Source organism: Mytilus californianus, unplaced genomic scaffold, assembly GCF_021869535.1.
Source record: "Mytilus californianus isolate M0D057914Y unplaced genomic scaffold, xbMytCali1.0.p SCAF_3, whole genome shotgun sequence".
NCBI classification, from domain to species: domain Eukaryota; kingdom Metazoa; phylum Mollusca; class Bivalvia; order Mytilida; family Mytilidae; genus Mytilus; species Mytilus californianus.
In genome coordinates, this window is record NW_026262679.1 from 74,347,886 (window position 1) to 74,492,064 (window position 144,179).

The 144,179-nt window shown below is 32.1% G+C and overlaps 3 protein-coding genes and 2 long non-coding RNA genes across 5 annotated transcripts in view; 3 read left to right on the forward strand and 2 right to left on the reverse strand.

Annotated features, from left to right (window-relative positions):
* The first annotated feature begins 6,813 nt into the window (after nucleotides 1–6,813).
* LOC127733642 (putative amine oxidase [copper-containing]) lies at nucleotides 6,814–20,965 on the forward strand. Its single transcript, XM_052242959.1, has 3 exons — nucleotides 6,814–6,825; nucleotides 15,166–17,268; nucleotides 17,923–20,965. Exons 1-3 carry the CDS (start codon nucleotides 6,814–6,816, stop codon nucleotides 18,217–18,219), a joined length of 2,412 nt encoding a protein of 803 aa, XP_052098919.1. The 3' UTR covers nucleotides 18,220–20,965.
* Nucleotides 20,966–34,178: 13,213 nt separating this feature from the next.
* LOC127735079 (AP-5 complex subunit beta-1-like) lies at nucleotides 34,179–64,633 on the forward strand. The gene is made up of 24 exons (XM_052245173.1): nucleotides 34,179–34,318; nucleotides 38,654–38,742; nucleotides 40,053–40,167; nucleotides 41,060–41,191; nucleotides 42,086–42,198; nucleotides 42,479–42,512; nucleotides 43,686–43,844; nucleotides 44,689–44,763; nucleotides 45,627–45,764; nucleotides 47,786–47,921; nucleotides 49,120–49,273; nucleotides 49,948–50,037; nucleotides 50,820–50,955; nucleotides 52,951–53,086; nucleotides 54,510–54,616; nucleotides 55,722–55,794; nucleotides 56,888–56,954; nucleotides 59,102–59,148; nucleotides 60,183–60,253; nucleotides 60,961–61,066; nucleotides 62,028–62,091; nucleotides 62,666–62,821; nucleotides 63,805–63,905; nucleotides 64,367–64,633. Exons 1-24 carry the CDS (start codon nucleotides 34,217–34,219, stop codon nucleotides 64,516–64,518), a joined length of 2,553 nt encoding a protein of 850 aa, XP_052101133.1. The 5' UTR covers nucleotides 34,179–34,216; the 3' UTR covers nucleotides 64,519–64,633.
* Nucleotides 64,634–81,240: 16,607 nt separating this feature from the next.
* LOC127735090 (uncharacterized) lies at nucleotides 81,241–106,811 on the reverse strand. The gene is made up of 3 exons (XR_007998032.1): nucleotides 106,507–106,811; nucleotides 87,870–88,172; nucleotides 81,241–82,118 (listed from the first exon to the last, which is right to left on the reverse strand). It is a non-coding gene; the product is annotated as an uncharacterized LOC127735090 (long non-coding RNA).
* A 9,781-nt stretch (nucleotides 106,812–116,592) lies between these two features.
* LOC127735088 (uncharacterized) lies at nucleotides 116,593–122,166 on the reverse strand. Its single transcript, XR_007998030.1, has 3 exons — nucleotides 122,030–122,166; nucleotides 119,070–119,193; nucleotides 116,593–117,543 (listed from the first exon to the last, which is right to left on the reverse strand). It is a non-coding gene; the product is annotated as an uncharacterized LOC127735088 (long non-coding RNA).
* Nucleotides 122,167–137,920: 15,754 nt separating this feature from the next.
* LOC127735087 (activated RNA polymerase II transcriptional coactivator p15-like) overlaps nucleotides 137,921–144,179 on the forward strand; it is a 7,746-nt gene continuing 1,487 nt past the window's right edge. Inside the window, exons 1-4 of the mRNA XM_052245188.1 lie at nucleotides 137,921–138,009; nucleotides 141,097–141,153; nucleotides 142,567–142,674; nucleotides 144,070–144,175. Coding sequence (XP_052101148.1) covers nucleotides 141,100–141,153; nucleotides 142,567–142,674; nucleotides 144,070–144,175 — 268 coding nt within the window. The 5' untranslated portion in view covers nucleotides 137,921–138,009; nucleotides 141,097–141,099. The remainder of the gene's footprint in view (nucleotides 138,010–141,096; nucleotides 141,154–142,566; nucleotides 142,675–144,069; nucleotides 144,176–144,179) is intronic.

The window sequence follows — 144,179 nt, forward strand, 5'->3', positions numbered from 1 at the left end:
AAATTTGAAAGTTTCTTGAAAATGTGCATTTTCTGCTCCGTTTTATGCTACCCTTGCAGATATGCAGGTGGTTTATATTATGTACGAGATATATAGATTCAACATCATGTTCGATATAGTCGACTGCCTTATAAGTCAGATTTTATTTTCCAGAAAGTGGGTTCAAAAAGGTTATATTGAATTTGGAACTCGAATGGTTGCAATTACCATATAGTATAAAAATAAGATGTGGTATAATTGCCAATGAGACAACTCTCCACAAGAGACCAAATGACATAGAAGTAAACAATTATAGGTTAGACACACCGTACGGCCTTCAACAATGAACAAAACCCATACCGCATAGTCAGCTATAAAAGGCCCCAAAATGACAAATGTAAAACAATTCAAACCAGAAAACTAACGGCCTGATTTATGAAAAAAAACAATGAACGAAATACAAATATGATATACAGCAACAAACAACAACCACTGAATTACAGGCTCCTGACTTGGGACAGGTACCTACAGAATGAGGCAGATTTTTTTTTACATCAGGAGTATAATGGGAAAAATTTCACGAAATCAGATTGGTCTTGGGAATTCCTTCCCCGTTTTAATAATTGGGTCCAAAATAAGTTTTACTGCGCTGTGGACACACATAAAAATAATCTGTAAAACTATATATATAGGAACGAATTTGTCGATTTTTTCAGGGAGACACGTACATTATAGGTACATTTTCATATGATTCTGGCATTCTGATTAGTAGATAGTTTCAAGTAGGAATTAAAGTTTTATAAGCCATTCAAACGCACAATTATTGGACACGCCCACCTTTACCGGGACTACTTTCGATGAATGTGTATGTGTATACAAATTCGTTGCTTGTTTACTTTCTGTAATGTGTATGATACGAAAAGCTTGATTTTCTCGTAAATTCCTGGTTGTAGAATAAAATGTCATTACAACAATTAAATGTCTCTTTTTTAGTGTTATACGGTTGTAAAAGTACATTTTGGTGCATACGTGCACGCTTTTACAACACAATAAAACATCTGATTATTGATATAGGAGACCTTGTATGTGTATTATACTTGAAATCAACATGAAAAAGCCTCTCTTTATTAGGGAGAATATTTGACTGACTATGCATGTTTTGTACGGAGGATTATACATGAACTTTCTTGAATATAAAAATAAGAAGATGTGGTATGCATATGATTGCCAATGAGTTTTAACCCCATATAAAATTTACAAACTAACAGCAAAGATAAGAAATAAACGTAAAGCAATATCTAAAACTCCCACAAATAAACTAGATGACCTTGCAGAAATTCTCATTGAATGCTTATCACCGCAATGTATCATTGGTGTTAACAAGTATCTTAACTCTTCAGTGTAAGTCATCAGCTATATTCAGGTCTCCAAATATGTTTAATTAGATATAAATATTTTTTAAAGATGACAGTTTAATCAAAACATTCAATAGAACTCTCAAAGAGGCATATATGGCCAATTTCTTTTATATGGTCAAAATCAGGAAATTGTTAAGACTTACTGAAATTCGAACATTAAATAGTTTATGCAATTGACTCTTTTAAAAGTTTCATACTTCCATAATATCAATAAGTTATTCAGCGCTTCACATTGACGTTGAAGACAATTTTACATGTTTTGTCAAATTTTACACCGAAATTCATCTTTAACCAAATTGAAATTGTATCTCAATGACAGCATGTTTATCGAGCTTTTCTACTGTTTCGTAGCGAGCACAAATGCTTTTTATATTTTCCTATACAATGCACGAATATTGTTTTATCCTGCAATTTGATATTTATGTTTTAGCGTATATATTTTTTTTAAAGTCTCAACCGTTGGATTTGTTTTTTTAATGAAATCAAAAGGACTTAAACGCGGACCGCGATGAGGACCCCAAATTGAACTGTGACGTAAACAGTAATTTGAATAACCTGTCGCTCACAACTAAAGCGGAGTACAAGAAGACTATAAACTATACGTTTACCGTTTCATGTTAATATATCGTTCAACTTGTATTTGTGTAGTAAAAAGGTCGATTGCAGGATAAAATTAATGTTTTGTATTCTCTCTTCCTTTATTGCAATTCCAGGAATGAAACAAACCATGTTGTTTTCGTTGTGTTCTTGATAGGCCTGTGATCATATATTTTCTCCTATGTCTTTATTTAGTCATTTTTGTCCTGCTCCTGTTTTATTTGCTACTGCTTTCGTAAAGTTTATTAACCAGAAATAGTGAACACGTATGGAGTAGGTTAAAATGTCTTTATAGTTAAGATATGGACGGATATGCAATTAAGATAGTAAAACCAAAAATCAAGTTGTGCATGTAAAGACGTTATTTAACGAAACATGATTAAATTTGTCTGGTCATAAATAATATCCAAGGGTTTAGAATAAGACAACAACATGAAGACCAGTTTACGATAGTATGGACATGAAACAGATTTGCAATGCGCATGGCACATGTTTCTCAGGTGTTGTAGAGAACAAAAGTTCTCGAAGCAAAACCATAAAAAGTTGGACAGCATAAAATCAAAAGCAAATGGACAGAACAACCACGCATTATCATATGAATTTCACCTTTTCTTGATATTGCTACACCATTAGTTAGACGGTTATATAATTTATCAACAAAATCAATTTGGCAATAAAAAATTAAGAATTGTCAAAAGGAACAAATGTTTCTGAAATTTTATTACGTTTGAGTTTAGGAAAAGATCGCAGCAGCATGTATACTACATTGAATTATATATAACATGTTTACTAAATATTTTCTCTTGGTGCGACGTTCTTCAAAATAAATTGTTACAGTCTGAGTACCAAGCTGTTGTCATGTTTTGTTGAAATAGGTTTTCTGCGACGGGGGAGTTTTAGGTCTTATGTTCATTATCCGTTTCTGCACTGATTCTATCATAACTCATGAGATACAGCTGATAATTTAAAAAAAGAGACGGTGGATACTTAAGGGAAAATCAATACTGACAAGTCGAAGAAAGACCGTCAAAATCATGGCAAACAAAACTTAAAAAGACGAAAAGACCAATTAAACAGTCTACAAAAAAATGCATAAAAAACTAAAGACTGAGAAACACGAACCCCACAAAAAACCGGGTGATCCGGAAGGTTAAGAAGATCCTGCTCCACATGTGGCACCCGTCTCGTGTTTCTTATGGTAAGTACATAATAGGTATTAAGTATCATTCGGTGAAATCAAAGTTGACTTATGATGGTTTTGATATTTATTCTTATGATACAGGTATTTTATTAAAAAAAATTACTCTAGTGGTCAATATCAGTTGAAAAGAACTAGGAATTAGAAGAATAATAATAACATTTATGGCAATTTAATGTTTTCATCATGGGAAGGAACCTAAAATTGTGGTTATGTCACTGCTGTCTGCGATATATATATAAATGTAAAACATCAAAGTCTGAAGAATGCAACATTGTTCGAGTTCATTTAAAGCACTCCTCAGCATTCATGTCTTCTACTTTGGTACTAATAGTTTAAAAAAAAACAGCAGACTATCAAGCTCACTTATCCCATTCAAAATTATTAAAGCTTTTCTTCAAGGCATGAAATTTTAAAACATTCTGTCTGGTTAAAAGCTATATAAATCATATTACGAGTCAAATTTTTTTGTTGTAAATTGGCATTTTCAACCTTTTTCACAGAGACCACTATCAATACCACACAGAATTTAAAACATTACCCACCCGCTAATATGTCATCTCGATTATTATTAATTTGAATACACCTTTTTCACTTTCACAAGTTTACCACAAGTATGAATGGGATGAAACTATTCCCGTAATGTTCTATAAATCTTATCATTATCTTTTACAAACGTCTACCAGAATTGGCATATATAAATTAATCATAAGGGCAAACGTGAAATGTTAAATCATTACTGTTACCTCACGTGAATGTATTATCATGAATATTCATATTCTTGTGTTATGATTGTGGTCAGTTGGCCATTTGCCTAAAAAGTCGAAATTTTACTGTGCGCAGTTATGTCTTGGAGTAAGCTATAAATCTTTAAATGATATAAGTATGAATCACACAACATCATTTAATCACACGATATTTTTTTCATTTTGGATTTGATTTTCGCTTCTGACGTATTTTGACGTATTTTGCGAATCGCGATCCCTTCCAGAGTGACGAAAATTGAAAACAATACCACGTGGGATAAACATTAGATATAAATACAAATACGCGAAACTGTTAAATAACGTATTCAAAATTATTCAAAACTGAGAAATTAACTATTGACCATAAGTGATTGATATGTAATATATGATTAAGATAAGTCAGGATAAATTCGTTAAAAGTTTATTATTGGACTTCAAATAATTATTGTTTGATATTAAAACAAGGGATAAAGAAATGAGCGAAACAGACACGGAATCAGCTACGGTGAAAATGGTAAGCATATTATGTGATACTGATCGAAAAGACAAATGAGTTTACGTCACTTGAAGACAGCTAGGACGTTAATCTAATTCTTGACTTAAACTTTAATTTGTCGAGCGCTTAAGATCTATTGTTTTATACTTACTTACCAAACAATACAATTTTGCGGGGAAAAAAAAACGCTATCAAAATATCGTCAATTTTTTTTCTTTCACATTTTACATTTTATTGGGATATTTCAGATCTTTATGTAAAGTATTTGATTTTATTATTTGTATCAATTATCATTTTATTTTTATTTTCATTATATTATTTTTATTGTTATTTCATTTCAAATACAAAAAATAATAACAACAATGATAAGAAAATCAAACAAAAATCACAAAAAAATTTAAACATTCCCAATACAAACAAAAATATGAATACAAAATTACGTAACATATTAGTTAAAGCACATGTTTGATTTTAGACATTAATGAAGTGGGCATGTGGATAACTGGGTTAATTTAATAAATAAATGGTACAGAATGTAGACAAAACAACATGTTTGACCTCCTGCACTGGTTTTTTTTCGGTAGAACAGTTTTGATTGTAAACAAACTTTACTATGAAAAGTACATACTCGTTTCCAATTTTCCAAATACAAAAAACCTAAACATTTTGTACGTTACAAAGTTTGTCTATAATCAACAACCTTCGTGTATTTCTTTAAAGCAAACCACCTGATGTCTTCCTTTCGTTCTTTCTTTCTCTCTTTTTTTCCTTCCTTTCTTTATTCAATATGCTTGTTTTATAATTTGTTCTCATCTGGATTATGCACACGGACGTCAGGCAAAAATCAATCAATTAGTTTTTTTCTCTTAAATTTGATTTATAGAACTCCAGTATTATTCCTAAATTTTTAGTGGTGAAACTGTATTCATGTATTTGCTTTTATATGTAATCTTTGATTTAAAAATGAATTTATATATAAAATTGAGAATGGAAATGGGAAATGTGTTAAAGAGACAACAACCCGACCACAGAACAGACAACAGCAGAAGGTCACCAACAGGTCTTCAATGCAGCGAGAAATTCCCGCACCCAGAGGTGGTCCTCAGCTGGCCCCTAAACAAATATATATACTAGTTCAGTGATAATGAACGCCATACTAAACTCCAAATTGTACACAAGAAACTAAAATCAAAAATAATACAAGACTAACAAAGGCTAGAGGCTCCTGACTTGGAACAGGCGCAAAAATGCGGCGGGGTTAAACATGTTTACATTTTAAATTTTGTGCTTATCCTTAATTTTTAAGGATATTTAGATGGTATTATTGAGAGAAAAATTTACATCAAACATATATTCGGTTTGAATAGTGCTATATTTATGTAACTTTATATATAATCTATGATTAATCTTTAATGCTTTTTTTATATTTTCAAAGATGTTGTAAATATAAAAATTAATAGAGATATTTCTTCAAGTTTGTCAGTAAAAAACGCAATCAAAATGTTTTCTTAAATGGCCAGATAGAACAATTTTCTAGTTCTAAAAGCAAAATAATCCAGATTTTTAGCAGTTTAAAGCATCCCCCTTTCCCCGCCCTGCAATTCCCTAGCATGGCATGCAATAAATTTAAAACATATAATGTAAGTACTGATGTTCGATTTCAAATTTAAAAATGAAACACACGTATCATTTTTCACTACTTTGGGGTGGGGTCACAAGAATGTTAATAATATAACCATGATACAATCTGTAAAAATCCATCTGGTTAACCATGTTGTACAACAAAATCATCTTTCAATATAAATTCAAACTAAAATTAAAAAGATCATTGAAAAATGATATGTAAACCACACAAACATGTAATAAAACTAAATCTAAATAATAGGAAAACCAAAATTTTTTGACGACATATTGAAAAATATTCAGAAAAAATATCAAAATGCTTTATAAACAAAAATGTATTTTCATTTTTTTTTTCAATTACTGTTAATTCGCTTTTAATAACATATAATACATTGATTTTAATTAAATAGAAACAATAAAGATAGATGGAGAGAATAAAAATTGCATTTATAGTCAAATTAATATGTAATTATAGATAAATTTGTGACTTTTTCAGTTTGAAACTTTATGAAAAATTAGGAGATGTGGTATGATTGCAAACGAAACAACTATCCACTATAGACCAAAAGACGAATTACAGGTCACCGCACAGCTCTCAACAATGAGCAAAACCCATACCGTATAGCAAGTTCCACTCCCGTCCCCTTTTCCTCTACATAACTTGATATACACATGGAGATGTGGTATGCCAATGAGACAACTATCCAACAGTCCAAATGACATGGATTTATCGAATATGTAGTTACAATGAGTAACATGACGGGTGCAGTATGTGGAGCAGGACCTCCTTACCCTTCCTTAGAACATGAGATTACCCCTAGTTTTAGGTGTGTGTTCGTGTCTTTAGTTTTTTATTACGTGTTTTGCCATTATTTTGTTCGTCTTTCTTCCACTTGTGCATTTTGATTCATCCTGTTGTATCTTCAGCCTCTCTTTTTATGCCCCACCTAGGGGCATTATGTTTTTCGGTCTGTGCGTCCGTTTGTTCGTCCGTTCGTCTGTCCGTCCGTTCGTTCGTCCGTCTGTCCCGCTTCAGGTTAAAGTTTTTGGTCAAGGTAGTTTTTGATGAAGTTGAAGTCCAATCAACTTGAAACTTAGTACACATGTTCCCTATGATATGATCTTTCTAATTTTAATGCCAAACTAGAGTTTTGACATCAATTTCACGGCCCACTGAACATAGAAAATGATAGTGCAAGTGGGGCATCCGTGTACTATGGACACATTCTTGTTTTTCTATAAAACGCCACTGCATGCCAAATGTGAATCAGTTTAAATGAAAAAAACTTACGGTCTGATCTATGCAATAAATTTTAGATTGAGATAAAACAACATTTAATTTTTTCAATCCGTTTATTACCTGAATAAATGAATACCACTGTCACATGTTGGGGTCGGAATGAGCCTGTAATCAAGTGGGTGTCGTTGGTTGCTGTCAGCTAGAATTGTTTTTCAAATAATGTGTACATATATAGTGGGTTTTTTTTATCAGAAAGTCATACCCTAACCACATAAGCATTAAGTCAAATACCAATAAATAAGGACAAGATATTGGTGGGGTTATTTCTCATTTTGGGTCATTCAATCTGTTTCAAAATTAATAGTATCAAAGATTTATGACTGCATTTTTGGGGTTTAAAAATATGTCGTATTCTTGAACAAGCAACCATTTAATAATTGCTTACGAAGGCTTAAAACTGCAATTTCGTAAGATTTTTGCAACTTTTATACTAGTAATTAATCCAGAAAATGAACAAGAAGGACATATTTGACAAAAAAAAGTTCTATTCGAAGTAACGCTAGGTGCTTTTCTTCATGTACAAAGTAATTCATTTTGATTAAGGATAATCTTGAAAATTTTACCAAAACATGTGAAATTTGAAACATTTCTTCAATATTTTAGTTTACAGCCACTTAAAGGACTGTATAACATTTTAATTGTATAGATGGATGTTAAAATTTTGAAATCGTTTAAGCATATTATTCAACCCCTTTAGTATTCAAATTCCACTAAGTTTCATCAACTTTTCAATTTTGACCCTGTGACTGAAGCAACTCCATTCAAATTTGCCATGCCTGTTTTCATCTATGTTCATGGAGACTTTAGTTATAGTCTTTAACAGTGAAACATTTTTACTGTCAAAACAATCCAATTTTATATATCGAAAGCGAAAACGGTGCACATAAAAATGGTCAAACAGTTCATTTCTTTTTTTTTCTTTGGCGGCAATGTCCGACAAACAACTGTTGGCAGCGCTTATTTTGATCCTGTTATCCAAATTTTGTGCCGTTTTTTATTTCCTTCTTCAAATTAGGGGTCATCATGGTGGTTATTATAAAAAAGAAGATGTGGTATGATTGCCAATGAGACAACTCTCCACAAGAGACCAAATGACACAGAAAAGTAACACTATACGTCACCGTACGGCCTTCAACAATGGGCAACGCTCATACCGCACAGTCAGCTATAAAAGGCCCCGAACTGACAATGTAAAACAATTCAAACGAGAAAACTAACGGCCTAATTTATATACAAAAAATGAACGAAAAACAAATATGTAACACATAAACAAACGACAACCACTGAATTACAGGCTCCTGACTTGGGACAGGCACATACATACAGAATGTGGCGGGGTTAAACATGTTAGCGGGATCACAACCCTCCCCCTAACCTGGGACAGTGGTGTAACAGTACAACAATAGAACGAACTATAAAAATCAGTTGAAAGAGGCTTAACTCATCCGATGGATAAAAATACAAATACTACAAACACAAGTGGACGTGCCCGCATTGCGTATGTGACTGCATGGTGACTGCATTGCGTATGTGTTTTAGTTTTACGGCGCATGGTGAAAATAGGCAAAGAGGGAGGGTTGTGCGCACATAAAACTGGTTTAACCCCACTACTTTGTGTGCTTGTACTAAGTCAGTCTATTTGAACAATGAATTGTTGTTCGTTGTATACACATAAGAAGGTGTGGTATGATTGTCAATGAGACAACTCTCCACCAGAGACCAAATAACGTTAAAGTAAGCAACTACTGTATAATTTTAGTACGTCTTTGCTATTGGAGGAGTAGTTGGTCTTGTGTACTGATCAGTATATCATAGTCCTGCTGCCCTTTTATGAATCCTTTTAAAGACTTACAGATAAGTGGTTCCAGAGTTTTCAAAAAACCTTTTAGAACTAAACACTTTCCCAAGAACTGCTTATCTAGCAATTTTGATTTCAAAAAAGATAATTATCTAAATAATAACGCTTTGGTGACTAGGAAGGAAATTGTTTCGTGTCTAGGAGTTTTGACAGACGATAAATGATCGTTTAAACATCAATTAAATTTAAATAGAATAAAAGACTAAAGAACCTAAGAACCTCACAGAGAAAATAATGTTGGTTCTATGCCAAAAAAATACACTTTTACAAATTCATTCACAAAAAGTCTAAATTACTATCAGGAATTTCAATCATTGCTCTATTTTTTCCAGACTGTAAAAATACTCAATCACTTTTTGATGTTTACAAGTTTAAAATAAATATAAATGTTAAACCTGATAAAAGTAAACATAAATAGAACATTAATTGAATCCTATCGGCTGACTGTCCTAAATACACCCACCGTATCAGAGATGTATTTATCTATGTCTGTCCATCGTCATGAAAATTAAAATTATGATGAATGAAATTCCAGTTTTTTTTTCAAAGCAAATATTTTAAATCATAATTAAATGTTTTAACATTGAAGGCAGTTTCAACATTTGATAATTAAGAAGCGATTGCGTATTCGGGATTCCAAAATAGTAGCGGGGACTTTTAGTTTGCATCTTCCATTTCAGTACCTCATTTGCCAGCACACAATTGAAAACTTTGAATCCAAACTTACTACCATACACAAAACTAGATCCCTATGGCAATCAAGCTTATACTATGTGTGATTGGTATTAAAATAAATAATGGTATACGTATTTGTCAATCATATTACCCAAACAGTTTTTGATAGCTGTTACCTGTACCAAAACAACTACCAGGCTATAAATAATTCAAATCAAATTTTGAAGCAATTGGCTTAAACTTTATTTTACCCAAGACTATTAATTGAATATAAAATAACTGTTAAATAAAGGGAAACATAACGTACTAATGACTATTGTAAACATCTGCTTAGTCTACAAACAAATGACTAGACAAAACTACATCTAGCCAACAGAGAAAAAATGCAATGCACTGAAAGACATGCATCTAGACCGACATCTGAACAGCTTCTTCTTTTGTTTTGTTTTGTTTTTTTATTTTATGAGCACTGAATTGACGGAACCTTCCCACATGTTGTCTCAACGCATGTTTCTGTTTAAACAATGATTCTTTTCACTTATTTTCTGCTTTCAAGGACAATGATTCAATAAATCAAACATAGATGTGATCGCTAAAAACACATTTTATGATAGTTCGAAATGCGAACTTGATGACATTATTTATTTCTTATCTTTAGAATAAAAAGAGCTTCTATCGATTAACATATAATTAGCGCATCAATAGAATGTTGTATTTTAAAATGTATCTAGAGCTAGCTTACATGATTGAAGCGATTTTGTGACCTCTAGAAGTTCAAGTCCGTTGGTCACCAATGGACCACTGTCATTGACAATTTACGGACAATAACTAATCAATACGCTAAAGAATATAAGCTTTTTGGGTGTAGTTTTTGCAACAGGGCATAAAATGTTAACATTCTCAGATATGTATGACTTTAGCATTGTAATTTCTACCCATTGCAGAAAATAAACTTTCATTTTCTTGTAAGTAATACAAATAAGATATTTTACTTGTTAGTAACAAAAATGAGATACTTTACGCCTATTATTTAACTTCATCAAATTTAATATGACAATAACGGTTTGAAACTTTGCAGAATGATGAAAACGAAATAAATTTGAAAAAAAACCACACAAGATACAATCTTATATATCCCCAAGTTTATCTTGTGTTTCCTATTTTGACTTCCTTAGTAGAGTGTTGCTGCGTACAAGAAAACTTTTGCACAAAGATATTTTTATGGTAAAACTGAAAATATCTTTTTGAACAAAGATTAACGGAACATTTTAACTTGGTTTGCCGTTATTGAATATCCGTGTCACAGATGACACAATCCGTTTGCAGTAACTACAAGGACGCAGGGCATTTTAGCGAAAAACAATCAGAGGATATATTAGAGAATACCTTATTTCCCATCTTAGCTCCAGCCTAATCCGCTCACTTCTATTTTTCGAAAGCCCATTTTAGCGAAAAACTACCGATTAAACACGTTATATATTCCGTACGTCCGAAGTTATATTCTGGATTTACCTCCATCAGGTACGATCGAAACCAAAAAATTAAAAGCCAAGGAGGAATTAATACCTGTGCTTGGAGCTATGCGAAAGGACCTAAAAAGCATAGCCAAATATTCCGTTATCCGATAGACAAAATATCAAAAGGCTATTATACCCAGTAAGACCAAGAGAAGGAACAGTTCTTACTGTAACTTTATTGCCAATATTTTACAGGGAATATATGTAGATCCAATTATATACTATCACTGGAAGATTAATTCCATGCTAGAACAGTGTTGTAATTATTGAGATCAGAAACGAATGGTTAAAAAGAGCGAATTGGTATTATTATGCAAAGCATTTAGACTTCTTGTGTTGTATTTTAATGAATTTGACAGTTGAATTTTGTGTTGTTTTGACATTGAAAGTTGCCATTATACTATTCGATATTGTAAAAGGGAAAAATATTGCTAAAATTGGCTGTGATAATTAGAGTTTTACTCCAATTAGTTAAACATTAGGCGATGAAAGGGTTATATTTTCGCGCTAAATCTGATTTTTTTCTACTAAAATTTCCTAACAATTCGCTTAAATGTCCTCGTTTTTTGAAATATTACAGAATACGATTTATCACCTGATTATTACTTGTCATGCGCACCAATTAGCTATATCATGATCGCAAGTTTTTACTGGTGGAGGAAGCTGGAGTGCCCGAACAGAATCACCGACCTTCGACTTCAATTCTAGTCAATTAAGATCGGATTCGAGCGCTCCTTGCTACGAGCGGGGTTCAAATTCACAACTTTTGTGTTGACAGGTTAGTGATAACTGCAGATGAACTACTTAGGTCACTTGGACACCGAGGACAATCTGTTAATAAGATATTAGTTAGTAATTAGTTGGCGGAGGAGGAGGTGGGGTAACGTCCTACAACTTCGGACAACGACGGTTATTTTATATAATATAATCATGGTTTATAAATGTAATGTTATAGCTAAAGAATAACGATGCTTCATGGCACAAATAAATTGTGTTACATCAATATTTATAATAGTTGTAATATTTAGCTTGACAATTAAACGTTCAAACTGGTAAAACATCTTGCATTAGATCCAAATCTACCAATAGATACCCATAAACATTTCTACATATATCTAATTACATGGGTGTGTTTCTTACTTAATTGCAAAACTTATGTAATATAACCTTGAACCGAGCGTATAACATTGGGATTTTTAATTGTTTTCGTTCAGGGGCATTAAATGAAAGTTCTCATGTCTATAACACTTCCTTTAATTATCACAATAGACATTACGCGTTTTTATGTTATATTCATACAGGATCATTTTTGCCACGACAATTTTTTAAATTGCCCATGTATTATATATATATGTATATACATAATTTCAAAAATAAAAAAAAATGGACAAATGTCTCACACTCGTAAAGTTGTGCATAAGAGTAAACATTAGTCCAATCACTGAATGATATTTATTTAATCATGTACATTTTTAAAAGAAAATTTAACAAAAAGATTAATATGCTAATATGTTTTCTTGAATGGCTAAGTTTTACTATACAACACGTGTACCAAGAATCCTTTTGAAAGAAATCTTTCATTTTATCAAAATCTTCAGAAATGTACTGCTATGGAATTATTGTCTCTCGTACTCTAACTTGCCGACAATATTTCAGTATGCAGCGACCTTAACCATGACATCTTTCGGTAGAAATCAGGCAATCCAACAGCGTAAGTACGAAGGGAAAAGCCGTGATGAAAAAAGTAATAAAACGCGGAAGAAATATAGTATAAACCGATCCTGAAAGAAATTTTTGATAATCAAATTGTTTAACAAATGTTATGACAAATTAATGTAAAAAACTGATCATCACTCTATCATATCACTTTTTCACGTGCTCAATGCTTTTGTGTTGATTGTATCTCAAGGTCACGATTTATCAACAAAACCCGAAAGTAAGTTAACAGTTTTCGATCAACAATCGCCGAGTGAAATGTTTTATTGTCGATTATACATTATGGATTCGGAATATTTTTTTTTAAAAGTGAGCATAGGACTTATTTCCGTATATTTGCATCCATTGGTTCAATAGTTTAATAATGTAAACTGTTTTATGTGACTTAGGGGTAACAGAATAGTAACTGAATAATGTTACAGATTTTTGTGAATTTGCATTCAATTTGAACATGTTGAATTTTAACTAAAATCGAAAAAGAAATTATCTTATTGATCTATTATCTGTTATAAGTTAAAGAATATGCATTCAATGATAATTTAGAAATAAAAGAGAAAAATGCATTTTTTTCGATTATTAGATGAAGTTGAACCTTTCAAATTTGAATGCAGCAAATTATAAAGACTAATCCAGTTACAGTAACTTGGACATAGCCAAGCATGAAATTTTGAAAATCTTGCCTGACACTGAATTAATATTATCTAATTAATTATAAGAATGAAAGTAAACCTATACTTTTTAGTTGTTTTCAGAATCATAAATGTGTGTTTTCCATAAAACCTGAGTTGAAAATTGTTTTTTAATAAATCAGTCAGAATAGAATTAACTAAAATGGTGAAATAACAACAAGTAATACATTTAATGAAATAGACTTTTCAACACTTCGAATAAAAAAGAATAAACATGTGGCTTTTATTCAAGCTGTCAAAAGATAACTTGGTGTTCATAAAAAAAAAAATATGAATTTCTTTAAACTTTAATTGGTCGAAATCATATTATATATAAGAAGATCTTACGACATATTTAGTTGAACATTTTATCGGTTTTAACAACTCTTAAAAGGAACGAGTATTGATACCTATTATCAACATCAGCAAAAATTGATGATTTGTAAACAATTGCCAAATTAATGCAACAAATACCAATGATGCTGCATCTGAATCACTTCTTTCAATTAACCTTCAGCCATAGTTTTTTCAGAGCAAAGTACATATCTAATTTGGAAACTTCATGAACGGACCAAAGCCTTGAACGGGCATGAAGTATAATGCTTTATTCACAGAATAATATTTTTTTTCAAATTATAAATAATGAAAGACATTATAATCATTATCATAGAGACTAAAACAAACCTTTGAAAAAATGACTTCAACAAGCATCACTTGCTTGATCTCAACTGTACCATTAAGAACGGGTGTCAATCTTTAGTTTTCCGTGTATTGAATTGAGGACTGTTGATTATCTATTCGTCATTTTTCTTTGTTGTCGTGATGTTGCCCGTTTTTATTTAAATTGTGGTTTTTGGTTGTCAACTTTAATAACTTCCTTGTAAGCAACAACCCTCTCTCATGGAAATCATAGGAAATGCAAACCCTGGAATATCGTATCATCAGGGATATATATATATATATATTCTATATGCAGGTGCTGCTGGAAAATGTTGCTTGTACTTGAAAAGGAAAGTTCGCAGTGGTCAAATTATATCATCTATCTTATCGCAAAACTTTTTTCTCGTTGTCAATTTATATTTGTAGGTCAAGATATGAAGTAGACATAAAACTTTATCTGTGGTATCCTTAATCTCAAGTTCAGTATGATACAATTTAGATGTGATCTTCAAACTTTGACTTATCCATTTAGAGAACATCGTCTACATAGCCTTTGTAGCTTATTACTTTGTTCTCTGGATGGAAATATGGATATCCAATCTCCCGGATTGGATCTCTCAGCTTGGCTCTTCTTTTTTATATTCCACACCCTGAGAACAGCAAACAAATGTATGCATACCAACATAGTAAATATAATCATGATAATGATATAAGGTTCATTTTGTTTTACAGAAGACAGTCCATACTATGAAAAGTTTAATTGACAGTGATGGAAAATGGAAATGGATATCATTGATATTTGCTGTTTCAACATTATTTTTCCTGCTTATGAATATTAGTCTACTAGTTATAGTATTGAGAGGTTCGCATAGATCATCATCCGATTCAGAGAGTATTATTGCAGATATAGATATTAGAAATTTAGACGACAAAGATGATGTCTTCTCTCAATTAACCTTCGAGGAGATTGATTTAGTACTTAAATATTTATATTCAATTGAAAGCTTACGCTTAACAATGCCAAATGAAACGAAAATTGAAAGTAGTTTTATACATACAATAGAACTGCTTTCTCCACCAAAGAAGGAAGTCATGGAGTATCTGCAAAACAACGGCAGTAAGCCCAACCGTAGAGCCAAGGTATATATCTTCCGGGGAGATATCAGTCCACCAATGATTGAGGAATACGTTGTTGGCGACTTACCAAATATTTCATATGGCCGTATTTCTAATATTTCGTCAAGACATACAAGAATTCCACACATTTATAGACCATTTTCAACTTATGAATTCATGGGTATTTATAAACATGTAATAGCTCGAATAGGAAAGGAAGCAAGACATGTTTTATTAGAAAGCTATAATGCCACTACAACAAATTGTGGAAACCAGTGTTTAAGATTTTCCATGACACCTATTTCGAGTGGCTATCTACAAGAGGGGAAAAGAAAAGCCTGGTTTTGGTTTGCTTATGACGTAGAATTTTTCACTTTGCATCCCGTTGATTTCCAGTTCTTAGTTGATATGACAAGCAGTCAGTCTTCAGACTGGTCCATTGAACAAATTTGGTATGCTAATAAATTGTTTCCATCGTTAGACAATTTCCTCGATGAATACAAGTGCGGAATTATAAACAAAACGCGACTAAAATTTCCCGAGGAGGCAACAAACTTGTATAGTAGTTTGAATACAAGACAACCTCCATTGTCACCTTTAAAGAGAAGAGCTCCTATTCAGATTGAACCAGACGGTCGTCGCTTTTCCACTGCGGGAAATACTGTATCCTACATGAGCTGGAAAATTCGACATAGAATGTCACCTACGAACGGGTTTCAATTGTTTGACATTTCTTTTGATAATGAAATGATCGTTTATGAAATGAGTCTGCAAGAAGTTATTGTAATATATTCTGGTTATACACCGTCGGCAAGAATGCTTCATTATGCAGATGGCGCCGGACTTTTTGGAACACGTCATCGCGGCTTACTTCCTGGAACTGACTGCCCTGATAATGCCAAATTCATTGACGTTTATCTTTACTCATCAAATGAAAATGGCAAAAGAACATACGAAAATTCTGTATGTATTTTCGAACATAACAACAACTCGCCTTTACGAAGACATCGTGCCTATGGAAGGTCAGGAGCTTTTTATGGTGGCCTTTTAGACTCGGTGCTGGTTATCCGCACAATAATGTCAGTAATCAACTACGATTATGTGATTGACTACATTTTCCATCAAAATGGAATTGTTGAAACCAAAGTTTCATTAACTGGATACCTAAGTACATCTTTCTACTTTGCAGAGGAAGAACATTACGGAGGTCATCTCCAAAAACATATACAAGCTGGCTTGCATAATCACCTTTTTAATTTTAAAGTAGATTTAGATGTTAAAGGGACAGATAATAGATTCGAAACACTAGATATCAAACCAGAGTTTAAGCAAGATCCGTGGAACAGTAGAGACCATCATCAATCAAAATACGAAAAACACACAAGATACACTGAACAAGATGCTCAGTACACATATAACTTTGAAACCCCTAAATATCTCTTGATTTCTAATCATAACAAATCAACAGAAGAAGGCCTATCGAGATCTTATAGAATTAAATTAAGTGGAATTTCAAAAATGCAGCTGCCGTCTAATTACGGGTTTGCGAAATCTATTTCATGGTCTAGACATCAAGTCACTGTTACGAAGAGGAAAGATGAAGAGGACACTAGCAGTTCAATATTTGCAATGTGGGATGCAAATGATCCAGTGGTCAACTTTAAAAACTATTCGGAGGATAACGAAAATATCATTGACGAGGTATTTTGTTTTCCATTATTTTAGATACTATTAAGCTTCTATTCTGCGGCTGGCATGAAACTGATAAGCACGAGAGAAAGAGAAACAAGTTATAAAAGCAAATACGGCCCATCAAATTAAATTCAATATCAGGTATTTTTTGTTCAACAACTTTTCAAGATTCTAATGACGCTAAGTAATCCGCATCAAATTAAGAATTATAGTCTAAGAAAATATTATAAATGTTGAAAATACAACGATATGAAAAATCTAATCCATAATCAGCATTCAAACAAAGTATTGTAGTAAATCTATAAATTGTGTACCTAAATGTTAATTGTTATATCAATCAAGTGACCTGTGATTGTACGGATTTTGCTCTTTGTTCAAAGTAAAAATGGTATCTATATTTAAAAATTGATCTTTTACATTTATGTTTTCACTTAGAAGATTTTAAATTTACATTGAATTGAAAATATTACTCGATCAATTATCAATTCTTTCATTTGTTTACAATGTTCAACCGTGTAAATACGAGTTGTCAGCTTTTGGCGTATATCACAAGGTTATAAGCATTGATGCATAATAACGAGAATGTGTGTACATCCATATTGCAATGAAAAGGGTACACAAAAACATTAGTTGTCCTTTGTTTAATTTTACTTTTTTTTTCAGGATCTTGTTGCTTGGATAACACTAGGCACTCAACACATACCGCACAAAGAGAACATGCCAAACACCTTGGCAGCAGGGTCGCAGCTATCATTTTATCTGATTCCTTACAATTACTTTGACGAGGATCCTTCCATGAGGTCTCCTGACTCTGTGCGAATCGTCCCAAAAGATCCAAAACGCCCAACAGAGGGAGCAATTGTCGAAAGGGGGAGTGGTTATGAAAGAACAGTTTGTATTCCGACTAAGAGTAAAATTGATGAGTTCTTGGCAAAAAACAGTACTTTTATTTTTACTTAATGAATATCAGTCAAATATATTAGAATATTGAAGTTTGGTGCCGTGTAATACATTTTACACTAACTATAGAGAAATGACGTGACGTAGATAAGATGGAATCATGAGTTCTTCAATCATGCAACAGACAAAGTTACAGTCATGACTTTTGAAATTGTTCAGGGAAATAGTGAAATAGAAGCGAGTATACTTTTAATAAAATTACAATGACAAAATAAAATGTACGATGCATTCCAATTAATCGGAAATTTGTTGTTGTTATTATGTTTTGAATTACTTGTTTCTTCAAAAAGCAGCTTATTGTTACATGTAAAATATTGTAAATAATGGTCTAGACATTTGTTAATATATTTATTTATAAGACAACTGGCATTGCATATGCGGGATTTCCATAATCATTAATGTATATACGACTTTATATGTAACCAGTTTACAGAATAGAAAATGTTATAAACACAAGTTAAACTGACATATTTTGAAATAATGATATTTTTTTACACATTTTTTTATGTTTTTGTCTTTGAAAGAAGACTTTAAGTCTTTTGTAAATTAACTGGAAATTTTGCAACCTTCTATCTCATAAGTGCATAAGTAATACCTTCTCTGCACCTGTTAATTATGAATATTTTAGTCTAAAATTTGGAAAAATGTATTGTTATTGTAAGGTCTGAAAGGAATATTTAAAGGGTACGTTTTCAATACATTATATGTACTATTTTAGGGTAATAAATTGTATAATCGTAATTGTAAGTAATCGTTATTTCACAACTTATATGTGTACAAGTGTATTGTTTATATTATTAACCATGTGAATGTAGACAAACCTCATCTATTTGTGATATATTTGAAATGGTTGTGATTACTGTAATGCGATTTTAGGAATATATTTCATTTCTACTCAGTATCACCGATCCTTAATTCTTAAGACGTTAATTATTGTTTTTGATTTCTTCATTTGTCATTCGGAATAAGTTAACAAGTCATCCTTTTACACTCCCACGCCACTTTGTTGGTCTCGTCGTGGGTTCTACCCCTAGCTGGTTGTGTGTTCTATCCCCAGCAGATTGTTGGTTCTGTCCCAGATTGCCGTGGGTTTTTTTCCCGGCTGGGTCAATTAAAAGACTTTAGAATTGGCATTCGCTGCTTCTTCGCCATTTGATTTGAACACATTTAACCCTCAGACATCAACAGAAACATTATCTAAGTCAATGTAACCGTGTTAGTTGTGTACTGTATCAAATATATCAACTTAATGCGATTGTCTCAAAACAGTAATTGAAATATGTTTGTAATTCGGAGATAAATTCCATTGCATATTCATAGCCATAGGTGTAAAAGAATGTTAAACAGTTTTGAAGATAAGTGTACTTGTACTAGATGTATTTTATATTATATAACCTCATATCTGATCAGACATTTATTTCAAATCGGTGTATTTTAGATGATAGTTTTTTATTCAAGTTGATAAAGTACATAAATTACATTTGTATATACATGTGTACTTGTAGTTTCTAATCGGTTACCAACTGAATAAAAAGACGAAGGTATATGTATATAAACCTGAGTTCAACATTCCAGAAAGATAGAGCTGTGTTATATTTACATAATATTGTAATTCTTGTATAATGTGTGTAATAGTTTGAGATTTTTTTAGTGTTAGGTTTTGCTTCAATGTGAAAAATAGTTATAAGCAACTTTGAATTTTCAAATGAATCAATTTTAATCAGGGTTGTTAATTTAACAAGCGACTAAGAGTCTTCCACTTAAATTCAGGCCTTGAAAGGATAAACTTTTTATGTAATTTCACCTTTCATTTCAGACAAACATTACTATTTTAGAAAGTTTCAATGACTAAAAAAATTGAAAAAAAGAAACAAATATTTTTTCTGAAACATATAATATAATCATTTATGTAGTTAACAGACAAACGGAGATAATTCAATCATGAATAAACGAAAAATCAGAACATACTACCAAATAATCAGCCCAAGAGAAAAAAAAATTGAAAACACGTACAATTTGATTTTTCTATAACATGGAATAAGTTGGCATGTTTACAAAACATTTTTACGTTTTATAACTCATGGGGGAAATTCCAGTGTTTCCCAAATTTTGATTTCTAGAAACAAATTTCAACAACGTATACACTCGATGCAACACACAACAAAAACCGGCTGCTAAATTACTGCGCATCACATAAAAATAGTGATATTAAAAGTTTGTACCAACAAAATATATTGATAAAAATATAGTTTTTCATTTCTAACATTTAGTCAAGTTAATTTCTTGTCATTATTCTAAGAATCTAATACCTACCACGAAACTAAAACTTTTAACTTATGAAATTGTTCATCTCTCGAGTTCATTTTAAATCCATTCAGAACATTTAAGGAATTATTGGAAAAATTTTTGGTATTTTATTTGAGACAAGAAGCAATGTACGTTTTTATTAATGATATGAATACAAGAGTGATATACAATCATTGTACGACACTTAAACTATTTGTAAACAAACAAATTTGGATTGATTTTCATCCATTTGTCTTTATCTCAAAATAAAATAATAGAATTCATGCTTTTTAATACTCTAGTACATTATATTTGTTTGCCTGCATATCTTCACAACATAGAAGCTTGTTTTGATAGCGATATTTATTGTTTGTTAAGAAAATAAATTTAGCAGAAAGACTTTATTTCATATTGTTTAAATGCCTTTATAACTTACCAAATAAAGAGTGTGTTGGACCTTTACAGTTTTGAATTTTTTTTACAAGTGCTAAACAAACTCATAAATAATACCAGGCTTATACTTGTGTAGGTCAGATGCACGTTTCGTCTGAAAAAAAAGTAAAATAACAAAAATACCGAACTCCAAGGAATTTTCAAAACGGAAATTCCCTTATCAAATGGCATAAATTAAAAGCTCAAACACATCAATCGAATGGAAAAAACTGTCATATTTCTGACTTGGTACAGGCATTTCCTTATGTAGAAAATGGTGGATTAAACCTGGTTTTATAGCTAGCTAAACCTCTCACTTGTAAGACAGTCGCATAAAATTCCATTATATGGACAACAATGTGTGAAGGTACATAAAAGGTAAAAATGTCAAAAATAGGGGTACAGCAGTCAACATTGTGTTATTATCTTAATCACTATAAAAACAAACAAATATATCACAAAGAAATATATCAACAAAGAAAAACACAATAACACAATGGCGGGATGTATAAGTACCGAGCCACTCCAAGAGGTTATTACCAAAAATGGACTAAACAGTAAAGTAAATAATTGACAAAAACAAATAAAAGAACACTATAGCACGTAATTAAGATGATACTTAATTAAGATAAAAGACTCATCAGTGACATTGAGGATAAAAAATTCCCAAAGGTCTTGCCAAATACAGCTAAGGTTATCTATTCCTAAACAAACATCATGACCAAAAGAAAGAAACATAGAAGTAAAACATAAGAAAAACATAAGAAAACTTGAAGATTGTATAACACAAAGTTATACCAAGAAAGTAAGTATATCTGTACCAAGTCGGGAATCTGGCAGGAGTTTTTCACATGTTCCGTTGCTTGATAGCGTTTGATTTTGTCAGTTTTTATGGACATCCCCTTTTTGAATTTGCCTTGGAATTCGGTATCTTTTTTATACTTTTTTTTGCAAAGAAAAACACTATCCAGATAATGTGCTTCAGAAAGAGTAATAAATGTAATAAATTTCTCTCCCATATATCACACATTTCACTTTAGTTGTGTTTCGAAGAGAGAAAAAAAAAAATACCGGGTAATTTCAAGATTTTCCCGATCTTCAATGTTGACCTCTAACTTTTTTGATCGAGCGTCACTGATGAGTCTATCTGTAGACGAAACGCGTGTCTGGCGTACAAAATTGAAAGCCTGGTATCATTCATGAGATTATTTACAACCACCGGGTCGATGCCAATCCTGGTGGAGGGTTCCTCTCCGAGGGCATCACCAGCCCAGTAGTAAAGACATGAATTAACAATGATATGGTCATAGTTACAAATTTACTGTTTGCAAAACTTTGCATTTTTCGAAATATTAAGGATTTTCTACTCCCACGAATTGATTCCATCTAGCTGTATTTGGCAAATCTTTTGGAATTTTGGGTCCTCAATGCTTTTAAACTTCGTACTTTATTTGGCCTTTAATTTTTTTAATCGGGCGTCACTGATGAATCTTTTGTGGACGAAACTCGCGTCTGGCGTACAAATAAACTCATTATAGATAGCAGGATTAAAATTTTGTACGCTAGACGCGCGTTTCGTCTACACGAAATTATAAGCCTGGTATCATTGATGAGTATTTTTTGGATCAATAACTTTCTATTCATATTTTGTGGCATACTAAGAGTACAATACCCTCAGGCAAAGTTGAGGCCAGGTGACCATATTTTTACACTATTTTGAGGTTATCTATATACAAATAAATGTACCTGTCTAAAAAAAATACATAGCGTGCATATAATAACCACAAGTCAAAGAAAAAATGACAAACAGCAGCCAAATAAATACTAGCAAAAAAATGATTGAGCAACACGAACTCCACTTAACATCGGGAGGTGAGCTGGAGGAGTCAGCAGTTCCTATTCCAGTAGTGACATCCAACGCGTAGCTCAAGTAAACATCTGATGATAAATTGCATTCGGTCATGCTATAAATTAGGATAGGAAGACAGAATTACAGTGTGGATAAACAATTTTGAACTTGTCCTCGGCCATCTGTGACACAAATGTTCTGAAACGGTCAATGAAGTCATGATGATGTCAGCAATTTTCAAAATGACGACTTCATCCTTTCCATTACAAACCATTGTTTCATCAGGTTCATTGCAGCTTCCAAATGTTTGGTTTTGAGCGTTTCTGATGAAAGATGACGGAGACTATCTTTTATTTGGATCATGATAAGAAACGAAAGCCCCGGAAGATCTATCAACTGGGTGATATATACACCATATATATGCAAGTGTTAACAATAATTAAAGATTACGATACTCCAACACTTCAAATCGTTTATTTTACGTTCAATAGAATAGATGCAATCAACATTGTTAACAGACTTTTTTTTAGTTATTTTGCAATGAGAGTACACTTTCTGTATAGAAAAACATGAAATTAAAGGCCTTCTTCTTGAGAAGTGAAATATGAATAAAGAAACGTCCGTGAGAAAAGAAGAACATTTGGCTCCCATAGAAAATCACCTATCATATATAGTGAAAGACACACCCAACAAACAAACAAAATAAAAACAATCAAGCATCTTCGTGTCTGTTTCACAGAGCTTCACGTTTGAATCATTATTATTTACTCACTGCCCCAATGGAAGATATGCCACTGAAATTTTAGCATGCGTGTTGAAAATCATCCCCTAATGTCAAAAATACTATAAAGTATCTTTTATAACATTTAAATCTATATTCAGTTTATCTAGAACAGTTGATGAAAATTGCTGATATTGGAATCTCATGAAAATATAAGAAAATAGAAAGAGTGCGTTCACAATACTTTAGTCGAGGATATTTAGAAGCTAAATAAATATAGCTTTTTTTCATCTATTATTTCATTCGTTTCGATTGTGAAATCGACGAATTAAAAAAGTATTAACTATTTACAAATCTAAGAAGTGGAAAAGGAGTAGGTGTAGTAATGGCTCGAAGTTTGATAGAATAAGATAAGAAAAGGAAACGGGGAATGTGTAGAAGGGACAACAACCCATCCAAGAAAACAGTCCAAGGCCACGAATGGATCTTCAACGCAGTGAGAAAATGCCTCTACCGGAGGCGGGCTACAGCTGGCCCCTAAATAATAATGTATACTAGTTCAGCAAAATGGACGCCACACTAAACTCCAAAACATATAAATGAACCAAAATAAAAAAAACCACAAGACTAACAAAGGCTAGAGGTTTCCGTTTACTTGGGACAGGGACAAAAATGCGATCTCAACCCTCCCCTATATCTCTAGCCAATGTGGAATAACCAATTACACAGGAAAACTCAGTTTAAAAGAAGTCCGAGTTCGATGTTAGAAAAGATAACAGAAGAAACTAAGCACAATGACAATGATCAACATAAATTAACAAAGGACTACTAGCAGTTACTGACATACCAGCTCCAGACCTCAATTAAACTGATCGAAAGATTATGTCTTCATCATATGAAAATCAAGCACAATTCGTCCCGTTAGGGGTTAAGTATCCTACCATGATAAATTATACGAGAAGAAAATAACCCGTATCATCCCAACAACTTGTTTTAGAATTAATTTGTCCATTATTTCAAGTTAATGCATAAACATACGAAAACGTTAATTAGAACGACACAAAAACTGCTCCAATACAGTTGAGTGGAAAAACAACTGAGATCGACACTACGTAAGTTTTACGGTCATCATTACGAATTGGTTGACTGATATGATTTGGGTATGTGTCTGAACTCAGTAGTGACATGTTTTCACGGTAGTTGTCTGATCTGTAAATACCGATTGTGTCGTATTCCCTATTGTAAAATTTTGAGAGAGTTTCGATTCGTATGTCAGCTGATGCATGCATAGCAGGAGACGCTTACCCTGTCGACACACTCAGTCTCGCTCGTATTGGAGTTCATACGACTTCCTCAGTTTTTGTTATTACACCTTGATTGGTATCTTCTTATGGATTTGTGATATTTAAACATCGGTAAACTTACAGTTGCCTATAATTTGTCAAGTTTCTTATAAAGTGTTGACCTTATCATCTCAAATAGGTAAAACAAAATACCGAGTTTGGTGAAAGTTGAAATGCTTTTCTGGATTTCACCCACAATTTGCTTTCGACAGAATTAACCAATTTGGTAGAGAATGATATTTATGTTTATCAAACCACAGCACGGCAACACACGTGTCATATTTTTACACATATGAAGGAAACATCTTCAAGATTTTCCGGGTGGCTATGTCGCTGAGTTTTTTCTAGGTAGTTCATCTGCAATGATGTGACCAGAAGCCAGTCAACTCTGATCAGGATTGTGGGTTGGGATCCCGCTGATGATGAAGCTATTCGACTCCGATATTTTTCTACCAATATCTATGAGGAATGAAAACAAGCAAAAATAAAAACAAAATCAATACTCTAAACATGTTAACATGATTTTTTTTACATCAAATTCATTATTTATCAATAATTCTTCCAAAAAAAAAGTACACATCTTTAAAGAATGTTTTTATTTTTGACATGCAGTTTTTTTATTTCTTGATTTTCCGAAGATTTTCTAAAATATTTGTTTGATTTTGATCTCAGACCAACAAAACTCCACCAGTAAGCTTTTGGAAAACAAAACAAAGAAAAATACATTTTTGGCCGAATGTATACGTAAAGTATGTTTTCTCTCTGAAATGACCGAACATTATTTCTTAGATGGGATGATAAGTGGTGTTTAAACTGATAAACCCACATCTAAAATACGCAGCTTTTTCAATTTTTTGTTTTATTTCACCGGAGCACCTGAGAGCACCCCCAGTTTTTGAGTTTTGCACGAAATGCACAAACTAAAGAGGTATTCACAGGAAAAATTTGCACAAACTATCTGTACAGGAAATAGTAAAACACTCGCGCAATGCATCAGGATCTCTTTCAAATTTGTAACTTGTACTCGATATTTGCCTGCTTGCGCTTTGTGAGGTCAAGTTGCGTAACATGAATTGTCCAAATGTCCACAAACTACCATCATATTGCATGGGAAATTATTTTGTCACCTGAAATTATATAGAATTTTACAGTTTATAAAAAAAATGGTTGTTTGTTACTTCGGGGACGCTGATTCATGAGTAACAAGGCTATGATAGCTATGTTAATTCTTAAGTTTGCATTTTGAAAATAAATTAACGAACATTCGAGTTTATTTGCTAATGTGAGAGTAACCTGCACAATATATACCTTCATGTCTCTTTCAGTTTGAGCAAGGATTTATATACATTGTAGTATACTATACAAACCATTGGTTTCAGTCTCGCGTTTATATATACTTTTTTTCTATTATATTTTTCACCTTTTTTTATATTTATATAGTTATTGCAGCGCATGCCAATATTTATATTTTGACCAATTATTATTTGTGTACTAGGAGACAAATTTGTAAAAGCAAATTTGCTTGTTTTTGGATCCTAGATATTTATTTAAAATGTAAAAAATTGTTATGTGATGATTTAATTGAATAAATATTGTTTTAACTAAGCCTCGCGTTTTCAAGGAAACCCGGCAAATTCACTCCTTTAGGTCATAGATGATATAACATCTTGGCATGTAAAGGGAAAGAAAAAACTTGATGCGTGAAGAGATCAATCTCAGTTACATGTATATGTTCTGAATATAACACACATTTTAATGTAGTCTTAGGTGACCGTTACTCAATTTGCAAATACAGAATAAGTTTTTCATTACCTGTTGCTAGCAAAGACATATTTTGTTCATTCCCTTTGCAACAACTCTCTGGTAGACATTAATCCAAGACATTGAAGACAAAATCTTATCGTTGTCATGTGCCATGTTGTAAGAAAATCGTACTTAAGCAGTTGTATTCGCTGTCGTGCGTGTATCATTGAAACAAAATTGATTAATAGGCTCTAATTTTGGGTTCATAATTAACATTTGCGTGATCAAATAAATGTAATAAGACTATTATAGATCGCTTTGGACCACATAAAAAAACAATTACAGTCCACTTGTCACAAATAGATCACATTTGTACAACCTATGTTGACCCAACATAAGCTTAAACAGGCAGACATTGAGTTCAAGTCTTAAATTTGAAGTAAATCCTGCTACTATTTCCTGAACATATAATTTATGCAAACTTGGCCATGTGAATACCTTTTTTATCTGTGCATTCCGTGGATAACAAAATCTAACTGAATTTAAAAGCCAGCGTCCAAACACGTCGGAAAACACTACGAAAGACCAAAATCAATATGTATATATTTTTGACATTTCTACTATTTCCTTTACCGTTTTCCACGTTCTTGATATTTCCCCCGTATGTTTTGCTTTGTACTGCAAGTGTTAGTTTGGGTGCACCTGGCTCAAGTATAACTTACAATTTAAAACTTTGTAAGTTTTGTATTACCATGAAGATGTTACTTTACATGTCTGTCAGTATTTATTTTGCTTTATTTTCGAATTTCGTAAAGTGTCAGTAACAAAAGAACGTTCGAAACAGTTTTGTAAATGTCTGAGGTTAAGGCATATCTTTTTATAACGTGAAAATTATTAAAAACGACACTGGAAGCATCTTTTCACAAGATTCTACTCCCAAAAGCCTCATTTAAAATGTGCTCAATCGTAATTAAGTTCAAAAGTTTTTATTCTGCGTCTTTTTCATCTTTACAAATATAACATTAATGGGGTCCAAACCAGACGCTGAATGTCTTTTTGATCTCTTTTATTCTGTTATCTGGTGCATATGCTTTATATAGAACGTAATCACACAAAAGTTTTTATAAAAATGATAGGATTTGCGACTTCGATAACTACAAGCATTACTTTGTCTGGAAAAGGATGGTTCACACATATTATCTTTTGTCTATTGAATGAGTCTACAAAAAATATGATTACCTAACCATCTTTTACAAAATTATACATGATGAGCTTCATATTTACAGTGTAAATCTACGTCTTTTGTTTTGTCTTTTGATTTGTCTTATGGTCATTGTGTTGACCATCCTTCTTTGCATTACTATTTCTGATTACCTACACTTAATCATTATTCTTAATGCAGTATCGAAGTGGGATTAAACATATATTTTCTGTAAATACACACAACACAATAAGCGCTAAGAATGATGTCATATGAATTATTTTTAAACAACTTGCCCGTAGTAACCTACTCGTAGCTATTTTTTTTTTCTTTTTGATTTATAGTTTTGTCGCAGTAACTTCTGTAAGGGATAGTTTTGAAAGGTGCTCACATCTGGCGAAATGAATACATTTAATAATGATGCATGGTATCTGCCATAAATCACATAATTGATTATAAAACATTATTAAAAATAACTATTAGACTACTACTCCAACAAAAACATTAACTAATACTACAGCAACGGCTACTTGCACAATATATACAGGTCATCTGGAAGTAAGCGAGCTTTTCATGTGGTTTCGTCTAGGAAGAATTAAGAAGGTTCCAACCTAATGTTCGTCCATTTTCATGAGATGTCGCCAGTTTATATGATTATGACGAAATTGAGGTTTCAGAAATCGAAAGGCGAACCAGTTACTCGTTTTAAAAAGATATCTACCGGTCTCTCAATAGGTATATAACAATGCAAGATGTTATGCATATTTTGTAATGTTTAAAGTTGAATTTTATTAATTAGTGCTTTCGGAATACTGGTGCGGTCTCATTAATCGAGTGACATTGAAAATTGCATAATCCGCGCATGTGTTTTAATAATTCTTTGTTCGTATGCATCAATTAAACTTAACCACTCCACTATTTACAGAGAAGTTTAAAGGTAATTGGAAAGAGGTAGGATTTTGTTTCACACCAGGGTCATTTTTAGAGTCTTTCTATCCTCACTAAAATTCACAGTACTGTATCATAACCTTACGTGTGTATTTTAGGGTTCCAACAATATTATGACTTACTAGTATTCTTAAGTTGGATTCAATCACGGGCTCCAAATTTCATAAAGAGCATTAAGTCCACGTATCTTGAGCCGAAGTTTGTAACAATAATAAAATTAGGATGGAGCCCAGGGCATGTTTTACTCCACAATTAAACATATGACCAAACCATGTCTCATCATAGATACCGGGCTCCAAATTTGTCCGCCAGACCCTTTTTTGGTCTACAAAAGATTCATCAGTGACGTTCGAACCAAAACATATTTTAAAGGCCAAATAAAGTACGAATTTAAAGAGCATCGACCCCAAATTTCGAAAGGTTTTGCCCAATACAGCTAAGGTAGTATATTCCTGGGGTATAAGATCCTTAGTGTTTCGAAAAATAATCAAATAGCATTATCATTAATGCGGACACTTTTTAAAAGTTACAGCCATAAAATGTTAAAATCATTCTAAACACTCAGATTTTTTTACCACAGACAACGATGACCTCAGTCATATTTAGCACACATTTTTTTTTTTTGGGGGGGGGGTCATTTCACTTATCAAGGCCCTTTAACTTCGTAATTGATTTAGTCTTCAAACTGTTTTGATTCGAACACCTCTGAGAGTCTTGTGTAGACCAAATGCGCATCTGTCGTAGTAAAATCATCACCCTAGTATATTTAAGGACTGTTTACTCCTCGATGTCGTGTGCATAACGGAGGGGCAACAAAATACAGATTTTCAATTATTTGGTTTGACCCAGCTGGAGAACGAACCCAACCTCCCGCACTTGAAACGAGCACACACCCACAAAATTATCGATCGGGAGACGAGTTAATAAGTAATTGTGTGATACTTTCATTATTTGTTGTCGTTTACAGATATGAATTTGATTTTAACTTTACTTAATTCTTCTTTCTCTCAATACCCACAAAATAGGGCAGTCCCTCAAAGTCGACCTAAGATTGGGAATTTGTTATTAACGTACCCCTTTTAGTTACAAAGCTTACCATGCATTTAATGTATTTTTGTTATTTTTATATATTGTGTATTTGACTTTCTCTTAAATTGGAAAAGTAGGAATGTGGTTAGTCCAAATAATTATGACGTCTTGAAAGGCTATTTCATTTTTTTGCTTTGGCGCCTTACTGCGACACAGTAAGGCATCAAAGCAAAAAAAAAGACTTTCAAGACGTCATAATTATTTGGACTAAAGTGTGGTGTTTAAATTCATGCCCCTATATTCTTACACGCAGTTTACAAATTCAAAGCAAAGAAACAGCGCGCCTTTACTCGCAAAGGGTGTCTTATTTGCATTCTCCGTTTCGTTTAATTATGGTGTGCATTAATAAAAACATACCAAGTCAAAATCTTGTCAAAATGTATAACTTGAATCATGCCAGTCTGCGCATTGGTCACATAAGGCCTTTAACACGGGTTCAAAAGCTCAAAACTCAATGAAAATATAAAAATAAGAAAATGTGGTATGACTGCAAATGAGACAACATTACACCAGAGACCAAATGACATAGAAGTTAACAACTATAGGTCACCGTACGGCCTTCAACAATGAGCAAAACCCATACCGCATAGTCAGCTATAAAAGACCCCGAAATGACAAATGTAAAACAATTCAAACGAGAAAACTAACGGCCTGATTTATGTACAAAACACTGAATAAACGAAAAACAAATACACAGCAACAAACGACAACCACTGAAATACAGGCTCCTGACTTGTTACAGGCACATACAGGATGTGTTGGAACTAGTTTACTGGCGCCAAACCCTTCCCTAACCTGGGACAGTGATGTTGTAACAGTACAACATAAGAACAAGTTCATTACGAGCATACGTTTTAAGTATTAAGTAAACGTATATTGTCTTCACTTTTATTTTTGTCGATTTGTTTGTATGAAGCAGACTATCTATAAGGCTCATTAGCTTGACGGTAATATCACACCGGTTATCCCGATCCAAATCTGCGGAGGCATCCGAACCCCCGAGGACCAATTAATGAAAAGTTTGTAACTGTGGGTAGGTTAAATCTGGATCCGATTCACACGGAGCATAATTCCTCCGTGGCAATCGGATCAAGATTTTACTTACTCACCGTTACAAACTTTTCATTAATTGCTCCTCGGGATTCGGATCTCTTTGCGGTTTCGGATCTCTTTGCAGTTTCGGATCTCTTTGCGGATTCGGATCTTTGCGGTTTCGGATCGGGATACCCAGTGTGGGGTATGTTGAACCGGACAGCAGATTTTACATGGCGCAAAACCTCTTACTTGTACGACAGTCATTTCAGTTCCAATTAACAATTGTATGTTTTGGCTGGAGTCCGCATGTTCCGCACATGCAGTCAAACGGATGTAAATATATGTATTCATACATACCGCAAAATATAATGGACGCCTGGTCCTTGTATGTGAAGTTGCAGGCTATTGTATGCTCTATATACCTTATTTAGCGTGTGATTCCGAAAAGTAATCTTACAGCAACACTTGCTGAGGGACCGTCCGTAACGCAGTCATGTCCGATTTGGGAATATTAAACTTTCGCGGCATAGATTCATACAATTAATCAGTTGTACATAGATCCGGGATTTTGTTTGTAAAAGCCGACCAGAACTAAAAAAATGGCGGTAGTAAATAACAATTTAGAACCTTGTAATAAAAAAAAATCATAAAATTTCTGCTATAAGCGGGGGGCGGCTTTCTCCCTCACTGGATCAGCCCCTATAAATGATAACATAGATGTTTCATTTTGATTAGCAGACAACAATCACGTGGTGTTTGAAAGGTCAGTGTATTTTTTATTTCCAAAGAAAACGCGCAGTATCCATGTATTAACGTGTTCTTGTAAAGCCTTGCATCTTTGGTGAGTTTTTACAACAGTTCATAGAAATATTTCAAACAAAACAAACGAAAAGCTCGATTTAACTTTTTTAAATCCTTAGTTTTAGTTTTAATTAAAGTGTACTTATAATAGTTGAATGCTTCCCTTGTTGCACTTTTATAGGATTGTTTCGAGGACACATAAGATAAGCATAAAAGAGTTATTTAAAGTAGGTACATGCATCACTTAAAAGAGAGCCGAAAATACCAAAGGGATATTCAAACTCATAAGTCGAAAACAATCTAACAATACCATGGCAAAAAAAAGAAAAGCGTTCAAAAGACAAATAACAGTATACAAAACACAACATAGAAAAGCTGAGCAACACGTACCCACCAATCAGAACCGGATGAATTCAGGGTAAGAAGACCCTGCTCCTTATGCCAGTGACACCCGTCGTGTTACTCCTAAAACAGTTGCATACGTTGATAAGTTATATCAAGTGATACGACATCACGCAATAGCGGATTGGTAATAGGCGCTTGTATATCTAACCAAAAGACATCCACGATTTCTAAACCATCGGTCATGTATAATTTTCTAATCCTGAAACTTGAACGAATGTGAAATGAAATCGAGACACATTTTTCTTGACAAAAGATAAACGTTATTGCTTCCGGTATAAATAACACAACATTAAAAAGCACAAATGACAACACTTACAACTAAATCAAGAGTAACGCGAATCCCTTTAAAACAAAACTTGGGGGTGATATCACGTGCTCCGGAAAGGTAAGAAGATCCTAATCATAATGTGGCACCCCGTCGTGTTGCTCGTGTGAGTACAAACCCGGTGATAGTCGAATTCGTTAGGTCACATTCGAGGAGAAGAGGACAGGATTGTGGTTACTACAATTGGAACACAATGCATAATAAACTCTGTATAGCATTTTATCAACATACCAATATTTAATAGGCATACACAGTACACGCAAACAGAGACATACAAAGTAAACAATATATATATATATATATATATCAATATGCAAGCACTATAAAGCGATACAAAAACATACATGAATCAAATAGATATGCAATGATACAAAAAATACTTAGCATAACCAAGAAATTAAAATCGTATTGCACATATATAAACATAAAAACATACATGTCAAGCTTGATTGCTCAAAACCTGCAGGAGCAAGATCTACATATGTTATTACCAGTCGAGTAGCTTATTAAGCTTTTGAATTGGTTCAAACTCGAGGCTGTCCTCCATTCATTAGGTTGGGGGCACCTAGATATGATCTGAAGAAATTCAAGCCATTACAGGTTATATTCACCTTAATTACTTCCACAGTGTTTTATCTCCTAAAAGAATAAGATCTTTTTATTAAGTGTAAATAGACCATTAGTTATTTTGAAAACGTCTAAAGCCTAGCCTTGAGTCTACAAATTGATGATGATGCCAAACCTTATTTATTAAATATTTGACCATATTTACTTTGATAATCATCATAATAAAATATCAGGGTATTTCAATTTTCTTAGTATTGTGCTCACAAAAAAAAATACCAGGCTACAGGACAAATTGAATACTAGTAAAAATTGCACATAATGATTAAACAATAAGTCTTTGAACGGTTTTAGATGCAATTGCAAGCGCTAATTGCAAGCGCTTAAGCTGAAATTATAAGGGTTTACTCTCAGTATTTTGTTGTTGGAAAACTTTGATAATTTATTAGTGTAACTTTCTGTTTCCGAAAGTTCCATAACCTTTTTAAAAGAAAAGAGAATGGAAAGTCATTATGTCCTAGAATGACAAAGTATTGCCTTCAGCATAGGTGCTAAAAACTTGCAGTGAGGTGATATTTTTTTTTTTTTGCTCCGTGTTGCCTCAGTGTGACTTTGAAATGAAGAACAGCAATAAAAGCACTGTTACTTTCCTTTTTTTGTGAGTGTGTTTTTTTTTGCTGTGCATGTTCTGATTTTGTGTCATGGATGAATACACCATATCCTTTGTTTTTTTTTTATTATACAGTTCACTTTAATGTTTTACAATGGTTAAAAAATCATTTAGGCAATTATTAAAAAGTACTGACTCCAGAATATATCCTTGGGATCATGATTCCTTTATAGCTGAGACTACTATAACACAAGTTTTATACATGTGTTATAGTAGTCTCAGTTTATAGATAGTTTTGCACGACGACGGACCGGTGCACGACTAGATTTGTTTAAATAAAATTTATCATATAATAATAACACATTTACTTTAAAAAAAAATCATGGGCTCGTCTCTCACCTTTTTTACTAGGACTCAGATAAAATGCAACTTTCACGCACGTTATTTTTTTAATAGATAAAGGTATCAGTGTATTTTTCCGTGTGAATTTTAAATGTTCATTTTGATTCGAGAAAATATGCTTTCTTATTTTATGCCGATATTTCCGTCTTCGTGTCTGACCTATACCAGAAATTGTTTTAAAATTATGTTAGAGGCCTAACCTACCTCTACATTAAAGATTTCAATTGAAATTTGACCTGCAAAATGACTTGTGAAAACATTGTTTTGCAATTAAAAAGTGACATCGAAATGGGCTCAGTAAAAAGAAAAATTTCAGATAAAAGCTACATATGTGACATTTTAAAGGTATCGAATTTTAAACGTGAATTTGCCATGTTTAAGGCGGTACCCCGTAAAATTTACCTGAAACTCCCCAAAACCTGGGATTAATATACTAGTCCTAGCCAAAACTCATAACAAATAGACAAAACAATATTTGGCATTGTTTATACCTTGAATATTACTCCGAGTACAGCCAAACCTGTGCAGTTGAAAAAGTTTTAATTATGAAAATAAATACAATCACTTAAAAACAATCAGTAACTTTTTATTGTCTTCATTACTCATGTCATTCAACTAGATGTTAGAGAAATTAAGGACCAATCATCTAGACTTATTAATTTCTGGAAAAGTTGACAAACAAAAGTTGCCACTATTGACTTAAACAAATGCACTTCAATGTTTGTTTGCTATATTCAAAAACTAAAAACTTTACATCCCTATTGGGCTATAATTTCTCATTTGGATTATTATAACCAAATTTTGTGAATGGTTGCATCCAACCTGTTGTAAACCTTTTCAGCTTCACCAGTCACTCCAAATGTACATTCAAAAATCAAATGGAGTTCTTTAACATTCAATACAGTAACAGCATGTACAGTGCAGGTAATGACCTCGCTAAAGTTATGTACATCAGACTGTGATCTGACATATTGGGAAAAGAGGCATTTTCCGACTGATTTTAATCATTAGCTTGAAAACGAGTACATTAACCCTCTTATTTATAATGAAATATGGCTTGGTTATGTATGAAGATTATTTGTACAAATTTTTATGAAGAAATCATCGATGAATTTTTAAAAAATTAGATAAATTTAAATACACAGCAAAAAATACCAGTTTCTTCTAAAATCATGAAATTTATTTAAAATGAATTATTTTCAAAGAGCAAATTTCGAGTTTTCTTATAAAAGGATTATATTCCAAATGTTTTTACTAAATCTGCTTGTGATTATCTTTTGAAACGAAATGTTAAATATATCATGTAAAGTATATCATGTATATCTGCTCAAAGGATAGAAATGTCCAAGAAAAAGAAATTTTGAGAAAATGTCTAAAATTTCGACTCCATCTATCTCTAAAAGTAGCATTTAAGGTAGCACAATACAAAGTTTTTTTCACCCCCAATCAGACAACTTTAAACTGATGTAATTTCTTTCATCCGGCTTTAAATTTTATAAATGAGGTACCAAAAGAAAGAAGAAAGATTAATCTTTCAAATGGTCATAATTTCATTATGACATAATTATTACATAATTAATTATTATGTAATTAGTTGCTATATTGTGATGTCCACACTTGAATGAAATTAGCTTCTTTGTTATTCATAGCATCCCAAAATATTTTATAGATTCTTGTACAACACAGTTTGACCTCCAAAACCGTGTCTCAGATTTTTCCTATTGTATTTCATTCTCTCACAAACCTTCAATGAAGTTTGCAACCTCAATTCATAAGAGATCACTAAATTTAATTGGGTATAAAATTTGTTCTATTGATGTTTTTGGAAATCTGTGACACGGTTTTGAAGATAACTGGTCAAGGAACAACATGTGTGAAAATTAGGCATATAGGGGCACCCATCTAGGAGCTAAATTCATTTAAAACTACATTTTCATGACAAAAATGAATTTGTCACAATTGAATAAATAAGGATTTTCCTACTTGTACCCCATTCACTTCAATATAATTCACACATGTACCATGGGGATACATCAGGATTGGCCTTTAATCATAAATCAATTAGGTTTGGACCAGTAAGAAAGCATTCCATTTCAGCAATTCTAAATATGTAAAGAAAATGCACACCCTATGCATCAAAAATCAGATCTGGCGGGAGATGTTATATCATCATTGACCTTGCTGTAAGTCAGTTGCTACTGATATGGTCAAAACTCTGCCCACCATGATTAACCTTTCAGGGGTTTCATTATCTTTCCTGTTGACTGGTACATTCCTATTTATAGGTGGTACTTTTCAAAATACTCAATGAACATCTTGTATAAAAATTCCTGAATTCAGGCGGTACTTATCAGTAGCATAGGAGGGTAAAAGTACCGGGTACCGCCTCCTAATGAATGGCCTGAACCTTTACTTCTAATGATCTCGGAAGTTTAATTACACATTGCATTTACTTTTTTCACAAAATGATCAGTTGGTCAGTCTAGAGGATCCTTATGGGGGATTTCTCGAATTATAATTGTATACAATGACAATATGGTGTCTTACACAAAGTAGATTTTTTTTTCATTTTTGCAGTTTGAAAATGAAATATTTAATTTGTATTTTCTTTTAAAAAGAATTCATATTTAAACATTCTCTTCAACAAATTCAAGTATAAACATCAGAAACATTAATTGTTGTACAATTACACTTGTTTAATATCTGTACATTTATATTTTGATTTCCACTATATCTCCAAATAGTTGTTTTGTTTTTTTCTCTTGGCAGTTCCAACATAGAAATGTATTTTTATTTGGAATTCATTATCTTCATTTTTCCATAAATCCCTAATCCACCTCTTTTTCATAATTGTTATTTTTATTGCTGGTCAGTGGTTATAAAGCTATCAAATGATTCTATTGATTAACCACAAAGTACTGCCCACATGTTCTTATCTTGTATCAGTCAGCCATGTGCATTTGTTTATAAAACTAATTATCATCAAAACTAATTAACAATGCAAGATATGTAAATAATTTTTTCTTCTGTGGTTTTGGAATATTAAGAAGTAACAAAAACAGCTGAAAATGAAATTTTGATAAAATTTAGTTACTTTTGTATTGTGCTACCTTAAAGGTATATTTTTTATTACATATTTAAATTTACTGTGTTACAAATAGCTAGTATGCAAATTATCGTAAAGGAATTACCATGGGATCAAAACTGTATAGTATGCCCTGAAATACATTTATGCTGGGATTTTCACCATATTTAACTATGCACTATTGAACTGATCACAGTGATGTCAATTTTTTTCATGTTTTTAATACTCTTTTTGTTGTTGGTAATTGGGGTTCTTCAGGTACAGCCATTCTTCTAAACCAAATCTTTGTATCCATAAAAGAATTTAGTAAATTTAAAGGTTTTAAGTGATTTAAGGAACATTAATGTAAAAAAAAAAGAAATTAACTTTAGGGAGTGAAAAATTGTCTCTTTTGTCATTAATTTTTTAAAGAGTTTCATGGTGAAACTGAAATATCCACAATCTTGAATTGGACAATTACATGTACATTGTACTGCTGTTTATATTAGATTTTTTAAAGTAAGATATACATGTCTATAATTCCATATTATATACAGTATGTATAAAAATAGTTTCATGTATTTGTGTGGGTAAACATTATTGTGGATTGATGAAAAATTTGATTTTTACAGATATTTGATATCTTGGTTGGCGAAGTCTACATACAAGCCTAATGAAAATTTAACTTTATTAAAAAATTTAATTTGTGGTTCACCTTTACCAAGAAAATCCACAAAAATTGCTATCAACAATTAGTGATGAATGATCAGTATATATTTTTTCCAATACATGTCCTATCTTCATAATCTTGTGCCTAAAATAGGTCTAAATTTCAAACAATATTTATATCGGAAAGTCCACTTAAAGGAGGTGGAAGTAACCAGGTTGATGGAGACAACAAAACAAAGAAGTTTTTTTTTCTGTACATGTACTCTGGGAACAGTATATCTAACGTCAATATATATGTTCCTGATGTACTTCAGGATTTGTAAAGAAGAAAACTGCAATTTATACATGTAGTTTTTGAATCTGTACTGTCTAGTCATGCTTCATGAGATTCATTTTTTGTGTCATGTTAAAAAAAATTTTAAAGTTTGAAATGTCAGCCTCTGTTGACGATAATGTGTGTACAGTTGGTCTAAATTTATATCATAGCCATCTATACAAAGGGAAATAACTCTAGACAGAAAATTTTAATTTCAAATAGCATTATTACATGTATAAGCAACATTTGATTATAAACTTTATTATGAACTCATTGTTTTTTCCTGTTTTGTAGACAAGTTTCCCTTCTATCATAACTATGGCCATGTCACAAGATGCTGAGAACATTTTACAATATTTTATCTCTTATTTTTGTTTTTAAATTCACTAATTTATTACTTACATTTTAAAATGATATGATTTCATATGATTGTGATGCTAAATCTGTGTGCCTTGAGATTCACTTAACCAGATCATGAATCAACAGTAAACGTGGGAAATTTGTTGATTAATGTCCAGATGTCACTTTTTAAAAATTAATGGTATGTTTAATTAGCCTTTGCTTGACTATTTATTCTGGCCTCTTGTTCATAATTTTTTTGATGTAACTGAATAGCTATTTTGTATTTTAGGTGCTACATGATTCATCAATAGTGTGTCGTCAAAAGCAAGAGTTTTTGGTGTTGCTTGAAGAGCAAACTTCATTTTGTCGTGGTATTGAGTATGTATTTCAAGTCAGTATGCAATGCATTCAAGTTTGAAGTTGCTATTTATACTCTATGATAAAAGATTTAATAATGTGATGTCACATCTGAAACATCCAAATTAATTTACTGGTAATCAATGTCTCTGTCTTCTATTTAACTCTTTGATCAGATTGGTTTTTATGTTTTTATATAGGAAAACATGGAGATTTCTACATACATGGAAAAACAGATAAGGCAAAATTCCTGCAAATAATAGTAGAATGGGTTGCAGCTAGACAGAATTACTTTTAATAAATATGTAGTCGTACACCAATTTTAAAAAGAAAAAGAAATACCTAAAGGCCTATACAGACACACATTTTTTTATACATATGTATATATAAAATCAAAATTTAGGTATGAACTGTTTTCCTCGATGTGCAAAACACTTACCCTATATGTATTTTAAATCAAAATAGACCATATTGAGAAATTGATCTCCTGTGACAACAGATGAAAATTTGGAAAGTCAACCTTGCACAGCAATCCAAAAGGAGTGAGGCTATAAAGGGTCAAAATGTGGACTGCAAAAGTCTGTTCAATTTTCTGTTTAGTATTATCAGTAAAAGCAATTTTGTTTTAAAACTTGAATAGTATCATGTTGATCCAAGCTGTCAACACTGTTTTAAGGAAAGAGCAAGAAGATGAAATGTTTTGATAATTTAAATTTAAAAAAGAAGATGTGGTATGATTGCCAATGAGACAACTCTCCACAAGAGACCAAATGACACAGAAATTATCAACTATAGGTCACTGTATGCCTTCAACAATGAGCAAAGCCCATACCACATAGTCAGCTAAAAAAAGGCCCCGAAATGACAAATGTAAAATAATTCAACGGAGAAAATTAACGGCCTAATTTATGTACAAAATAATGAACGAAAAACAAATATGTTACACAGCAACAAACGACAACCACTGAATTACAGGCTCCTGACTTAGGACAGGCACATACAGAATGTGGTGGGTTTAAATTTGTTTGAAGGTGCCAACCCTCCCCTAACCTTGGACAGTGGTGTAACAGTACAACATAAGAACAAACTATAAAAATCAGTTGAAAAAGTTGAAAAAGGCTTAACTCATCAGATGGAAACAAATAGAAATACATCTAACAAAAACACAGAGTGGACATGGACGGGTTCTTATACATCCCCACAACAAAAGACACTAATTTGCATGCTTTTAGAATATGATTATTGTTTTTTTACTGGGATATTGTATGGTTCAAAATTTAAGGTCTATTGCACTGTATGCAGTTTTATTTTCATCATATATAATTATACAGTATAGAAGAAGTTTTGAGATCACTGAAAGAATGTTTGGAAAGCAACAAAGATGTCTTATTTTCATGTCAGCTTCTTAGTACTATGACAAGTTTGATGATACAGTTTGAAATTCTTGTTAGTACATGTATTTAATCTTTTCATTTAAATGGAGTTTTATGTAAAATATGTTAATATATCAACTTGAAAGGCAAAGAGCAACATATGTGAAGTATTCAAATAAATTTTATACAGTTTAAGACAGAATACAGAAAACATAGAGATATTGATAAGGGATTTGTGTGCCTCAAAACGGTTTGCATTTCCTTAATCTAATTCTAAAGTATTGTTAGTAATTTCATTGTTGATACACAAAAATGAAAAGAACATAACACTGTTGATTGGATATATATCCATTTTTAAGAAAGTTTTTGACCAAGCACAAAGTTTTGATGTTTTCTGTTTTGAATTATCACTTAGAATGCATTAGATTCTAAAACAGTGAATTCTTACATAAGTCATTACATAAAAATAAGAAGATGTGGTATGTATGCCAATGAGACAACTCTCCACAATAAACCAAAGACTTGGAAATTAACAACTTTTTTCATATTTGCCTGTTTTAAGTCAAGAGATACCCCAAGAGGAAACTTGATTAAAGAAAACAAAACACCAAACTGTGTAATATGAAATATCACTTATTTTTCATGTCAGGGCCTTTTATAGCCAATTTTACAGTATGGGTTTCCTCATTGTTGAAGGCCGTACAGTTGCCTATAATTGCATACATCCACTTCATTTGAACTCCATTGGATAGTTGTCTCATTGGCAATCATACCACATTTTATTTTTATATTAACAGGATAAATGTCGAAATCATTGGCACAATCTTTGCAGTCACACTTTAAATTACCAAAGAACTATAATGTATGAGGGAAAATAAACTTATGCATTATAATGCATGAAAATTTATAAATAAGTATGAAGTATATGATTTACTTCATATCAGTCATAAGATATTTTATTTCAGGCAACTGATATTTGTTCATCCATTGTAAAGATATTAACAAAAGCAGTTACTTCTGGTGTTGATTCTTCAGAGAGCTGCTACTACAAATCTTGCTGTTGTCAGTGCTTGTGCCAAATAGAAGAATGGAAACCAGTAAGTATATTATGATAGTTGTTCAGAAAAAGGAGATTCAAGTTGAAGTTTGAGGTTTAAAAAAAGAGAGGAGTTAGCAAGTACATGTAGGACTGTCAAGCACACAATTGAATCAAGCTTTTACAGAAAACAGACAAGTGCTATATTAACAACATTCATACAAAGTAAGAAAATGTAAAATTTTCTGGTACAAGGTTTTGAAACAGAGAGAAAAGCATGGCCCCTGAGCTTTTATCCTGTTTAGTAGCGAGTACAAATAAATTTTATATTTTCCTACACTGTACGAATGTGTTTTTTTCTTGCAATTGAACATTATTAAACTTATAGTTTAAAGAGACTTTAAAGGTAAACTATACTTTTATCACTTCCTGCTATCTGTACACCTGTATTTTTATAGTAGATAGGTTGATTACAGGATAAAAGTGAACAAATGTAAATGTTTTCTACTGTCCTTTGGTTGCCTGTAATAAAAGATCTCTTTTACCCTAATAAGGTTGAGTCCCATGTCCTCTTTTCAGAAAAAAATCTCTTCAAGTAATCTGAAACTGAAATGATGTCTGATAGACTAACAAAAGTATACAAGTGGAGGTATTGAAAACAGAAAAAAATTATAAATGTCTAGAACTTTCAGTGATTTTTTTTTAGACACAAGAAAAATTATGCCATATTCGATGAAACATTTAATGCAAATTATAAAAGAAAATAGCCAATACATTTTGATTTTAATTATCTCAAATTCTCAAACAAATTATATTTTTTCACTCTCAAAATTTTTGGTTTAACATATACCTGATTGTTCCAGAAACATATGTTGTGCTCACAGAACTGAATATTATTAAATTTGATTTGCTAAGATCAGTATCATTATTATAAATTTGAGTTGCTATTTTTCAGGGGACGCTTTGGTCAGACCGTGAATATATTTTTAAATCATTTAGACAGGAAAAAATGTATATACATCAAGATTATGCTACATTGGTGACCAAAATAGTTGTAAATGGTGTTTGGTAAGGTTTAATACATTTATAGATTGAAAAAGACACAAAAACACACAAAATAATTTCAAACAAAGAATAAAATTTTGAATATATATATATAAGAAATTCAAAATTTAATTTGGGAATTTACTATTGCAGATCTTGGATAACTGACAATATAAGATTATTTATTTTCCATGATGATATTCCTGGCAGAAATTGAAATGCAAAAACAAATTTTAATTATTGTAATGTTCTTCTTGTTAGTTTTCTCACAAAACTTCACTGTGATTTATCTTTATGTTTTAAGTGGATTCCATCAGACAGAGGAAAATGGTGAAAATGTGAGTATAATATGTCATTCTATAACTGACTAATTTATTTTTATTTATTCATATAAAAGGAAAATGATAATGAAAAATGCTGATGGGACAGGGGACCCAATAATTTCCCCCATTACTTCAATGCAATTTTATTATAATTGAAGTGCAGATTTTTTTATTCCCTATATTTGACTGCCAATTTTAATAACTCTCTCATTCTAGGAGCCCCTACATGGTTTCTTGGAGAATTCTTGAAGGATCATGACCAGTATTTAAGGCAGCATTTTGTTCACTTCCTGGTTAAAATCGAAAAATAAAATTTGGACCATTTACTCAGACAATCATCCACCCTATCATTTCAGAATCACTTAAATAATAACAATTGTGGTGTTTATTTTCTAGGTAAAAATTGTTTTTCAAATGTGGTACTGTGACTCAAATTTTATTTTGTCAACAATGAATATTTCTTGGTTTGTAATTAGATTCATTTAAAAATAAGGTCATTGACCTTTATTTTACGCAAGATTTATTTTAGTTTATATTGGGACTTTTGGTGTAGTTTATGACTTTGCCATTTCTTTATTTTTTATTATAGCCATTTCAGTTTTTTGAGTACCAATGTCGAAAAATAAATGTGCAAAATGCACCTATGAAGTTATGATACGTTAAATTTATTACAGTACTTATTTATAGTAATAATTTACTACTACTTCATGGTCAGTGCCACTGCTAATCAACTGTAAGTCCCTGAGTGTAGATAACTGGCAGCTATGCATTATTGCTGCCATAATATAACTGTGTATCTTGACAGTTTTAAACTATTCTATTTTTTTTAGATCCCTTGGAATTTCAGCTTTCCACTGTTTGATGCTTTCAATTTTTCACAATTTTTCATTCTGAGAATCACTCAGCAACTGATATGAGATAATTTTTAAAAATAATTATGTGGTAAATTTGTTTGGGGCTGTTCCAGAATTTATTGCATAAGCATATCCAAAATTATTTCTTTTAAATTTTAATGGGTGCAGATAATTGTAGAAAGATAACTTGATCAATTAAAATTTATGCATAATGGGATAAAATAAAAAGTGCCTTTTGACCCTCCCCAAAAATTTAATTCCCAACAGCCATTAATATTAGAATCTCATAATTTAGCAATAAAACATTTGTTTAATATCTACCTTGTTTTTGAAGGGATTTCTCAGACAACAATCTACAGTAGAACCACAAGAATTTAGACAAATGGTCTCTATTATCATGGAAAATCCTGAACTTTATACTCCCAGTGGGTTGTGGCATGTGGTCACATCTGTCAAGGAAATTGTCCAGAATAATCATAACATTTCACCCACTGTATGTATAAAATATTAAATTATTTTGAACAATGTAGATCTATGTGAATAAAAAGAAATAAGCCATATCAAAATGAAATACCCCATATTAAAAAGTGATATGCCATATTAAAATCAATGTGACAGCAATTCAAAAACACCAGTAAAAAATAAACATTTTAAGACAGCAGTTCAAAAACAACGGTAAAAAATAAACATTTTGAGACAGCAGTTCAAACACACCAGTAAAAAATAAACATTTTTAGGTGTCATACATTGCAGTAAACTGAATGAGACTATGTTAACATTTGTACACTTGAAAGAAATTATGATTTCCTGTAGGACTTTAGAGAAACAGAATAATGATATAAAGAAGATAATTAAAGATGGATATAAATGTACATTCCATTGACTTTAAAAACATCATGTGAGCTTCCTCTTGATCTGGTTCAGATCTAGACACAAAAGTAACTTTAAAAGCAATTCTTTTGACTAAAATTAGATTATTACCAGAGAGGCAAAAGAAGTTTTGCCCTAGTTGCAAGTACTGTAACACAAGACAACTGAGGTGATTTCAGAATTGAGGTTCAATAATTGTTAAAAAAACACAACTGTAAAAGCACTAGATACAAGATATTGTCTATAACAACCTTTTATAAAGTATTACTTGATAAATATAATCAAATTCATTGTACAAAACTTAATCTAGATTGATGATTTCTCAAATATAGATATACGTTATCAAAAGTAATCAACTGTTTTAAAAATCAAGGTAGATAACTTGGTTTGAATTATGTTGTACATTATTTTTTAACATTCTAGAGTGTGTAACATTATGTGTTATCATGATTTTTATATTGTTTCAGATATTCAAACCATTGATGTTACATCATATGTCAACCATGGATCCTGTTATTCTTCATTTGATTATTTTTATTATGGTAAGTGAAAGAGAACATAATATTGTGGTATTTTTATTATGGTAAGTGAAAGAGAACATAATATTGTGGTATTTTTATTATGGTAAGTGAAAGAGAACATAATATTGTGGTATTTGAAAAAGTCAGAAAATTATTTTTTTATGATTCATACAGTTTTAACTAATTTAACAAAAGTTGTTAAGGTGATGTATACCTGAATAAAAAATTGAAACATATTTAGGCTAATACCATCCTTTTTTTTTTCATATTTGTTTGGTAAACTTATTAAAAAAAGTACATAATTCTGATTAAGCAAATTATGTGGCTGTCATTTCCTTATAAAATAAAAGGAACAGACAGATAACATCACTAAAAGAAATACGGTAAAATAATCTGCTAAAGGGCCAGCTGCCCCTGAACTTTAAAGAAATGATTCATTTATGATCTCATTTAAAAATATAGTTGTTGACCTCTTAAGCACTATTAAACATGGCTACCATTATAACTGGAAATAAAATAGGAAAGTTGACTCAAATTCATTAGTAAAGATATCAAAATTTGCAGAAATAGACAGATGCTTCCAAATTTTGGATAACTGAATGATTTGTTTGTTATCTCCTTTCAGAATTATGGTTGAGGATCTCAACATCTATCAAACAGATGCCATCATTTCTTAAAAAAAAAAAAAATGTGAGGGAAATAAAAAAAAATCTTGAAAAGGGCTAGTTGCCATAAAACATGTAGTAAACGATGCATTTATAATCCTATTTGTCCCTGTTTGACATTTGAACAAATCTTTTCATTTTCAGTTTTGAGATAACTGACCTGTTTTGATGAGCTGTGTCTTATATTAATGCCATTAAAAATGGTTGGTTCTATTTAAGGTAGAGTTTGAAAATGAGATACTAACAGAGAAAGAAGAATCACAGATCATTGGCAGTTTAATCAGAGGATTAGATCACCCATCACTGGTTCCAGCTCAGAGATTATTTTTTGCTCATTGGTTAAAACAAATATTACTGGTATGGAGGAGTGTCTGTCTATATTTTATTGACAAATCATGTATGTGAATGCTGGAAAAAGTTTCTTGACAATAAATTTCAGCCAAAAATTTTCAATTGAATTAAGTAATGACCAAAATTGATCTTTGAATATCTCTAGGCCATTTATGCTACACACAGAGTGTAAGTAAACACATCATAGATGCCATGCTTAAAATTTTGAATGCTGCATGTGCTTTTCATCTACCAAAGAATCATCAGTGACGCTCAAATCAAAATAATTTAAAAGGCCAAATAAAATATGCAGTTGAAGAGCATTGAGGACCCAAGATTCTGAAAGGTTTTGCCAAATACAGCTAAGGTAATCTATTCCTGGGGTAGAAAATCCATAGTACCGGTACTTCGAAAAATTCAAAGTTTTGTAAACAGTTAATTTTAAATTATTACCATTTCAATGGTGTCAACATAGAAGTTCTGACTACTGAGTTGATGATACTGTCGGGGAGGAAACCTCCACCAACAGTGGTGATATCTGTAAATTTTGTGTCTAATCTGTTTTTCTATTTTTGCAAAACTAAAGTTAACTAAACAGAGTGGTACTTTATTTACAAAGAGATCATTGGAGTGTTGACATTGAAGATAATAAAATTGAGAATGGAAATGGGGAATGTGTCAAAGAGACAACAACCCGACCATAGAACAGACAACAGCAGAAGGTCACCAACAGGTCTTCAATGCAGCGAGAAATTCCCGCACCCGGAGGCGTCCTTCAGCTGGCCCCTAAACAAATATATATACTAGTTCAGTGATAATGAACGCCATACTGAACTCCAAATTGTACACAAGAAACTAAAATTAAAAATAATACAAGACTAACAAAAGCCAGAGGCTCCTGACTTGGGACAGGCGCAAAAATGCGGCGGGGTTAAACATGTTTATGAGATCTCAACCCTCCCCCTATACCTCTAGCCAATGTAGAAAAGTAAACGCATAACAATACGCACATTAAAATTCAGTTCAAGAGAAGTCCGAGTCTGATGTCAGAAGATGTAACCAAAGAAAATAAACAAAATGACAATAATACATACTGTGGATTCATTTATTTTCGTGGGTACCAATTTTCGTGGATTGAAGAAAACTTGCATTTTCGTGGATATTTAATTTCGTGGTTTCGGCAAAGTCTGCATATTTCCTTTAGGAAATTTGTAATTCGTTGAACATTTAAATTTGTGGTTCCCCTATACCCACGAAATCCACGAAAATTGGTATCCAACGAATATTAATGAATCCACAGTAAATAACAACAGACTACTAGCAGTTAACTGACATGCCAGCTCCAGACTTCAATTAAACTGATTGAAAGATTATGTCTTCATCATATGAATATCAGGCACAATCCTTCCCGTTAGGGGTTTAGTATCATACCATCATAACATATATGAGAAGAACATAACCCGTGTCATGCCAACAACTGGTTTTTAAATAAATGTGTTTAGTGCCGATGCAAAGACCCTATAAGTGAATCAATATTAACGCCAAAATATGTATTATCAAGGCAGTTTATCCTAGTTATTTTTCATGGGGATGATGGAAGTTAAAAAAATATGTCTTCAAAGAGATATTTCTATATCAAAGCAAAATATTTGGAAGTTCCCAAAGATTTATGGAGAGTAACCACTTTTAATGTATGAATGCACACATAAGAAATATTTGTGTAATGGGTATCTAAAAGATTTTGTCTTAATATTGTTTGTGCTTCTAGAGTCTTACATATTATATCACATAAATTTTAAAAAAAAGAAACCTGTCTAATCCAACCCATTAAGTTCTTAATAATTTGTTTAAATTAGTTATACAGAATAAATTACTATTGACTATTTTTGAACTTCGTTCTTAATAATTTGTTTTAATTAGTTATACAGAATAAATTACTATTGACTATTTTTGAACATCCTGATACAAGATTTGATTTGAATAAGACAAGTTTTAAGTTTATGCACAGAAAGTTTGATTTTGACAGGTATCACATTGATTTTTTTTAGGATTCAGAAAAAGACTATGGAATTAAGAAGTATCAGTTGAATTTCTATCCTAGAGTATTTGACCCAATCGACTGTCAACTTAGTAAACTGTTGTTACTGAATTCCTGCATTCCACGATTAAGTGAACTACCTAGTGGTAAGAATGTTATATTTTACAATGACTTGTTGCACAAAATAAAAAATGAAGGATTCTGGAATTAATTTTTCAGGGTTTATATGCTATTAAAGAAGATTCACTAAGGCTGTAAAATAAACATTTAACTAGCATTATAAGTCATAAAATATTCTTAAATACCTAGCTAAATTAGAAATTATCACCATGAAATTGTAAACTGATGTTTAATTATAAAATATTTGAAAAAAGAATTAAGAAATGACAAAAATTTTCATGTTAACTTTGTTATGATTCAGATGCTGTTGAAAAGGTTTCTCAGTAGATATGAAATAGAAGCAGTCATAAAAAAATCTGCTGAAGAATGCAAAACTTCCTTGAATTAAATAGTTATGTTTTCAAACTTGAGCGAATATTTCAAGTGCTATGTCCAATTATAGGAAATGTTCATGTTTGGCATTCTTACAGAAAGATGAGTATACCAGCTGAAAATTCAGTCACTATATTGGATTGAAAAGGAAATAATATTAAGCTTTTGTCAAAGCTAAACTTTATCAATTCCAGTTACATGTTTTATGTAAAGATGGTGAAGAATGACATACATGTATGTGAAATATTTTGTCTCAGTCTTTCAATTTTTTCTCCATAGTCTAACTATACTTATGGAGCTTTTTTGGGAGGCATGTTGTTACACACGTAAAAAAGGAATACAAATGTGTCCCTGTTACTTGCTTGTAATAATGATTTATATGTCATTTCTGATTTTTCTATGTGTTATAACAATTAATGTGTGTTGGTAACAATTTTATTGTTTTGATTTCAACTTATAAAATTCTTCTTCTAGTGTTTTCACTGTATACTTTAGATAGAAGTTACGAACGGTTTTGTAATTGTCTTGTTAACATCTCAGTCATTGGGTGGGTAGTTGTCTCATAAGCAACAATACCACATCTCTTTATTTATATTGATCTGTGTAATTTATCATCACATTGATGTAGCAAAGCTGTTTCAATGTTAAGTCATATTGTATCAATCGCAGCGTCGATTGGTGCCATTTTAAAAGCTAATGAAGAATTTTTACACACATTGCTGTTGCATATAGGCCATCACTGATCTATTGTCTTTTTTTAGTCCGGTTGTTCAAAAGATTGTAATTGGAACTTTGTTTTGTTATTAACTTTCTCTGGGATGTTGTTCAGTCATCATATAATTTATATTGTAGATATGAATGGTGCCCTGTTATTGGCTAGTGTAGGATATTTACACAAATTAGTGTGGCATACAGGAAACCACAGAGCTGTTGTTGTTTTGTTTAGAGCATTATTTGGCATGTATCAGAGACATTGTAGCAGGTCTTTTTCACAAGACATCAACAGGTATGTGTAATATGTTCTGTAACAGTTGCTGCTGAAATGAATATGTTGATTTTTGTGTTATCCCAAAATAAACATGTTCAGTACTTGTTTATCAAGCTTTTGTGAATTCCAGAATACTACTGTAAGCATAACATAAGAAAATCAACTTCAGCTTGCTGAATAACCTTGACTATGATGTTTATTAAAACGATAACAAAGACAACAACACCCATCAATTACCGCATGGTAAGAGTTTATTCTGGTCGACATGTTTCGCCAACAAGTGTGGTGTCTTCAGGACAATATTACCTATGAAATCAAACAGAGAAGTACAAATTTTGCGGTTGTGTGGTTCACCGGAAGTAATGTTACAATAAAGGTTGTTATGACGACCTTATAGATATAAATAGAAAGTGAAAGTGAAATAAGAATCTAGTTAAATTAAAAGTGAAAGTTAGTCAATAAAGTTATTAACAATGTGGTTAGCTGCTATTCTCACACTTCTGTGTAGTTGTTCTCATGGCGGTTTCTAGTGGTATTATTGTAGAAATGATGATGTTTATTGTTTAAAACTTTCATTGGTTATAAATCTAAGGAATTGTGCGTATAAAGTCATAGATTTGTGTTTGTATACCGGTAGTTTTAGTTGTGTTGCTAAACAATACAAATGTTTATATCTATTGTTCTTATTTCAGATTTATTAAAGGATTAATATCAGGATTTCCACATTTCATTCCACATGCTTTAGATTTCTTGGAATGTTTGAGAGAGACAACTTCTGATAGGTAAGTATATACACCTTCAAGGTATACTTTTTTGTATTTTATGTGAAATTATATGATAAGTATATATGCATGGGTTTTCTTCTTAACTTTGAGGTAATTAAATGATAATGCTTTTTAAGTAACATTAGCACCTATATTCTGACTATGTGATAAAACCTGTAAAATCCAAACACTGACATCAAGACTTACAGTTTTGTCCAAAGTAGACAGGTATTTGGTTTCAATATTCTTAACACTGAAAAAACATTCATTGTGTTGTTTTTTTTTATGATAGAAATAAAGTAAAAATAATAGAATACATTCAGATACCATAGAGATAAATATAGAATAACTAATCCAAGAATTTTAATGTAAAAAAAATATTCAAAGAGTGGCCTAATAACACTACTTCATGTGTAGTGCATGAATTATCATTGTATTCAGCCACAAGTTGAATATGTTTCTGTATTTGAAATCTTTGATTAGTTATTCTATTTTAATGTACATAAATTAAGAAGTAAATACAAGGAACTTTAATCTTTTTCAACTCATTCTAAATTCATTTTGATGCAACCTCATGACAACATCTTGACTACACATATTGTTGTATGACCTCAGATGATTGAAATTATGGGATTATTGCACATGTAAATTATTCATATATATATATATTAGACTGGGAAATCATATACATTTGTATTTCATTACAACCAATGTGAAAATAACTTATAGTTTGATAACATTAAACTATATAAACTTAGAAATTGTCTATTCATTCATTTAAAGAACTGATTTCCTTTCAGCTCAATGTATTTAGAAATACTTAACCTACTACATTCCCAAGTTACATCAACAACATCTGAGGATTTAGCCAAAGATTACCAATATTTTCTTCAGGTTATGAGGAAAGTTTCACTACAGAAAGAGATATCACCACATGTAAGTTTAATAATCATTTTAGAACAAGTGAAGCTCTTGTTGATTGTTAATGAGTATGGTCATAGGAATAAGGTCAATGATATCCTATTTTGGCCCCAATTATGACTGTGATTAATACCAGTCCAAAACCAATACAAATACAGAAAAGTATTTTTAGCTTTATGGTCATAACATACTTTTTAATTATAACAGGTATGTAAATGTTCTATCTCATGAATTTTCCTGAAATTTTGCATTCAATTAGAGCCTGTGGAACTGCATATGAATATCGCGTAAAAATAGAAGTTACTTTTATACTTTTGGAGATCGTATATTTTATAGAAAGAAGTACAAATCTATAGGATGCATGGAAATATCGCAAAAAAGATTTAGTAGCTTGTCTTTATAAGTTTTTTTCCTAAAAACCTGTACTACAAATTTACTTTAAATTGACATGTAAATTCAACTTTAATTGCTGTTTTATTGTTTTTTAAATTATAGGGGTCACTGAATTCATGTTTGCTGTATAAATCATTTGAGTGTCTGTGTAATATCTAAAAATGTTGAAAAATAAGATTTCTTGTCTCAATGTTACAATTACTTTTTATATTCAGAAAACAAATTCTGTGACACCCAATAAATGTTATACTCCTCCTGAAAATGCATGAAATATTTGCCACTAAAGATTAAGCAAAAATCAATTAATATAAATTTTATCAATGAAAACAATAAAAAAGAAATTTCAGTAGCAATAACATATCTTTTTTTGTCTTTCATCGACTTTGAATATTTGCATGTTAAAGTTTTGCTATTTTAATTTCAACATTTGCATTGTACTATCAAAATTATCAAAATTATATACAGGCAAGAAAGACATATCTCTGTGTCAACATTTTATTAAAGAAAATACATTTGTACTACTATTTTCCAGATATTTAATTTGCTATATATCAGAAAATTTAAATGCTACACAAAGACAACAACATCGTAGATTACTGCAAGGAAAATCTTTATTATGGTCTACATGTTTCGCCACTTACAGTGGCGTCTTCAGGACAATTTAAACATAGAAAACAAATACTGAAGTACATAAAATGCGGTGCATATGGGGTTACAAAGGTTAACAAGACGTAACGTCACAATAATTGATTTGACAACGTTAAAATGAAAGTGAAAGTAACAACACAACTTCCACCATGCCCTACATGTGCGACTACCATACATCTTACAACATTCCCGACGCAATTGGAAGTAGTACCTCTTTCCGAGTGAAGCCTTTTGGAATGGTACGGAATGTCCTGTGAGGTGTTGTCCATTTTGGAAAAGACACTGACAATTCATTATTAACTTTTACTTTCACTTTCATTTTAACGTTGTCAAATCAATTATTGTGACGTTACGTCTTGTTAACCTTTGTAACCCCATATGCACCGCATTTTATGTACTTCAGTATTTGTTTTCTATGTTTAAATTGTCCTGAAGACGCCACTGTAAGTGGCGAAACATGTAGACCATAATAAAGATTTTCCTTGCAGTAATCTACGATGTTGTTGTCTTTGTGTAGCATTATTTTCCTGAGGTTTTAAGACAACCGCAGCATACCTCCGGGTATCCATCCTGATTACTCTCTACCAGCCTGTACCGTTAGAAGGTGTTGGTTCACTCGATGCAACAGAAAATTTAAATGTTATATTTCATTTTGTTATGTTCATGTGCAGTTCCTCATTCTCTAGTTGCATGCAAAATTTCATAAAGATCACCCATTTAAGTACCTGTTACCTTAACTGGGTAATATAAAGAAGTATTTTTTGCTGTTTATCAAGCATATTTGCATTTGGAAAGCTCTTTCCATTTCAGGTGAAACAAATATCAAGAAAATTACTGTTTACCATGTGTCTGTTCCAAAGTGTTATTTGTTTGATTAAAAGTCTTGTAACAAGGAAATGATACTAACCTCTACATAGACTGGTTTTCATAGTAAGTATTTTCAATATATTTTTTATGTTTATTTTGCAGGCCACCATTAAGTTTCTTAATCATCTGGTACAGAACGCTGCCAGTATAGATGGAAGTAGTTGGATCCTTGGGAATGGTATACTGGCTGTATGTCACAATCTTCTGGTATGTCATGGAACAAAGCAGCTATATACAGGTAATTACTGTATGTCAAAATCTTCTGGTATATCATGGAACAAAGCAGCTGTATACAGGTAATTACTGTATGTCATGGAACAAAGCAGTTATATACAGGTAATGAATGTACCGTATATCGGGTTTTTTTTGTGTCCGCTTTTTTTCGCGATTTGATGAAAAAATGGGCAGGTTAAATTTTCATTGTGTATAATTTTCACTGAATGGGAAAATACACGCGAAAAAAAAACTGTATAGTATTGTTAACAACATAAACTTGATTGACTGACAGGTAATCAATGGCAGATAAATATGAGTACTACAAACGAAAATACACATAATTCAGTGAACTTCCAAGGAACATATGTAAAGACACTGGGGCATGCTAAAAGTTGAAGGTTTTGATCATTACAGATAAACAAATGTCCGTGTAAATGTGATTTATTTCGATTTTAATTTTACATCAGATGCAAAATGTTTGTGTTATGATACCAAACAATAGATCGTCGCTATTTAACATCTTTTAACCTGTCACTGATTGCTGTGTTGTCAAAAGGCGTGCCATATATGATTAGTCATTTTAATTATTATATAAACAGAGATCTTTATTAAGTAGACACTTTCTTGTGAACTTTCAAACATTGATAAATCTTGGAATACGCAGTGAAATTTATGCAGGGTCAAATTTTAGCATTTCTTTAGCTGCAGCGAACAAAGCGAAAATTATACACACGCGAAAAATACCCGATATACGGTATATCACAATCTTCTGGTATGTCATGGAACAAAGCAGCTATATACAGGTAATTAATGTATGTCACAATCCTCTGGTATGTCATGGAACAAAGCAGCTATATACAGGTAATTACCGTTTAAAAAAACCAAGTATACTGAATCTGTTTGACGCAAATATTAAATACATTAAACAAAGAATAATACTCCCTAGAAAGAACACCTTTCAAATATTACACACAGTGATTATGCAAAAGTTTTTTTTTTTGGTTTGAAGATCTGCCAACCTTTATTTTTCTGAATTTCAGAAAAATTAAATTATGGTTTCTTGCTTTTTTTGTTATGGTCAATATGCAAAACTCCTGAAATATAAATAAAAAATTTGTATATAGTAGTTTAGATCTTTAAGCCATGTGTTATTTTATACATAAACAGAAAAGATTTCAAATGGACCACAGTGTGTTCGTTATAGAAATGAAGTCTAGAAATAGACATAAGCAGCTGTCAGATTGAGAAGTATAGTTTTGACAAATAATTTTACCGGACAAAACTTTGTTAAAATTTCATTACAATTAGTTCATTCTTTTTTTTTTACATCATGCCGTAAGATTTAAGTTAACAGAAAAGCAATACACATTTATAGTTTATATCTTTAAGGTAATATATTTTCAGATATCAATGACACAACAAACTGTACATATATTTTATTGCAGACATTGGTGATATTCTATTTAATATGATGATGTCCTATGAGGACATGGATATACAAGACAGAGCTTTATTTTACTACTCACTCCTCACATCAGCAACATCAAACAAGGTAAGGGAAGATAACTACTAGAGCAGTTGTTTTTACTGCATACTCACATTTGGTTTTACTTTGGAAAAATATGCATAATTGAATATGCTGAGGAAAACTAAAACTGCAAAGATCAGAATGAAATAAAAGTAAGAAGGTTTTAATTTCCACTTGTGAAAACTCATTATCCATGTAAAACCAAAAAACAAGAAGTAAAGTCTTTTTATTAATTTATCAATCATATTTTACTCAATATGATGACATTTTGCTGTAAAAAAAATTTTTTTAAATATCATCCAAAAAATGTATTAACTCTTACCATGTGGGGGCCATAATATTACAGCCTCTACCCAAAATACCAATTTTTAGCTCCAATGGCTCTCCATACTTTTAGAGGTCATCTGTATGGTAGGTATTTCAAAATTGATGCGTGTTCCCTCAACCTAATCTATTTATTGTCAAGTTTCTCAGGTTTAAGGGGCAGTTTGAGCCCAAATACAAACCTTGTATATTGAAATTGGATAAATCTGTTTTTCTGGAGGGGTGGGCTTCCCTTAGGTGTTTGGGACAAACAGTTCAGAGGCCTAAAACTTTCAAAAATAGTGTCAACTTTCGAGCATATAAGCACTGTTCATGTTTATTATTGAAATACGCTAAGGGAACAACCATTTCTAGTTGTAGGTCCTGGTGAAGCCAAAAATCAGGAAAAATTAGCAAATTCTGAATTTTTTGTGGAAATGACTTTCTTTAGACTATCATTCTTAGATCAGGTTTACTCTGAACTCAGCACTTTTGGGGTGAGTGTGTTCACTGAGGTCCACCCTACATACAGACTACAGTGAGACACATCTATCAGCATCCCTCAGTCTTCTAGGTCAAGAAATAGGATAAAAAAATCATCAAGGTTGATGCTTTTTCACCTGATGACCAACTTTGGCACTTATAATCTTTTATATTTTTATGAAATAAGAGCTAAAATTGAAATAAATGGAGTACTAGTCATTATATTGGGAATTTATTTTTGAAGAACTCCTGCTGATACTATCATGTGGTGGACACTAATTTGTAATTTTATAAAGTTTGATAATGGATCAATGTGTGTATCTGTTCTTCATGTTTTTTTTAGATCCAAGAGTTCCTTAAGAAAACATCAGGAACACAGAATTTTAACCAGACTATTTCCACATTACTACCTGAAGGTAATAACAACTGATTACTGTATACTGTATACTGTAAACCAATTAATGTTGTACAACTTGGATATTTCCTTATATGATTACAGCAACAATATAGGAAAATCATGGAAACAATTTACAAGGATGTCAGCTAGAAATGGCTAAACTCAAAGTTTAGAATTAGCGAAAATAAGTTGGTTACAGTATTAATTTGAGTGTGTGCAAAGAACATCAAGTATAGTTGTTTGTTAGATGGACCATGAAATCAACATCAGCTTTGTTTACAGCCTATTGAAAGACTTTATTTTTTAGTATAAGCCAATCAAGTCATTGAACTTTTGGATGGTAGAGGGAGTAAGCTCACTTTCTTGTGCTAATTTGTTTCATAGGAATTCAAACAGATTTATATACATGTACTTCAAAATTGAATTCTATGCTAGTCTTCTATCATGTCGATTTCAAGGGACTTAAATCTGTGATAAGTTTAGATTTAGAGAAGGAAGAAGATTTTTCCTGAACTAATGGCCAGAATGATGAATTGTTTGTTTTCTCTCCTTGCTACACAAAAGTAAAAAATTTAAGATTATCACGATTAACTAAAAATCTATCATTTAGTTGCTAAATTCACATTAGATGGTATCTAATCCTTGTACCGGTAAAAAATCATGTAAAAATTTCCTCACCAGTAACTTGCTTTACGCTCCTAATAATAAGAGTAAAAGTCTGAGTTTATGAAGCTCAATATTACATTTGATAACCCTTCACTTGATGCAACAATAACTCATTAAATAAATTATAACAAGTAAAAATAAGATGGCAATTCACATAAATGAAACTTTTTTGTAAAATCTCACACCTCTTGTACTTTAAATTAAAAAAATACTTAGCTATAGTATAGTGTTGAAATGAAAATATCAACAACTCTGTCATGACCTTGTCAGGTATGCATCATATTTAGTTTATAAGTTTGTATTGAAAAGTCATGGTAATGGGGTTACTCATATGTGGGAAAGTAAATATCATCTTTATCACTGCTGAAAAAGATTTGTAAAAATTGCAAATACATGAAAATTATAAAAATTCCAAATGGTAAATCCATTTTGATTTTGTTTTGTAGAAAAATCGGATGACAAAAGCTGTAGTAAGATTATTGAAGTATATCCTCCGTTATTAGAATGGCACAGGTATTTTTATATTTATTGGTATGAAAAATCTTAATAAAATACAGGAAACCAGAGACAAACAAACATAAGTGATATGCCACATTAAGAAGCAGCATTCAAACATATTGTAATGAACATATTATCAAGCCACACTCTAGGAGTGGGGAGCAGTATCGCCTTGTTTGTCCTTTCTTGATTCGTCTTATCTTACAATTGTCCAAAACATATTTCTGTCACTTTTCAGACTCCTACTTTCTGTTAATTTTTTCATATAGTGGATGAACTTAAAAATTTTATCACACATTTCTCCAATACTAAGGAACACAATTACTTCATATTTGGTTTGCAGCTTGACAGAGATGAGTTGTAAAGATTTAGATCGTTCAGGCACATACTTCCTGTTTATAGCTACTTTGAATTACTAGTGGGGTATGCTTAGCATGACAATGGTGCATTCTTGTTAAACTTAATACCAAGGCTTCCAAAACGGTCATATATGCCGGACATTTGTATAATGTCCGGTAAAAGTCCGGCTGGGCAAAGCATGAAACGGTCAACTACTTTTTAGTTTTCAAGGCTTTAAGAGACGGTCATTTAACATAATTCACGATCTTTTTGACCCAACGTTTTGCCTTTAACAGCCACACATTTCCGGTCATAAAAGTGACATGATCATTAAGTACTATCAAAACAACCCCTACTTTAATACCTTCTCATTTTAATCAAGGCTAATTAGTTGTCAAACAGCTGAAATTTACCTGTTCAGGTGACAGGTAAACTATTTTGAACCGGACATTGATCGGTCTGTTCAAAGTTATTTTCTTACATTTCAGCGGTTTGCATCTAATTAATATAGTCAAAAAGATTTAAATTATCAGAAATACGTTTACAAATATGATTTGATGAAAAAATTAAAAAGGTGAAAATGAAAAATCGTCATAACCACGTTGTTTGAACCTAGAGACATGTCTCTGTTTGAACTAGTACACGTGTGCGCAGGTGTGAAATTTAATTATGCATCCTAATTTCTTCAAAAAATGCTTAAATTATCATTGATACCTTTATCTCACGTTTATTTCGAATATTTTCTAGAAGAAATAACGTAGAAAGAGCTACTTCCACCCATTCACGCTTTGCAAACGTACACGGAATCTACGTATCCGTCTCTGGTCCATGTTTTACCATTGTCAAGATAACATCCAGTATAAAAACGAAAGTAAAGTTTTTACAACGTTATTTTGCACAAATAAAGAGTCTAAGGCACACTTTGAATGATGCACTGCCAATTTAACAGTTTACGTCAGAACTTCGAATTTGAATCAAAGAAAATTTAATATCGTTTTTTTTAATGTCAATCATTGGGATGGCCAACTCGGCAACTGATTACCATAATTGCCTTTTGTTTATTTAGTCTTAAGGGATTAAAATCAGGATAATAAATAAAATGTCCGGCTGGCTAAAAATAATTTTGGAAGCCCTGCTTTATACAGAGGTTTTGCTCTATATCACTTCTGAAGTGTGAACGTTTTAGGTCAAAAGATGATTGATCAAGCAGAAAATAATGTTGTTTTTATGTGAGAAAGTTATAGAATGAATTAAAAAAACAAAAGCCAAAGACCTTCATTTAAAGGTGTAAGAATCATTAAAATGATAATCAACTGATAAAAATAATGTAATAAGATTCAGTCTAGTCTTCAAAAGAGAGCAGCAAATATACCTCTCTCACAACTTGTTTCATTCCACAAGAACTTTCGTAATTTATTTAGACTTATGTTTGTAAACATCAGCTGTGTACTGTTTTCTCTGTCTTATACTTATGGTTAATTTTTTTTTCATATAATCAATGTGGATTGATTTGAGTTACAAACATGTTTTCAAAATTCCAGGTTAATAACACAAGATACAATATTGAAATTTGAAAACATGATGGAACTTGGGACCTAAGATGACTTGAACCTTGAATAGTTTGGTCAGGTCCCTTCAACTCCAGCATTATAAGTTCAACACTTTGTTTGATTTTGTGGTTCTTAAAGGGTAAACAAATGTAAAGGTGGTTCCTATCAAAATTTGACAGTATGAGTGGTTAATACAGGTGGATTTAAGAATTAGTAACATACAAAGGATTTACTGTTTCTATAATTTATACCAGTAATCATTTGTTTCTACAGGAATACTGTGACTACTTGTTTTGAGAAAGAAGAAAAGGAGTTTCAAGGTATGAAATGAATATTTTTTACTGTATATTAACATATTGCATCAATTAGTTGATTGCATATGTTACACGAAAATAATAAAAAGACATTTGGAAATTGTTTTGAGTTGCTGTTACACCAAATTTCCTTTTATTCAGATAAGCGGGGAAATCAAATCAACACCTACAAGAAAAATTTTGACAACCCAAAAGGAACAGTCATAGGTCACAGGACATTCAAAGTAGACATTCAGACCTAAAAAAAAAGCTTTAAATCTATGATGATTTTAATTGTATTGATACTACTGTAAACCAACTAATTTTCACAAGCAGTTTATTCTAGCAACTTTCAAGAATAGAAAAATAAAAGTGAAAAATAAATTGTCACAAATATGTATCAATTTGAATTTTCCTTATATAAATACATCATGACAATAAGAAAATTGTGAAAATAAATCTCTGTGAAGTCAGTTAGAAAGGACTAAAAGTGAAATATAATATCTGTGAAAATAAGTTGGTTTACTGTAAATGCTATTTTGTTTTGGTCCAATAATGCTTTGTGTATTTATTACTGTAAATTCAGAAATTATTGCCTGCATTTATTATTGCGATTTTGTCATTTTAGACTAAAATGCGATTTTAATTTTTGCGATATTGAGAAAAATCCTGTTTAATTCATATAAAAAATTTCAAAATGCGAGTTAAAATTATTGCGATTATATCCCTGTCGCATTTTTCGCAATAATAAAAACATCGCAATAATTTCTGAATTTACAGTATTCATACTATCAAAGGAAGGGAATCATTAAGGAACCCATTGGACCCTAAACTTACATGAAAATTAAATTATAACTTATCGAATAATTTTATACTCCAGAGTCAAAAGTCAATAATATGAAAATAGTCTATTCTATTTTGCAGTGCAGACAGTGGTTTCATATTGGAGTTAGTTCGGGAAAACCAATTTTCATGCTGTTAATGTTATGAAAATAATGCCTAATGAGTACCGGTAAACAAAATAACTGCAATTTTGAACTTTATATCATGTATAATTTCAGATATAGAATCCTATTATCAATGGCTGTCATCAGCAGATATTTCCATAAAAGTATCATATAAAATACAAATGGTAAGTTTGTGTATTGGATTTCAGTCTTTTTCAACTTTTTATTTGTTATAATTTTATAGCTGGCATTTTCCAATTGCATCTATCATATTTAGAACTACTTAACAGGCTCTTTTTTTTTGGGTAATTATGAAGAAAATTCATGTGTAATGTAGTGTTAGTGATAATTGATATGTCAAACTATTCCATAGAGGATCTTTTTTGTAAAGTAAATATGAAACTAAAGTAGTTGTACACCTAAACTGTTCAATTTATAGATGAATTAAACTAATAAATTGAATTGATTAATGCTGATGGAGCCATGCTATGAAGCTAATCATATAATTCTGTGATGAAAGTAGAAGTAAGGTTGACATCTGAGATAGGCTATTTATTTTTGGTGGGAATTTAATTAGCAACTATATCCTTCAATTATAAGCAGTATTTAGCTCTGTATGCTCAGTTATCCTTTAGTTACTTTAAAGTTTGTACACACCATTTTGGAACCAAGTGGAATTAAAAAAAAGCTAAAAAAAAAAGTGGGGTAGCACATCCATGAATGAAACAGAATTAAAAAGCCTGAGACAAAAATTGAAAGTTACATTTTGGGTCTGACCTTCTGATTAAGATCTCCTATTAACACATCTACAAATGGTAAAGATTAATACTTTATAGGAATAAAAGAAATACAAAATTGGTGTATTTATAAGAATAGATCTTATTTGTTTCAGTCTAAATGTGAAAAAGAGAAAGTTCAAGCTATTTCAGTAAATATTGAGAGTGATAATAATTTTGAAGCAGTAAAAAGTATACAGTTAGCTGAAATAAAGTCAAAAGGTGAGTGGTTTTCTCTTGATTTTTTTCTTTATTTAATCTGAAGTTATGTGCCATTTATTGGTTATAAAAGTTGATCTGCTGGAATTGAACTGTAAAGGCTGCACAAGATTATCACCAAGCCCAATTTGCATTCTATTTCCATGAATTAGTTTCAAAATCTATCTTTCATTTCAAAATACTGCCAATAAAATAGTTTTACACAAAGAATTTATCATGAGATCGAAATCCTTGAAATTCTTCTTGTTAAATAGAGATTTTGTTCTCTGCTTTAATTCACTTCTAAGAGAGAGACTCTTCAGTTATATGTACTGTTTTGTCTGAATCTTTGTCTGAGTGTGCAGGTATTTCATGCAAACTGATCAACCTTCTCTATATTTTATGATTGATTAACATAAGGTTTTAATTACTGGCCCAATTCTGTGATGCTAAGTAGTGCTCAGATTTATGATTTTGCTTTGATGATGCAAAAACTAATCTCCTCTGTTTAATCTGCATATCACACTATACTGACCAAGATTACATTAAAAAAAAAATGAGTTCTTCACACTGAGTTTAGTTACCTAGTAATATAACTAGATTTATAGATACATTGTAGTAAGTTTGAAAGCCTCAAACTGAAAATGTCATAGAAAATACAGTTCATGCTATACCGACTTGTTAAGTTTATTTCTATGATACTGTTTGACTTCTTATCCTGAAAACCAATTTTAATGGCATCCCAATTTTTACCAGAATTATTTGGCTAAGAATGACAAGAATATTCCCAGATATTCATTTTCTTTATACATACAATCGTTAAATGTTTTCTGTTATTTTTTTCACAGTTTTGAAATGGTTCTTTTATTCAAGCAATGAAAGTACTGCAAATTTAGCTCATATGCAAAAATAAGTACAGAGTATAAAGTAATACTTTTTATTTACCATGGAACTGTAGAATGATAAAATGTTATTAACATTTTAGATAGCTTAGATGTGTCATTACTAATGAAACCAAGGTTCCCTATACCAACAGTATTCAGAGCATGGTAAATATTTCATTCAGTAGTTTTTACAAATTAAAACCTGAACCTTGGCCCTTGTCATAAAACTTTACTCAGCATGCAGAGTACAAAACTTTATTATTATTTATCGATTAGTATTTTGTTTGGTTGATTTCTGAATCTGAGTACAATAATCGTGCTCGAAAGTTTTATGACGACTAGGCCAGGCCTCTCAGAACTATACAACAGGAATTGGAGTTGAAAAGAAAGGGCAAATGGGCCTGTTGCGAATCAGAACACAATCTGAAGAAATAACCAATTTTTAAAAAGGGACAGCTCTGTTGTTGTTGTGCTTCATCTGGTCATGTACTGGAAGTTCTTGACAAGAGATTCCTTGATATATATAATGTTTAAATTTATGAAATTGAAAAAGCTAAAAAGAAACTAACATTACTTCATCTGGTTGTTCCAGCAAAAAGCCATCATTTCCATTCATATGTAAGGAAATGATCACTGCACAGTTAAAATTACCTCCCTTTGAACTTATACATGTGTCAAAATGTAAACAAAGAATCAATAATATGCAGTATTACAGTTATCATTTTTTCTTGCATTTCAGGGTAGAATTTACAGATAACATGTTGACATATAGAAATGACTTAGAGGAAATAAATATATCCTTACTAGATATGATGGTACCTCTGCCTAAGGGTGATCAGTTGTCTTTGTTTGATAAACTATGGATATATTTTACTAATCCAGAGTCTATTACTAGGTAGTGTATATCATACATTATTTTTTAGAGGCAAATTGGTTCATGCTGCAACAGTTTTTATGATGACTACCCTTTTTCATAAAAAGTTAAATTTTAAAACAATACCTCAAATGAAATATCTTATTTTGTGAAAAGACTACTATGGTAAACTAATTAACTTGAATTTGTACAATTTGTCAGAAGTTGAAGTTTTTCAAATTTGTTTGTATGTAGAATAAAATGTGAAATGCTGAATTTGATGATTTTTCTTTGAATTGTTGGTTTTTCAAATATACATGTGGAGAACACAGTTGTGTCTCAAAAAATGAAAGTGAAACTGAATAATGTAATAATATTTGAATAATCCAGGGCTTGTCTGCGCAAGGATGAAATTTGTTGTAAAATATGGAATATCACTTGAAAAGTGAAAAAAAAAACATGAGTATTTACAAGTATATAAGACTTCAAGAAGATTTTTGTAAAAAAATGCATTTAAAATGTGAAATGGTGTATAAGTTCAGAATTCAATGGATAGAAAAGGAAAATTGATGAATACTTCTGTGAAATCCAGTAAATTATTTTAAATATGCAATGTTTTGTATATTTAACATTTTGAAAGATGAACAAAAATTCTATTTTATGCATGCAAGAGTATTAGTTTATTCTTAATTTTTCAAATGTTGTCCTTAATTTGAATGAAATCTTTATTAAAATGCTTCATATTGAAATTGACAATATTAATTTTCAAGGTTAATAATGATTTGGGATTTTAATACCACTAATTCAACTTTTTTGAAAATTTTGATATAACAACTTCTCGAAAACAAAAACAAAATAATGTGTAACTTTATTCAATAGATATTCTAGAGGACATCATTCAAGGCTTATTTTATTTGAACATTGATGGATTCAGCTTATTTTAAGTATAGTATATATTATTGAGAATCCATTAAGATATAATTTTTTGACCACAAAGATGATGAACCTGTATTTTGTATTTGCAGCAGACAATGTGTTCAGTCTATCAAAATAGTTCATAAAACATGGCAGAAATTTTTAGAAAGAATGAACCAGTTTTGTTCATCATACAAATTGACAGAAGATGGTAAGTCACTGTGAAATTAAAGAAGCATGTGTGGAGCCATTATGTTGCCCTAAACTATGAAGTATTTGCTGAACATAAAGCAAATAACAACAATCAACCAATCAATCATTTCAGAGACCAGTTAGCACAGACAGTTAATTGTACTGACCTCATATCTTACACTGCTAGCTTTTTGACTGAAAACTTCATTGAAAGTTAAATTTTTAAATTTCTCACTAAGAACAAATGGTGAAATAAGGTTATTTCAAAGTTATCTTGACTTTCTTTTTTTTTTATCCTAGATTTATTTTCATTTCAGAAATAATACTCTTGTAACTCTTGAAGAAATTTCTAATTTCTCCCATTGTCTTAGTGGCAACTTTTAATTTTTATTAAGTTTATATTAAAATGATACACTGTTTTTTACTTGACTTTATGAAATGGAGAGTAATATTTAATTTTGTCATTATTTATTATTATAGAAAACAATAAAGCCTGCTATGGAATGTTATTGGCATCAGGTCACCATTTATTGTTGTTATGCCATGAGAAAGAAGAGCAGACGAATGTTTCCATAGCAACAGACTCTTATCACATGTTGCCTTTTGTTGATAAATTCCTAACTGACCTTTAAAAACGTACATTGTCAGAAATATATGTGCAATATGTAGATGGTGCTTTATTGTTATTGTATTCAAACAACTGACTGTGATAAAAAGTAATAAAAGAAAATGTAAAAGAACTTGAAATTTGTTTATGAATGGACTACAAACCTTCAGTCTGCCCTCTGAAGTTGCAGTGATGTTATATATTTGCTGCTCTCTGTTAGTCCTTTTGTCACACTTTACCATAAAATTTCTTAAAAACTGTACACCAGAGTGATTTTGAATTGTCATTCAGTTTATCATGGTAATGCATTTATGGAGATTTCTATCACCTTGGTTATGAATAGCATTTTTTCTGCAAATGGTATTTTTACTTAATGTCATATTGATGTCATCTATTTAGTTTCAATATATCAATAGAAATGAAGTTTTATTAAAGGAGATAAATAAGGTATAATGCAAAGTTTAAATCCTCGAATGACCTTGGTCATTCAAAGTTTATTGCAAGATTATGAATAAAATATGTTAATGCTTTATACTTTTTTCATCAAATAGTATGCATAATTGAATGCAACATACAAATAATATTTTGCAATTGTATAGGTGACATGTCGTCCTGATAAAACTCAAAATCTTCATTTATGTTGCCTTTTTGTATCTATGATCCCCAATTTAAAGTTTAACTAAAAGAACAAACATTTCTTCTACCTGATTTTCATATCCCCAGTATTGGAGTTTGGACTATATTGCAGTCATCCCTTCATTCTTCTGTCTGTTTGTCCAACAAATATTTTCGTCACAATAACCTCATATTTGGTTAGCAGATTGACAGTCAGGATGAGTTGTAACCTGATATCACTTTTCCATCTGTCAGATACCTACTTTTTTTCCCAATACTTTAACTGGAGATGGACTTACAATAGTTTTTCCTGGAATACTATTACACTTTTCATACAAACTTTGGATCTTCCTTTCACTGTGGATTCTACAAACTTTGGATCTTCCTTTCTCTGTGGATTCTACAAATTTTGGATATTTTTTTTGGAAAATATTTTCATTTTATAACTTATTAAACTTTGGACAACAAGCCAAGATTATATTTTTTTTAATGATACATTGAATGGATAATAGGAAATACCAAAATACTGGACAGCACAACAGACCACAGCAACTGCCAACACCTGACATCTCTAAAAAAAACCAACAAAAAAAACCACAGACATACAAACAAGACAACACTGAACAGCACATGTTCCAATAGCCTGACATGGGTAAAGGCCCAAAATGTGGTTTGGTTTAAATTTCAAATGCACACAAAGATCCCCTTTGCCTTTTTAGACCATTTGTCATAGTAAATGACACAATAAAATATCTGCACAATACATGACAGTTACCACAGGATGACCACTTACTTTAACAGGGAAATAACAGATGGAACATTTATTTGAAAATCAGTGTCAAAATGTCCTTGCTACTATAGGAAGCTAGCTAAGGTAGTCAGAGCTGTTGGTTGGTTCTTATGTGTGTTATATATATAATCAGTTTTTGGTCTCTGATAGGCAGTTGTCTTTTTGGCAATCCTGCCACAATCCCTTATTTTAAAAAATATAAATAATTGTAAATATATGTAAATCTCTCTTGTCATATTATAGAAATGTTCTTACATCAAAATAATATCAATATAGTATGGGTAATTTAAAAATGAAAAAAGCGATATAGTGTCTAAATTCATGACAAAAAAAACATACATGCATATGACAAACCAAAGCAGAGCAGAGGCGGATTTAGAGGGTTTTCAGGGGACCCCCCCCCCTCCCTTTTGTGGGAAAAATTTTGTTGATTATATAGGGAATCACTGAAGCATGACTGGAGCAGGCTCCCTCTTAGGCAGTCAGTGGGCCCCACTTTTGAAAATTTTTGGATCCACCACTGCAAAGGGACAAAGCATTTATTGCTGTTCTTCATTGAGGTGAGGGGATGCCTTTAATATGGAGCAAAAAATCTCACCTTCAGCTGCATTTATTTGTGTATTTGTTCATTTGTGCTTTAAAATACTTGAAATGTGGTCTGATTAGTTGTCAGAAATAATCTATAAAGTTTGTAGAATATTGTAACCATGATAAAGGTGAACTTTAAGATGTAATGCATTGTCAGAAATTTTGTATACATGTTTCATAGATAACAATAATTTGTTTATTACATTTTCACTATATGTCACGTTGGAATTAACATCGAACAGATTTTTCCAATAGTATGCATCACACTTAAAGGATTGAAAAAGTGGCATTTAGCTTGATTTAAGTAATAATGCTTTTGCTCACTAGTAATATGATGACATCTGCTCTTCCTAATCCACTGTATGTCATGGAGGATTTTTTCATTACATTCATCCCAGCATATCTGATTTGAAATTTGGAATGTTCAAGTCACATAATAATTTGATTTTATAATTATCTTGTATTTTACTGTAGATAGAAATAAGAAGATGTGGTATAAGTGCAAATGAGACAACTCTCCATCCAAGTCACAATGTGTAAAAAGTAAACAATTATAGGTCAAAGTACGGCCTTCAACACGGAGCCTTGGCTCACACCGAACAGAAAGCTATAAAGGGCCCCAAAATGACTAGTGTAAAACAATTCAAACAGGAAACCAACGGTTTAATCTATATAAAAAACCGAGAAACACGAATGAACAACATCAACAAACGACAACCACTGAACAACAGGTTCCTGGCTTAGAACAGGTGCAAACAAATGCAGCGGGTTTAAACGTTTTAACAGGCGCCAACCTTCAGAGCCTTTTTCTAATTTCTGATTGGCTGAACCTACATAAACTTCTTGAGAACGGCTGAACCAATTGAAACCAAACTTGATAGATGCTTTCCTGTGAAGATCTTTAACAAATGTTGTTATTTTGGTACCGATATGAGTCGTATATTCAAAATGGCCACCAGTAGAGTAAAAGTTTACTTTTGAAATCTATAGGAAATAGAGTTTTGCTTTTCTTTTCAAGAACGAGTCGGTGAAAAGAAAAGAAAACAAAAGAATGATTGCAAGTTGTAGAAGTCCGTCTGACATGGTTCTTCTGACCTTGACCTCATTTGAATAGTTCATTTGTGAATATTAATTTTTGGAGATTAGGACTGTTTTTAATGTACTTTTCGTGATAGCTTTACTATATTTGGTGTAAATAGTGAATATAATGTGTGTATGTCTGTCTGACATGTTCATTTTCACGGTTCTATGGTCAACATTAAAGTTTTATGAGTATTTCCGTTCCTCGAACACTATATTGAAATTATAGGTCTACTTTTTAGGTGTATAGAATTATGATAAGGTGTACATTTCCATTTGACAGGGTTTATTTGACAATAATAAAGATAAGTAGACCTAGTATGCTTGTCAATCAGAAAACAATGACCTTCTTTTCGTGGATCATTGATAATATTAAGTTTCTGTTATTCCTGTTTGAAGACCTCGATCTTAAAGACTTACAACATAAAATTCTATTATTATCAGTCACAGAGACCAGACATATCAGCGTGTGCACTCTGATCTTACAAATCGTTTTATTCCTATAAAAACATAAAAGTTAGCGTTAATAGTACAGACTTATTACATACATTTCGCAGAAACATCAGCCATCATTCACGGTATTTCATTTACAAAACAATCATAATCTTTAAGGATCGTTTCGGTATCTATATAATGATTCAAATCATATATCCAATGTATGCCAAACTTAGATTGATATTTCCTTTTGGGGAAACAAACAAATCCCGATTATGAGATAGACAATTATGTAAGCCATAATGTTTAGACTAAGATACGTTTAAAGGATCTTATCAGGAAGCAATATTTACAGTTTTGATGCAATATGCAACACAACAGTTGTTAATTTAATCCTGTTATTGCAAGATGAAAATATGAATCCAAAAAGAATTGGAAACATGATGATTTAAAAGTAATGATGATGGCGCATTTTAAAGATCTTATGTTATGATATTGGTTTCAATGCTCAACGCTTTCTTCTGGAATTACCTTAATTAGATGCATATATGAAATCAAAAGTTTGGAAAGTCAGAACAAAAAACAAAAAATATAAAACCGTCTTATTACAACAGTGCTGGAGAGAGTACTCATTTTTTTAGTACGATTTAGAAAAATATTGAACAGAAAAAAAAATAAACGCTGATTAAAGATTAATCACCACAAATCTTTAAAAAATGGTGGTTTTATTCAGGTGATTCGGCAAAATTCCGTCGTGTTACTCCAGTTAAAAATTTTTAAAGGCATTATCGAATACAACGAACAGGGGCGGATTGGACTTTTACCATAGGTACATGTAAGCGTATCCTGAGACATTAGATGTACTCATAACCTTCAGCATGTATGTTCGAGATAGAAGGTTTGAGAAGTACATCATACTTTAATAAATCGTGAATTTTGTACGAGCACATTAAGTTCAGAAGGTTGGAGAAGTACATATACTTTAATAAATCGTGAATTTTGTACGAGCACATTAAATTCAGAAGGTTTGAAAAGTACATCATACTATAATAAATCGTGAATTTTGTACGAGCACATTAAGTTCAGAAGGTTTGAAAAGTACATCATACTGTAATAAATCGTGAATTTTGTACGAGCACATTAAGTTCAGAAGGTTTGAGAAGTACATCATTTTTTTAATAAATCGTGAATTTTGTACGAGCACATTAAGTTCAGAAGGTTTGAGAAGTACATCATTTTTTAATAAATCGTGAATTTTGTACGAGCACATTAAGTTCAGAAGGTTTGAGAAGTACATCATACCATAATAAATCGTGAATTGTGTATGAGCACATTAAGTTCAGAAGGTTTGAGAAGTACATCATACTTTAATAAATCGTGAATTTTGTACGAGCACATTAAGTTCAGAAGGTTTGAGAAGTACATCATTTTTTAATAAATCGTGAATTTTGTACGAGCACATTAAGTTCAGAAGGTTTGAGAAGTACATCATACCATAATAAATCGTGAATTGTGTACGAGCACATTAAGTTCAGAAGGTTTGAGAAGTACATCATACTTTAATAAATCGTGAATTTTGTACGAGCACATTAAGTTCAATCTATTTTCGGATGTTCTTAGGTATTAATGACATGACATAACTTGTAACAAATATAGCAATTTTATCAATATTCAGTTATCTAAATAAAAGAAATGTACATAGTTTTGACGAATTTTTTATTCTGCAACTTCTGTAAAATATAGAACAAAAAATGTACTAAACTTAATTGTATAAAAATAATGAATTCAGTCTACTAGTATATTCTAGCAACTTAGTGGGTTCCAGTTTTGAGACTATTATAGTAGTTTCAGATATAAGGCTATATTTTGAAAAGGTACTTTTGAAAATATAATACAATTGACCTAAGAGTGTAATAAAAACAAAAGTTTTACCTGGACTGAATGATCAGTTGCGCTGCGGATTCTAGAAGAAATAGAATAAAGTTAGTTCTGTTATGCGTTGTACATCTTGTATTTGTATACTAGCTTTTATTAATAAGAGTTTAAATCAGGTTATAAATTAATTGGAGTCTGCAGAATCATGGTATTTCCTCCGTATAGTTTGTATCAGCAAGATGATTCTCATATCAATCTAATGAATGAAATCAAGACCATTTTTCTTTTTATCTGTATCGTGTAGTTGTGCAACTATATTTAGTATTTACTTTTATGGTTCCTAAGTTGTAAACTTTAGATATACATCTAAATTACTAAACAGATTTCATATTGGCATTTATGCGATTGTATTTAGATTTTTATAATTTTTATGGCAATGTTTACTGATGTATGTCGACTAATTCAGATCATTTGATTCCATAATAAACGAGTAACTTTGTTATCGATTCTCATCTAATAATATGGATGTAATCCTATTCACAAAGGGCATTTGATTTTTATATAAAAGTAGGATTGATTTCAATTTGTAATGTGATAAGAACCCCTAACGGTCTCTTTCTATCATTGCCCATGATTTTTTGTGGTTTATTTTCATATCTCCTAGACTGGTCTGTTCAAGATACATTTCTATACCACGGTCAAGATATATATCAATATAGATTCCAAAAGAGATGGACCAATTTTTTTTTCATCTATAGGATAACAAAAAAAAGTGAATCTAAAAGTTTCCAAAAACCCACTGGAAATCGAATATCATAAAGTCTATATCAGATACTCACAAGTATCTGTTAACTATTTTACATATTTTCATAAAATCGAACTTTTTATTTTATAAAATATTGCATTCAAGATTAATTAATGTGTATCCGAAAGACAATGATGTAAGTAAACTTCTAATAAAACTTTGTTTTAGAGATACAAATCAAACTGGAATAAAAATGAATTATTTTCAAAAAATATCAAATTGGTGTTTTCAGATATCACCAGCTGTTTGTAATTTGACTTTATCTTTAGATATAAGCCATGACATAGTAAGAACCTTAAATGTCAAATATGGAGCTTAGATACTTTGAATTTTAGTTAGATAAAAATATTTTTCGAAAAGCGCCCAGGTTTGAAATGAATTCAGGTGAAAATCGCACTATCTCTTTGTTGATTCTTGTTTTGTTCTATTCAAAATGTTTGTATGGTCTTTGTTAAACAATGAATAAATATGATTTTTCTGACCTTAAATTCAACATGCAGTATGACGGGCTTCTTGTGTGTACTTAGCAATTATAGCATCAATAGGACTAGGATGCATAGGATGATGTCATTCGATGCAAAATTCACCACAAAAAAAACCCCAACAAAAACACGTATACATATATAGTAATATCGTATCAAAAATTGCTTTCAACTACCATGTATAGCACTGAATAACATTTCGAATTCATTGATATATGAAAAATCTTTGTTCAATCTTTAATGTGTATTAGACTCTTCAAATATTTAAATTTAAACTTCGGATTTTGACCCTGCATGTGAAGACATTCAGGAGAATTTGGCGCTGTTTCTTTTAGCGATTCCAAAGTAATACCAAGAAGTTCAGGAATCCACTTTTTTTTAGAAATATGCTGACCATATATCTATCGACTCATTTTGACATTGATTTTGAATTGTTCTGACCATCCAAGTCATAAACCCAATAAATTACTAAGCACATTTATCTTAAATGACAGCCAATTTATCATTTCATGCTAAAACATTTTATCGGTTTTGTATCCTTTTTCCTTGCCTCCCAGCGTTCTGAAGCCTTTGCTAATTAGTTTATGTAAACATGATTGTTGTGTTAATACGCTATGTTTGTCAAGCAAAACGTTCCATGCAGTAGCAATTTATTTTGTATTCAAAATACATGATTGCCGAATCATTGTATAATTACATATCTGGGTTTACTTTCGTGAACATTTAACGTCATAGACTGCGAGTCATATATAGGCTGAGCGATAACTTTGTCGTGTTTATACTTGACAGAATGTGACTTTTTGATATCTAGTGATTTTTTCTGTTCTTGAACTCAGTCGACAAGTGTAATGAATTCCATTGACACCAGTCGTCAAATATCATGATTTTTAAAAAGAAAACTCTGTTAATATATCGTACACGTAACGGGCAGATCCTACTGGAGGAGGGGTAGGATGACCCATCCTCCCTTTATCGCAGAGGATTTGAGTTGTTAGTTAATTTTTTATGTTTTCTCTTCAAAACTCTTGATAATATTTTATCGATGTGCCCTTTCGCTATCTTGAAAATCATATTTCAACAATGACAAATGGTTCAATCGGAATAAAATTCCTTTGATTTGTATCTGAACTTAGACGACAAAGCTTGCTACTAAAATACACAAAACTGTGTCAATATAAAAATAAGGAGATGTGGTATGATTGCCAATGAGACAACTACCCACCGAAGTTCAAATTAAGGGGATGTAAGCAATTATAGGCAACCGTACAGCCTTCAACAATGAGAAAAATCAATACCGTATAGTCGACTAAAAAGGCTCCATCTTCAAAACTTATCTCCTCAAATCAATAGAGTCAAATGTACCACACAAAATGGTCACATACAAGCACATATTACCATGGATAAAAAACAGACTAAGAAAACTCATAAACAAGAAAAACGAGTGTTATAAAAACCCAACAAAACTCAAACAAACAGTTCAGAAAGAGCAAAGGAAAGCATATTGGGGCTACATCGAACAAATTATTTGTGATTTACTAATCATGACCAACATCAAAACCAAAAATAAAATTGAGAATGGAAACGGGGAAGGCGTCAAAGAGACAACAACCCGACAAAAGAGCAGAAAACAGCCCAAGGCTACCAATGGGTCTTCAACACAGCGAGAATATCCTGCACACTGAGGCGGGCTATTTCAGTACATCAAATGCACTAGAAATGATAATACAGGAATTGCACCTCTGAAAAAGAAGGTATACTAGTAACAGACACTACTGAAAAGGCAGACATACTAAACCAACAATTTCTGTATGTATTAACTAATGAATCATTGACCAATATTCCTGATAAAGGTCCAAGCCCATTCACAAAAATGCCAGAAATAAAAATCACATCACCAGGTGTCGAAAAATTATTACACAAACTAAATTCCCACAAAGCTAGTGGTCCAGATAACATCAGTGGACGTGTATTAAAAGAACTAAACACCCAGATTGCACCAATCTTAACCACCATTTTTACCAAATCTCTAGAAACAGACAAAACACAAAAAAGACTGGAAGCATGAAAACGTAGTACCTGCATTTAAAAAGGGCGAACGATACAAAACTGAAAATTATAGACCAATTTCACTAACTTGGCTTTGTTGTAAATTGATGGAGCACATTGTAACAAGTAACATCATGGACTATCTGATGCAAATAACATCCTTTACGAATTTCAACATGGTTTCCGTAAATCGAGATCATGCGAATCACAACTTATTCAATTCATACAAGAACTTCATACAACAATAACAAAAATATACAAGTAGACAATATTATTATAGATTTTGTACCCCAAAGATGTCTACTCTACAAACTGAAATACTATGGCATACAAGACGACACTCTAAAATGGATTCAGGCTATTTTATCAGACCGTACACAAACATTGGTTATAGATAGTACCATTAACATCAGGTGTGCCCCAAGGATCTGTCCTTGGGCCTATACTCTTTTTAATACATGTACACATAAATGATTTTCCAGAATACCTCAACCACAGCAAATTACGACTATTTGCTGATGATAGCATTATATAGAATAAAATAACATGTCAACAAGATTGCACAAACCCACAATCAGATACAAATGCGGCGGCTAAATGGAAGGCTGATTGGCCCATGGCCTTCCATCCTGGAAAATGCACTATTCTAACCATCACACAGAAAAACAAAACCAGTTGAACACGATTACATGCTGCGTAACCATACTTTAGAACCAGTAACATCAGCAATATATCTTGGTGTAACCTTACGGTCAAATTTAAAATGGAACAATCATTATGCCAATATCTTATCAAATACAAACAATTATCTTGGCTTCCTGGAGAGAAACCTAAAAATTTCAAACACCAACATCAAATCCCGTGCATATTACTCCATAAAGAGACAAAAACTTGAATACGCCTGTAGTTTATTCGATCCACACACAACAGAATACAAAAACAATATAGAAATCGTACAGTGGCGTGCTGCCCGTTATGTATGTAATAACTACCATAACACAAGTAGTGTTACAACCACGATAAACCATCTTTAATGGCCCTCACTTTCTGAATGCCGCCTCAAAACCAGGCTGATAATGTTCTTTACGGTCATCAATGGACTCATTGCAATTCCATCGCTATTCCTAAGACCAACAGATACTACAACAAAAAAAGCACATAACCAACTTTTTTCGGCAAATATCCACCTCAAAAGAAAGTTACAAATGGTCATTTTCCCCACAAACAATAATGCAATGGAAAATATTACCCCAAGTTGTAGTAGCATGTCAAACAATTGAAAACTTTAGAGAACAGTTAACACCTACTATTCTCCCCAACACAAGGTAACTTAATGAATACCAATGTACATTTTTTAATCACTTGTCTTATTTTCATGTAAATATCACTATATCAAATAATCTACAAATAAAAAAAAAAAATGTTTTGTAGCTATTATTTGAATATGTTTAATGACATACTCCGCGCATGAACCAGTTCGTAATCTTCAATCATATGAAGCTGATACTGTATATCTGAAGGAGATAAAGCACATATACAATTATTGCTCATATGTTTGTTAAACAATGACCTTTCTGACTCATGTTTCAGCTGTGATAAAAAGTGAAAGTAAAGTACAGCACCTCCATCTTTCATCGAATGTTATCCGGACAGAAGCACATTAGGGTACGCGACTATTCATCATCTAAGTGCCAACTGCTTTTGCTTAAATTATCTTTGACGTAGACAATTGAAGAGTAGGATGAAGTACACGTGGATCGAGACTGGTACGGACTGACATTTTGCTTTTGCCTAGAGCCAGTGTGAAGGTTCCTCAGTTAGTCATTCGAACTAATGAAATTTACATTTTCACAGAATAGGAAACAGAGTTTCATCCTTTATGTGTTTATAATTGAATTTTTCCTTTTTCTTTCTGGAAATGTTAGAATGTGATCAATCGGCTATATTCCATATATTGTTATAAACTCTTAAGTGTTTTTTCCGAAAACGAATGGATGCAAGAGGATGATCAAACTATGAAGATTTAGTAAAACAATAACGGCATAAAATTCTCATTTTTGTAAAGCTCTTTTATTCATTTCTTTCAATTTAGTTTTATTATATAAATAACTCATACATATAAACAACTATATAGATAATATTGACAAATGAAAATGATGCATATTATTAGACATTATTAGATAAAAATGATTTAATATACAAATGAATGACACATATTGTTCTCAACACAGCTATTTACAAAACTGCAACCAGAAACCACATTACACATCACGCTGAAATTCAAAGCAATTGAACCAAAGCAGAGTCTTTAGGAATCTTGAACCAAAGGACAATTTATAAGTAAATAATCGAATCCAAAACTATAATGCTATACAAGATACCGCTATATTCATAATCAGCAGGCACGATAGTATTATGTTTTGTAGGAAAACATTTTGATAAGAAAACAAATGATCTAGTGGTCCAGATTACATCAGTGGACGTGTATTACAAGAACTAAAAACACAGATTGCACCAATTTTAACCACCATTTTTACCAAATCTCTAGAAACAGGCAAAACAACAATAAGACTGGAAACATGAAAACGTCGCACCTGCATTTAAAAAGGGCGAACATATTTTAATACTCCAAATCTTATAACCAATCCCTTCATACTCTAGTAGATTGACTTTGTCGGTATTGTCTTCGCTATTTTTTATAACTGGACTGAGCAGTACTTACTTCTTCGAAACCATATGTTTTTACCACAGACATAGACAACCTTAGCCGGATTTGGAGCACAACTTTTAGAGGTTTTAGTTTTTCAGTGATTTTCATCACGAATTGGTTGATCTATACGATGTGTCTGTGTCTAAACTAACTAATGACATTCTTACCACGTTTTAGATTGTGGTTTAACATCTATGTCGTCTGTCTGCTAAGTACCGAACGTGACCTATTCCCGAAAATATGACTGTTATACCGAGAGTGAATTTACATTGCTATAAGACGTCTCTCGGTATTGTGTACATCCAACATTCATGTATTTATTTTTGATGATTTTGTTATGCTTTCTGTTTAATAATGTGTTATGTCGTATCGTTTGTTGTCCAAATTATTATAAAATTACCTTTCAATACCATCATTGTCATATTACCAAATATGACTGTTATACTGAATGTGAATTTGCATTGCTGTGCGGCGTGTCTTGGTGTTTTGTACATCCAATATTAATGGATTTATTTTGATGTTTCTGTTATGGTTTCGGTTGGATAATTAGTTATGTCTTATCGTTTGTAGTCCAAATAGATATAAAATTGCCTTTCCATACCATCATGTAAATTGTTTAGACGAATATTGTGAAAATAATTGTATAATGCTCGAGATTGCATGTTAGTTACGTAAGCGCCTCACTGTTTTTGATATCCTATGGTGTTTTTCTTTGATGGAATATGTTCGTTGTTGCTCTGTGGTTTGCATGTTGTGTCGACTATTATATTATTTGTTTGTGCGTTTCTCTGTTATGAATGTTCTTGCGTGTTTTTGAGCTGCATTTCTGTCACATAGTGTTTTAGCGATATTTTTTAACATTGTCATAAAGCGGGAGGTTTGGCATGCCATGAAACCAGGTTCAACCCACCATTTTTTCTCAAAATTTCAAAATGGTTTCCGTAAATCGAGATCATGCGAATCACAACTTATTCAATTCATACAAGAACTTCATACAACAATAACAAAAATATACAAGTAGACAATATTATTATAGATTTTGTACCCCACAGATGTCTACTCTACAAACTGAAATACTATGGCATACAAGACGACACTCTAAAATGAATTCAGGCTATTTTATCAGACCGTACACAAACATTGGTTATAGATAGTACCATTAACATCAGGTGTGCCCCAAGGATCTGTCCGTGGGCCTATACTCTTTTTAATACATGTACACATAAATTATTTTCCAGAATACCTCAACCACAGCAAATTACGACTATTTGCTGATGATAGCATTATATAGCATGAAATAACATGTCAACAAGATTGCACAAACCCACAATCAGATACAAATGCGGCGGCTAAATGGAAGGCTGATTGGCCCATGGCCTTCCATCCTGGAAAATGCATTATTCTAACCATCACACAGAAAAACAAAACCAGTTGAACACGATTACATGCTGCATAACCATACTTTAGAACCAGTAACATCAGCAATATATCTTGGTGTAACCTTACGGTCAAATTTAAAATGGAACAATCATTATGCCAATATCTTATCAAATACAAACAATTATCTTGGCTTCCTGGAGAGAAACCTAAAAATTTCAAACACCAACATCAAATCCCGTGCATATTACTCCATAAAGAGACAAAAACTTGAATACGCCTGTAGTTTATTCGATCCACACACAACAGAATACAAAAACAATATAGAAATCGTACAGAGGCGTGCTGCCCGTTATGTATGTAATAACTACCATTACACAAGTAGTGTTACAACCACGATAAACCATCTTTAATGGCCCTCACTTTCTGAATGCCGCCTCAAAACCAGGCTGATAATGTTCTTTACGGTCATCAATGGACTCATTGCAATTCCATCGCTATTCCTAAGACCAACAGATACTACAACAAAAAAAGCACATAACCAACTTTTTTCGGCAAATATCCACCTCAAAAGAAAGTTACAAATGGTCATTTTCCCCACAAACAATAATGCAATGGAAAATATTACCACAAGTTGTAGTAGCATGTCAAACAATTGAAACCTTTAGAGAACAGTTAACACCTACTATTCTCCCCAACACAAGGTAACTTAATGAATACCAATGTACATTTTTTAATCACTTGTTGTCTTATTTTCATGTAAATATCACTATATCAAATAATCTACAAATAAAAAAAAAATGTTGTGTAGCTATTATTTGAATATGTTTAATGACATACTCCGCGCATGAACCAGTTCGTAATCTTCAATCATATGAAGCTGATACTGTATATCTGAAGGAGATAAAGCACATATACAATTATTGCTCATATGTTTGTTAAACAATGACCTTTCTGACTCATGTTTCAGCTGTGATAAAAAGTGAAAGTAAAGTACAGCACCTCCATCTTTCATCGAATGTTATCCGGATAGAAGCACATTAGGGTACGCGACTATTCATCATCTAAGTGCCAACTGCTTTTGCTTAAATTATCTTTGACGTAGACAATTGAAGAGTAGGATGAAGTACACGTGGATCGAGACTGGTACGGACTGACATTTTGCTTTTGCCTAGAGCCAGTGTGAAGGTTCCTCAGTTAGTCATTCGAACTAATGAAATTTACATTTTCACAGAATAGGAAACAGAGTTTCATCCTTTATGTGTTTATAATTGAATTTTTCCTTTTTCTTTCTGGAAATGTTAGAATGTGATCAATCGGCTATATTCCATATATTGTTATAAACTCTTAAGTGTTTTTTCCGAAAACGAATGGATGCAAGAGGATGATCAAACTATGAAGATTTAGTAAAACAATAACGGCATAAAGTTCTCATTTTTGTAAAACTCTTTTATTCATTTCTTTCAATTTAGTTTTATTATATAAATAACTCATACATATAAACAACTATATAGATAATATTGACAAATGAAAATGATGCATATTATTAGACATTATTAGATAAAAATGATTTAATATACAAATGAATGACACATATTGTTCTCAACACAGCTATTTACAAAACTGCAACCAGAAACCACATTACACATCACGCTGACATTCAAAGCAATCGAACCAAAGCAGATTCTTTAGGAATCTTGAACCAAAGGACAATTTATAAGTAAATAATCGAATCCAAAACTATAATGCTATACAAGATACCGCTATATTCATAATCAGCTGGCACGATAGTATTATGTTTTGTAGGAAAACATTTTGATAAGAAAACAAATGATCTAGTGGTCCAGATTACATCAGTGGACGTGTATTACAAGAACTAAAAACACAGATTGCACCAATTTTAACCACCATTTTTACCAAATCTCTAGAAACAGGCAAAACAACAATAAGACTGGAAACATGAAAACGTCGCACCTGCATTTAAAAAGGGCGAACATATTTTAATACTCCAAATCTTATAACCAATCCCTTCATACTCTAGTAGATCGACTTTGTCGGTATTGTCTTCGCTATTTTTTATAACTGGACTGAGCAGTACTTACTTCTTCAAAACCATATGTTTTTACCACAGACATAGACAACCTTAGCCGGATTTGGAGCACAACTTTTAGAGGTTTTAGTTTTTCAGTGATTTTCATCACGAATTGGTTGATCTATACGATGTGTCTGTGTCTAAACTAACTAATGATATTTTTACCACGTTTTAGATTGTGGTTTAACATCTATGTCGTCTGTCTGCTAAGTACCGAACGTGACCTATTCCCGAAAATATGACTGTTATACCGAGAGTGAATTTACATTGCTATAAGACGTGTCTCGGTATTGTGTACATCCAACATTCATGTATTTATTTTTGATGATTTTGTTATGCTTTCTGTTTAATAATGTGTTATGTCGTATCGTTTGTTGTCCAAATAATTATAAAATTACCTTTCAATACCATCGTTGTCATATTACCAAATATGACTGTTATACTGAATGTGAATTTGCATTGCTGTGCGGCGTGTCTTGGTGTTTTGTACATCCAACATTAATGGATTTATTTTGATGTTTCTGTTATGGTTTCGGTTGGATAATCTGTTATGTCTTATCGTTTGTAGTCCAAATAGATATAAAATTGCCTTTCCATACCATCATGTAAATTGTTTAGACGAATATTGTGAAAATAATTGTATAATGCTCGAGATTGCATGTTAGTTACGTAAGCGCCTCACTGTTTTTGATATCCTATGGTGTTTTTCTTTGATGGAATATGTTCGTTGTTGCTCTGTGGTTTGCATGTTGTGTCGACTATTATATTATTTGTTTGTGCGTTTCTCTGTTATGAATGTTCTTGCGTGTTTTTGAGCTGCATTTCTGTCACATAGTGTTTTAGCGATATTTTTTAACATTGTCATAAAGCGGGAGGTTTGGCATGCCATGAAACCAGGTTCAACCCACCATTTTTTCTCAAAATGTCCTGTACCAAGTCAGGAATATGGCAGTTGTTATCAAATAGTTCGTTTCTATACGTGTTGGCGTTTGTTTTTGTTGCACTTCGGTGTTCCTGTTGTTCATTTGTTTTCCTCTTATAGTTGATGTGTTTCCCTCAGTTTTGGTTTGTAACCCAGATTTGTTTTATCTCAATCGATTTATGACTTTTGAGTACCGGTATACTAGAGGAGAGGGACGAAAGATACCAGAGGGACAGTCAAACTACTGTTGCCTTTATTTCTCAACATCGTTTATGATTTGGCCTTCCAACTGGTTGGATTTCAGCATCACTGATGAGATTTATGCAGATGTAGCGCGTCTAGCGTACCAAACTTATAAGCCTGGTATCTTTTGGTGAGTTTTTTTAATAATCAGACTATGTTTAGTAATTTCCAGTTTTGGTTGAGTCTGGTTAATATACTGACTCATATTTCAGATGTGATAAAAACTGAAAGTAAAGTACAGCACCTCCATCTTTCATCGAATGTAATCCGGACAGAAGCACATTAAGGTACGCGACTATTTACCATCTAAGTGCCAACTGCTTTTGCTTAAATTTTCTTTGACGTAGACAATTGAAGAGTAGGATGAAGCACACGTGCATCGGGATTGGTATTGACAGACATTTTGCTTTTGCCTAGAGCCAGTGTGAGAGCTCCTCAGTTAGTCATTCGAACTAATGAAATTTACAATTTCACAGAATATGAAACAGAGTTTCATCCTTTATGTGTTTATAATTGAATTTTTCCTTTTCCTTTCTGAAAATATTAGAATGTGAGCAATCGGCCATATGCCATATATTACTATAAGCTTTAGGTGTTTCCCCAAATCGAATAGATGCAAGAATGATTAAACTGTGAAGATTTAGTAAAACAATAACGGCATCAAATTCGCATACAAAATAAGTACAATTTTCTAGCACTTTTATTCATTTCTTTAAATTTAGTTTTACTATGTAAATAACTCATACATATACACGACTATATAAAAAAATATTGACAAATGAAAATGATGCATATAATTAGACATAATAAAATAAAAATTATTTAATATACAAATGAATGACACATATTGTTCTCAACACAGCTATTTACAAAACTGCAACCAGAAACCACATTGCACATCACACTGTGAAATTCAAAGCACTCCAACCAAAGCAGAGTCTTTAGGAATCTTGAACCAAAGGATATTTTTAAGAAAATTATCGAATCCAAAACTATAATGCTATACAAGATACCACTATATTCATAATCAGCAGGCACGTTTGTTGTTTTTTTTTAGGAAAACATATTGATAAAAAAAAACCAAATGATTGACAAAAATAAAAAATAGGTACTCAAATTCAGTGTACTAAAAGTAAATGGTTTGAGGAGTTTGTTAAACGTCCAGTGACAAATAGTTCATGCATTTGTAGGACGAAAAAAATTAATAAGTGTATCTATTAGGAAAGTTCTGCAAAGCAAGTCGGTCGGAATGAAATTTTTTCATTCAAAAAGTAGTATAAGTATTCCTCCAGAGGTTGTTACAAGGGTCTTTCAAGTGAAGAGAGTGTGACATTTTCACAACATAAGGCATTGGAGGTATCAGGAGAATATTTGTATACCTTTATATATAAACCAGACTGCATTAATCTAGTCAGCTGTCTTTCTTACACCAACAATTGTTTCAACAAATTTAGATCAAAGATGTATTATAACAGCAAAACAAGTAAGAAATACAGTTATATTGAAATAATGTTTATCTGCAAAATTAGACTGAGATTCCTGTCTTGTTTCACGTTCTTCTGCACCTGTAAAATTACAGAAATAAAATGTTATTGCCGATTCGTAATCATTATGACACATCTTTATATTTTTCCGTGGTGTCTCATCTTGTGAATGCATTTTTTGGGTTAGAGGATATTTTGGCTTTCTTGGTAATGATAAAAGAAACTTTTACAGTTGTTTTTCCCCCTCAACACACTCGAAACGAACTTATATCGCTCTTTGCGAAATTAAAAAGCATTTGAATAAATCTAGTCAGACAATATGACCGACAGGAGTTTTCTTATGTTTTCAAATTTCCAATATTTATCGAATGTGGCAGTGTCTAGACTGATGATGGTATTATTTGGGCAGGTAACGATTAGTGCAAAAAGTTGTAATATTGTACTTAAATACACATTGTTCCTCAGGAACAAAGAGCATATAATCTTTCAGTTTCGTTGAGTCGCATCTTCTTCTGAATAAGTAGTTTTTATAACATATCATATTTTGAAATATTAGTATTTTGTAATAAAATTAGATGGTCTGTGCTTGTTTTTGGCTTAAAAGGTAAAAATGTAGCCTCAGACAATACAATACAATATGCTTTATTTAAAAACACTCCTTCACATTGACATGTGAAACAAGAGGTAAATATATACAAAATACAATCACATACAATCATAGAAATAAATAGACAAAACAATACAATGTATAAGTTTCAAGAATTCGTGCCGACTAAAAAGACTTTTAGAATCTGTATATATATTAAAAACTGCTCGTTTGTCCCCTTTGTTTAAAACATCTGTACATTATCCATTGTTCATGTACATATTTGTTTCCCTTTAGCTTATCATAGTTTGTTAATCAAACTATATATTTTTACAGGAAAAGGGTGTTCATAAAATAAAAACCTACCATCACACATTAAAAGTGATTGCATCATAACAAAAGACGGAATCCCGCAACTGAAAATTGAAAATTAGGATACCCCACGTTCAGTGTATGAGTACAATCGATACCTATCATCTCATTAAATTTTCTCAAAGACACAATATAAAATGGGATGCTGGGGAGCCGGTGGGACATATAATTTTGATGGCAAGTTTTAATTTTTTTATGTTTTGTTGTTTTTGTTTTTGCTTTTATAAAATCTCGTTTTGTTTTTAAAATGCATAATTTTGTTGCAATACATACGTCACCATCATAAATTCTGAGTAACCAATTAAGAGAATCTAACGAAAAGCTGAATCACCTAAATTAGACGAAACAACTAGAGAGACAAGATTCTCTGCATGTGGAGAAAAAAAGCAGAGGTCATTAGAAATAAAAGGTTATAATTTCTCCAGGTGCCTGCTGACAATACTTCATCTAAAAGGCATTACGAAAATAGCACAGGATGAAGAAATAGTTCTGACATTATGAGCTTTAATGTTAAAACTGCTTAAAAGTTCTTCATTAGAAGAGCCATATGCTAAAAGAATAGCTTTATTTGTTCAAGAAGAAACGTTTTAATGGGAAAATTAGATATACCCTTTTTAATGGGGATCAAACGTCTTTAATTAGAACTAGCACGAAGACTCTTATTTCTACTAAAATAAAGAGACATAATCCGATGTTGTATACCTCTATTTGATATTTCTGGTTACAGGAAATGTAGAACATAATTTAGCCTCTTTTATGTTATTTTACGTGACTGTTTACTTTTCTTATGCTTGTCGGCGGCAAACAGTTAGTGTCGTCTTCCAGACATGTGGTTTATCAATGGCAGTAGACTAAAGTTGATATAGATAAAAGCGTGACTTCAATCTTATAGTCCCCACAGACAACAAAAGGATTGAGGCCCACGACACCGAACTGGGCACAGTATGAAGGAAGCACATGGGTAACAACAGTGATTTGATTTTTGGCAAGAAAAGTTGGATCAGTCAGTAAAGTAACTGAAGTTAAACTCATCATAGTTTTTTTATATGCCAGACGCACGTTTCGTATAAAAAAAACGTCCTCAATGACGCTCGAATCGTTAAAAAAAGTTTTATAGGCCAAATAAAGAAGTCCTTGTTGAAACTGAGAAAACGCGATTTTCACTCATCATTCACCAAGAATCCAAGACAAACATAATATATATCCGAGATCTATTTGATATGCTGGTTCAAAAGAAGTAGACTTTAGATCAGACTTAACTGAACCTAAATGCCAAACAGGAACCATAGACCTTTGCTTTGACCTTTACAGACTGAAATTCCGGTTAAAAGAGATATACACTTATTCATTCCAATCTATAGCCTTTTGTATTTGTGGTACCAAGACATTTAGACTCAAATAAAATAACTAAAACATTTGGTAGTTATTGAACAGAGGCTTGAAAAGGACCATTTGCCCGTTCACTACACCATCGAACAAAATTATTATTCATTTGGCATCACAGACAATGTTAGTACAGTCTCTGACTGACTTAAAGAGATCTTTGATTGCTCCCTTAAACACTGTCTTTCTAATGCTATTCCTAAGAAATACTGAGGTATCCATCAGAGAATGTTTGATTTGATGCAGTTCAAAAATAACTGCCTTAATCTCTAGTACATTGGTGTGTTCTTTCAGACAATTTGGATCCCTGACCTAGTCCCTCCAGATAAGCACCCCGATCTAGGAAGCTGTGTTCAGAGTTTGGATATGAATAGAAGAAGGTCCTTATAACATTTTCCCTGAGTAATCAACACTGAAGGTCAGGTATCAAAGATTGAAGCATTGAATAGGAGCTTCCCATTTTTAGGAAGCTGCATTCAAATGTTGGGGAAGATAAAACTTAAGTAGACAAATATGAAGTCTTCCCGGAGGAACTATTTCTACAATAGAATTTAACAGACCAAGAAATTTAAATCTTCAGAAGAAATAGTCTCTGGTTTTTCCAGTTGATAATTAAACCTAGGGATGGAAATAGTTTGGTGAACAATATTTATTCTGTCTGAGCTTTCGGATATATAGGACAAAAATCTTTGATCAGAAAACCGTTCAAATGAGAATGGATTTTGAAAGCCTAAAAATGACAAGGTGTTGTGGGTAGGCCAAAAGAGATTGCTTGAATTGAAGCATCTTGTTTTTCCAGACAAAACGACGTTTTTTTTTTCGGAAGAGAGGATAATAAGGATATGAAAATATGCATCCGACAGGTAGATAAGTAGTCTTCATTCCAGGCAAGATAACTGCTCTGATTGACCTGTTTGTCTCAATTTTGAAATGAGGAACTACCAGGTTAGTGTTCAGAATTGATAAATCTATGACCCGCCTCATTCTCTTCTGGAATAAAAAATAAAGTCGGGAGTAAAAAACCTGGAAACGGAGTTGACACAGAGATGTGAAGTTCATGCTATTCACTCAGTTTGTCACCTTGATATGTATCTTCTTAATCAAATTATGAGATTTGAACATCAGTAAACTATTGATGTCTAAATATACATCAACTATTGCATCTCTCCGTGATTAATGTTTTATTCCATGAAAAAAAGGTTGACATTGCAAAGTATCCGAAGTCTCAGAAAGAACGCAGTCAGAGGAGATCCAGAAATTGAAGGTTTTACCCCTCCGGAATTATTGACAATACCCAACAATCTGTAGATATTTTTCTCCTACTGTTTTTTTGAAAATGAGGTACCAACCCCAACTGGAATTTAAGGAAGACGAGGAATTAAAACAAAAGAGAGGCGAAATATACCAAAGGGACATTCAAACTCATAAGTCGAAAATAAACAGACGACCATGGCAAAAAAAGAAAAAGACCAACAGACAAACAGACAAACAACAGTACATAAAACACAACATAGAAAACTAAAGACCGCGCAACACGAACCCCACCAAAAAACTGGGGGTGATCTCAGGTGCTCCGGAAGGGTAAGTAGATCCTGCTCCACATATTGCACCCGTTGTGTTGCTCATGTTAGTACAAACCCGGTGATAAGTCTTATTCGGTAGGTCACATTCGGTGAAAAGGGGGCGGGATCGTAGTTACGACAATTGGAACATATCCGTTGTCATCTATGAAACGGATATTCCATAACGGTCAACCAAACCGTGATAGCACGGTAAAAGTTAAGAAACGATGATTTCAACTTCACCACTTGGAACTCTTGGTTTAATAGCTTCCTTGTGAGCAGCAACCCTCTATCAATGAAATCATGATAGGAAATGCGAGCCCTCGAATATCGCATCAACTGGGAGATATATACTCCGTATATAGGCACTGCTGGAATGTTGCTACATAGAAATGGAAAGTTCACAATTGGGAAGCTCAAATCATCTCTTTTGTTGTATAGTTTTAGTTTTCAACCGACCCTCATTGTCAAATTCTAGATGTAAGTCAAGATATGAGGTAAACTTAACTGTATCTGTTGTATCCTTTATCTCAACTTTCAATAGGTGAAATAACAGAACTCACTCAGTGAAAAGCGAGTGCCCAATCAAGCAATACGACCAAACCAGTAATGCAGTTAAAAGAATTAATTGCATTAAAGACTAGTTACAATTCCCTAATTTGCAAATGTTTTATGATAATAACGTCCTTTGTAATCTTCGTGGTTGTATGTGTACTCATTCTCTGAACAAGTGGAACCCTTACTTTCTTATTTTTAGTTTGGAGACTCCGTCTGTTGTTATGATGTAATATGATATCACTCAGAATTCATAATGGTGACTTGCTTATTAGAATAACACACGTATTTAACAATTACAATATAGAAATCGACTTAATCGGTTCATTATTTTTATTCTTAAAAGCTGAAACACGGTAGGTACCCTTACATTTCAGCAAGAAATGAAGATATCTACTCAAATCAGCGAAAGAAGATTGGTAGTAGTGTATATCAAAGTACTGAAGTACTGAACATCGGATGACCGAAAGTTCTGGTGGATGGTCACAAGCACTTGTCTCAGAAAAAAATCACATCTCTATACCTGAAAGTTAGGTTAAGGTAGATAGATATATTTTTTCTGAGACAAGTTCGTGTGTGAATGATGAATAAATGACAGGGAATTCAACCTCACCGTAATAACTATTATACTGTAGTGATATAAATATTTGTCATCAGTATACTCTGGTTTGTTGTTATATATTATATTTATATTTTGCATAATAGTTATATGAAATTTTAATCCATTTGTATATCATTCTATTCAACTTTTCTAATGATAGTGCAGTGCAAGTGCATGGTGGACACTCTTCTGTAATAATTCGTTTTTCTAATAGATTGGATTTGAGTAGGCATTCATATTTTCTCGCGTTTGTTACAAAACGTTCTTGAGATATTCTTCCGCATACGTTAACACAAATTTTCAGTTTTTGATATTGTTATTGATATATATATTTCTCAAGACAATACATTTTCATATCATTTATCTATGTTCTTAAAAATAATTTTCAGGAATATTTATCGATAAAATCAATATATAACAAGCGATGAGGAATGTTATTTTGCACACGATAATATCCGCGTAATTAACCGGTTGTCAGTCAAAAACGAATGTCACGTGGGTAGAAATGTCTGTGGCAACAATACTCCGGAATGCCCTTACAGTCATCCGATGTAAAAATGAATAATCCTTTTTTTTCATATTTGAAAACCTCTTAGAAATTTATTAACTTCATGTTCAAAATTCAGGCCTATACCCTCTCAATTTCAGGTTCTTCGGCTGGTGACCCAAGCTTTATTTTTTTTTAATTGCACGCAGTATTGAATTTATTATACGGGCCAGATTCGAAAAAACAAACCCTTTTAATAGACAATTTTCTTGTAGAAAATACTTACGTTTTACAAAAACATTTTTCTTCTTAGTGCCGTACAAATTTGTGGCGGAGCAAGTATATTGTCCAAAATCTTCTAACGCCATTTCTGTTATCCAAAGCTGATAAGTATTTGTATTTTGTTCTGTTACAATCTTAATCAAAGTGAACTTTTCATTTTCAATTATCAGTTTGCCACTTTTCATCCAAGTTATATTCAATGGTGCAGCTCCTTGTACGTGGCATTCGCCGATCAGAAATTTCGGACGTCCTATTTGCACTTGCACATTGTCACGTGGAATGTTAATGTCTGGTCCTAAAACAGTATCTGCAAGGAAATGAACATAATCTTTAAGCGAGTTACAAATGTAGTCTTTTTTTTACTTCCTATGCACAGTATATTGATTTTTCTTCAGGACTTGAAATAGAATAGAACTCAAATCTAAAAATAAGTTATGAATGTTTATTTTCAGAAATTCTTACTAGGAACTGTTGTAAAAGGTACACAGACAGAGTATATACTTCTAAAGTAAACATCTCATTATTATATGCACTATATTTTAATGAGAATAGATATACGTGAAACAGTTTTAATTTTCGAGTTTCGAAGCTTGGTTTTTCAGTGAAAAAAAGGATATGGTGTATCAATTCATGATACACAATATTTCTTTTTGTCTTTGTGAACCTTCATCGAAACCTCTTTGATAAAACAGCTAGATATTTTTTTATAGACAAAGATGTTTATATACATAAGGACTGTATAACAAAAAGGGGAGTTAAGATTAAGTTCAAACTATCTATTGTCAACTCCGTGTTCCTTACGGATTTAAAAACTTTCTTTAATGATAAGTACAAAGTTTCAAACTAGGAATGCATCACAATTAAATACATCACACAAGATTAATCACTGACAACTGGACATTGAGACCATCGGGAACTAACAGCTCACCATCAATGATGGTGACCATTTGTAGTAAGCCAAATTGACGATGTTTAAAGTACTGGGTTTGAAACTCTATCCACGATTATCCTTCACCTTTGAAAAAAATCATCAAATGAGAATTAAAAAAAAGATAGTAATAATCAAAATACTTCTTATTATAATAATGTTAATGTTTAATAACTATAATTTTGTATTAAATTATTAACGTTGGTTTACTAGCAATGTACATTTGACGATTCATATCCGTATACTGAAAATTCCTACTACAAAGTCATCAATATAAACTTAAAGTAAGCATTTTTTAAAACAGATGGAATTAATTCGATAAAAAAAAAATCATTTCATTTAGATGAATTTATCGACTTTGGTTTAACTGATAGTTCACATCTCAGATTGATATTTATTATAAGCAAAATATGTGTTATGTTCCGTGAAAGTATTTTTGAATAGACAATTGGAATTTCAATCTCACCAATTAATCTTTACTTCTTGTAAGGCAAACATCATAAAAAGACACCCACTTCATTTGAACTTGGGTGGATAGTTGTCTAATTAGCAATCATACCACAGCTCCTTATTTCCATATAATAAGAAATCCCGCTATAAGACATTATCATTGAATAATCTTAAGTTTAGTGACAGTTTTGATCGTATATTTGAGTCAATCGGATAGCCTCCTGTCACGTATGATATCGTTAATTATCGCGGGATTTAAACTAAAACGCGCATATAATTTCGAGATCAGGGTTGGTAAGTCGCTTATGTGAAACTGGTGTATTTATTTAAAATTAAAGCATAAAATTGTTATCCGAGGAAAATAAAGTTTAAATAGAAAAAAACAATTTAAAGCTAAATACATTTTCCATCATTTCATCATTTCATCAGTTTGTCTGTAATTTTACGCACTGTAAATTGTATAAACAGTCTTGAATTTACTAAATGCTGTTTGCTTTTGCTATCAGAGTGTACATAGAACTGAGCTTATTATGATGGAACTTCGAGAATATCAATCAATCAAATCCAGACTGTTTCCGGTAAATGATCCTTGGCATTACAAATATGAAAGACTCAGACACAGTTGCAAACTTATCTGTAAAAAATGACACTGATAGGGTCAAAGTTTGAAACAAAGCGTTATTTTATATAAAAAGTATATTTTTCAATAAATAATTGCGTCCTTTGTGAACGTCTGTTCTGTAAGAAGCTAGTCGTTACTTTTTCTTTGAATAATTGGTAACATTTATTTGATTAGAGATGTTAACTCGACAGAAAAAATGGTGAAAACATATGTTTAACGCTTCAAGAGCTTTTCTTTGTTAAGTGCTAGAAACTATCATTAGTGTCAAGACATCATTCGGCCATTAAAGCTCAACTTAAAATATCTCCTGTGAACGAATACAGTGTTTTGTGTCTGTAACATATAAGCAGCTATTGGTTTTTCATGTGACATCTAAAATTTATGGTCTGTTGTCACATATTAAAACACTTCAGAGCATAGCTCATAACTATAAACTATTTATATTTTATGGTTGCGTCATTTTATCTAAAGCCAAAGCAGTCAGACAAACTAATCTTGTACATATAATGCCCCCTGTGTTTATATACGTGAGACAGAGTTTTCCTGTACTTTAAGGCTTGTAATACTTATAAACGGGATAAACACGTCTTGTCTCTGGGGTTTTACATAATCAAGCTGCAGAAAAGTATGAGCGGAATGTAAGTCGGGTATTTTACTTTAGTGTGAAATAATCCAAGCTCAAATAGGCCAACTAATGAATATTTCAGAAGATGTGAAGCAACAGTTATTTACCGATGCTCAAAATTTGTAAAAAAAATCCACAATTAAAATCTGAGGGATGGGTGTGTGCTTGAACTCTAAACGGACCGAAACCTAGTGCGTCGACGGGATAAGAGTCTCAGGTTATTCGAATCCATACTCCGTCAAATATGGAACGATGGAATAGGACAAAACCGGAAAACTTGGAGATCAGACGACCATTCTAATGTCTTGGGAGTTGAGACCACAAAATAATGCCTTTGTGACGGTTGAGACATTGACACATATTATATTGGTTTTAGTCATAACAGAACACTAGATTTGGATCACTTTTTAACCATCGAGTCATTAGTGAGTTTTGGTAATCTAAGTTAATGAGAAAAGGCAAGTGATTACGAAACGGTTTTTTTTCTTCAAAAATGTTTGCTTCTCATTCCTCTCTGTCATATTTAACCGCTCTGGATTTTCCTATGCAATGCTTTGGATTATTTGCAATTCATGCAAAACATTTCCAAATTTCTTGATATTTCTACTTTATTGTTTAGTTTAAAGATCTGTCAAAAAATGTAACCAGCAACACAATTTTGTATTTGTTTTTTTTTATCATAATAAACAACCAAAACAAACAATGCATATAATATTAACAAAAGCTAAATGTTTACCAAGTCCAAGTTGAAAAATATTGACTGCAATATTGTAAAAGCACAGGGACTAATATTTATTCTCCAATGATTTTCTACATCCAATGTTATAAAATACTTCATTTCAGAAAAAGGTGTCACGAATTTATTAATTCAGCAGCGAAGGCCCGTAAATTTTGATTCCTTTCAATTCTTTACCGTATTTATATTTTCTATAACATTGTTTCTTCAATGTCATTTTAGTTCATAACATAGCTTAGGTTAGAACAATAAATGATAATAAAGTGGACTACATTTTTGCTTCCTGCTCCCCGGGCTGGTATGCTTTATTGTAAATGGGAATACTTAGTCGGAAATTTAGGCAACAGATTTTTTTTTAAACAGGACAATGTATCTATGTTAAAAAAAAGAAGATTTAAGTGATTTAAAAAAAATTCAAAAATGTAATTGATCGATTAGCTAAACAATTGGTAAGTTTTTCTTCAGTATACAATAGAGATCAATAATTAACAAAAAACATGCAATGTTCAAGTTGTTTTTTACTTTCATAATAACATCCAAAAATGTCTGCATTAACAAATTTGTGTCAAGGTGACCAGCAGATCAGTACTAGTTGACACTGAAGTGATATAATTATCCGCCATAAGTTAATTTAAATTCATTATTCACTGATTGAAAGCATACTAACCCTGAATGAAAATTTTCTCTTTATTTTTCTATTCTTACAGACGTTTGATTAGGAAACTTCGTGACTCCTTATTAAACAGCTGTTTGTCACATTTGTTCAAACTTCACGCGGACTTCCGGTATTCTATTCAATATCTATCTGATTTTCTGATCAACTGTAGGAACTATATATATCACTGTATTGATCCGCAAAATTATTTCAATTATATAGAAGATAAACGTACGAAGTTTAGATACAAAGATAAGTATATAAAAAGGGAATTGAATATAAAGAGAAATAAACAACTAATGAGGAAAAACGGACAAAACCATGATAAAAAAGGGTAACTGATAAACAACAGTCTACAATACACTACACAAAATATAAAGATTGAGCAACACGTAGTTCACAAAAACTTTGGCGACTTCATGTGCTCCGGAAGTGTAAGTCCATCATCATTTGATCGTTTATGGAATATCCAGAACGTACCCGTGTACTTTCGAAGAAATGACTTCAATTTTACTTCGAAGAACCATTGCATCAATTGCTTCCTGTTAAACAGTGGCGAATCCAGGTTGGGGAAGGAGGGGGGGGGAGGGGGGGGGGGGGTGTTCCGGGGTTTTGTCATATGAATGTGCTACTGGTATGTTGTTACGTAGAAATTGAAAGGTCACTATGGGAAAATTAAAATCATCTCTGTTGTCTTTGAGTTTAGTTTTCAACCCAATCAAACTGTCAATTTTTAGATAGAAGTCAACATATGAAGCAAACCAACTGTTTATGTGGTCATCCTTTATTTCAAGTTCAGTGTACTTTACGCGATCAAATTAGTCACCAGACTTGAACTTATTCAGTGAGCGGACTCCGCCAATTTTTTGGGGAACACGAAGTAAAAGAATTAATATTTTTTCTTGAGAAGCACTGCATTAAGTTTATCTCATACAAATGAATAAACGGTTGATGATAAGATGAAAACAGTTTGCTCTCACAGAAACGCATATTGTAAAACACATCAACTAAACGTAACAACTATATGGTCTGCAGTCAATGTCTTCAAAACATCCCGTATGCGTTTAACCCCAAGGGTTGACTTGGGTATAGAATATGGTCACCTGGACTGATCGTGTCCCGGCAATCAAACCCTTGCTAAAGTGGGGTGTCCGTTGAAGCGTGGGATGTATGAATACGTAGCCACGTCCGGTTGGAAGTGGGACGTTAAATCCGATGTACCACAAGGCGACTCATTTTCCGTTGACAATCTAAAATTTTAGCACTTCATCCAGGTCGATCCTTTACTTGCAAAATCTACCTATTGAATATAATGTCAATTTGTTTATGAATGAAATACTTGCCACTGGACGAACAATCTCGATCAATCACAAATACTTATAACCTATCTATACCAAGGACGCTCGAGACTAATACTTGACTCTGCAATTATCTCTACCGGCTCACTTTCTTTAGATTAATATTTGACTATGCAGTAAACTCTACAAGGTACGCTCAAGACTAATACTTGACTTTGCAATAAACTCTATCAGGCAAACTCGAGACTTATGCTTGACTCTGCATTAAACCCTATCAGGCACACTCGAAACTTGTGCTTGACTTTGCAATAAACTCTACTAGGCACATTCGAGACTTATGCTTGACTTTGCAATAAACCCTACTAGGCACGCTCTAGACTATACTTAACTCTTTAATAACTTGATTTTGCAATAAGCTCTACCAGACACGCCCGAGACTAATACTTGTGATTGTGATTGTGACTACCAACAACCCTCGAAACTAATACTTTGTAAAGCAAAATTTATTAAACGTTGAAAAGCATCATATTCAAAAAGACGTAACAGAAATATACGATAAGAGTATGGGTTAAAATTATGCCCATCAATGTTTTTAACATTGAAATATGTCGATCACAGATATGGTTGGCTTATTTTCATTTTTATCTAGCGTAGCAACATATTGGAGTCCACAACAGTTCGGGAATTTTTGAAAAAGGAACTGTGCATTTACAAGATTGTGATATTACAACTACAAATAATGTACAATATTTCATTTCATTTTGAACCTATGTATGTTCATAATAGCAGTAGATTTGGATGATTTTAATCAAACGTCTGATATGTTCTCTTTGTTAAAAAACATACATCGTTGACACATGCTGTTTCAGTCACATAAAACCAGTTCTGTCATTGAAACTAATTAATAATGCAAGATATTAATTAGGAAAATGCACTAATCTGCGAACGGAGAATGTAATATATATGGTCTTTAATAACCATCAAAAACCATTTTCTATCGACGGTAATGCATGCGGAATTGTTATCAGTCGTGCGTTTAAATATGATAGAGCTTTAGTACCTGGATAGAAAATCGTGAATGGAGTGGAATAATTCCCAAAGGTGTGAAATAAAAATTTAGACGTTAAGCAGAATGCATTATTTCCTTTCTTTACGATTTTATTACTTAATAAAAAAAACTAAAATCGTTACACTTTATTAAACATTGATATGAATGCAAAATAATATTTAGTATTAAAACGTTTAACAAAACGCATGGAAGATTTTAAGTAACAGGCATGAAAATGTGCGAACTCATGGATTTTATGAAATACTGCATGTAACTGAATGAGCTGAACATGAATATTGAAAAAAGATATGATGAGCGTAATTCTTACACCATCTATCATACAGCAAATGAAAATTGACACAAAAAGAGATACGCGTGAATGTTGCAAAACGTTCAATTGACTTTAAGCTGCTGTTTCTCGAAACCGTGTCCTACAATTTTTTAAATCATGTGTTATTGCAATTGAAGTTTATGTTTTTATTGACATAAAGTTTAAAGAAGGAACATTCAAAGACGAACGAATCTAATTTAGAGAGCGCGTCTCGATAAACCTTATTTTCCGCGATGTCTTCAAATACGAAACATAAACTTGAATGTTTTAAACAGCGAACAGGATTACCAACTTTAACCTTAAAAGTTTTTAATTATAAAATAGAAATTTCAGTGGCAACAGCTTAATTTAAAAAAATCGTAGGACAGGATTTCAAGGAAAACCCATCTAAAGTCGAACTACTGAACTTCTAGTAAAATTCACATGCAGGTCCAAAATTAATAAAATTCCTCAATGTTATCAAGTTTATTGTAATCATATTTATCAATAAAAATCAGGTGTTTCGTAATCCAAACGGTTAAAAAACAAAATCAAAAACTTGTAAATAAGGTGATTTTGAAAAATATTATGACTGAGTATCATTTAGACTTATGCCGTGTGGAAACCTCAAGGATGCTAGGTAAAAAGAGAGGCGAGAGATACCAAAGGGACATTCAAACTCATGTCGAAAATAAACTGACAACGCCATGGCTAAAAAAGAAACAGACAAACAACAGAACACACAACACACAACACAACATAAAAAATCTAAAGATTAAGCACCAAAAACTGGGGTGATCTCAGGGTAAGCATATCATGTTCCATATGTGGCACCCGTCGTGTTGCTCATATTAGTACAAACCCAGTGATAAGTCTAATTCGGTAGGTCACATTCAGGGAAAAGGTGACGGAATTGTAGTTACGACAATTGGAACATATTCGTTGTCATCTGTGAAACAGATATTCCATAACGGCCAACCAACTCGTGATGGCTAAAGGATGATTTCAACTTCACCACTTGGAACTCTTGGTTTAATAGCCTCCTTGTGAGCAGCAAACCTCTATTAATGAAATCATGATAGGAAATTTAAGCTCTGAAATCTCGTATCAACTGGGAGATATAATGAGCTAAAAGTATAAAGAATAGAGAAAAATGGCCTAAAAGTTAAAGAATACAGAAATGAAGGTCCCCCGCCCCCATTCAGACCCTTATAGCTTTATAATGATAGAAATTTCTTCAGTGGAAGTTATTATTTGACAGTACGTGAGAAACTTTACCAACAAAATGATTGAACCACAGTTATAACTTTATTCTAAGTTTATAAATAATCTGTTTTTCCCATCTGGGATTTGTATTACTTTAAGAATGAAAAAATAGTGTCAATACAGACAAATGTTTTAAAATTTAAGTGCAAATGTAAAATGAGATGTCTGAAAGTAGTTTAATCCAAGTAGGAATTTGATAAATGAATATATAGAAGCTTCTAAATGAGTATAATGTAATTACAAATAAATTGAAAAATTATGATACTAAGTTGTAACTGAATAAAAACTACATGACATTCATCATACGCCATCATTGGCTTGATTGTAATTATTTATAATGCTTCGGTTGCCGGGTTGTCAATTTTGTAAACGGATCGACGGATAGAAAGTCACAGGACAAAAACACATATGACAGAAAATCGCCAACTGATAGAAAAAATAGTCAGTGGACAAACATTCGTAATCAACCAAATAACAATTGTTTGAATATTCAAGTGAACATTTTTGAAGTAATTTCTTTTTATCTTATAAAATAATTTTATAGTTGAATTTTCATTATCGTTAAATGAAGATTCAAACAAAGAAAATATTTTAACAGCATGTAGCCATTTATTTCACAAGTCATTTTGCTAGTTTGTTTCTTAACATTTTGTGACTTGATAATAAATCTTGTTTACAAAGTAGTTAAACAAAAAAAATACACAACATTATTAACCAAAAAGTCTCATATAAATCACGGAGAAAATATAGCAAAACTGAATTGTGATCTTTTTGTCCTGTAACTGTGGTCTTTGATCTATTTGTCCGGCGACTAATTTGTCCTAGATGCCTATTCAATCAGTCAACATTAAAGTTAGCTCTTGTCGGTGTCAGCTAGTCACCTAAGATCGGGGGTTAACACATGATGGTTGTTATATTAAATTTTACTGATAATGCAAAAAGTATATACACTGGTATTAAATTTTACCAAATTAACTAATAATTTTAAGATCTATATTATGAGCTGGTCAATTCACAGAAATCAATGTCATGCGTGCTTATTACTACCATACCAATTATAACTAGGTTGGTACCGAAGCTGGTGGGCTGACATTGTCTGATGTTACAATTTTTAATGGCATGTACTTCGGTATTGTTGTGATTTATAAAAGATACATTTTTATTGATTTTTTTATTTATAATTAATGAAATAGTGCTTAAACAAAGGAGATAACTCGTTCTACTCGCAACACAAACCTAAGCTATTGGTTATAAGAATAAGAATAAGAATAGCAAATTGTTCCAATTAAGTCGGGCCCTTGATGGGCAGCTTGGCATTTACATACACAAAACAATACACTATGATTTTGTAAAACATTTTCACATTGAAATGAAATATTAAATAAATGATATATAACCAAAGAAAATTTGGTTTGATGCTCGCAAAGAGTGGTATGTCTACCTCCCACAACTCTATGCTAGCGCGAATTCCTAATGGCGTTTATTTCAGATACGTGTGTCATAGTATAAACAATGAATATCATAATGGAGTTCAAACGTTTTTATTACAAAATCAGATAGGTACGACTTTTGTTTTACTACAAGAAGGTGGATACCGCTGCTGGTCTGGTCTACTGTCAGTCCCGTAAAGTGTTTGAATGATACATTTTGACTAAATTTTCATTTATGATTATCGTGTATTTGTACTAAAACTAAGCTTGCAACTCCCTCAATTAACCTAAGACAGTATTGGCTGTACAGTGTAAGGACATTTTTGGTTTTCTTGCTCTAAAACCATTTACCTATTTGGTTGCCCAATGTTTTGGTCCCGAGCGTTCCTGGTAAAGGTTATTAAAAAACACGTGACATGTGCACGATTTCAGAAGTCTTTATTGTAACTTTCTTATTGGTGGCATCATGGACGGATTCATGCGGTGCACGTCCAAACAAAATTTGACGAAAATATCATTTTTGTCATGAAACACGTCAAACAAAATTTGCTTCCTCACGCTGGGCCAAATTGTGAGGGTCACGTCCCCTCTTACCTCAAATTCTGGACCCACCCCTGGAAAGGAATATGAATGTCGAATTTTATTAAAGGTCTGATGTAGATGATAAATGAAATGATACTGAATAAAATTATGATAAAAATAATATTGATATACACTGCATATGTGAACCTTATAATATATGAAATCGTCTAAGTATAAGAACTGGTACTGGTAGAATGTCAATAATCCATAACATCAAAAATACTATCTCAAGCAATGCAGTCAATGAAAAGAGAACCACAGAGATATATAATTATAGATGAAAAATCCAACCAAGATGAATAATTTATTAATACGAATCTTAACCTCGTTATATCCTCCTAAATGTATCAAAATTTGTCAATTATGCAATATGCATAGGAAAGCATATCTAATTGATCCAAAGATAAATATATTACATTAGTCTCATGAGAAATTCTGTCACACGTCAAAATGAAGCCATTAAGATGTACCAGACACGATAAAAGGAACGGTCCTCATTTTCGTCTCAAATTGACCTTTTATGACAAATTAGGGCAACACTGCATCGTTTTGAAATATTCCTAAATGACGACTCGCGACTCGTGACACTTTTTGATGTCTCATTTTCAGATGCCAATCTGCTGATAAATAATACTCGCGGGCTAAAAGTAACATTTTCAACGATAATGGAACTTAGAATATTTGGGATTGAACCTAATGAAACAAATGTAAACAGGGAATAGAATGAATACATCATATAAACGCAGTGTCATGTTCAGTCAAAAGATTTTTTTCTTGTAAGAAATACTCTCTTCATACCAAATAATGTCTGAATAACAAAGATATGTATTTGCAAATTTGTAGCTAGCTATCGCCTGGTTAACATTTTATGAATGATGACTTGATAAAGTTTCAAATAATCATCAAAGAAAACCGCATTAACCCTTCAAATATGAAAATAAAGATGATAAGAGAAATATGTTTTTAACATTTTTTCTAATGGTTACTTTTATTGCCTATAGTGTAAAAACACTTTTTTCTATATTTTCACAATACCTAAGCCACATACAGTGGAATCTGTTATTAAAAGCTTATATATCTGCTACAATGTAAGAAGTTGATTAACCGACATCGCAAAAGCGTTCTGTATTCAATTATTCTCATTATTTGGCAATAAAAGACGTTTGCAGCCATTAAAACTGTAAGAATAAAACCAAAACAGAATTATCATTAGCCGACAATTGATAAGCAATGATAAAATGAAATTCTATCTATTGAATTAATTGTACAATCGTATAATTGAATAGTTACTGCACGGCAAAAAATCAATCCCAAAAGCAGACAAACGGCCCCAAGGCCTGACAACAAGTAGTAAGAACCCTCGTCGATTCGTCATTAATGTTTCATAGATCCTAGGGGAGTTTATCACCAAATAATTAACTGTATAAAACATTTACTGATCAGCTTTCTGGATCTATTCATGATATCTGTCCTCTATTACAAATGCTTTATGTCGGCTAGCCTCGCAAGTCATGACTCGACTCGGGTATTTGACTGTGCTGGACAGGTCGCAAGCAGAAATAGGAGCCAAAATATGTCGAGGGCAGAAGTACACATGCACCCTGGTCTTAGTGTGCGCAAGTAGACATATAGAAGCTATGAACTTTCAAGTTTGATGTCAGCATGAATGACTATATTGTTTGTCCAATCTATCTTTGTTTTGTCTGTTTCCGTTTTTCCCTTTCACTTGACTGGTTATTTCCAACATATTTACATTTGTTAGATAAGCTATATAGAAAGGAAACCCAATGCGTATGAACCGTTTAATTTATTCATTATTCTGAGACGGATGAAAAAGCTCAAAATTTCCGAGTTGTGTAATATCTTGCATATTGCTTCAACTTAGTTTTTTTTTCGGTCTTATTTTGATTACGTGAAGGATTTATATTTTTCTTTTTCTTAACCATTTATACGTGTACTCATTCATCTTTCTACTAGACTGACTAGATAGATTTGCTATTAACTGTAAATGGATTATCTTATGACGTTTGTTCGAAAGTAAGAAAACTCAAGCGGAAAAAGATAAGAAGTTAATAATATTAAGAAATGTATGTTAAGTCGGCGGAAAAGAAAATACAAAGTTGCGAATAATGTCAATTTTCAGATTACTATTAGACTAGAAAATATAAGATAGCATTTCTTAAAATATCGAATCTCTATATAAAATAATCGCAAAGCTAACAGAAACTGTGTTTTTCGTTTAACCGATTTAATGAAGAAATACAAATGATTGTCCAAATGTATTTTTTTTTATCTTTAAATAAACGGCAATTTGGTAAATCTTTTATGTAGAATTGTAAAACGCGATCAGCATGGAATTAACGCTATACTGTGGCTAAATTCAATCTGAATCATTATAGTTTTGACGATGATAGTCATGATTTGTTAGATACTACACATTTTGTAATTATTTTGACTGAAAAGATTCTTGTATGAAAATATGTCAAAAACAAATATTTTGAAGTAAGAATTTCGGTAGTTCACACAATTCGGTCTTCATTTAGTTCTACCTCTTCATAAAACCATTCTAAACACCAACTATGACACACACAAAAACACACCGAAAAGAAACGAAAAAGGGACGATATACAGTAAGCTAGACATCTGTCTGTTGTTTTGATGTATTATAATACCTCGATCTGAAAAAAAAAGATATCAGGGTATATCCAGGGGACCCACGGCAGCCCATTGTATGGCGGAAAATTGGTGTTTTTTCAACAATAGTTTTCTTTTCTTTGACCTACTACCCTTAAAGGCATTTTTTTATGCAGAAAATCTTGGATTAGCCTTTGGAGTTTGAGAGTAATTTGTTTTTTAATTCAGTAAGTCAGTTGATACATAAGTGTGTATGTTAGTGATCCTTGTGATACCACTTTTTGTCGACAACTCCGCGATACCACTTTTTGTCGACAGCTTCGTGATACCACTTTTTGTCGTCTGCTTCGTGATACAACTTTTTGTCGTCTGCTTCGTGATACAACTTTTTGTCGTCTGCTTCGTGATACAACGTTTTGTCGACAGATTCACATCTGGTAAGAACGGAATTTGATGTGATAATGGACATATAATATATTCCCCTTATACTCGGTCAATAAGCATATATTATTAAATTATTGTGTGTACAATGTTATCCCTGGTCGTGATATGATCAAAATATGAATGATTAGTGTAACAAAAAGATTAATTAGATAGATTAACCTCTCTATGTTCTTGATCATTATTTATTTATAATCACCAATAATGGAGTATTTGTTTACTTAGTCTTACAACGGTCTCTTTGTGAGCTATATAGATTTTAAATCCTAGACAATTCTATAAATCACAGTTTTAGAAAGCATTATTGTTAAGTTTAAGTTAAGTAGTAAAGACTGAATTTTCCATTAAAAATTGTAAAAAGACATTCTGAACTGTCACCATATTACGTAAGATAAGATTGGAATATATGTCCTTGCATTTTTCACACGATTGCAGTTTTCAGAACATATAGTTAACATCGTAACTACAAAACAAAGTATCAGTCAAAAGTTTTAATGCTCCAGAGATCAGAGAAACAGGGAATGATATGTCAATTTTGGTGTAGCCTTATTTTAGACATTTGCGGTAAAGCCGGGTAGACGAGGTTGATTTTGTAACAATAAGTCTCAGTACAGTGTGCATCTTATAACATAATATATGAAAAGAAAATAATTAAAAATACATGAGAAATTATTGTTAAGAGAGATAAGCTTGTTCGTTAACTGTTGTTTTGGTTGTTTGATTTTGTGTGCGAGTGTGTTTTCGTAAACTTCAATCTTCCATAAAGGAATTTGGTGTTGAAGATAGATCTTCGGTGGTATCTGCTGAATTTATTAATTTCATTTAATGTGTATAGATTCAGACATGGAACAGTTTGACATGATAGCCATGATATGCATGGTCTCTTGTCAATAAACAAGATTTTTTCTACGTTGGCGGCCAGTATTTCAAGGAGGAAATATTCAGTTGGCATAATAAAGATACTACGAAAATGGTTCAATGCAAAAACTAAAAGTCTAACAGCAATGCCAGTTCTTTCTATTTTAGTTTCCTATTATTAATCTGTAAATATAAAAAAGAAGATGTGGTATGATTGCCTATGAGACAACTCTCCACAAGAGACCAAATGACACAGAAATTAACAACTACAAGACATTCTTACTTTTAATCACGGTTTTTTAATCACAAGTTTTCGTTCGACGGTGTGGGTGTATTTTTATACTTCTTTTACTATTCGTGTGCGAATTTGTTGAATATTTTTAGGGTCACGAAAAATTCAATGTACGTTGGCATTTAACACTGAATTGGTACACATGTACTGTAAAAAAACAGATAAGTACAAAGGTAGCAATGTTTAGTGTCTCATATGGACGACAGATGGCTGATTATGGAATCATGCAAATAACTGCTCCCACAGGAAACTTATTCTTGTTTGTCTCATCATCAAACGACTCCATTCAAATATATAGGATCATAAGAAATCTCCCTGTCTAAATCAGAGTGAGATTTACCAATGATTAATCGTTTCATCCAAATTAGGAAGAACGTAACATTCAAATTTCCCAGTCTGAAATCAGAGACACCTCTCTATACAAGACGGCAAATATAGTTAGAAACGTTAATGCATAGATATTTTAACATTTGAATTAGTCGAATTTTAGTATACAGATTTGATTGAATGATAGTTGTTTGCTCAACACAAATTTAATACATATATCAATCTCGTAAATTCCCGTGGACACACGTGAACTTGGCTGATTTCATATAGCCGTAAAGTATAATGGCCAATCTCTGCAGTATAGGTCTCTGCTCAACATCAAGTGACAAAAATTTCATATTTTTCTTGCAACATACATCTATAGACCCATGACAGAGCTGTTTCAAAGGTTCTGTAACGTTTTGGGAGATCATTGCACTCTCCCTGTATCATGGTTAAGCTCCAATTCCGACTGTACGTGGCTGCGTATTTAAACATCCTGCACAGTTTAACGGCATGTGGTTAATGTTGAATATGATCTAGTATAGATTTCGTATCGGTACACCCAGGAATCATCATTTCCGTCTTTAAACATTTAAATTTAAACAAAAATAAACATGGATGTTTCTCCTTCTTTATGTGAACATATATTCAAATAAGGTAGCAATGGCATATGTAGAATTTGAAATAGCATCCTGAAACAACTTTGTGCACAAATAAGGGTCTTTTTAAGTAACATTGAGCTAAACCTTGGACAAAGTAAACTATAGGGATTTTCTCCTCATAATATGTGATCATATCCAAGTAAACTTGCAATCGCATATGTAATATTTGCTTAAGCATTTGGAAACCACTTGTTGGCACAAATTTCAGTCTATTTTTATTAAATATGACCTTGACCTTGGACATAATGGCCTGAAAGTCACTTGAGATAGCCCTCCCATTATATGTGACCATATACCAAAGTAAGTTTGCTACCCATATGTAGTATTTTATTTAACCTCCGGAAACAACTTTTCTGCACAAATTTCAGTCCATTTGTAGTAACTGTAATCTTGACCTTTGACCTGGTGACCACAAAATGAATAGCGGTCTTCCTCTGATTATATGTGATCATATTGCCATAAAAGGTTGCAATCGGATAAAAGAATTTGAGTTATCATTCGGAAACGAAAATGACTGACTGATGGACAGACCTACTGATACTTGGTAGCGTAGGGTATAACAAAAAAATATTGTGTAGATAGTATGAATCTTTGGCGTTAGTTATTTGCAAACGAAATGGATTATGAAAATTTTTATGTAAACGTTAATTGCCGACTGAAAAGTAATTTGTAGTAGAGGTTGGAGAAAATTATACAAATATTCAACGAAATTTGTATCCGAGAACGACCTGAAGAAGGAAGTAAAATACACAAAAGATGAATCGAAGTTAGAATGTCATTAAGACGAAGGCGGCAAAGTGTTAGTCGGAAGAAAAAAAATGTCATATATCAAAATACAATTTCCAAATGAAATGAAATAAGCATGCATAGAACTATTGCGACATTTCCATTACATACTGAGCTGATAATACCCATCGGGACTAACAGTCCATCAGCAGTGTATACATATATGACGATGATCTTCCGTAAACAAGTAGATAACATAATGACGGTATATTATATATTAAAAAAGTTAACAAGTTTTAGATGTATATCTCTAGATAAAACTAGCATAATATTATTGAATTCCATTGGTGCAAAAAATTCTACATGATTATACACAGAACCTGCGTTGATGAACAGTTTTTCGACTTTTATGCAGAATTCACTCATTTATTACTCCTTAAATGAACACCAATAATGGGATAAAGTCATAGAAGAGAAGATTGATGCTACACATTCCAAACCTTGGGGCAGTTGCTACACATTCCATACCTTGGGGCAGTTTTACTTTTGATTGGTTCGATACGCTCAATTGGTCTGATGAACAAAAAGTATAACCTTTCAATTTAATTCCAAAAGTTTTCCATGATTTTGTACTAGTATATTTTCTGTCGATATAAAATTCTTACTTAAACTTTGTTAAAAAAAAATATGGTTAAAAATGAGAACTACGGGCTTTAGCAATCCGAGTCATTCCCAAAACGACACTGCAGAAATGTGAAATATGAACCTGGAACATTATTGGGAAGTATTATGATATGAACACAGATTATTAATTTGACCATGCAATATGACAACGCTCTGTTCTAATTTCTGTTTTGAGGATCATGGTTTTTGTCAAATTGATACTCTTTTTAAAAAAAAATGAGAGAAAATGTCATTGATATACGGTAGATTCTTCTTATTCATTTTAACAAGAAGTAGAACGGAACGTTGAGGTCCTTTTTAGCGAAGCTGGAACACATGATATGCTACCGTGTATTTCAATCAGATTGAACCGTGAGTAACATGACGTGTAATGTTGCTATTCCGAAATCGAACCGTGTATAATTATTCTTGTATTTTTTTGTAATTAAGTATTTGTCAAACGATAATTCAAAGCAAACTTCAAAATTGTCTTTCATCCGTATAAAAAGAGGGGGTATAACTATTTAAAATGTGTAAATGTTATTCGCGTGGTTAAACAATATTCGAAATGAACGCATGTCTTACGTACAGAATAAGATAAAAAGAATTACCTCACATACCGTATTGTGCAGCAGACCAGACAAACTACCAATACCCGACTTATCCATGAAAAAAGACATACAAACAAGTTCAAACCACAATGGGACAACACATGGTCTTGGTAGCCAGACTTGGAACAGCCACACAATGTCATTGGGTTAAACTATTTTTATGTGCGCGACCCCCTTTTAAATTATAGTAATAGTTTTTACAGACAATATGTCGTAAAAGAAGAAAAAACACACAATTAAAAACTTTATAGTCCAACTACATGCAGGATGAAAACTTACTTGAACGAAAAAATAAGATGGCACTCACTCGGGAAAGTCGGGTCAAAAGTGCTTGCTACTATGGGGTTGATATAGAATAATATCGCACCCATGAAAAGAAAAAGAACAACCATTTAATAGTAAAGTTTAATTAAATTCAGCAGTATTATTTGTAAGAGTCCAGTAAATTTTTAAGACTATAAGACAATTGAAAGAAAGAACAATTTCAATGGAATCTGTTACTATATGACGTCTGTAGCACTTGCTATTGAAAGATGTGATAACTATTCTATTTCGAATCTAGATATATATATTGTTCAATGTTTAATTTCTATTAAAGACATTAGCTTAGAAGGTAGTGAGAGAAATTACGTCTACTATTATTTTTTACGAGAAAAAGTATATTTACAGGTTTCAGATTTTGATAACGATTGTAAATGTTTTTTGAGAATCGTCAAAATGTCTGCGATATTTGATACTAACATTGCCATTAATTTAAATAAACTTATTCTTATAAAAAAACTAGCAGACCTTTAAATGTGCAAATTATCAAGGCAGATCATATATTAAATGATTTCTATTGAATCAGCGAAAAATGTGAACATGTCACGATTTCACTATTAAAATAGCATGCGGAATTCTACTGAAATACAGTTAGGACCTAGCAAATGTATAATAATTTGTTTCACGAATTTGTTTCAATTCGGTGAAGTATAGGAGTAGACTTAAAAGGGAAGCAAACGATTGAAAGCGACAAGCCAAATAGAGAAAAAATTCACACGCCTCTTTGCTGTACCTATTGTTGATCATGTCGTGTGACAAATTGCATGAGTGACAGTTATTAACTGCCTTAAAAGAAACAACATCCCACACCAACTAAAAAATATGAAAAATATTCAATATGAACAATATATTATCTTGGATTATTTACTTTCTGAATTTTCATTCAAGCAGGTTATCTACAACTGAAAATGATAAATTTAATAAACCAGTGAATCTTTCTTTCAAATAATGCATTAGGTAAAGATCTTATATCAGTCCATTATTTAAAATTAACAAAAATCTACAACGAAATGATGTAAAATCAAATAAAAGCAATTGAAAATGAAATAAATCATAACAGCAAAAATAATGAAAATACGGTAAATCATTATTTATTTACACTCAATTTGAGGTTTGAAATCAAATTAAAAAAAAAACAGCGTCAGAAATTAATATTGAATTAATATATTTTTACCTGAATCTGAATTACAAACTGCTTCCAATAAACAAATGTACAGATGAATTATTATTCCAATAAAATGAGAAGTCATGTTTTTCCTCCATGTAGTTGTCGCTAGTTCCGTGATTGCTGAAACTGACTTCGTCCACTGGACCAGAAGCTTATAATTACGTGAATTAAGTATAATTTCCTTTGCGCCCTGATCGTTAATAGACAAACGTAGATCGCAATAGCAATAGTTCAATAGAATTATTTTACGCTGCTATCGTAGTAGATGATTATTTCGTGAATAGAGAAGTTAATACGATCTCTAATTATATAAGAAAAAGGTCGAGATTCTGTCTTTTATTCAAAACATCTGATTGCATTTTAAAATTAACCAAAATCGTTGAAAATCAATATGGCTTATATATGTTCTGTTGTGCTTTGTGGTGTAAAAACATGGTTGAATTAGTTAGTACATGCAGAAAAAGGAGTTTAGTTTAGCAATGGAATTGCAAAAAGTAGCTATCTAGGGATTCAAATTTAATGACATGTTTGTATAAATTAATCAATTGTCAAGATTACCGCCAGAATCTTCTGCTTTATGGGGTTTTAACGTAACTACAACAAAAAGGACAAAAATCACCATTATATGAAATACCTGAAATTCTTAAAAAAAAAGACATAACCATATGATTAAAGAATTAAAACAACATTAGAGCCCACCGCTTTACCTATTTACAGTTTCAGTTATCTATTATGGGTTCTGCAAAAAAATAGTAAAAACCACCTTTCCAGGACAACAACTCCTATATAGTTGAATTTACGATTTCGGCGATGTTGATTTGTATTGTAGATCTTATTTTGCAGAACATTTTTTGCATTTAACAATTTCTATAAAATTTTCTGGAACAGAGAATAAATGGGTAAAACCCGTCCTTTTAGGGGAATAACTCATATGACGGGTAAATTGACGATTTACGGTACATTTTAACGTACTTGTAGATCTTATCTTGCTGAACAATTTTACTCTGGATCTACTATTATAGTTTCCGCAAAAAGTGCAAAGAAAGTAAACTTAATCATTCAAATGTAATAACTCAGATGAGGGACCATAAGGGGTCAATTGACGATTTCTAGCATTTTGACTTATTTGTAGATCTTGTTGTTCTGGTCATTTGTACTGTTTAAATTTCTCTCTATCTGTATAGTTTTCAAGGTACCAAAACCCTCGAAATTTGCAAACATTTTACATTTTAGGGGCAATAACTTCAAAATTGATTTTTTCTGAAAATTACATAGGATATTGACCTTGACCTATTAATAATGTTTATTCTGTCAGTTTTCCTTTCACTGCTGTAATTTTAGAGATATAAGCCAAAAACTGCATTGTACTCCAATGTTCTGTTTTAGCAACGCAGGCCATGTTTGGCGCTGAATCAAATCCCCGGTTAAAATGTTTAAATTAGTTAGGAACATTTAGGTAAAGTTTGGTAACATTTGGCCCAATATAATTTATATATATATCTCTGATTTCATTATCCTCATATGAATTATACGAGCACGCGATTTGTTATTATAGATCAGAATTTTAATCAGATTTTATTTGGCCTAGTAGTTTCAGAAAAGAAGATTTTAAAAACAAAGTTTACGATTACGGACAGACGACGCACGCCAAGTGATTGCAACAGCTCACTTTGCCTTTGAAGTCCACGCATGCGAGCTTACAAAATAGTGCTGGCTTCAATAAACGGGATGAAATAACGTCGAAAAAATAATAAATAATTGCTTTCTAAATGCACATTGCCATGCTAATATTACAGAACAAAGACATGAACATAATTATATCATTTGTCATTATGAAATTCTTGTTGCTGAAATTGCAAGATAATGAGAGATTCCTCATTTTGTCGTATTCATTTACAAACTTAGCAATTTTTCAGACTTTCCGGGATTAGTACCATAATTTATATTTACAGTGCTACGGTAATGGTGTTAAATGGTATGTGCAGACTCCAACTTTACAGACAACTTTGAAACTGACAAAATATCTATTAGTAATAGTGCAACTTGCTTTGGCAAACTAGACTTTGATCCCAAACGTACCTTCAGATTTGATGAATATACACATTTAATGTATTTGACCTCCAAACTGTTGATAGAGGTTATTTCTAAAAACACTTGTCGCCATCGATATCGGCATTACACGTGCACAAACAAATTCATTTGATTTTGAGTGGTTCATAATATTATTGTTTTAAAATTTCGTCGAATTATTGGGCTGAAACCTAGCTCGAATTTGTCAATTTTCCTAAAGAAGAAACATATCTCCATAACGGCTCAACATTTGTTAATAATTTATAAAAATCTCTCTTTTGTGACTGGGTCGGGGCTGTCTGACATTGGGCACAAGATACATTAACGTTCTAGGTTTAGGTCGAACATTTACCTCTTTTTCAGTTAAGGAATTGGTCAATAAATTCCCATAAACAAGATTAGGAAATGTCTACAAATTGTATTTTTAATACCCCTATCAGAATATGTTGTAGATTAAATTCGTGTTATAAGCGCCCGTCCTATTGGTATCCAAAACTAGAGGCTCTATGGAGCTTAATGTATGGCTCATCTGGCATTTTCACATAAAATGCAACAAGAATATTTGTGTTGGATAAAATTGTGTGAACCAAAATCTTGTCTTGTTGATAATTTTTGTTGGACCGAGTTTCTGTATACCCTTTATAAGTTTTCAAGAAATTGTGATTTAGGAACATGATTGATGATATCATTTCTGTTGCCTTATTTGTAGATCTTGCTGCTGATCAGTCTTGTTGTTCAAAATTTGTTGGACTACTAATGAGGGTCTCGCACGGTCGGCTCATTGTTTCGCTCTATCTAAATTATAGATATAGATGTATTGAATTTTCTAGATATTAGGTGGTAAAAAAATAACCATCAATTCAAAACTCTTTTGTTGTCATTTCCCAAGTATTTGTAGATCTTATTTTGCTGAACGTTTTTGAAATTTAATAGAGTTCTCAATCTACTAGTCAAGAGTTTCACAATAAAAGCGCAAAAATGGGTAAAAATCGTAATTGGAGGGCAATAGCTCCTAAAAGGAGTACACTGATGATTTCAGTCATTTTGAGTAAATATCTTTTTTGCTGACCACTTGTGCTGTTTGGAGTTTCCGTCTCTATCATGGTTTCTGCAAACAAATTCCCACAAAAATGAATAAAGCGTCATCCAAGGACAACAATTTCTATAAGGAGTCAACAGATTGTATTTGTAAATCTTATTTTGCTGATTATTTGTGTTATTTAGAGTCTCTTCCTAGCTACTCTATGATTTGGCCAAAAGCCCCTAAATTAGTAAAATCAAGGATTTCTATAATATTTAATTTCTTTGTGGCCTTTTTGAATCATTGTTATTATTTACATGCAGTTTCTATTGTAACAAAACAAAATAATAAAAATGGGTAAAAATCTCTATTCAAGAGTACCAACTCATATAAAGAGTCGACTTATGACTTCAGTCATGTAGACATATTTGTAAATCTTATATTGAGGATCAGTTTTGCCATTTATATCTCCTGTCTTCTATAGTTTTTGCTAAACCAAATTGGGTAAAATTCGTCATTCAATGGTAATTTAATACTAGTAACCATGATAACTGCCATAAGCAGTAATGTGGTGTTTTGGCCATGTTGACTTAATTGTAGATCTTATTTTGCAATTCATTTTTGTTATTCACAGTTTCGCTTTATCTTTTTTTATTTTCCGAAAAACACAAAACAATGGGTAAAACTCGTCATTCAAGGTCAATAATTCTCATATAATTTGTAGATCATCATCGACTGATCATTTCTGTTTACTACTATAGTTTTCACACAAAAACAAGCATGATGAAATTCGTCATTAAAGGCCAACAAATATAAGTAGGACGACTAATTTTTCGGTCATTTTGACTTATCATATTAAGTTGATCTTATTTTATTGATCATTTTTGCTATTTGCAGTTTCTCTCTTATCTACTATAATAGTTTCTACGAAAAAAACAACTAGAGGCTCTCAAGAGCCTGTGTCGCTCACCTAATTCTACTTTGGTTTTGGAAATCATGTAAAAATAGATTAAAATCATAACATATACCCTAATAATGAGTGAGGCCAAATTTGGTTTAATATTGGTCCTGTAATTTAATAAAAAATCCTGGTGGCCATCTTGAACAGTAAATCGGCAACAAAGTAGCAACACTTCATCAGCACCTCATAAGAAACATTTATGCCATGTTTTGGTTTCATTCCATTCAGTGCACCTCTAGAAGAAGCATTTGTATGTATTTCCCATAGGGTCTTATGTTAAAGGAAGTCCCCCATTGGCAGCCATCATGGATTATGGATCAGCTTCAAAGTAACAAAATTTAGTCAGCACCTCATAAGGAACATTCATGCCATGTTTGGTTTCAATCCATTCAGTATGTGGTTCTCTAAAAGAAGATATTTGTATGTATTGTCCATAGGGTCCTTTGTTAAACATTGTCCCCATCTGGCGGCCATCATGGATGAAGGATCAGCTTCAAAGTAACAACACTTGGTCAGCACCTCATAAGGAACATGCATGCCATGTTTGGTTTCATTCCATTCAATGGTTCTCTAAAAGAAAACATTTGTATGTATTTCTCATAGGGTCCTATGTTAAACTAAGTCCTCCGCTGGCGGCCATCTTAGATTATGGATCTGCTTCATAGTAACAACACTTGGTCAGCACCTCATTAGGAACATTCATGCCATGTTTGGTTTCATTGCATTCAGTGGTTCTCTAAAAGAAGACATTTGTATGTATTTCCCATAGGCTCCTATGTTAAACTAAGTCCCCCGCTGGCGGCCATCTTGGATGATGGATCAGCTTCAAAGTAACAACACTTGGTCAACACCTGTCAACACCTCATAAGGAACATTCATGCCATGTTTGGTTTCATTCCATTCGGTGGTTCTCTAAAAGAAGACATTTGTATGTATTTCTCATAGGGTCCCATGTTAAACTAAGTCCCCTGATGGCGGCCATCTTGGATTATGGATCGGCTTAAAAGTAACAACACTCGGTCAGCACCTCATAAGGAACATTCATACCATGTTTGGTTTCATTCCATTCAGTAGTTCTCTAAAAGAAGACATTTGTATGTATTTCCAATAGGGTCCAATGTTAAACTAAGTCCCCCGCTGGTGGCCATCTTGGATAATGGATCAGCTTCAAAGTAACAACACATGGTCAGCACCTCATAAGGAACACTCATGCCATGTTTGGTTTCATTCCATTCAGTAGTTCTTTAAAAGAAGACATTTGTATGTATTTCCCATAGGGTCCTATGTTAAACTAAGTCCCCCGCTTGCGGCCATCTTGGATGATGGATCATCTACAAAGTAACAACACTTGGTCAACACCTCATAAGGAACATTCATGCCATGTTTGGTTTCATTCCATTAAGTGGTTCTCTAGAAGAAGTTCAAAATGTAAAAAGTTAACGACGACGACGGACGACGCCGGACGACGGACGCCAAGTAATGAGAAAAGCTCACTTGGCCCTTCGGGCCAGGTGAACTAAAAAAGGGGAAAACCTTATTTTTTAGAGAAACAACTCCTGTAAGGAGTCAACTGACGATTTCGTCTTATTTTCGGTGATAATTTTTGTTACTTACGAAGATAATGATGTGATTGTTTTTTAAATTCATACAAAGAAATACTAAATCCTTGGAAGTAAAATGAAATATACTTCCATGGTCGGACGGTCTGTTGTTATTTAGTAAGTAGTGTTTGACGACCTTGACTACCAATGAGGGTCTCGCACGTTCTGTAATTTTGATTTTTACTGTTACGGGCGTTTTTATTTAGTAAGTAGTGTTTAACGACCCTGAATATCCATGAGGGTCTCGCATCTGAATGTGTAGGTCATCTTTGACTGATCATTTCTGTTGACTACTATAGTTTTCACACAAAAACAAACCGGATGAAATTCGTCATTCAAGGCTAATAACCCCTATAATTATGATTATTTCGGTCATTTTGACTATTTTTTTTTAATCTTATTTTGTTATTTACGGTTTCTCTTCATGTACATTTACTAGTTTCCGCAATAAAATGGGTAAAATCGTTTTGCAAGGCCAATAAGTCATTAGGAGGCGCCATAATTATTTCGACCATGTTCACTGATTGTAGGTCTTTTTTTGTTAATAATTTTTGCAACAGAAAGAGATACACATCGTCAGCCGGTTACAGATATGAGTTCCAATAAAGAGTTTTCTTACAATTTGATAAACGGGAATAGTAGGTAGATCTTCACATTTTGAACCTTTCTGCTTCAAGATTTTTTATCTATCTATAATTGATTGAAGATAACATACAACTCTTGCATTTACCCCTCAGTTTTATTTTTATCCGTGGTTCCAATTGGCCCAGTACTTTCAGAGGAGAAGATTTTAAAGAAATCAATAGACGAACGGGACGCCAAACGACCACAACAGCTCAAATGGCCTTTTAAGTCAGATGAGCTTAAAAGTTCAATTCCAAAGGTATTGCAGTTCAGGAGATTATCATTGGCACGTTTTCTTTAATTCAGAAAAGTTACAATTTCAGATTCTGATTGCCAGTATTAAGCTTAGTCTGCCGGGGAATAGATCAAAAAGTCAACAACGAGTCTAACCCTCCCAAAATCTAAATATAATACATTGTAGTCTAGATTATTGTAATCTGGACTTCTTGTACAGTTCAGTTTCTTTAATGTTCTTCAATTAATAGTGGAGCACTACCCAAGGGTATCGTGTTGATAAAAAAGTAAACTTAGTTCAAAAAAAAAAAAAAAAAAATACCCCCACCCATTTAAGAGAAAAATGCCTATCTAATCTTCAAATAGATTATAATTTTAAAAGTTATCGTACTGAAAAGTTCAAACTGTACAATATTTAAAAGTGTTTGGATATAGTACGTATATCAGAACGAAACCTATAAAATTAAATAATTATAAAATTTGAGTTATTCGTGCTTACCAAAACTATTTACCGGTTAAAATTCTTTTACAGAACGTCTGTTTTGAAATATCTTCTTCAAAGAATATTCAAGTTAGGTTTCACTGGTTTGCCCATTGCCCGTTAAGTTCCTTTAAATATGACCATAAGGAATGATCATTGTCGAGGCCAGGGGTATCATGACCTTAATGTGGTTGCGTTTAAATGTTTAACTAGTTTCATTTTCTTCCTTGCCACTTTATATACTACAGTTAAGCAATGTGATTAAAAAATTCCTTACATAATATCAAGACAAGAGTTGACAATAAAATATCTCTTTTGCTGCAATATTGGATATTTTTAAGGGTAATGAATGTACACTCAATCTGAGGCAATCTTACTGGCTTAATGAAATCTGTCATGGGCATATTCTAATTTAAATGTAATGCATTCACATTATAAATAGTTTCGACCTATCAGGTATAATTGTTTTTCTTCACGACATACCTCATTCAAAAACTGAAATGACCAGATTATGAAAATGTGGTAAATAAATACATGAAATATGCCAGACTGACATATACTCCTCGCTGTCAATCCACATATCTTATATGTATAGTGCTTTGTGTTGATCTGACTAGTCAAGCCTTTTTTGAATGTGCCCGTTTCAAGTCAGGAGCCTGTAATTCAGAGGTTATTGTTTGTTGCTGTATATCATATTTGTTTTTCGGTTTAATGTTTTTTTTAGCATTTTTTACTAAGTTACTCGCCAAAAAAGCCTAGTCCACATTAAATAGTGTAATATGTACAAACAGTGTGGCTCCATTATTATCAAGTACAATCTGTAACATTGGGGGATAGGAAAACGGGGGGGGGGGGGGGGATTGGTTGGCTGGCAACCGTGTATACAGTTTTGTAAACATAACAATTCTGTTGAGGCACAGAATTTTTCTTATTTTCCGTTTTACATCAGTGGTGTTTTTTGCTGGTCAAAGTGCCATAACTCAGACCTTAATAACCATTAAGTAAAACCTGCATGTTGTTTACTGCTATTGTTGTTGTGCTTTTTGTTATTGGTAACAAATAGAAAATATTGAAACAAAATTATCCTAACGTCCTGAATGGCTCATCTGGCAAAAACGGATTTGTTTTACTGTGCGTATTGCTATGTGTTTCTTTATTCTACATTGGCTAGAGGTATAGGGGGAGGGTTGAGATCTCACAAAACATGTTTAACTCCGCCGCATTTTTGCGCCTGTCCCAAGTCAGGAGCCTCTGGCCTTTGTTAGTCTAGTATGTTTTTTAATTTTAGTTCATTTATATGTTTTGGAGTTAAGTGTGACGTCCATTTTCACTGAACTAGCACACAATTTGAGTTAGGAACCAGCTGAGGACCACCTCCGGGTGCAGGATTTTCTCGCTGCATTGAAGACCCATTGATGGCCTTCTGCTGTTGTCTGCTCTTTGGTCGGGTTGTTGTCTCTTTGACATATTCCTCATTTCCATTCTCAATTTTAAGTATCAACAAACCAATTACAGCTAATATGGATTTGCTCATTTCCACCCTCCCACAGTTGGGAGTAGGCAAAACGTCTAGACGGTCCCATTCATTCCGCCCATACTTTGAAGAGGACACAAATTTCTTTTTTTCATCATAAGGATTGAACATACAATACCTAAAATAAACAAATCAACCTGTGACAAATCTGATTCTATTGGTACCTAGTTCATTAAAATCCAACCAGAAATTACCTCACAAATTTTTTTTGTTAAAAAGGTAGTTTTTAATGATATATATGGACTTTGTTTACTTGAGGGGACCCAACCCATACAGGGCTATACTAAATCAACACAAAAACTTACCCTTACCCAACTTTTACTTCAGGGGTCCTAAACTATAGAGATATATCAAAATATTTATATTTCATAAATACAAACTCATGGAAACAAATGCTCTGTATCAACTTTTTAAAATAGCTGTCAAAAATACAAAGTTCCCCTAAGAAACGTATGTGCTTTGTGTTATTCATTGTTCCATGACAAGGTTATTGTGCCATATGGTAATGCAACTGATAATTTTTTATTACTTTTACTTATAATTATTGACTAACAATCAACAAGCAATACAAAACACCCAGACAGATTTCAAGAGATGAATCTATGAATTGCAGTGTTATAATGTGCTACACTAAAATCTTGAATTTTAAGTAGGATTATCCTCTCTTTGCATACAAATTCTATGTTAAATGAGACGTTATTTTTGCTGTGAAGTATATTGATTTAAGAACTTACAACTTCTAAAACAAACAATATCAAATAAAAATCTTTTCTATTTTGTAGTCAAGTGTTTGGTCTTAATTTCAGGTGATTTAGTCTCTTATGCAATGTACCTAATTCATGTGATTTTCATTTGGAGTTCATAATTTTCTTTTTAGTTATCTTATATTAGCACTGTAGGTCTATATATTAGGAGGGGTGAGATAAATTTTTCATGACTATGAGTTTACCACCTGAAAGTAAATGACCGAGTATACATGTATAAACTTTCTGTCATTAAGTTTCTATTTATGCCTGTTAGTCTACATTTAGAGAATGTGATTAAAGTCTTTATCTACTTTTCTTTTTACAAACATACATATAAATGCATGTACATCTTGACTTTTTCAATAAATATATCTTCAAACATCTTAACCATCAAGTCATTTCATTTTCGTGTAAACTCAAAAACTATAGATAAAGGGACACAACTCCTTTTCATTTTCGTAAATTCATTGATGGATATATATACAAACACATTTTATAAAGTGAGAAATTTGTGTGAGGGTTTTATTTTGGCGATAAAGATATAAGGTAAAAATATCACCTCCCATAAATTGCATCTTAAAGAGAGATAAGAATCAGGAACTCGAAAGTAAAACCCCAGGAACAGATTTCTTTCTAGAAAGTTTGATACCTAAAAACTGCAAAAATAAACCATTTAAAACAGTATATCAACCATGAACAATTTACTTATACAAAATCCATGTCATTCTTTAAAGGACATCAAGGTTTCCTTATTAGTTTTCTTAACAAAGATTATCCACATTATGGCCACATGTGACAAATCAATACAAAAAAAACACGGTAATAATGACAATGTTTATTCATACATATAAAAACACATTAAATCTGAATCATCAGAAAAATTTAAATGTTTTACAAAAACCCTTATCACATAGCATTAGGCAGTCCGATTTAACTATTGCAAAAGTATTGACTTTTAGAAAAACAGTTTACGTAATACTTTTACCTACATTCTATGTATTTGATGATGAAGAACATATAACAATACATCAACTTTACAAATGCACCATTAAAACCTCTGTACAAAATTACAAAGTTAGCAATCAGATCTTATTATTCAGACATAATTTTAAAAGATACCATATAACTTAGCTACAAATGTATATGCTCATAACTACATGTATGCCACCTGATGGGAGGGGTGGATATACCCTTTATTTTTATAGCCCAAAAGACAGAAATGCCCCCCTAAAAAAGATTAAGCAATATAATGAATATATGAATTATTAATTAAACCTAATTCCTTTCAATTTTAAACCATTAATCTAAAAAATATATGTGTATATGACATTTTTCTGTGTATATTTGGTTTGATAATTGTACAGTACACACAAGATGACTCATGTAAAATTAACTCTTGCTAGTGTTGGGTGAATCACAGTGAAATAAGGTGATTGTAAGTGATAGAGGTCAAAATACTATCATTCATGTCTGTTTCAATATCTATTTCAGAGTGAATCATTCACGATCACCAGCATTCAGTGAATTTTCACTGAACCATACTGTACATTCAGAGAGAATATACAAAATAAACATGCAAATGACACGATCATAACACTAGGACAAAATGATAATTAATGCAAATGATTAATAAAAAAAAATATCATCAGTTGTTCACAATGACTTGTACTTCAGCCTTTTGTTTTACTTTCCTCCTGTAGCACCTTGTTCACTACCACCTTCCCCACCACCTGCTTTCTTTTCCTGTTTTAGCCTCATTATCTCTGCATCCCTATAAAAAAACAGCAAGATTGTAATTATCAATGTGACCACTGAAAGGTAAAGATCTCTCTCATTTTGTAAAGTGAACTTAAATTAAGCATTAAATTGTATTTTGCAATGACATTATATGAAAGCAATATTTTGAATTGATGTTATTTTCCTTTGTTCATAATTGTACATTAGTAGTTGAAACTATATCTAGAACATGTAGATTTGTAGACCATGCAACACTTATGGAATTCTTAATAAAAAGTTTTCTTAAAGTACATGTATGGTCATACACACACGTATAAATATACATCATTCTATAACTTGAATATACATCCATGACATCTGAATATACAATGTATATTATCAATAAATTGCATGACAATGGCTTGATAGAATCTAAATAATGTTCATGTCACTGAACTATGCTGTTTGAACTCTCAAAGGTGAAGATATAGCTATTAAGCCTGTGACATAAAAGTTTTGATTGCATTTGGTGCTATCTTTACCCTAAAAAGAATCAACTTACTAATACTCTTGAAAACATGTACAAAGTACACGTAAATAGATTAGGCCAAACATAATAAAATGTTTCCTTCCTAACATTGAAAGGTGGGTAGGATGGAAATATCTTTTTTTAAATATAGTTTTCAGATCCTTGTATTATTTAAACCATTTTACCAGATAGATATTCTACCATTTTGTAATTATCAAAGAACAAAGTGACAATGTTTATTACATTTTGATCAACTCTTTTTCATACTTTGATGAAATAACAACTGATATGTTAGTGATAATTTCTTGAAGAAATCATAAGAAATAAGTTGGGATCGGCTGTGAAACCCTTAACACAAATCATTTTTTTACGCCGTTATGTAAAAAAACAATGAAGTAACGTCAGGGTATAAATTAATCAACAGTTAATTTGCACTTCATCCACTGTAATTATGGTTATACAATGTATTTCATCACTGATCATTAAAAAAGTGCATTATTTTACTGCACATCTAGGGTTTCAAATTAAATTAGCTGTCACATTCCATTTTTGGATGCACACCATTTCGCTGGTGATTAGCTTCACCCCTCTTCCCTTTTTCATAATTTTCCAACAAATCAATAATATCAAGTACAAAAATGTATGCTGTAACAAAATATTCTTTTAATATTTAATTTGACAAAAGAATAGTTATATTGGAATTGATCACTTGAATTTCATCACTTTGACTTAACGTTTTAATTTGTCACAAGACCGATCGTCATAACAGATACAGGTTGGAAATTCAAGAGTGGTGGATAAGTTAGCATTTTCTATATCTAAATATTATCTTTTTAAATTTAAAGTACATTTAGTTGCCCCTTCCAACAGTTGACAAAATGGTTGAAGCAGACTTCTGGACATCCAATAATTAGATCTTATTATCTTTCAAAACTTAACTTTAAAGCATTTTCTTTCATAGTTTTAAGATGAAATCGTTAGTTTTCGGTTGAACGTAAGTTGTATGGTATAGTGTACAATGTACATGTAACATCTTTGATCATTCTACCTACCTATGGCGGCGTTCATCTAAAGTTAATCCTTTATTGGCACCCTTCTCTGAACTCTTCTTTTGTTTTTGCAGATCTTGCTGTTTTTTTGCAGCTTTTGCACGGGCAAGATCTCTCTGATTTCCTCCTAAAATTCATAATCGCAGTGCAAAGTTATAAATATACATGTATATAATCTTCTTCAAACGGTCTCCACTTGAATTGTTAATAAAGAATTAGAGAAATGGTAGTGAAATAATAAGTAACAATGGACTGGTCAAGCATTGGGATTGGATTATAAATGCAATTAATTACAAAAATCTGTACAAAAAAAAAATCAAGTTCATAATCAAGATTGCAGAAAAACAAATGCATTGGTCAAAATGATCGTTACTTCTTATCTATTTTTATATATATTGTGTTGTGCACAGTTTACGAAATGTATATAAAATAAGGTCCTTATGTACATAAATCCATGTACATATATGTGTATTCAAATTGACAATAAACATGATAAAATTTAAGACAAACAGACTGAATTACTCTGTTTCAAACCTATATAGAATATGTTACAAATGTACATTGGCATACAGCCCAGATACAGATTGTATTTTTCTTGGTTAAGTATCGATATGTAAACAGGGGAATTGTAAAACAGTCTTCAGTGTTGATACATGTAATTTACAAGCATAGTCATGATAGTAGTGTTAATCTATTTGGTATAAAACAGAAAATTCAAATGTCAGTGCAAGCAATGAAAATTAATTCTAATTATATACTTTGATGACCTATATATTGTCAACCAGTATAATCACAGTTAGCATATCTAATTTTAGCGCAAACGCATTAATACACAAAATTGGCCGTTTCGATTTACTCTGTCCTAATTTAAAGGACCAAGTAAACTCAATTTCTACAATAAAACCCACATTTTAGGTAGGCCAAACTTCATATACAATACTGTTATCTCTATTTTAATGCAAATTAAACAAATCAGTACATTTCAGTTTTTAATTCTGTGTAAAATTTCATAAAATGAAAATCTCGCGGAAGGATGTTATCTCCTTTGGCAACTAAACAAGGTGACATCATATACATGTATGCTTTCTGTGTCAAATGTCAGAAAATTATAAATGCCCTGTGGGAATTTATATCTGGTTTTTGTATTATTCTTTGTCATGTTTGTTGCTGTGCCGTGGCAATGACATTGTTGTTACAGGTTTGATAGCTGTTTGTTATCTTCTGCCTATCTTTTACAAGTCTTATATGAATGAACTTGGCCTTTGATCATCATGACAATATTTTCTGATTCACAAAACGCTGAAGAAAACCAGATCTCCTGTAGTTGGTGATCGCAATACTGGTATACCAGTATTGTCCACAATACTGGTATAAAAATTTTGTACCAGTATTGTAACTTTTTTTTTTAAAACAACAATACTGGTACATTACTGATATACCAGTATTGTAGTTGTATTGTTCACTATACTTTAAGGTGTATAATGAAAAATGAATTTTAAGCAAAATTAGATATTGAAGATCAAAGGGAGATTAAATGAACTCAAAAAGATTATAGAGGATAATTGTGAAATCAATTAACAACCAGTTAAAAATAATTACTATACTTGTACAAATAAACAAAAATTATTGTAATTAACTCATCTTATTCAAACAATTGTTAATTATATAAATAATTGCTAATAATTTTATCATATTTCTATATTTTATTTAATTCAATTTAGATAAAATAAAAGCTTTATTATCTGAGATATTATTTAATAAATTCAAGCAAATTATTACAGTCACTATAACACTGTAAATTCAGCATTTACATGTATGCCATCGTATATTTTTTACAGATATTTTAATACATGTATACTAAGATTCTAAGCATTTGTTTGTCTTTTTTTTCTTGTAACATGTATAAATCTTTCACAATAAACATGATAAAAGATATCAATATCTATTAAACATAAAAACTAAAAGTTGCTTAATCATGTTAATAGGGGAACCTGATTATAATCAAATTAACTAGTTTGTCTACATGAATGTTAAGGGTAGTTAAAGCAGTTGATTCAGAACCATGGGCAATACAATTTGTAGCAGATATATCTACTGGTACAAATACTCAAATACTAATACTAGACAAGCACTCCTACAGTAAGAGAGCCGTACAGGTGCTATCTAAACAAGCTTGTAATCTAGTAAGCGTAAGAGAAAGTCCACAGACTGAATACATAAATATCAATATAGGAAGTGGGGGTTGCAGAAATGCCATCTGAAGAAGAAATAAACAATACCAATGTTGATGATACAGAAGCTATAACAGCATTGATGTCAATATAAAATTCACTAAAATATACTATTGAGACTTGGACAGAGAGAGCTGGAAGAAAACATAGAAGAAAGTAAAGAGTTTGTTAAAATGCTGAGACAGTATGGTTCCCTTAAGAAAAAAACATCAGAAGATTCAACTTTCTTTGATTACAATCACAGTGTACCATCAATGGCATCATCAGTTAAACATACAATCATTCCATATAAAATTGTCATGTCATATGTTAATATCATTATGCATATATATGTGACACCTTTGATAAAAGATTAATTACCTATATGTATTGTTTATTTAAAAAAAAACACAATACTGGTACAATACTGGAATACAATACTGGTACAAAATTTTTATACCAGTATTGTGCACAATACTAGTATACCAGTATTGCGATCACCAACTACAGGAGATCCAAATTATGTCACCTTACTTTAAAACAATAAGAAAATGAATATATTTTATATTTTATAGCAATAAACTAAAACACGATACAACACATTAAAAAGGGTGCGAACGTGAAAGGGGAGCAAACGGTCCCGGATTCGTATTTTTTTTAGGAAAAAACACAGCCATAATTTCGTTATGATCATGATGAACCTTAAGTTTGACCCAACTACAAATTACTACAACAAAAACAGTAGCTACTTACTGGTCATGTTTCAAACCTCACTTTGTATAAATACAATATACTTATATCAGTTTTCTATCAGTCAAGAGACTGCATACGCAAAATTGCACCCTTTCCCTAAGATTCCAGGTTTATTTTTAGTATTTGAATAAAGGAAAGATGGTAAATATGTTTGTTCAAAACTTTCCTTTTTCTTTTGTTCAATACATAAGTTCATGTCCGAAGATAAAATGAATCAAAGATATTTATAAATAATTGAATGAGATAACTTGTGGTCTTCTCCAACGGAACCAAATTTCTTATTTAAGACAATTTTATCTCTTTATAAATAATAAAAAATATCTTCCCTTTATTCTTTTTTTAAGGGTACTACCGGTATTGGATTGAGATCAAACAGAGGTTCTTTCGGCCTAATTATCGATGCTCGACGTTTCGGCCATACTACCAGTTCAGCTATAAATGGGGGAAAATATAATTGTTTTTACAGAGAGAAGTCAAGTAACAAAATACAATTCATTTATATATTATTGATAAAAATGTGTATTAATTTATGAATGATTAAATAATATTCGTAAAATGGTAATAAAAAATCATGTAAATTTGTAAGAGAGGCGAAAGAGAATCCGGGTCCGTTCGCGCCCAATCACGTTCGCCCCCATGCACGTTCGCCCCCTTTCACTTTCGCACCTTACACGTTCGCACACAAAGTCCGTTCGCACCCTACACGTTCGCGCCCAATTCTTATTGGTTTTGTGTTTAATAATTTGTAAACGAGTTTTGGTAAGTGTATTGCTATAAATATATATTTTTTCATTGTTTCTAAATAAAGTGAGATTCTGACAAGGTTTTTTTTTGTCATGGTAAATGTATTGCTATAAACATTTTTTTTTCATTGTTTTTAAATAAAGTGAGATTCTGACGACCAGTATTTTATTTTTGTGTTGAATGATTTTTAATCATGTTTAGGTAAGTGTATTGCTCTCTATATATCTATATCTATATATATATATATAAATAATTTTTTTCATTGTTTCTAAATAAAGTGAGATTCTGATACACATGAGATCAAAGGAGCCAAGCTGTTAAAAACAATTATCTTTCATGTTTTTTATTTAAAATCTTCAAAGTTTTACTCAAACCAAGCTAAATACATGCAGTATTTACATTTAAAGCAAGTTAAAACAACCATGACAACAATCATGATTTTTAAACACTCAACAATAACATCATATTAGGCTGTGTATAAATACCAATTAGCAGTAATCATACATAATTAACATTTAATAATTAATCATCAAATCAATTTAAAACAATATTTCATTTAAAAATTCCCGAATTTTTATTTATGAAAATAAAAATATTTTACAAAACATCTAAAAATTTATCAGGTATTTGAATTAAAAAAAGGGTGCGAACGGACCTAGGGGGCGAACGTGTGGGGTGCGAACGTGTAGGGTGCGAACGTGTATTGGGCGCGAACGGACCCGATACCACAATAGATACCAAAGGGACATTCAAACTCATAAATCGAAAATAAACTGACAACGCCATGGCTAAAAAAGAAAAAAAGACAAACAGACAAACAATAGTACACAAAACACAACATAGAAAACTAAAGACTGAGCAACACGAATCCCACCAAAAACTGGGGGTGATCTCAGCCGTGCTCCGGAAGGGTAAGTAGACCCTGTTCCACATGTGGCACCCGTCGTGTTGCTTTTGTAATTACACACCCGTTATAAGTCTAATTCGGGAAAGGGGACGGGATTGTAGTTACGATATTAGGAACATATTCGCTATCATCTGTGAAACGGATAGCGTCTCTAAAATTTACGAAGGGGTGATTTCAACTTCACCACTTGGAACTCTTAATTTGATAGCTTCCTTGTGAGCAGCAAACCTCTATCAAGGAAATCATGATAAGAAATACAAGACCTGGAGTATCGTATCAAATGGGAGATATATCTGAAAAACACCAAGCATTGTGATACATAGATACACAAATTATTTATAATACATGTATTGATATTAAATTTTTCAATAACAGTTTAAAGTTAGGTATTCTAATTTTATGTATATATATATGATAATTATCTACTAGATCATACTCATCATTTATCACTCTGGAATAGATTACATGAACATGTTGATAAAGTTAATGATGGCATCAGCCTTCTCCTCTTGCCACATGCATCACTGTCAATACTATGATGTCGAACATGAGAGGTATCAGGAGAGGCCACAAGAGATCATTAACAGATAAGGGTCAGACAGGACATGTTGGACAGAATCACAAAATAAATAACAACAGTAAATAACAACCAAAGTCAAGGGGAGACATTTCAAATACAATCAAACAAAAACAAGTATATCAATATATCACGGGTGATCCGTGTATTTGGCAATCGCCAATGGCAGTCAACAGGGTTTAAGAACATTTGTTGTTCGACCTGTTAGTCAAATGCGTTTTGTTAAAATATACTTTTTCACTTTTTTGATCTTTTGGAAAATGTTGTTTGTGCTGTATTTAGATCCCTCTAACAAGAAATTTGTTTTGCATGCACACGTATAAAAATTGCGATTTTTATCCAACGCAATCATAGGTTTGAACGTTGTTTTCAATTTAGACTTGAATATATCAATATAAATATAACAATATCAATAAACATCATAGAGAGCAATTTTATGATGCACACAAATCACTGTCCAGTTGTAATGTTTTTTCAGATAAAATAAAAATAAATTACAAAAAAAACTGGGAGATATATTCTCCGTATGTAGGCACTGCTGGAATGTTGCTTCATAAAAATGGAAAGTTCACTATTGGGAAGCTGAAATCATCTCTTTTGTCATAAAGTTTTGTTTTCAACCAACCCTCATTGTCAATTTCTAGATGTAAGTCAAGATATGAGACAGACTTAACTGTATCTGTTGTATCCTTTATCTCAAGTTCGATGGGATAGATAAGTTCAACATAGTCACCAAATTTTGAATTATTTAGTGAGAGAACATCATCTATATAACATATACGGAACAAGAAATAATAGTTATTTAAAAGGGAAGAAGATTGTTGTTCTTACCATGCAGTTGTTGGCGCCCTAGTTTCTCTAACTTAATATGTTTGTTAGGGATGACAAACTGTGAATGTTCTTTTCTCTTGTTGCAAAAACAAGTTGCTTTCTTTTAAAAAGAAAAGCAACACGTGAACCCGAGACGGCTGACTTGTCACCAAAAAATTGTTTTTTGGCTTTTGATTTGAAAAATTAACTGTGAACAGAATAAGATATCGTAATGATGATGTTAAAGCACCTTTATTGAAAATATGTTATTGTGTGTAGATTCTTGTACAAGTCAATTGAAAGCAATGTTGGATTGTATATCATTTTTCTTAAGGAAATCCCGGTTTCTGCAAACCGAATGTCCAATGTAACTTGCACAAACCAATCGCACTATTAATTTAAGCACTCATGCAGTTTGCTTTATAATCTGAATGCATTTATCTTATCTTTCACATCTTTTTATTTTGTTTCCTGGATGTCTTCAATTATTTTCACACTCGTTATTGAAGCTGTCTGTACTCATGGTAGATGTTGTATAGATAAATTTAAAGTATCAATATATATAATCGGCAGTGATCATGTTAGCAAATGGGAAGGGAGACAGGGGCCGCCCCCATATGGAGCTACATCATATGGTCAATGTACATGTATACTTTTAACGGTAAGCGGACAAAAACTGTCACAGGACAAAAATTCACAAGACAGAAAGTCCCAAATTTGATAGGACAAAAGTAACAGAACAAAAAGATTTTTTTTTAAATATTTTTTTTACAAAGATGATTTAATTATATATAGTTCAAGAATATATAAAAATGTTTTTTTAAAGATGAGGGTTTTTTTTATTAAAAGAATAAATTAATGCCACGTGGATATAAACATGTGCAACAATAAGAAAACAACCCAATGCCAAAGATAATTGAAAGACATCTAGAGGTCAATATACAGTCTCAAACAATAGACAAAATGAAAAAGTATATCCAATTGTTGAATTGTATTGTTAAATGTATTTGCAAGATTTAAAATTTTATATCTTTGACAACTTTTTTAGTATGAGGTTTAACTTAACATTTTATAAAATTTTGATTTCATTGTGGCTAATCTGTAAAAAAAAAACATGAATTAGAGAAGCCAATACTATTTGGACATTAATTTGAGAACAACAAAATAGATGTCTATTTCGGGGATATATAATTGGTCATACATGTAGATTTGGAATCTTATTTTATTATGACGTCAGATTTGGGTGTCGACTTCAGGAATGGAGGTTGGTTAGAGACTGGACGTCAATCTGAGTCTTACATATGTATATATATTGATTCAGTTGTGAGGGTAAATAGACACTGATAAGTCTGATAATATTTTATAGTTTAATGTTTGTTCACCTGTTTACTATGATTAGCTGGAAGTATGTTCTTGTTTCAAAAAGAGGGGCACTCAGCATATATTATTAATTTGTGCATGAAGTGACAACTACTTGCTAGAAACTGAATGTTTTGACCACAACTTTGTATGTTTTAACTGGGATACGTACATATAATATAAAAAAAAAATTACATGTCTTTTTCAGGACTTCTGATCCATGTAGTTTGGCATGTTTGTTAGATCATAGAGGTGGTTATGAAGGGCGAATGTTCATGACAGGCCTCTATTACAAAGTAAATCACTGGATTGAGCTTTTTGTCTAAGTGTATTATTAAAGTGCTTTGCTTCGAGCTCAGTTCATTGTTATGCAAATGCATTCTTTGTGAAATAAAGATTTGACAAACAACTCACATCTGCACATGATCTGCTGTAAGGTAAGATGATTAAAACTGTCAGCACAAGGAGTTATTGAAGTAGCATCCTTTCAATGTAAGTATTTAAGGGAAGATTAAAGCATTTTATTTACACTTGAACCAAACATTTTTTGTCCAGAAGCCAAATAAAAAAAGCACAAATTTACCAAACAATGCTACTCGTGCTACTAGCAATATGATGCTAGGTGGTTTTGTAACACTTTTTTTAAACATTTGTGCTGCCTGCTAATGAGTCCTGAGTGTAAATGATTATTCACTTATACATACCGGTAATGTTAGTAAGTATATTTTTTTTAATCCTTTTGTCCGTCAGTCTTGTTCATATCTAAAAGAATTTTATCAGTTTGTAGGAGTTATGAGCATCTGTATTGGTATCTGCCATATCTGGTATATTGTCGTTACTTAAAACCATAATATATCTTCTAAGAAACAATTTCGACATTTAAACAACAAAATCTTTTGCTAATGATACTGGGAAGATCCTGAACAAATTTACAGTTTTATGTGGACAAATCCAAGTAAGAAATGACCACCTCAAAAGAACATAAATAGAACCATACAAATATTACATGCATGCAGGTTCTCGGATACCATCTCGCATATTAAAATCACATCATGCAGAAATGCACCTAATGTGTTCCTTTTCTAATTTTGAGATTTTGCTACTATCCAAAATTAAAATTGTGGAACATATTTTATCGGAATCATTTGGCAATCCTTGCAATCTTCTGCTTCTTTGCGTAAATCTCTCCAGCGTTGGAGCACACTCAGCTAGTTAACGGATCATTTTTAAAAATGTTAATGTATTCACACAGAAGTTATTCCAAAGTTAAAATGTTTAAAGGAAATCCTCCAATGGAACGTTGCACATGCACAAAATTTATTCACAGGAATGTACATATATTATACACGAAGCACTTAGTACGTTGGTCAATATGTAGATTTGATATTAAAAGCAATGTCTATCTAAATAAAGTCCATGAACGGTCGGCACTGATTTAAATTAGTGTCTCCTCCATGACAGTCTTGAATATTAAAACTAAATATTAAATAAAAGACACTGCTATTTTTAGTGTTTGGTACGGGTTGTCTGTCACTGTGCACAACAGTTCAACATAGAACCCTACGGGGAAAACCAGAGAACTCTTTTTGTCAGAAAACACCGTCAAACATCCAAACATACTATCCACACTATCTGTGTCCACACTTGTTTTATTAAAAGAAAAAATAATCTCGAAATTGAATTGTGACGTTTTGTCCTGTGACTATTTGTCCGTAACTTTTTGTCTGTGACTATTTTCCTGTGACTTCTGTTCTTCATTCCTTTTAACACATCAAACTCCTACCGTTGCCTAGATTGGTTCCCTCTCAGTTTTATAACCCTGGATCCGCATCTGAGTTTAAAGCATAGGCACTTGTCTCTGAAAATACAATTACATATATACTTTAATATAACATAAGGTACCTAACTCGTATATTTGCAAAATGTCACCCGGTCGCGAACTTCCGTTATATTTCGATTATGCTGTTGTCTATCCCACTGAAACTTGTTATGTCGTAAATCTACAAGATGGTGTTTAACACGCTTATTTCTATTGTCGGATCCGGAATCATTCGTAACAGGCCTTCTAAGTATGTCAACCGTAATTATTTCGTCTTCTCACAACCAATTGTAAATTATAAAAAAAATACAGGCAATAATGTTGTCGTTCTTTAACGTCACTACTTTACAGCGATACTTCAAACTGAGAGTGCTTTTCTTTCTAACCGAAATTTTGCAAACGTTGTGTGGCGTTTGTTATCGTTTGCTAAACGCTACAAAAGTAGAAACAAATACATCGTTTAATCAGTGTTTTCTGACCCTGTTTGAACTTTCAATAATGCATGCACATGTTGTTCGTAAACAGACTTATTACGCGGTTATAATTAAATGCGGTTCCTTCAACCAACATGGTAATATAATCTCAGAACTTTACACCGTTTTTTCTATTTCATATGTATGAAAGTTTGTTGCCTATAATTAAGATTATTACTAACAGTGTTTCTGGATTTTGTGCTTATACTGTTAAAGCATGTGTCCCTTTTCAAAGATCTTCAAACTATTACATTGATTTAGCAAGTTATTCTTTTATATTTTTGTTACGTTTATACGATATGATAGGCACTAGGGCGAAGATTTCACTGCTCTGTTTGTCTTTTTGCAGATTGTTCCAATGTTTTTTTTATAATTTTACTAAAATTCAAGGTTGAAGTTTGAAACAAATGTAGCGTTTGTACAAATAAACGATGAACGACAAACTGTAGACGCATTTTTAGCGAGTGCATAGTTTGTCAAAGTTTATGTAAACTTTGCAAACGTATGTTAGATATGCTTTATTTAAAAAACAAAAAAAAAAACAAAAAAAAAACAAAAAAAAACAAATGATCAAAACATATGCGCGCTCAGCCGTTTGCATCGTTTGTGTTAGAAAGAAATGATCAAAACATGTGCGCGCTCAGCCGTTTGCATCGTTTGTGTTAGAAAGAAATGCACTCTGAGATTGCAAATTCTTAGACATTCATGCCTACTAGTTCTACTGAAGAAAATATCATAGGGAAGCATGTTGTTTGAACAACGACTGAACTGTAAGCTGTTCATGCACACCATAAACTTTCCACCAGTAATGTATTGACTTCCTATATTACACAAACAACTTATAGAAATCGTTTTATATCTGTACCCAGTGGCAGTGAAATATTTAGCTGTAAATAGTCTTCTGTATCATGATCTAGCATTCGTGAAGGAAATTGTTTTCAAATATTGTGACAAGGTTTACATATGATAATAAACAGTATTAAGTATTTTTTAGTTTACGAAAATTCTTTCAACTCCCCCAGGCAAAGTTGACCTTAGATGGATTTGGCTATTATTTTTAGGTGCTATTTGGTCATATATCTCTTCTACTGTTTCGGTTCTTATATATCGTTGGCTTTCATATATTCGGCTTTGAGCGTTACCGAGGATGGCATAATCCAGAAAAGTGCTTTGGACGTATGCAATTTATAAAGTGTTGTTTTCATTTTTTACAGCACTTGGTCTATACCGCTGCTTGTTGAATATCAGTCCCCGAGGGTGTCATAGCTCAATAATCAATACTTAGGTACTGAGATGATTTATAACAAACATTTCTTAAATTGTCCGTTTATAAATTTAGAGTTAACTATTAATTAACTACGGTTTCAACTCCCCCAGGCAAAGTTGACCTTAGATGAATTTGGCTATTTTTGTTAGGTCCTATGTGGTCATATAGCTCTTCAACTGTTTCAGTTCTGATACATCCTTGGTTTTCAAATATTCGTCTCTGAGCGTTCATGATGAAGATAAATAAAAAAAAGCGCTTCGAACGCATGAGATTTATAAAGTGTTGTTTTCATTTTTTTAGAGGTTTTGGATAAGCTATATTACTTTGAGTGTCAGTTTGACTCCATTAACAGTTATGTTTTCTTCAATCTAACCAAAACAAACACGAATTTTCCAATTAGATGAAAATTGTGTAATCAAACAAATAAAACTTAACTAATTCAAAATATTATCTAAATATATATTCAATACCGGTCGGCAAACACCCTTTTCGTTTCAATGATAGAAAACAAAGGATATAGGGTATACATCCATGACACAAAATCAGTACATGCACAGCACAAAACACGTACACAAAAAGCAAAGGAACAGCGCTTTTATTGCTGTTCTTCATCTCAAAGTCACTTTGAGGCCCTCAACACGGAGCAAAAAACTCTCGCCTCACTGCAAGTTTAAGACGGCCCCTAGCATCGGGTTGAGCGGAATTCTTTGCAAAAATAATTTGGATAGATTTTGTAAGATGTTACACCAAGCTAGTCTGTGTACATGTGTCATATATAACAATGACTGCTACAAAAAAAAAAAAAAAAAAAGAAACGTGTAGAATTTTACAACGTTTTGAATGGTGAGTTACCAGATGTCCCGTTGAGTCCGTATCTAGATAAATATACATGATTAAAAATATAAATAGACCTGTTGGTGACCTTCTGCTGTTGTCTGTTCTATGGTCGGGTTGTTGTCTCTTTGACACATTCCCCATTTCCATTCTCATTTTTACACTATCAAGTATGAACGATTTCAATCATATAATAGTTATTGAAGAACTGGTCATTATCGTGATATATGGACTGTCCTACGGGCAGTCCATGTATCACGATAATGACCAGTTCTTCAATAATTATTATGTTTATTTCATTGAGGAACCATGTTTTTAAAAATTCTCATAAATTCAAATTGTTCAAAGCGAACTCGAGTTATTGACATATTGTACGATTCCCATAGGAAAGAGTGAAGACCAGTCATAGTGATAACTATAAGTCACTGCCATTCATTTAATTTTTAAAGTGCAATTTTTCAGTATATGAATAAAAATTAAAGTTTTCTATAAGTTTATAATTCTTGTTGCTGCATGAGTAGTTGGTCTCTATTAGCATCGGAAAGTACGGCAAAACGACCATTTGAGTTGTCTGTCGCAGACATGCCTTCCACTTTCCAAACGTCTGAATCGCGATTGCGTTTTATTAAAGGGACACCACTCTAAACAGAGAAACCACGCCCCACTGGTCATTAACATGTAAAAGTCCGTTAACGACCGCTTTTCTGGTCTGTTTTTTTTCTGTTAAAGACCGATGGAATTTTTTACTAAAGAATAAAGAATGTCATGTGGCCCCTTGTTATATCCAATAAGAGAAGCTAATTCTTAACCGATATGAAATAATGAAGGTTAATTCAATAAAGTCCTTTGGGTACAACAGATTTATAAAGTGTTCACAGTTCCATTTTCCTAGCACATAATTGATGCCTCTGCTATTGGATTGTTAGTTTAAGAAATTTTCATACTGGTATTAGTGATGTAGACAATATGATCAGTGTACAGATAAAGGGTCAAATTTGAAATAAGAACACAGAGTATAAAACTTATAGAAGCTTTAAAAATTAGACCAAGAAAATTTTCTTGCAGACTTAAAAAAGGTTGAATTCACTAAAATAATAGATCAAGATGATATAAATCAAGCATATTCAGATTTTGAAAAGGCTGTGGTAAATGTTTTAGACCAACTGCTCCCTTGAAGAAAAGGAAACAATGCAAACAACCTGCACCATTTTATGAACTGCGAATGGGACAACAGAGAAATCTTGTAAATAAAATAAAGAAAAAATCCATTAAAACATATTTTTACGAACGCTGCATAGGCGGACCCTTTTATTACAAACAAAGGCAGCAACCTAACAAAAAAATGTCATCCTATGTGATGAAGAAACCATAATAAGTGACCAAAAGAAAGTAGCAGAACACTTCAATGATTTTTTTTATAAATGTGGCAAAAGATATTGGCAACAACACACCTGCTACCAATAACCACCCAAGTGTTAAAAAATACATGAAAACAAAAGTGCCACACAAAAACTAGAATTCAGTACCTCTCAAATGAGTTTGTAGACAAACAACTTAAAATATTAAACATCAAAAAGGCAACAGGAAACTTAAAATATCAAATATCAAAAAGGCAACAGGAATAGATGGCATCTCAGTTAAATTCCTAAAACTAGCACAACCAGTTATCACAAAACCAATAACTGAATAAACAAGACTATAAAATATGGCAAGCCGTTCTCGACAAAACTAGTATGTTTAAACCATTTTTCGAAAAATTTACACACTGAGAATTAACAAAAAAAAGAAAACAAAAAAAAACCAAACACTGAGATTAAAAAACCTAAAAACACACACTGAGAATTAAAAATTACACACTGAGATTTCACAAAAACGTACTGAGATTACAAAAAATGAACAACATACACTGAGAATTGAAAATTACACAATGAGATTTCAAAAAGACACACTGAGATGATATAAACTGAAAAACACACACTGAGAATTTGAAATTACACACTAAGAATTTAAAATTACACATTGAGATTTGTGCGCACTATTTATGCGCACATATCTAATTAGCATACTTAATCTGAATCTATTACAAGCTCAAAACAACTAGGACAGAACTCGTTAGTCCTTCAATTTGGCGCTAAATGTTTTATTAAACACATTAAAAATACAACGTATAGAAAAACTACGTTATTACAGACCAATAGAACAAGAAATATACCAACTTACTCTCATTATAAAATATAACCAAATGGTGAAAAACTTTATTAAAATTATAAGAAAACATTGGAACAATAAGATAAGATAAGAAAACTTTATTTTGATTCGGCATAAGTTAAAAAGACACAACACAAGCTCTAAGGAGCTTTTGACCGAATATAAAAACATATACATAACATATAAAAACAGTCTAATTTGACATATAAAACAACCTGTTATACGAAGTTAAATCTCACTTACATAGCATGCAATACAAATTTAGCAACAAATTTAAAATGAAATAAAACATGCTAGACCAGAGCAACCAAAAGCAACATAAGTAATAAACATCTCAAGAATTATCTGCAAGCAGAACAGCGACATTCCAAACCGTTCCAGGACTGAACAAGACTCAGTTTAAAATGTGAAAAACTATTTTCAGTCCTGAAATGGTTTGGAAGGCTGTTCCATAAAGTAGCGGCAGCAAATTTGAAAGATTTTTTACCGTAACGGGTTGACTTTACCTGTGGAACATCCAGAATATTTACATACCTGAAAGAATACTTAGATTTTTTGACACTCACCAAATTTTGTAAGCACACAGGAGCTATATTATTTATAATCTTAAAAGTTTCTAGAGCCATTGTTCTAATCCGTCTAATCTGCAAGGAGGGCACCTTAGCTTTAAGTAAGAGGTCCTCGTAGGGGCTGGTAAAATCCTCATATACAAAACGGAGTGCTCTTTCCTGCACCTTTTCTAATTTTTTGGAATTTTTCTCAGTGCAAAAAAGCCATGCCAAAGGACAAAAATTAAAATTACTAAGAATAACGGTATGAAAAATAGTAAGTTTACTAAGTCTATCCAAAACTGAGCCCAAAAGTTTTAAAACATTTAATTGCTGTGATGCCCTCCTACAGATTGAGCTGATATGAACATCAAAATTTAACTGATAGTCAATTTCAATGCCTAATAATTTTACTGTTTTTTCACATGTAAGGTTCGAGTTTTGAATATGTATAGATGGGTTTTGTTCAAAGGTCTTTTTGCCAACAGCCAAAACTTGAAACTTGTCGGGATTTGCTTGCATTTTATTCACCCGGAACCACTCAATAAGTATTTTTGACTCAGATTCCAAAGTTGAAATTAATAAATCAAAATCTGGAGTACAGAAAGACAAAGTATTGTCATCTGCATAGTTATATAAACTACCATTTTTAACAAAAAGAAAAATATCATTTATAAATATGTTAAACAACAATGGCCCTAGTATAGAACCCTGTGGTACGCCTTTATGGATGTCAGCCCAACCACTCAGAACATTGTTGACTTTAATTTGTTGTTTACGATTTGATAAATAGGACTTTAAAAGAGCAACTGCATGGGGGGATACACCATATGCTGATAATTTATCTAGCAAGATATTGTGAGGCAGGCAGTCAAAAGCCTTAGAAAGATCCATTAATACCGCTGCAATGTACTGGTTTTTATCAAGAGCTTCACGCCAATCTTCTAACACTCTGAGAAGTGTGGTCTGACATCCATGTCCACGTCTAAAAGCACACAAAAAAGGATTAAATATTTTATCAAAGTATTCAGTTAGTTGAATTTCATATATTTTTTCAAAGATTTTAGAAAATATGGGTAAGACACTAACTGGTCTATAGTTTGTTTTTAATAATGGGTCACTCTTTTTATGAAGGGGGGTCACTTGGGCTACTTTAAGTTTATCAGGAAACAGTTATTTGCAATTGACAAATTTACAAGAGTTGTCAGCTGTTGTGCAATATAAGATTTACAATTTTTTACTATTTTTGCTGGAATACCATCAGCTCCTGTAGCCTTCTTGATGTTTATTTTATTGACATTTTTGTTAGATACTTTCTTGAATTCAAAGTCAGAAATATGCTTTCTGTTACTCAAAATTTCTTTTATACTTGGGTGATTTGAGGTGTCATATACCACATCTGCTCCAATTTTGTCTGCTACTGTGCAAAAATACAAACAATGCAGTGATTTTTTTCCCAAAGTGCCTATTATATAGCATATAAACGTAACAAAAATATAAAAGATTACCTTGCGAAATCAGGGTAACAGTTGAAAGACTTTTGAAAAGGGACCATGCTTAAACAGTCTTAAGCAAAAAATCCCGATATACTGTTAGTAATAATCTGAATTATAGGCAACAAACTTATGAATATAAGTTAGCAAAAAAAGTTGTTAAGCCTTGAAATTTATTACGAATGTTGGTTGTAAGAACCGCATTTCATTATAATGACAAGAGTTCGGGAGACCAAGATATTAATCTGCTGAATTATTCAGCTCATGAATATTCATTAGTAATTTGCATATTAATCTCAACGTGTATTTTTGAAATCTCATTGTGTAATTAACAATTCTCAGTGTGTTTTTTTTCAATTTATTTCATCTCAGTGTGTCTTTTTAAAATCTCAATGTGCAATTTTAAATTCTCAGTGCGTGTTTTTCATTTTTTTAAATCTCAGATTGTATAATTTTGATTTGTCAGTGTGTTATTTTAGATTCTTAAATCCAAGAATTTGTATAGTAAGTCTTACTATACAAATCCTATACAAATCATTGTTAAATCTCAGTGTGTATTTTTTTTCGAAAAAATGGTTTAAACATAGTTTTGACGAGAACGGCTTGCCATAATAAAATCAGCTACTTTTCCAGACCAACTAAAACAAGCACAAGTTGTACCATTGCACAAAAAGAACAATGTACTTGACGTAGGCAACAATATATAGATCAGTAAGGATACTTCCTGTTATTTCAATTTTTTTCGAACGGGCAATTTACAACCAGCTAGTTGAATACTTCAATGCACACTTTCAACCATACTTATCAACTTTCTACTCAGAATAATTGAGGATTGGAAAATGGCAATTGATAAAATAAATTCATTTGCTCAATACTAATGGATCTTTCTAAGGCCTTCGAATATCTTCCTCACGATATTCTGCTGCTTAAGCTTGCAGCGTATGGTCGGACTTTCAACTTCTTCTCTAGAACTGATGAAAAATTACTTATCTAACAGTGTTCGAGTTGGCTCCAGTGTAAGAAATTGGCAAAATATACACAAAGGAGTACCATAAGGTTGTATTTTTGGTCCTATACGTTTCAACATTTTCTTAAATGATATCTTTCACGTCACCTCACATAGTTCACTCTACAATTATGCTGACGACAATACACTTTCTTTCTCATTCAAATAAGGATATAGACACAGTTATTTCTACACTTGAAAAAGACAGTTTGGCTCAGATAGATTGGTTCTCTTCCAATCAAATGAAGGCAGACCCTGAAAATTTTCAAGCTTTGGCAATTGGCAAAAAAACAATGGACAAAAACATTACATTTGACATTGCAGGTAACAAAATAAAATGTGAAAAGAGGTCAAACTATTATGCATCACAATTGAACTTAATTTCAACACACATATATCTAACATTTGCAAAAAAGAATCCAGACAACTTAATGTCTTAAAAAGACTTGGTATATACTTGAACAAACTGAACAAACTTAACAATATTCACTCTTTCATTATGTCAAACTTTAACTTCTGCTCATTGTCCTGGCATTTCTGCAGCGAGGCAAACACTACTAAAATTGAAAAGTACAAGAAAGAGCACTCCGCTTTATTTACCAGGATCACAATAGCACATATGATGATTTACTTTTGAAATAAAAAATGCCATCTCTTAAAGTAAGACGCATAAGAACCATGGCAATAAAGGTATTTAGAACAGTCAACAAAGGAAATACAATATACCTACGTGATCTTATAAACATGTAAGAAACAAAAGAAACAAAATATTATTTCAGATGTCAAAACTTAGCTGAAATACCTACAGTTAGAACTACAGGGTATGGCTTGAAATCATTCAGATATTCTGCAGCCAAACTATGAAATGAGTTACCAAACCACTTTAGAACTGAAACATCTTTTACTCAATTCAAGAGTCTAATAAATTCATGGAATGGCAACTCATGCCATTGCAATGCATGTGCTTAGTATTTATTTTAAAGTTTTATGTTACAGTTTTGAAACATGATAGTGCGCTGCTTATTATAATTCCACTCTTTTTGTGTTTTATTTGTTTAGCGTTTTATTTTTTGTGATTGCTGTGCTAAAGTGTTTTATGTTGCTGCTTTAATGCTTCTTTTAGCTTAGTTTTCATGCATGCATATAATGTTTAGTATTTAAATTAGTTCAGCCTTGACTAACTGTACATTGAATATATGTTTTATGTCTTCATGCTTTAGTATCAGTATTGTGTATGTTTATTGTGTAAATGTATGTATTTGTCGGTTATAAAAGCTCAAAGAGCTTATGTTATTGTTTTGTGACATGCCGACTTTAAATAAAGCTTTTGATTTGATTTGATTTGATTTGAGTTACCGAAGGTATCACCAGGTCAGAAATTGTTGTTTCGGTATACTGACTTAATTTTATAGTTTGATTTTTAAGTTAAATTCTCCGATGAATCCTTAATGAATTATCATAAACGTACAAAAAATAAAATAACTCCCTCAGGCAAAGTCACATTAGATGGCAGTGGATTGGGTTATCATAGCTGTGCACCTGTAGTTCTGAATCCTTGCATGGCTTTCATTATTTGAATATGAACGGTATATTCATTATAGTTTTTTATGTGCTTTTAATGTACTCTGTAGAGTTGGGCTTTTTTTTAATAATTATTGTTTATTTCAATCAGAGACATATAATTTTTTTGTTAATATGCTGAATGAAATAAAGATTTATTTCCTTACTTACTGACCGTTATATTCCGGGGGCTAATATTGTGAGCCATGGGACGAAACAAAATGGTTAAAATCTTGGGGACGAGTCGTCTTCCTAAAACATCAAAGATCATCGGATTCTAATCCGCTCCTTGATACTTCCGGTTACCGAAACAGAAAAACCCGCAATTTTCTGATTTTTAGTAAAGAACATTCTATTCGGCTGGTAACTAAATAGGTAAACACATGAACCTGTATTATCTTACTTTTAACTGGGAATACAAAACTGAGACTTAAGACGCTATACATGAACGAAGCTTTAATATGCATTTAAAAAATAAAAATCCTTGAGTAGATATTTTGGGCTATTCCAGAAATATAGTCGGTCCCCACTATGACATGACTATGGAACAGGAAGACATGCGAAGTCAAACTTTTTTTCCTAGGAGAAATTTTTCAGATTTTACTAAATTGTCTGGATTTCCACCTATTTGTCTTAACTAAATTTTTTTTCTTTAAACTAAAATATGGAAATCCAGTGTCTTTCATAGGGTTTGAGAACAATAAAAATGTATGGAAATAATTTCTAGTGTCTTCATTAAGGGTGGAGGGGGCATGTATTATTTCTGGAATTTGATGAAATGCAAATTTTTATGTATAAATGACTGTCAAGGAAGACTTGACATGCCCAAACATATGCTGCAGTTCAGGATTATGAACCCTTTTGTTGTTTCAATGCTAAACATGGAAATTTTATCAAAAATCCACAGCCTTTCCACTTGTGCTCTAATATTTGACAACTCGGTGCTTAATAGATAGAGGATTATTGCATGCAGTGCTAGCAATGAATTCCCTAAACATGCTAAAGCAAATTTATAAATTAAGATATTGGTTAAAACAAATATAAATATGGACAATTTCAAGTACACCTTCTAGGGTGTGCTTGACTTTCTACTCTAATTGAAAAAGTATTTAGTCTATGTGTTGTCCTACACTGTTTCTTAAAAAGTTTTAAAGAGTGACCTCTAGTTGTTATAGAAATGATAGATGGTGCTAAAGTAAAAAGATACATCCAGTTGATATCGATCAGCTTTATTAACAATACTACTTATATGTATTTTAAACTTTAAATTTGACTCGAAAGTTACTCCAAGAGCCTTTTCTTCATTCACCATTAATAAAGCAATAAAGTTGTCTGAATCATCCAACATGGTATATCAGTATTGTTGTTCATTGTCAGGATTAATATGTAACACTTTAAATTTAGCAGTATTAAATTTTAACTTCAAAGTTTTTGACCACTCACACAAACTTTTCCTGCAATTTACTGTGCGCATTATCTGATGAAACCGTACTTGCCAACCTCTGACAATGACAAATCATGTCATGACATGACATATCAAATAGTGTGTGAAAATGCGTGACGTAGATGCGGCCTTTTTAATATGAAAAAATTGTGACTTGGATGGAGAGTTGTCTCATTGGCACTCATACCACATCTTCTTATATCTATTACCGTATATAAATTTTTTAATATAAAAAACAAAATTCTACTGTAAACTTTTAATATATTCAACTGTGGCCTGTTTTGCTGCTTTCAGAACAACACAACTAGGCACATACTGAAAACAACAACTGCCAGTTTGATTAAATTTACAAGACAACAATGCACATAATGTGTCATTGTCAAGTTCAGATCGAAATTCAGTGTATATCTTCTTAATAATAGAAAACGCTCTTTCACAATCTGAATTGCTATTTGTCATAAGGTGCACAATGCATTATTCGGCCCTCGATCACTTTCTTTGACCCATTTGAACTCGGACTCCCAACTTTTTTGGTACGTACAAAAGTGTTGTTTCGCTTAGCAGTCAGCTTTACTAGACGATGGTGCAGGACCAGAAAGCGACCTCTTCCTGCTGGACATTTCCCCAAAGTGAATTTGAAAAAAAAAAGAAAGTCACAAAACCTTAAAAACTACTCACAAACTTACCTGTAGAACTTATGTTGTTTGTCCATATTAGCATATAAAAATATAAACAAAGAATACTTCGAAATTTTCGGTATTTATCTTCTAATTATGAAAAAAACAGAGAATAGCGATATCACTAACGACTAAAAAATCAAAACAATGAAAAAGCGTGTAATGGCGTGTAAAGTGGTAAAAAGCGTGTACACGCCATGTGACAAAATCTTAGCGTGTAAACTGTTGAAAAAGCGTGTATTACACGCGAATATAATGCAAGTTGGCAAGTACTAGTATGGATGAAACTTAATAATATATTTTACAGTTGTCAGCAAAAATTTTCACAATGCCCTCCACAACATCAGGAAGGTCATTTATAAAAGTTTAAAATAGAACTGTTCCTAAAATAATACCCTGAGTCTGGTATGACACTCACTACATGTACATCTGATGAAGTTGTATCAATTATACCAACACATTGCTGAAGTCCTAATATAAAACTTTTAATCCAATTTTTAAAATACTGCCCTTAATTCTAAGGTTTTCAAGTTTCAAAAATTAATGCTTTCAGCAGAGGTTTCATGTTCAAGTTGTTCAGGCTCCAGTCAGTCGGGTCCAAGTTGATCCAGCCAGTGCTTGCCATTAATGAAACAATTATCAAAATACAAAGTATTTCTGATCAATTTTGTCACTTTAATTTGTAAAAGATAAAAAATTTGTACAAAATTTTACCTGTCGAAATCCCAAACGGAATTAAAAAGAAGCATGCTTAGGGATAATGGTTTGGAAATAGTCATTTCTGCCAGACTAACCTAAACTGAAACTTGTTTGATGGAAATGGCAAATTGGGAGTTAGATCTGACAGGGGGTTATAGTTTCTTTGTAATCAATATCTGTCCTGCAATACAATACATTTATATATATTATCATTGGTCATGACTCTTTTCTGTCAGAAAAAAAAATCTGTTCCATCTGATAAAACTTGCATGACAGTCTAACCAAATGTCAGACAGAAGCTCAAAAGAGTTTGACGAATACCATTTCTGAGCAAAAGTGATGATCTTTTAATGGAAATCACCTTATGTGTACATTAGTCCACTACATATGCATGTACATATGCATGTAGCTGAAATAATAGAAATAAGGAAAATGCTACAATGGTTATTTAACGTATATGTTAATTATAGTTTTGAAAGGTTTTCCTTTAGGCATCAAGTTGAAAAAATAAGTATTAAAGTAATTGTGAATCACAAAGAAGATAAGACATGTAAGTATTTAAATAAAGACTTCAACATACAATGCAAATAAACTTTTTCTTCATACATGTACATGTCAACTAAAATAATTTTTGTATTTCAGGCTATGCCAAAATCCAAGGAATTCATCTCGGACTCTGAATCAGACTCCGATAATGAAGTAAGAATATGTCGAAATTTTTCTAGTAAATCTCTAACTTAATTTTCTGTTGTAACATGCATGTGGTTTTATCGTTTCATATCAGGTCCTGAATAGGGAAATTGTATGCAACTAGTGCATCCATCCATGTGACATTCTATTAAAGCGCTTATGCTATTACAATGTTCTCCGCAGATATTTCATATAGCATCCTGGGAAACAGGGAAATTTGAAATACCATCTTGTTTCTAAAAATAATACTAAATAGCATCACATCCATAACACAACCTATAAGAAAATCAATTCAGATAGCATCACATTAAAAAAATATAGCATCACATTACCATGATGCTAAAAGGCCCTGGGGAGAACACTGCTATTATTTATATATCAATAAAACCAATACCTACAAATGTATCTGACAGATTCCAATAATAACTGAAATTCTAATATGACGGCCAATATATTGTCAACCAGGCAGTATATCTACATGTACATGTACATGTACTTATAATGCAAACGCATTAAAACACAAAATTGACTGTTCCACGTTATGCCCACCTTATTTATACGACCAGGTTAACTCAATTTGCGACAATTAAACCCATGTTTTACGTAGACCAAACGTCAAATACAATAGGGTTATCTCTAATGACTCTATTCTAATGCAAGATAAACAAATCATTCCATTTTAGTTAAATATTTTGGTGTTCAATTTCATAAAACGAAAATTCCACAAAATGATGTTATTGCCTTTGGCAACTAAAAAATGTTACGTTATATGTATGCTTCCAGCGTCGAATGTAAACAATGGGAGTTTTCAGGCCTCAGAATGTAATAAAATTAGATAAAAAGAAGTGATATTTTTAAAATTTATTTAATTTTATTGAATAGTATTATTTTATTATATGGGAGATAAAATGGACCATCTAAAACAATATCATGTGTATAGGGCTTTCACGGTTGACAAAATTACCATATTTGACCTATTAGAATCAAAATAATTCATGGCAGCTGTAGATATATTTTCATTTAACCATTGGTTTGGCATTTATTTTCGTATCTTACAACTTGCTTTTGCTTGGAATTAAATAAAACACATATCATAGGTTTTGGATCGTAAATGGGTCCAGCAAGCTGTTCTTATTAACATGTTTAACTTCTGCTTCTTCATTGACAAAATCTTGAACATACACTGATTTTAAAATTACATTTGTCAGAGACAAGGTTCTGTTCCAAGTAAGTAGTGTACTATTACCTGAATCCTACAAAGTAGTTCCCTAAATGTCTGACATGTCTCACAATTTTCTACATTTGTAAGGGTCTTTGGTAAAATAGAACTAACCTTCTTGTAAAGTGTACTTTTATACTTCTAATGTGCATGTACATGTACTTCTGATTTTTTTTATGAGTAAAAACTCTAAATTGTTGCAGGCACCTAAGAAAAAGAAAACAAAAGTAGAGAAAAAAGTAGAAAAGAAGGAACCTCCAAAAGCAGCTGCAAGCTCTGGCCCTGGAAAATCTGGAGAAAGAACTTTCCAGGTAATTTTTCATTTTCAAAACAAATTTTGAAGCTTACAAATGCAAGTATTCAATATTTTTCTTGCAAAGGATTTAAAAAAAATAATTCTGTAGCTAGAAGAGTAATTATTCACTGAAAGGCTTGCAGTTTTAGTAATTTCCTGTACAAATTGACTCATGATACCAAGAGGGGCATTTATGGTAAGAAAAACTACCCGGTATATAAATAAAAGTTACAAAAGTGTACATATTGTGGAATAAAATTAATAAGGAATTTTCTGATTTATTTACTTGAAATTTGCAGGCACCGGTTGGGTTGACTATAGTCATCCCTTGGTCTTTTTCCAAACGGCAATAAAACCCTTGTTACAGACAGCCGTCTGTTTGGCTGTGAATGATGTATAAATTTGCAGCCACATTTATTCAGGATAAAGACATTAAATCTGATTCCTAGTGTAGAGAATATGCCACGCTCTCTGCGCGTGATGAATCCTTATAACAACTATTTGAGAAGTTGGTAGGTGACCTGTTGTAAGGCTAAATTTCTGTCCCTATCCAATATATTCTCATGGTCAAGTGTACTGTCATTCCTGAGTTCTGGCCCACTATTTAGACCCCTATACATACTGTATTATTAATTTGTTCTTGTCCATAACATGCATAAAATATTTGCCACTGTACATAAAGCAAACAACAATCAATCCATCAGAAATTTGCTGCACCAAGTCTGGTCTGGTCCTGTAATTTCCATGTTTGTTATATAGACTCTAAAACGTACAATAGAAATATAAGAAGATGTGGTATGAGTGCCAATGAGACAACTCTCCATCCAAGTCACAATTTGTAAAAGTAAACCATTATAATTCAAGTACAAGCCTACATATGGAAATGAAATTTGGAAATGTTGTAAGGAACCACTAAATACAGGTCAAGTTTGAATTTGGCAGACTTTTGTACATGTACATTGTATTTCTTTAGAAGGAATGCTCCTACTTAAGGGAAAAAATAACAAAATTTTAGGTATCAACACAATAACTTGAGGAATCCTCCACTAAATCAATTGAAATTTGGAGGTTTTTTTAGGGTTTACTGAACACAGGTCAGTTTCTGATTTGACTGATTTCATATTTGTTATTCTTTGCCTTGATAATGTGAAAAAATTTTGAACTGGTGGTTTGTAAGATACAAAGATGAAGTTGCAATGTTGTCCATTGCAGCGAACAGATGATGGTTCCTGAACAGTTTTTTTTATGCATTCACTGCCAGAAACTAGGCTTTAGAAGTTTATTCACAACCCTACATGTATATATCGTTCAGAAATATCGGATGCTACTTCTGCCTATATGTATATCCTGTGGGTGGGTCCATCAGTGTCTAATGAACACATTCTATTTTTAATTTTTTTTTCTTCTTCAGATTTCAAGAAACCGATGGGTATCAGTTAGTGAGTTTAGAGGCAAAGTTATGGTAGGAATCCGGGAGTTCTATGAGGCTGATGGTGAATTAAGGCCTGGAAAAAAAGGTGA

Excerpts from the sequence above, each read along its gene's own strand:
- LOC127733642 (XM_052242959.1), top strand. Across the intron at positions 17,269-17,922 it reads ACGAAAATATCATTGACGAG|GATCTTGTTGCTTGGATAAC; the intron begins GTATTTTGTTTT and ends TTTTTTTTTCAG.
- LOC127735079 (XM_052245173.1), top strand. The coding sequence starts at position 34,217 with ATGACTTGTGAAAACATTGTTTTGCAATTAAAAAGTGACATCGAAATG. Across the intron at positions 41,192-42,085 it reads AAATAGAAGAATGGAAACCA|GGGACGCTTTGGTCAGACCG; the intron begins GTAAGTATATTA and ends GCTATTTTTCAG. Across the intron at positions 49,274-49,947 it reads TTTTCACAAGACATCAACAG|ATTTATTAAAGGATTAATAT; the intron begins GTATGTGTAATA and ends TTCTTATTTCAG.